The 144,179-nt window shown below is 33.3% G+C and overlaps 1 protein-coding gene across 1 annotated transcript; it reads left to right on the forward strand.

The window, feature by feature from the left end:
* The first annotated feature begins 2,349 nt into the window (after nucleotides 1–2,349).
* LOC149541695 (patatin-like protein 2) lies at nucleotides 2,350–5,070 on the forward strand. The gene is made up of 8 exons (XM_089796104.1): nucleotides 2,350–2,644; nucleotides 3,017–3,198; nucleotides 3,320–3,494; nucleotides 3,599–3,760; nucleotides 3,844–3,918; nucleotides 4,243–4,467; nucleotides 4,569–4,744; nucleotides 4,851–5,070. Exons 1-8 carry the CDS (start codon nucleotides 2,543–2,545, stop codon nucleotides 4,930–4,932), a joined length of 1,179 nt encoding a protein of 392 aa, XP_089652230.1. The 5' UTR covers nucleotides 2,350–2,542; the 3' UTR covers nucleotides 4,933–5,070.
* The last annotated feature ends 139,109 nt before the right edge of the window (nucleotides 5,071–144,179 follow it).

Here is a 144,179-nt window from a genome sequence, read left to right on the forward strand (position 1 = left end):
TCTTATGATTGTTAATATATGCTAACCAACTTCTTCAAGATTTGGTTAAATTAGTATCCCTTCATCAATGCCCCTCCACACTCTTGTATTGGCTCAGGAGATTTGGGGAATTTCTTTTCTTCCAAACAAAGGTTTCCACACCTTTTAGTTGCATAGAAAGATTAAGGAGTTTGATTTTAGGCCTCCCAATATCACTTTATTTAAAGAATCTAATGCCTTTGAATAGATCCTTTTGTGCATATCATCAAAAGACCAATAGAGTGACACCCAAACAAAAAAAACTAAAACTCAAACCAAAATTAAGCATAAAATATTTGTGCTTGATGTTGGTCGCAAATTCACTTGGGATGCTCTTATATCAATAATTATAACACACTTAGTTTTTCTTTCTTATTATACTCATTAACCCCATTCCTAAAACTACCACTCTAACATATATAATTCTCAAGTTCAAAACATTATTGACATACTCTTTAGTACATCTACCATTCTAGATGACATCATAAGCTCAATGTAGTTCCTAAATTATGAGTTCATATTTATTTCTTTACAAGAACCTTATGACATGACTATTGCCCATCAATATGCATGTCAAAAGATTTAAATTAGGCATATAGGACTAAGTATTTTAGAAAATTATCTAGTACCAATTTTAAACAACAATCACTATAAAATAAATGCTCAAATGAATCATTTCATTTGAATGCCAGTTATCATTATACTCATTAGTTCACTATTCAAGACCTATATGGGGGTTCATCATTTAGTATAATGGTTAAGTGATGATGTTGTTATTGTCTCTGCCAAGGTTCAAAGATCCTTCAAGTCATTATGATTGTGGGCTTGTAGCTGATCTAATGTTCTCATGGATTTAGGCATCAACTTTGTTAAATGGGGATGAGGAACTGCATTTGTGGTCTCACTAGTTCACAGGTCTAGGTCAGAAGAATTTCATGTGGGCCCTAAGGGTGTTTTGCAATAGTGTCATTGGTTGCATTAATTTTTTTTACCAAACACATATTTGAAAATGAAATAATTTAATACATACAACTTCTTAACTTTTATCTTTACTAATAAGGAATCACAAAAAGACATATATCATATCTCAATTAGCATTAGGCTTAACATGCATCAATGTTGATTTGGATTAAACATCAATTACATTCATTGCCCACTTTCTCTTTTAATTTCAATATGGTACAAAAAAACCCAATTGTTTGACTATTGTTAGAGAAGTTTCATATTTCCTTCCACATATGGTTAGCTTACAACGCCTTTTTTTCATCATTACACTATTTTCAAAAGACAACCACACATGTAGACCAACATTATGTATATGTATTAAAGGACAAAATCCCAATCTTAGGTTAAACCAAACCATATTGATCAAATTATGATGCAATCACGTTCCAATGTTTATGAATCTTAGAGTTTGTTCATCAATCTCATATTTTACATTTTACATTCAATATCATATTCTTATTATAAGATTTTTTTCCAATATCTTAATAGATATCACAAAGCAAACTCAATTGCCAAATGAACTCTACCTTGTATCATTTTCATTTTTGACTTAAATTTAGCTATTTTAATCTCTTATATCTCATTTTTTATTAATTAAAATTTAAATTCTTTAATTAATGGAACATCTTTCCAAATTTTTAAGAGACGTCACTAAAACAAATCCAATTCCCAAATATTCTCTACTTTTGTCACTTTCATTTGTTGGTTAAATTTATTTATTGCGATCTCTTAAATCTCAACTTCTATTATTTGAAACTTAATTAATGATATCCTATTTCAGCATCCAATATAACGTAGAATCCACCAAACACATTTGAACAAGTTCTATATTCCAATTTCATCGAAGCTAAAAGTCCTCATCTCATCATTTCGAAATTAATTATTAAATAGCTTTCCTTTTCAACAAAGCAACTCTTCATTAAACACGCAATGGCCCTTGTTAAAAAGCTTGATTTAATTGATGCCTTGATTCTTGCTCAGTCTTCTCTGTAATGATTATAAAACGAATATGCAAGCACTATTTTCGTTGTTTATTAGTTTAGAATGCAGAATTTCATACTCTTCAAACTTACTGACCCATCTTCATAGAAATTGCTTAATTTGTGATCATATTTCGGATTGAAATGTGTTTTCTAAATTTTATGGACTCACTCGTGTTTGATCATAAGAGGATAAGGGCTTCGCACTACAGTTTGCCCACCTGAACAACCATTTCTTCTTGTGAGTGTTGCTTTAACGTGAAGTTATATTTTACCGGGCCATAAACAAACCACATTTTCCTCACAACATATGTCCTACATATGAAATCTTAGTATTTAAAAGGAGATAAAAGTATTTAATCATTTATTGCCTGAAAATTCCAATCCACATGGTCACAACTAAACCAAATTCACCTGTCTATCTCACATTCAAACTCTTAACTATTTATAATATGGTCGCATGCATATCTTCACGTTACATTCTTTACAGTCAACAGAAAACAACAATTTTATTGTGTTTTCAGAGACGAAAATAATCCATGGCTCCAGAGCGTATGGCCACGATTCTTAGCATTGATGGAGGAGGAGTTAGAGGGATCATCCCAGGAGTGATCCTTTCTTTCCTAGAGGGAAAGCTCCAGGTATGATTGAGAAATGTCAAATTGGAAATCAAAATTTTTTTTTTTTTAATGAAAGATTTCATATGATATGTGAGATCATTTTGTTATTTGATTAGAGAGTATAAGTTTATGCTTACATCTCTTTAATTGAGAAGATAAGTTTATGTTGATATTTCTTGATTTAAGAGTTAGAAGTTAAGATTATTATTCTATCAAGGTTATTGAAACCATTTATATCATGTTGGCGGATGTTGAATCTTGGTGAATGACATACTAAAGTAACATATCATTATCTTCATCAATTGCATTCACTTGATCAATTATTCATTATTGTATTTCCTAAATACATATATTTTACAATAGTAAAGATATTGATTTATAGTTATTGAACAGGAGCTTGATGGTACAGATGCAAGGCTTGCAGATTATTTTGATGTCATTGCTGGAACAAGTACAGGTGGACTAATTACAGCCATGATAGCAGCTCCTGACAGTCAAAATCGTCCTCTGATTGCAGCTAAGGATATTGTCAAGTTTTATTGGGACAATTCTGATAAGATATTTCCTTCATATAGGTAGGTATTTGTGGTAATACAATTGAAACAACTAGAACTCAAACCTAGAACCTTCCATTTACTTCTATTATTCTTCTAGATAAATCTGACTTGCACCACACCCCATGTGCTTTCTTGGCAGCTCTCTTTGCACACTCTGTCGCATGATGACAGGACCCAAATACTCTAACAAATATCTCCACTCTTTAGTTAACAAATACCTTGATAAACTACGGTTGCATCAAACGCTCACAAACGTGGTGATTCCATCTTATGATATAAAACTAAGACTGCCTTCAATCTTCTCTACATTTCAGGTATTTTCAAAGCTCCTTTTGGGTGATATCACGTAGTTGGTTATTACATTTTTCACGTATCTCATCACCATTCCATATATTGCTATTTTTCCCACTTTTTGCAGAGTAAGGTAGATGTCTCCAAGGATGCACTTCTATCTGATGTATGCATGGGGACCTCTGCAGCTCCAACGTATTTTCCTCCTTACTATTTTGAAACCTCAGATTCTGCAGGAAACAAAACGAGTTTCAATTTGATAGATGGAGGAGTAGTTGCTTCAAATCCAGTAAGACATGCTACGTCCTCTAAATCTAACATCAGTTAGAAGATTTCGTATCTGAGAACTAACCATGAAAAGATCTTTTGCAGACCATGTTGGCCATAAACGAGATCATAAAGGAAGAACTTAAGAAAACCTCAGACTTCCCATTCATGAATCCTAAGGTATACTGGCCTCTAGTTTGAACTCTAATTTAAACTTCTATCCTCAATAGTCCGAGTTCTTTTGATCACATTTCGTGATCTATTATCAAAATGACAAGTAGCAGTGGAGAAGAAATGAATTTGTTACTAAATTCTTTTTTTAATATTTTTCATTTTGATGACGGATCAATGATAGATCATAGATTGTGATTTGAAATATTGAAGAAAACACACACAATTGAATCTAGAAACTCAGTAGTACAATTCTTGAATAGATTTTAGGAACTTCTTATCATTAATACTTTCTTAGATCAAAGATAAGAACTTGGATTTCTCTTTTGACAGGATTACAGCAAGTTTATTGTAATATCACTTGGAACAGGGCATGAAGCAAGTGGTAGTTACACTGCAAAAGAAGCCAGCAAATGGGGATTATTTCAATGGTTTTACAACAATGGAGATATTCCCATCCTGAATATGTATGGAGATGCCAGTGATGACATGGTCGACATTAACCTCGCTGTAGTTTTCCAAGCTTGTCAGTCTACCAAGAACTACCTGAGAATCCAGGTTTTCAAGCACAAGAAAAACTGTTTGCGTAGAACATATTATTCACATCTCTGGATTGTCTCTAAGTACTCATATTAACATTGCATATGTGATGTTGTTAGGCAATGAACTTAACTGGAAGTGAAGCACAGTTGGACGATGGGTCTAAGTCAAAATTGACACAGCTAATAAAGATAGGAGAAAATTTGCTTGACAAGCCCGTTTGCAGAAGAGATTTAAAGACAGGTGAATTTGAGCCCATTCCAGAGGAAGGCACCAATAAGGACGCCCTTATTAGGTATGCAAAATTAAAGGTTTAATTGTTACAATAGTTATAATGAACATCAAGGACTTTTTTTTTGTTTTGATCTGGACTAAATCATGAATCTAAAACTTTGTTGCAGATTTGCCAAAATGCTCTCAGAGCAGAGGAAACTTCGTCAGTCTTCCGGCTCATCATCTGGATTGAACATAACCCATTCTTGAATAATCTCAATGACTCACCACTGAAATCTGACTATTACTTTTTAAAAATATTTAAGTATTAAAGTACATTTCAAGTGTTGGAAAATTGTAGTGTTCTGATGGATTCATATAATAAATCAATTTGATAGTTTCTAGGAATTGGAAAAGGTGACAGACTTCCCAACCATTTTTATCAACCTTTCACCAGCTGTTTACTGCTATGATATTTTTAATTAACTCGGAACCTCGTTAGCTTGATATTAGCTGAGATGGGTCTTTCAGTTCTATCTAGAAGAGCAGGTAGACGAAAATTCCATTATCTTGTAAGAGAGAATATGGCGAGACGATTAATCATGGTTAAAAGTAATAATTTAATTTTATAATTGAATTATGATTATTGACATTTTATTATTAGTAGAGTAAAATATTAATAAGCATACCTAAGCTTTTGGTAATGATATAAAGGGGTAAAAATTGGACACATTTTTCTTAAAAGTAGTTAATTTTGAATATGGATGTGTAATATATGATGTATGTATTAAAAAATTTATATATATCAAGAATACAAAATTTGGTATCCTAAATTTAGCTTTGAATGATTAAACTTTTATAAAAATGGTTAATGATTAAAAGGCTGAAAAGTTTTATAATATAGTACATTAATTTCCATCTCCTAATTGTTTTTGTTGCATTTAGTATTTTAAAAAGTTAAGAGTTAGGATTAATGAGACATAAATAATAATTATATGCAAATATAACCAATATTAGAAAATAATAAATGTTACAAAAAAGAACAGAAAACACAAAGACTTAACGTGGTTCACTCAATCCCTAGGCTATGTCTACCAAATAGTGAGTCCAATATTCTTATTATCTATCAATTACAACCTAATTACAATCCGCTATCCCTTACAGCTCAAAACCACTGCAAGAAACTATAATCCCATTATCATGAAATCCCTAACCCTAAGCCATTTTATACAAGCTTTTTGCCACTTAGAAAATTAGGGCTACAATAAGTCATCCAATAGAAAAATAGTAGCCGATGCCTTTTACAGCAATAAAGTTGATTGAGCCTTTGAAGGTGCTACCCCTAAAAATGGTAGAAAGTAAAGTCCATAAAGACAACTAGGGGGATGGGTGAATTAGTTATGCAATTAAAACAACTCTCAATATCCTTAATATTCCCAAAACATGTAAACAGTTAATGCAACAACCATAGAAAGATCACCATACACCATAACACTAGATATGTTAACTAGGAAAACCCTTGATCAAAGGTCAAACCCCGATAGAGATGGTACCCACAAATTGATGTACTAACATAAGTGTTCATTGTAAGGGGATGGACCCCATTAGGATTTAATGAAATACATTCAGTACATATCAATCCATGTTAGGAGACTTTGAATTCCTATTAGAATATCCCAACCTTGTAAAGAGTTGTGTCAACCCTATTACAAGTTGTGCCAACCCTGTTGAGAGTTATTAAGGAAGATAGATGGATCCACTATCCAAACAGCTTCAGGAAAAGACTATTGAACTCACTTTGCAGCTGGCCTTAGTATTATCTTTCTCAGAATAATACAAGTCTAAAATTGTCCACAACAACTTCTTTTTCAAGTACAATCTCTTTGTTTGTTCACTATCCCTCAACTGCACCAAACACTTTTCTAATCAAAAGATACTCAATATCAGGTTAACTAGATCTCACATACAAGTTTGCATACTCACATTACACAAATAACACAATATCACCATCTACCACAAGGAAATAATATTTCCTTCATACCAAGTCCTAGAATAAATTATTGAGACAACCTTGAGGCTTTCCCAATTTACAATTATAATATAAGACCATCTTAAAATATTACATTTACATGATTCATTACAACATTACATCTTTTTGTAAGTACAAACAACTGTCAGCTCACATTCTTCATAACTCTTCACTCGATGCTCATCAGCATGTGTACATTTGACCATCACATTTTCATCATGTCTTCTACTTCTTCCCAAGTCCACATGACTAGATTCTATTTATTAGGAGATATAATCCAAACATCAGTAACTGTTATCCAGAAACTCTGTTTGAACCTTGCCTTCAATAAATCTCAAATAACTCTATGTTGTCTTCATATTTCTACATGCACTCTTAGTTCCATAACATTAGAACACTCTATAAAACACTTCCTCAACTACTCATAAACTAATATGAATTATTTGATCCTCACAAAACCAAACTATGTCTGTTGCTCTACTAGTCTTCATAAAATAACTAGTATGTTGAAATCAATGACAAACACTTTCATGAATGCAACACACAACCTCTGTATCACATCTTTAGTAATGCTAGGATACTTCCCCATAGGAATACCATTGGCATTCATGCCAACAATATCACCCTTTTCTATTGATGACAACATAGATGAAAAATATCTAAGTTCCATGAATACCAAATATATTTTCTACATCTAGTCCCCATTCATGTTGACCATGAATGTCATTTGTATTGTAATCATTAAGCATAAGGAAGGTGTTAATCTCCCCCATACATCAACATCTTTTGAAATCCTCTTCATTAATCCAATCTTCAAATCCTCTTCATTAATCGAATCTTCAAATCCTCATCACCAATCAAATATCTCACATGCTTCAATATATCGAAGGATTTTTTTCATGTTCTATTCTCTCCCCCATTGATATTAATCAATACAAAAGGATGTTTCTCATGCATTACTCTTCCCTATTTACATCAATGACAAAGGTATCATTATGTCAATTTACCACATAAGATATGCAATAAGTTCAAGTATCCAAAGACACTGTTAAATCATAGTTACCAAGTGTCCTATATAACTCAACTCGAACATAGATAGTCCCTAAAGAGAAAGCATCAAGCATCCAATCTAGACAAGGAATACTTCTATATTAATATTGGAATGATGTAATCCCTACATCAACTACTGAAAGGTAGGTTGGGGTATAACCCCGAGCATACCTCTCAAGTACTCAAAAGTATCCTTTGATAAAGGTTTTGTAAATATGTCTATTATTTTCTCCTTTTTACTAACATACACTAATCTTATCTATTTCTCTACAACTTTCTATCTTAAAAAGTGATACTTAATAGATGTATGCATTGACTTTGAATGTAAAAAAAGATTCTTTGACATACTCACTATACTTGTGTTATCAAAATGCATTATAATAGGCTCTATAAAATCAATTCCAATGTCCTTCAACATTTATTTCATCCAAATGATCAGATTATAACTTTTTGCTACTACCATACTCTATGAAATAAAATCATGTTTCTTTCTTAGCCAATAAACCTATCTTCCTCCCAAGCAAAAATACTCCACCACTTGTACTTTTTTTGTCATCTACACTACCTTCTCAATCCACATTAGTGTATGAACATAAGGTAAAATCATATGATCTGTCATATCATAATTGAAAATTAGGTGTACCCTTAAATATCTAAAATTTCTCTTTACTGTTGCATAATATGATTATTTAGGATCCACTTGAAATCTCACCACAATACCAACTTCATTAGCTATATTAGGTCTAGTGTGTGTTAGATATTTCAATCCTCCAATCATAGATTTTTATTTTTTCTGCTTAATAGTAGATGTTTCATTATTTCTAGATAAATTACATTTTGTTATCATAGGTGTTCCAATAGGTTTGCGACTTTATAAACCAATTATTTTCAAAAAATCTTTCAAGTACTTAGCTTGAGATATAAAAATACCATCTTCATTTTGAATAATCTACAATCCCAAGAAATATTCCATCCACCAATCATACTTATCCCAAATTCTTTCTTCATTTCTATTACAAATGCTTTAGTTGCTTCATCATCACCTCCAAAGATTATATCATCCACAAATACCACAACAATTAGTAGACCATTTTCAATCTCCTTCAAATACAAATTTGTATCAGCATTACCTTTATCAAATCCTGATTTTGTCAAATACTTATCCAATTTTTCATACTAGGCTCTAGGTTCTTATTTCAATCCATGCAATTATTTCCTCAACTTACAAACCATATCCCCTTGCTCACTCAAAGGAAAACCTTCAAGTTGCTTAATCTAAACTTCTTCTTCAAGTTCTCCATTTAAAGGTTTATTTTACTTCTATCCAATAAAATTTGAATTTCTTGTTAGTTGTGTTGGGACTCAAAATTGCGTTCCTAATTTTGAGTACCATTCTAAAAGTTGAGTCCTATAAGTGCATTTAATGCATGTGTACTCGATTGTCCTTTTGAGGCCTAAGAGGTCTTTAGTGTTTCTAACACCTTGCATTTAGTATATTCATGTGTCTTGTGAAGATAAATTTCCATTCTGAGTCATTCTATGAAGTTTTGTTTTGAGAAATGTCCAAATCTGCATTTTTGCCTAAGTGTCAAACAACGACAGGCAACTTGGTTTGCATTTGAATATCTCACACCTAGTAATGTTTCATGACTCACCACTTTGGGAGTGTTTTGTACACATATCAGAGAACCTATGTTTCATATTTCAAGTTTTTTTGACATGTTTTGAATAGGTTTTGAATCCTTCAAAGTTAGTTGTTCATTATTGTCATGCTAATGCAAATTGTTCATAATTATGGGAGGCCCTGTTTGACCAGTTATAATTTTGACCCAATTGACTAAAATAAGAAAATTCCTTTTACAGTGTATTCTAGAGGTTAGAGAATTGTTATGTTTCAGATTTGAGCTTATGTCAAATCCATCTACTCAGTTTTTGAATGTGATTCCAAATGCAATTTGTAAAGTTTTATTGATGTCGAGAAATGCAGATTGATTAGTACCCCTTTTCAGGATGTCATAACTATAAATGCATGATAGGTGAGATCAAATGGATTGTACCATTGTGTTCTACTTTGAAAATTATTTATGTTTGCTAGTTTGCAAGTCTTGATGAATCCGTTTGCACACGTTCCTAGGTCCATTTTGTTTGAGAAAATCACTTTTCTGCCACTGTTCCTAGTTCTACAAATCTAGGTAGCCCACTTTGACCGTTCACCAAATTCACCTAGCTATTCATCATGAGTCCTAATCATAGATTTATATTCTTCTTGTGATAGAAAATTAACACCCAAGTTTTCACACCCTCAAGTGTCTGCTTGACCTTTCTTCAAAGCCAAAATCGAATGCAGTTTATAGTTTTCTGACATGTTTGCTTGTAGGCAATTCTGAGAAGACAACTTTGATAGTCAATATCTTTTGCCCTAGGAGTCATCATGAGACAAAGTTTGACATGGTACAAGAATATGGAACAAATAATAGAATCAATATGTCTATTTTTGGAGCCTAGCTAGGTGTTTTTGTTAGCTTTTAGTGCCAATCAAGGGACCCCTTAGCATGAAATTGACTATTTGTAAGATAAGTTTAAAAACAAGTTTTAAAGATTGAACCAGTGATGTAAATGGTTTTTAGTTAGTGTCAAATGTTCATTAGATTAGTTCAAGATTCTAGGTGTTTCAATTCAATTTTTTTTTAGCTAGACTCGCTTTGGGGCCCAACTAAATTTATCAAATTACTAAATGGGGTGAAATATTTTTGGTCAGATGGACATCATCTAAATATGCACTTATCATCAAGATATTGCTTTCATAAGACACTATGGTCATCTTTAAAGTTTGAATAGGCTCCAATATTTCAAAGGTGAATTTTAGCATTATTCTAGATTGAATTGGGATGGGAAAGACACTTGTTCAAGGATATGGAAGCCGTAGTAGTTGCTTCTATAGATATGAAATGTATGAGGAGATACCACATGGCATCTATATTTGGTATATTAAATGTCCTTCAATCAGTGTGACTTTTGTGTTAAAGAGGCCATTATACCATTTAATGAAGCATGCAAAGTGTTGCAAACATTGTAGCAGGACATGGAGAATCATTATTCACATCACAGAGGACCTATTCCAACATGCCAAGTATAAATCTGTAGCAAGTCTTACATATATGCCACTGAATAATGAACAAAGTCTCCCACACAATGATTAGAGGGATGGCGTTGCACCTCAATTCTTCCCATGAGTAATAATCTGAATGTAAATCACAATTGAATATGTAGACCATACATCATAGAGCATCATTTTATTGAATTTCTAATTTGATGTTGCTTCCTCCATATTATTTTGCTTGATTGAGTATGTTTCTAGTGACATAATGCAAATGAATCACCATGAAGGAATCGAAGGGGACGATAGGGAGATGTATGATGAATTTGGTAATTTGGTAATTTGAAGAAGAGATTAAGCATAGTACAACAAAATGAGATCGATGAGACTATTCCAAATTTGGGTGTGGCTGAGGGTAAAGAGAAATGACACCATTGTGAGTTGAAGCCCACAAGAGAGGAGTTGAATGCATAGATGAATGAGAGTTAAGATTCAAATAATTTTTTTAGATGGTGTGGAGGTACTCCAAGTTCGCTGGGGTAAATCTAGATGTTACACTTTCCCATTGTTGGAACTTGTCAGAACTCTCTAAATAAAAAATTAGGGGTCTGTGGTGTTTTGAAGTCTCCTACGTTCTTTTTAAATCATACAAAATCTATGGGTAGAGGGTGTTTGGAGCTGTAGATGAGAACCACTTGAAGACACATACGACTATATGGAGGACATGAGATGATGTGGAGGTTGCATTGGAGGATGCTGACTATGTAATATAATAGTGGAGGTAGTTTTTGCAGAAGGAGAAGTCTATGGTCTACATATTTTATTGGTGTGCAGAGGAGGTGTTTGGACCATGGAGGGACAATCTAGCAATGTCATGTATCTAGCAACTCACAAGGAATTTTTTAAAAATTACTATGGAGAAAATGCATTGAAAGAGGGAATGGAAATTGTTGAGACTTCTTCATGTTTGCTCACGAGGGAGATATTGCGTTGTCTCCATGTCTGTGGAAGAGGCTCAAATGTGTTGCAGAGACCATATATTTCTCTCATTTTTTGACGAAGCTATTGAGATGTTAATGCACTCTATGATGATAATTATCAGTCTCTTTGAGGCGGATGCATATGCTTTTCTAGCATGGGGGGGGGGGGTATGTTTAGGATCATGGTCAAACAAACTATGCTCGTAAGTGGCAATAAAAAATTAGAAAATTAGGGTTATGTCAACTTGACGTGCAATTTTCTACTTGTTATTAACTTTATATAAAAAAGTTCAGAGAAAAGAATCTCCAAAAAATTGAATCTAGTTTTTAAACTACTAGGACTTATCTCAAAAAAATAAAAATTGATTGGTCAAAATTTTGAATTTTAATGCAATATTACAAAAATAAGATATAGATCTATGTTTGACCACCTTAATCAAAATCAAATGATAATATTTTTTAATAATATTCTAGATATCAGTAGTAGACTCATGCCTGGATGTGACACATATTTTTTGGTATTTTAATTCTAAATAAATAATAAATAATTAATTTTTGACTTTAGTATTTTTGGAATAAAAATACTCTCGTGTCTGACCACCTTAACTAATTCAAAACTCTACAAAATTCAGTTTTTCATTTTTTTTCCCTTATAGTAGAAGAAACATAGAATGTGATGCATCTTTTGGATTTAAAAAATGTTGTACCATTTGAAAGTTATAATTGGTTTTCAAGTAGTGTGTCAATCAAAACTTTATACATAACTCCATTAGAAAATAAGTAATAATTACTTGCTAAACTCATAATTTGACAAACGTTACATTTATGGAAAAATAAGAACATTCTTAAGAAACCCTTTTCATTTCATGAAATTTTGGTGAAAAAAAAGTCATCCGCCACATGTTTGAAGTAAAAATCACATAGAAACAAGACAAAGGCACATTTTTAGGATGATTTTAAAGTTGACCATATAGGTTTGGTATCAAAAGATATAGTAGACCTTATAAAAATATTAATTGTTTTAATTTAGTATCAAGGTGGGTGGGAAAAAAGTTGGAATAGATTTTGAAATGGTTTGAGATATTTTAGAACTACAGATTTTTTAGATCGCCACTTTTTGGCACACCATGATCATGCACATACCCAAGGATCAAAATAAAAAATTTGATAGCATTGCACCAATACAACACAGAGAGGAGAACAAATAGTTTTAGTTTTAATCCCATATGGCTTGTGTGAGGGGTTTTTAAAATATTTATATGCCCAAACATTCATATGTCAAGTGTCTTAACTCACATAGGCTTTTGAAGCCTTAACCTTGTGCGTGGGGCCCATGGAAAATTGGAAGGAACAAAGAAATTTTGACCTACATGCCATTTGAAGAGATGATGATGTGGATCCGGAGCAACTGAATGATGACATGTGGCACAAATTTTAGAGAGATGATTACATGGCAATTTAAATTTGGAGCATCTAGATTGTGACACATGTCACATCCGGTGGTCGACTCTTCCCCACATTATGAAGTTGCTTGACCATTAGACAATTTGAGGAAGCACCTTTCTAACATGTGGCAGTGGAACTAGGTCAATGATGATGTGGCAAGGGCTAAGATCAAGTGATGCAGGAGCATCCAGAGGTATAAGGGCAATCCTGTGTCACCCAAAAAAATGTACTTAGACTTAGTTTCTGTTTCATGCGTTTTCATTTTTGGATACCCATTTGGGTCAAATAAAGGTTCCAACTCTCATAGTTCCACTATTAGTGTGTTAGAAAATCCTGAAAAAATAGGAGCATGTAATTGGGGCATCATTTTGGTAAACTAGAAGGTGTGAATTGGCTAGATGAATGTAATTGTGATTTAGAGCATTCTAGAAAAAGAATCAAGTCAAAAGGCCCCACGGTTTGAAAGTTATTGCAATTTTTTGGGTTTTGGAGACCTCCTAAGAATGCTTCAAAGTCAAGTTAGGGGCATTAAATGACCTTGAAAAGGGTCAAAAAAATGGGGGACGAGCAAAGCTGGTCCATAGGGCTATAGAGCACTTCGAGAGCTTTTTGAAAATGTAAACAGTTCGTCAATCGGAGCTACAGTTCAAAAGTTATGCCTCCCGAAAGTTCAGTTACCGTTTTTGGATTCTTCTAGATTTGCGCCGACTTCTAACGCAGCTTTCAGAACCTTCTATTTGGTCAGTGGATGCCCACTAGCACCTTCTAGAATGTATTCCTAGTCCTTAACCCTCTGGGGTCTATTTAAGGAGATTTCTGGCATTGTAAAAGGTAGTTCAGAGTGGAGTTTGAGAGGAGGTACTGAAAGGAGAAATTATCTCCAGATTTATGCTATTGTAAGCCCTTAGGGCATGTTTTGAAGTTTATTTTCTCTGTACTGAATGTACTAGCTTATTTTTCAGTTAATACAATTTCCCTTTTCTGTTGTGTCCATTCTGTTCTTGGGTTGTGTCCCCATCATCAAGCCAATAATAGGGTGCCATGTGCTAGTGACATGGTAGGTACTTGATAGGTGATGATGTGGCAGTGACCAAGTAGTTGCCGAACCATTGAAAGAGTGACATGTGGTAATGTTTCAAGGAAAAATTAGAGGGTACCCATGGTGCTCGGTGGCAAGTGATGATGTAAAGGTCTGGCCAATCATAGGCTGACATGTGTCAAGCTTGGTCAAAGAAGTTTGACCTGAAATGTAGGATTGGAGGAAAATTTTTGAGTTAGAAAATAAGTTTTATTATTATTCTTTTTTAGTTTCATGTACAAGCATGTTTTAAATAAAATTGGTTATATTCCAAAGTTTTGACTTTGGGATAATATTAAATTTTTTGAAAATGAATTGTAGACCTATAAGTCAATATCAGGGGCATGATTTTCAAATGGATGTCTTGGGCATCTCCGATGCGCCAACATGGGACTATCATATACTATTGGAACTAGGAGAGAATGAACTTTCTAATTTTGAGGTTTGTTTTTGCATAGGAAACCATCTATTTGAGTGATTCAGGGTTTTGTACTAGGTGCCCATTTTTCAACCACATTCAAGTATAATAGTTCAGATATGATTTTTGGCAAAATGGTGAATTGCGTGAATGCTAGAGGTAGTAAGAATGCAATTAGGTGCAAATTTTCTCACCTCTAAGTTAGTTTAGTGAAGGTTTTATCAGCATTTCAAATGCATATTTGATGTTTTTGTCAAAATAGGGTTTTTCATCATTAGGAGGAGATATTTCAAGTTTGTTACACAACAATGATGAGAACCATATCAGATTTTAGTTATAGAAAGATGAGAGATGATTTGTAACAATAGTGAATGAAGATTCATCTAGATTAGATCCAACTTCTTCTTTGCTATATCTTTCTCTTTTTCTCTCATTGTAAGGGTTCCAATTTTTACTGTGAGATCAATTGGTTCCAGTTTCTTGGATGTTTTTCACTACTATGATACCGCAAGGATGGTTCCAGTTAGGTTGAAATTTCTCTCATGACTGTATTACCATTTTCTTCAACATATTTCTCTATTATGAACAATAGTAATGAAGTTAATGTAGATAGTTCTGATCTATTCAGTAGTTTTATGGGTAATTTGTATGCATCTTGAATGTATAGTTTCAAAAAAATGAATACAATGAACAAAAAACTTCTTAGATTCATTTTGATTCTCATCTCCTATCTCTATAATTTGAACTGTTTTATATTTTAGAAAAAAAGAACTTAGACCCTTTTGCATTCCCTTAATGTTGTATGTTTAGCATGTTTTGTTGTTAGAACAAAGAGCCAAGTAAATGCTTGATATATTTGATAGGGTTGTTGGTTATTTGAGAATGATATTGCATGAGAATGAGGTCTTTATGAACAATGATGTTTGATTCACAAAGTGATAGGATAGATCTAATATCTTGATGTATAGAATATATCACTGGTATCATAGATGTATGTGTGTGATTTATGGAACTGCCCAATAGATAAGGCACTGATCAACTACATGATCAATTTGTTCTTACTATTACATATTTGGGGATTTTTTGAAGTCAAATTTATAATCATCCATTTCCCTTTCCATTTAAGAGCTAAAAGAATGCCCTCACTTAGCTTGTGCATTTCATAAGATTTACAATTTGCTACTACACATCTTTGTCATTGCATGAGCACAAGAGAAATAAGGGTTTTATCTGCTTGTTTAAATTTAGTGTATGCTTTTGAACAACTGGCACCATATGATGAATCTATAGGTATACCCACCTAGGTTTTGTAGAGCCTAAAGTAGAAGAAGGGTTTAGCCTTATAGTTGGCCTAGTGTCTAAAAGGATATGTTGTAGATGGGAAGTAGCTACCCCTAGATGTATTCTATTCTCATTGGGATAATTTGAAGCATAATGTTTTAAAACACCAACAAGTTGCATATGCCAAAAACATTCTAATTGCTTCCATTCTAGAAACAAGTGCAAAATTTTCCTCAAAATCAATACTTTCTTTATGTGAATAACCTTTATATACCAATCTTTCTTTGTTTTCCATAACCTCACCTTGTTCATTCATCTTATTTCTAAATACCCACTTAGTTCCAATAACATTTTTATCTTTTGATCTAGGACCAATTCCCAAGTGTTATTCTTTGCAATATGATCTAGTTATTCTTTAGGAATAGCTCTCAAGTACTCAAAATTATCCTTTGGTAAAGGTTTTATAAATATGTCTATTATTTGCTCCTTTGTATTGACATACTCCAATCTAATCTCTTTCTCTGCAAATTTCTCTCTTAAAAAGTGATACTAATAGATATATGCTTTGTCTTTGAATGTAAAATGTGACTCTTTGACATACTCATTGTACTATTATAAGAGACTCTGTAAACTCAATTCTAATGTCCTCCAACATTTATTTTATCCAAATTGTTTGATTATAACCTTTTGTTTTTGCTACATACTCTTCTTCTACCATACTCTATGAAATAAAGTCATGTTTCTTGCTTAGCCAAGAAACCTATCTTCCTCCAAAGAAAAATGCTCCATCACTTGTACATTTTTTTTCATCTACACTACCTACTCAATCTACATTAGCGTATGCACATAAGGTAAATTCATATGATCTATCATACCATAATGGAAAGTTAGGTGCACCCTTTAGATATGTAAATATTCTCTTTACTGTTACATAATGTGATTCTTTAGGATCAACTTGAAATCTCTCCACAATACAATCTTCATTAGCTATATTAGGTCCAATGTGTGTTATATATTGCAATCTTCCAATCATAGATTTGTACTTTTTTTACTTAACAGGAGGTGCTATATCTTTTCTAGATAACTTACATCCAGTTATCATAGGTTTTCCAACATGTTTGCAACTTTCTAAACCAAATTATTTCAACAAATCTTTCAAATACTTAGCTTGAGATATGAAAATACCATCTTTGTTCTAAAAAATCTACAATCCCAAGAAATATTTTATCTCATCAATCATACTCATCTCAAATTCTTTCTTCATCTATACTACAAATGATTTACTTGCTTCATCATCACCTCCAAAGATTATATCATCCACAAATACCAAAATAATTAGTAGACCATTGTCAATCTCCTCCAAATAAAAATTACTATCAACATTACCTTTAGAAAATCCCAATTTTGTCAAATACTTATCCAATTTTTCATACCAAGCCCTAGGTGCTTGTTCTTGAAAACAAATTGATACAAGTATGATAAATGTGTTTTAGTCATTATTTTTTCACTAATATCAAACTTACTACTTGTTGGTATTTCTTATATGATTTGAGTAGTATCATTTTTTTGATTGATGAAGATGATTTGATCAAATGAGATAACAATAACACCTAGAGGAAAGGTTGAGTTATGATATGGAAAAGGAGCACAAGGATCAGCTAAGATAGTGATATCATAGTGCATTGATAATTTACTTAAGATTGCAAAGATTGGATACATTGATTAAGTTTAGAGGAACAAGTTAAATGAAGTATGTCTACCAAGCTTAAAATTTTGCATAGTAGGTGCCAAGCAAAGTTAGTTGGAGTTGAGCAAAAAATCAATTTGAGACAAGCAAAGTCAATTTCAGTGTAAGCCAAGTGATAGAATGTAAGCCGAGTAAAGTTTAGTTGATATCGAGCACTAGTAAACTTTAGTTCGTGCTGAGTGTTTTAATAGAGGATGTTGAGAAATGTAGTATGTGCTGAGAATCAGAAGCTAGTCAATGCCGAGTGTTAGCATTATGAGAAATATCAAGAATTTGATGAATTTGAGCTAAAAAGTTTGTTTTCTTGAATTGTGTGAACCATGTGGAAGATAAGGTTGATGAGCTGGTGTCATAGAATTCATGGTGAACCATTTTGAGGTGAATTTAAAGAGAATTGAAGGAGAAGGTTCTAGAAGGGAATGAAATGAAATGATGGGTAGATTCATTTAATCTTACCTAATCTAACTAAACACTAAAATAGATGATGGAGGATGAATGAAAAAATATCTTAATTCTCTATTTATAGAGATGGCTAGTCAGAAGCAAAGGTTGGTGTGTGCAAGAACCTAAGGAAGACAATGAGTCTAGGGTATTGCTTCATTTAGTGACCTAAGAGAAGAGATTTCATTGGCAAGAAAACAAATAAGTCTTAAGGGTATGGATTCTTGAAGGGTGAACAAGCTATCACAGCAAAAGTGTGTGAAAGCCAAGTAGAATGGAGGACTAAAAATAAAGATTTGTAATTTGCAAATTTTTTGTAAGTTGTTGTTAGATAAGGGCTTACTATTACTTTCTAATCATTGTACCAGTCTAGGATAAATCCTTTGGATTAAGGTTGACCTAACAGTCATTCATAAAACCTTTAACTAGGTGACATTCCAAGTGAATGATCTAAAGTTCTCTAACAAGGCTCAGGGTTGACCTTTCAAAGGGCATCACTTTACAAGAGTGATAATGATTAGCATGTTACTAGTGGGTTTTTTCAAATTGGGTTTCCATGTTAAATCATCGTGTCAAATGTGTCATTGAATCTACTATGTTTCATGTTTACATTTCTCCAAAGTTGATTTGACAGTAACCCACAAGTTTAAGTGATTATATCATCTAATGGATGCATGCATGATGAAAATGTTTTATGAATATGGGTTCACTAAGCTATGAAAAGTTTTAATTGTACATCTGAATCTTAGATAACTAATTCACCTTCCCTCTCAGTTATTCTAAAGAATTCCAACGATTGGTATCAAATCCATCTTCTTAAGAGGACTAGTTTGAAGGTACTAGAAGTAAAAAGATCAAGATGTCAAAAAGAGAGATACCCAAACTTAATAGAGATAACTTTCCTACATGGACAACTCTTATGAAGCTACACCTAGGAGGTCTTGGAGAACATGCACAATCTACCATTATTGTTGAGCATGTGGATACTACTGGAGTCCTAAGTGCTAGAGATCTGAAGAAGAAGAAAAAACACAACCAGACAATGTTGGAGATTGCCTCTACCCTAAGCTATGCTGATTTTGATGATATCAAGGGTTGTAACAATGCAAAGAAAATGTGGGATGCTCTACACACTATCTATGGAGGTGACAAGAATGTTTTAAAAGCCAAAGCTGAAAGTCTTAGAGGTAAGTTTGATGATATGAGAATGTAAGAAGGTGAGAATATTACTCAATATTGCTCTAAGATAAAAGATGTTAATGTAATAAGAGTAGCTACTGGTAAAATAGATGATGATAATGTACTAAGAAAAGTTTTGAGAACACTACTACCCATCTATGCTATTAGAGTTTCTACAATACAAAAACTGAGATGTATGCTAGGGAATGATCTGACTCTTGAAGGTTTGGTAGGTAGGCTCACTACTTTTGAGCTATCTAATTTTGATAATTTCAAGCCTAAAAATGTTGAATTTTCTTTCAAAGCTAAGCTATCATTGAAGAAACCTAATGAGAAGAAGAAGAAAAAGGAAAAATATTTGTCCAGTGAAAGTGATATAGATGAGGAAGATGTAGATCAACTTGAAGCACTACTAGCAAGGAGATTTAATAGAGGTAAAGGAAAGTTCAAAGGTAAGTTACCTATCATGTGTTTCAATTACAATGAGGTTGGTCATATTGCTACTAGAGGTCTAGAGAAGAAGAACTAAAGAGGTGGAGACAAGTATAAAAGTAGAAGATATGAAGACAATAAAGATTACAAAGACAAAGATAATAAGTCTTGCTATATTGATGAAGAGGAAACAAAAGATGGATTTGACAATCATGATGATGAAGTGGTGGATGTTGCAATAAATGATAAATATGATGAGGATGGGGCAACTGCACTAGTGTCTTGTGTGAACAAGAATGATAGATGGATCATTGATTGGAGATAAAAGTAAGTTCATTACCTTGAATTATTATGATGGAAATAGTGTAAGGTTTGGCAATGATGCACCCTATCTGATAAAAGGAAAATGTTCTATCAAACTCATAGAAAGGATTTTATGTCACAATGCTTACTATGTTGAAGGACTTAACTATAATTTGTTGAGTGTGTCACAACTGAATAATTCAAGTTATAAGGTTGAGTTTGAAAACAAGATTCCTAAGATATATGATACTGATGGAAAACTAATTGGAAAAGGTAATCAAACTAGAGGTAATCTATTCTACCTTGATATAGAGGATCCTACTTGTTTAATTGAAGAATTTGATGATGTGTAGCTATGGCACAAGAGGTTATGTCATGTTAATTGTGATAACTTATTCAGTATCAGTAACATGAAAAGAGTCAGAGGTTTTCCTAAGTTGAAGAAGCCTAACAATATAATTTGCAAACAATGTCAATTAGGTAAAATGACAAAGTCAAGTTTTAAGATTAAGACTCATAACTCTAATGGAATATTAAAGATTCTTCATACTGACTTGTGTGGACCAATTGAAGTGCAAAGCTACAAAGGAGATAAGTATATTATGCTACTTGTTGATGACTATTCCAGAATGATGACAGTTATGTTTCTAAAATAGAAATATGATATTTTTCAAATGTTTAAATGGTACTTAGAAAGTCTCAAGAAGGAAATAGGTAAAAGTCTAAAATGTTTGAGATCTAAAAGAGGAGGATAATTTACTTGAAATGAGATTGATATGTTCTGTAATGAAAGAGGAATCAAAATATAGACATCTACTCCTAGGATCCCTACACAAAATGGAATTACTGAAAGGAGGAACAGATCTATAATGGACAGTTCTAGGACACTCATGATGGAGAAATTTTGACATTGAAATCAATATTTTTGAAACAAACCTCACATTCGAGTGACTATATCTCTAAAACTATGAATAATTTCAAGATAACATAAACTAGTGATTTCTAGTACTCTGTTCTTACTTTGTAACAATATTTTTTAATTTAAAAAGAATTTATTTATGTCAATTTTTTCTTCTCCTCCAAAAAGTGGTACATATTAAAATTCAATATTTTTTAAAGAGTGACAGTCCGTTTGACACACATAACTTTTTTTCTAGAAAAGATAATAAGGTAGTTCTTCCAGCATTGGATTTGTAACATCAATATCTAGAGGATGCATTTGGTTGAATATTATATAGTTTATGAAGTTTTGAAGTGACACCAATCATAATTCAAAAATACATTTGTTTTGACATAGATAACTTGAACTCAATTTTGTCATGCCCAAAGTACAAGGTAAAAACACATAATAATTTTTTTAAAAAAAATTAATAATTAAAAAGCTCTAAGTTCGATATGGTTGTGCTCACAGTTAAAGTAAAGGTTCTCTACAATTCATCTTATGTTTATAAACTCTTGTGGAGGAATACATTATTAAGATTTTGAAACTTTCGTTATTAGATTGTTATCGACAAAAGTTATGTCATTACATTAACTTACAACAATAAGTGAAAATTATTTAAATAACATTTTAAATGAGTTTGGTTTTAAAATTAATTGAAATATCCAATCAAATAAAATCTACATTTAAACTTATTTTAAATAGCCAATTAACCTTTAAATTAAAACTAATTAATACTCAAAAATTAAACTAACTTGAATACTAAAACTAAATACATTAAATTTTTTGAGAACTTTTCTAAAATAATGATGACATTAATAATATAACGAAAGTTGAATAAATCAAAATCTAAACTAGATTACATCAGTAATACCTTACTAACTTAAACTAATCTACTAAATATATATTAAAATTTAAAACAATAACTTTTAAACAAATAAGAATTAAACAAACATAATTAATGACAACTTTTTAAACAAAAACTTTAAAATAACTAAACAACTAACCTAAAGATGTAACTAACATTATAACTTAAATCTAAAGCTATCTAAATTCAATAAAATCTAACTACCCACTAACCTAAACTCTTACTAACTAATGCAAACTAAACTAATATAATCTATTCCCAAACCCCACGTCAATTCATACCTTTCCCCAAAACTCAAATTAGATTAATAATAACACCCATCCATGTCACATTCTAATCCATATGGAAGTCTTGCACATTATCTAAGCACTTTCCAAGGAATTAAACTCGCTGCCCAAGCAAAACAAGTACTAACACAACCTACCAATGAGGTGGCAACCATGATAAAGCAGGGCAGGTTTGAAAGAAAAGTAAAAATCTCCAACCCAAAACAAGGAAAGAAACTTTAGTGTTGAACCCCAAGACTGAACCTACATGTGATTGTTCCCCCTCCCTCCTTCCTTGCCAAAAATGAGGCCAAAGTTGGCTCTTAGGATGAGAATGGGCTAAGAGTTCATTTAAAACTTTGCAATTCCCAACCCAAGGAAAGTCTAGCGCGTCATTACAAGGAGATTTAATACTACAAGGAGGATGGCTAAGGTACAGGGTGATGTCACCCTAAGATAGCTTTTTGACTTAGTTAAAATACTTTTTCAAACACATTATCAAGGGTGGCGCCAAGTAGGAGAAGGTTAAATGCATAAAGTAAAGTGGGTAAGAAAGATATTAGTCTAATGTTTTCATAAAGATTTATTCATTTGTTTATTTATTTAAATATTTAAATTCTTTTTTTATATATTTCTTTAAATGTAATAAATATTCTTCAAGATTCTCTGTCACAATGGAAAAACTTTAAATTTGGTCCTCCATACAAAAATCAGAGAGTTTTTACTTTCTTGGAAATTTTTTTTTTCTCTTTATTTTTCTAAGTAAAGATGTACAAAGCAATGTATTTTTTTTTCAAGGTGTATATTTTTGAATGGATTTAAAACATAGATTCAATAGTTTTGTCACAAAATCCAAGATTTATTTGATCTCCTAAACAAAATTGAATTAAAATATATCAACCATATCCATTTTTCTTTCCTTAACATAATTTTCATTTTTAACATATAAGGAAACTTGAAAATTTTGCTTAACTAAACCATCATCATTTCATCCTATTTTTTTGATGTGCATCCATATAATTGAAAATTATGATTAAATCTCATGATAAGCAATCTTACTCAATCACCATTTTATTGGCAAACCTGATTCAAAGGCTTAGCTGGGAAAAAACTAGGAAGAAAACCCGGCGTTGTTGCCATTACAACAAGGTTTTGAAATACAAATTACATAGGATTCCAATCCCAAAATTACAAAAATTTAATTGAATTTCCTTCATGACCCTCATGAAGGGTTTCACATCAATTTATGCAACATATTTCTATGAATCATGGAGAGAACAAAATCTAATAAGGTGTCAACAAGCATGACCAAGAGACAAATCAAACATGCATATTCATACAAGGTTTTCACAATAGGATTCACAATGAATCAAAACTAGGGAAAGGTGGATTTTTCCAATAGGAGATGTCAGACACAACACCAAACCAGGTGCCCAATCGGGGCTATAAATCAAGAACTTCTGTTCTTCCATTCTTACATGCCAAAACCCATACATGGTTTGTGCTGATAGGTAGGGGCCCATAACACCCTACCCTCTCTCCCTCTTCTCATCCTAAGAAGAGACTCTACACTGTTGGAGTCGAACTAAAATGACCTTTCCCAAAATTGGCCACTTCTGCCCTCTCTAAGGGTGAGTAATGCCAAAACACCCATACAAGAAAACTTCGAAATTCAAACATAAACATGAAAGAAAAGCATTCAAGAAACATGGTTTTCAATCCTTCCCAACATACCCAACATACATAAAAGCATTCAAACAACAACAAAGTAGCATAAGCATGAAACACACATGAAAATATGAACAAGGGAGATGAAGAACTCCTACCTTCACAAAGAGGTAATGGTAAATGAACAATTTGAGTAGAGCTTTTCCCTTCCTTGCCTTCAATCTTCCAAGACTCCTCTCTAAAAGTAGAGATTGGGTAACAACCTAAACTACTCCAAGAAGGACCTCTAAATAAGTCTCAAACTCAACCACAAAAAAGACAATAACTTCCCCCACCCATCTACAACTCTAGAAGTTTCTAACTCAACCCATACTAAGGTTAACCACTAAGTGGAGGTGAGGTAATGTAATTCATGGTAGCCATAGTCAATTTTCGCACAAGGGTAAAAATAGACTTTTTGAGTGACCTCAAAAGTCAATAAAAGGGGCTTAGGGGTTGGAAAATACCCCCAACCCATACCCATACCCCCTGGGTATAAATATTTCATGTTTTAAAGCCTTAAGAATAGATTTGGAACCAAACAAAAGCTAGGAAATAATTAGGACCCTCTAAAAACTCTAAAAATGCAGATTGAGCACTAATCTGGATTAAGGGTGACTAAACTTGATTAAGAATCAAATAAGAAAAAAGACACTGACTTAATCCGACTTAGGTCCAAAGGTTACACAACTAACCCTAAAAGCACACTAAAGAGCATAAACAATTCACGAGTGTCAAGCAACACTAAAAGAACATAGTTACAAACATTAACATTTATTGATCACGAAAAGATACATACATACATCTCACAATTTATTTAGTTACGAACAACAAGGTTTCCACAATTAGCACATAGGGATCAGTTCTGTTCCTCTGTCAGGTTTCTTGGCTAAAATATCTTGTACACTCATTGCACACATTAGTAGTCCCATAAAATCACATGCACATATGTATATATGTATCAGGGAATCACATAAATTAAAACATACATCTATAAATCAATCAGGGTTTCTTTCATCCTACTCATAATCTTAACCATTAAAACCTCTTAATCATAGTGTTAATCCTACATTTACTTATTTCGTCAACATACATGTTCATAAAGCATTAAATGAAAAACATCAAATATCTAAAAGTAACATCACACAACATGAAATAATATAATATGTTCAAAGCATCAGATAATGTCTCGACGTCTTGAGTCGTGAGTATCAAAATAATAGGGTGACAACTATGCTACGAAGGGTCGGGGTGAGGCCTCACAAATTTATCATAAATCTAATTTTTTTTTAATACTAGAAAGCTATCTCAATAAACTATTTCCTAGATACTTTTCAAAATTTTTTTGACCTAATTTACTAATTTTCCTGAAATGTCGAAGTCAGTTGATGTTCAATTGGTAATGAACCTACAATGAGTTAAACTCATATTTGAAAGTCTTAATGAAATAATATGTATTACAATTATAGTCGTTGGAAAGCTTGCTCCAAGTAGAACAAATTGGCATTTTTAATTTTACAATAGGAGATCAATCATTTTCAATTTTGGGTGTCAAAAGAGCCAATTTTATTTTATTTTTCAGAAAAGAGGATAAAAAATTTGTAATCTGACATGTTCGCTGCAAACATACATAATGGGTTCGTCGTGAACACTTGTTCGTGCAAACACACACCCTTAAGTTTTGTGAACATATTAATGAGGTATGTTTGCAGTGAACATGCCTAATATATGTGAAATATGTTCGCTACAAAAAATATTATAATATATGTTCACTGTGAATATGGCAAACAATTGATAAATGCGATTTGCAGATTTTGGAAATTTTTTGGATTTTCTTTGTTCCACAAAAGTGGAACCCATTATTGTGGGTCCACCCTGGAGAGAACCTTTAAGTACAATTGTCTATACCTTAAACCATGTGCGACTCAAGAAATGTACTCATTCAACACCTTTTGAGCTATGGTATGGATACTTATCCAATGTAAAATATTTTAAGGTATTTGGAAGAAAATGCTATGTTCTCAAAGATTTCAAGAATGATAAACTAGATGAAAATGTGAAGAAGGTATATTCCTTGTTTATTCCACAAGAAGTAAAGCTATAAGTGTTTAAATACTAACACTAACAAAGTTGTGAAAAGTGCAAATGTGAAGTTTGATGAATATACAAAAGTATAAAAATCATTTGTATACTTTTATGAAGGAATTCCCACTAATGAAGATGTTTTAAATCAAGTTACAAACTAACAACAAGTTTCAATGACTGCCGAGTCGCATATTATGAATGTCAATTTGCATTTAGGAACCGAGTTACACTTAGGTGTCAAGTTATAGAATGAAGTTGAATCACATTCTGATTCTAAGATTAGTGTACATGAAAGAGATGTTGAACTACCTGACAGAGATGTACATAGTGATTCATAAGTTGAAAGACCAAGTGAAGAAACCAAAGCTGAACCAAGATTGTCTAAGTATATCAAGAGACATCACCCTACTGCACAAATTATTGGAGATAAAGATGCTAGACCAATGCCAAGGAACAAGTTGAGAAATGATACATGTTTTCTAAGCATGCAAGAACCTAAAACAATAAAAGATGCTTTAGTGGATGTGGACTGGAGTAAAGCGATGGAAGAAGAGATTGAAAAAATTGAGAAAAATAAGATGTATGGACACTAGTTCCTAGACCAAAAGACAAAAATGTGATTGGTAGAAGGTAGGTATATAAAAACAAGTTAGATGAAAATGGTGAAGTCAAAAGGAACAAGGCAAGATTAGTTTGTAAAGGATATGCATAAGAAGAAGGGATAGACTATAGAGAAACATTTTCTCCTATTACAAGACTAGAAGGAGTAAGAAATTTGCTTGCTTACTCTACATACAAAGGTTTCAAAGTTTATCAAATGAATGTTAAGTCTGCATTTTCGAATGGTATAAAATTAGAGGAAGAGGTTTATATAGAACAACTAGAAGGATTTCTTGATGTTGACAACAAAAACATGGTATGTAGATTACACAAAGCTTTATATGATTTGAAGCAAGCATTAGGATCAAGGTATGAAAGGCTTCATAATTATCTTGTGAAGATTGGATTTGAGAGGACTGATGATAATAACAATTTGTACTTGAAGACAGAGAAAGGTAAAGGTATTTTATTATTTGAATTTTTTTTGATGATATCATATTTGGAGGTCAAGATAATTTATCTAAGGCTTTTGCAAATGAAATGAAGAAAGAATTTGAGATGTGTATGTTTGGAGAAATCAAGTTCTTTGTGGGTTTGAAAATACATTAGATGAAATATGGTATATACATTACTCAGTCAAAATATGTCAAAGAAATGTTAAAAACTTTTGGATTGGAGGATTTCAAGCTAGTAAGCACACCTATGGTGATAGGACATAAATTGTCAAAGAATGATGATTCAGTTGAGGTGAATCAAACATTATATAGGTATATGATTGAGAAATTACAATATGTAGTACAAAACAAACCTAATATTGCATTATCTATTGGGATAGTTACAATATTCTCTACTAATCCTAGGGAGAATCATTTGATGATAGTTAAGAGAATAATGATATATCTAATTTAAGGAACATAAGACTATAGTCTATACTATAAGAAAAATGAGAAATTTGAATTAAGAGCCTACACTAATGCTAATTGGGCTAGCAATTTTAGTGACAGAAAGAACAATAGTAGAGGAGCATTTTTCTTAGGAAAAAGTTTGGTTACATGGACTAGCAAGAAACAAAACTATATCTCTAAATCTATTATTGAAGCTTAATATGTTGTTGCTGTAGTAAACTATACAAACAGTGTATGGACCAAATAGCTACTCAAAGGTATGATGGAGGAAATCACTGAACTTGTGATACTTTATTATGATAATATAAGTGCTATAAATATATCAAAGAATATTGTGACAAAGACTAAGAAAATTGCAATCAAGTATCATTACTTGAGAGAGTTAGTTCAAGATAAAGAGGTGAAGATGGAATATGTTAACACAAAAGAGCAAATAGCTAATATTTTCACAAAAGCATTACCTAAGGATGCTCATGAGTATCTAAGAGGTAAACTAGGGATGAAAACCCTATCAAAGGCTATCTAAGAAGAATGAGGATTGCTCTACATCAAACAATATTGATTGACATATGTTACACAATGATGCAGTGGATCTTACTTTAGGAGCTGCCTAAGGTAATCAAAGAGTTGGAGATGCAAATCAGTCACAAGCTAGGTGATCAAGGGAGAAATTGAAAATGTTCATATTGGTATATTAAGAGGACAGGTCTTTGGCATTTCTATCAAAGAGAGAGATAGTGTACCTGAGGGAGAAAGACATAAAGAGAGAGAAATCTAGATAGAAGAAACATGGAATATCTACTCACATAGAGAAAGTGTACCCGTTGATCACATATATACCTATTAAGAGGGAGGTAATGTTGAGGTTGATATAAGAAGTGATCGAGAGGATTGTATAAGGATGAGTTGATTGATTCTCTGTTGATTCGAATAGAATTTTGTAACCTATTTAGAAGATGAAAGTTGCTGTTAGAGGGAGAGATTTCAATACAAGGAATTGTTTTCTTTTTGGTATTTTTTTGGTTATACTGATTAAGTCTGGTAAGTTTGGTTTGCCATCAATTCCAAAGAGGGAGATTGTTAAAAAATAATTGATACAAGTATGATAAATGTGTTTCAATCATTGTTTTGTCACTAATGTCAAACCTGCTACTTGTTGGTAAGACAATTACTTATATGATTTGAGTACTATCACTTGTTTGATTGATGAAGAGGATTTTATCAAATAAAGTAACAATAGAACCTAGAGGAAAGCTTGAGTTATGATATGGAAAAGGAGTACAAGGATTAGTTAAGATAGTGATATGTAGTGCATGATCGATAATCTACTTAAGGTTGCAAAGGACAGATACATTTATTGAGTTCAGAAGAACAAGTTAAACAAAGTATGTTTTCCAAGCTTAACATTCTCTCTAGTAGGTGTCGAAAAAAGTTAGTTGGAGCTAAGTAGAAAATTAGTTGGAGCCAAGCAAAGCCAATTTTAGTGTAAGTCAAGTGATACAGTGTAATTAAAATAAAGTTTAGTTGATGTCGAGCACCAATAAACTTTAGTTTGTGCCTAGTGTCTGGATAGATGATTTCTATCAACACATTATGTGATGAGCATCAGAAGCTAGTTAATGTTGAGTGTCAGCATTATGAGAAAGATTGAGAATTTGATGAATCTAAGTTGACAAGTTTGATTTCTTGAATTCTATGAACTGTGTGGGTGATAAGGTTGATGAGCTAGTGGCACATAATTCATGCTGTACCATTTTGAGGTGAATTCAAAGACAATTGAAGTAGAAGTTTCTAGAAGGGAATGAAATGAAATAATGGGTAGAATGATTAAATCCTACCTAATCTAACCTAACCCTAAAATGGATGATGGAGGATGAATGAAAAAATATCTTAATTCTCTATTTATAGAGATGGTTGGTTAGAAGAAAAGGTTGTCATGTGCAAGAACCTAAGGAAGACAAGGTGTCTAGGATATTTCATCATTCAGTGACCTAAGAGAAGAGATTGCATTGGCAAGAAAAGAAAGAAGGCTTAAGGGTATGGATGATTGAAGGTTGAACAAGATATCGGATTTGAAGTGTGTGAAAGCCAAGAAAAATGGAGGACTAAAAACATAGATCTATAATCTGCAAGTGTGTTGTAAGTTGTTATCAGATCAAGCCTTATTGTTAATTTCTAATCATTGTACCAGTCTAGGGTGAATCCTTTGGATTAAGGTTGACCTAAAAATCATTTGCAAATACTTTTATTGGGTGACATTCCAAGTGAATGATCTAAAGTCCTCTAACGAGGCTCTCTCCTAATAGGGTGATTGAAATCCTTTAACTAGGTCACATTTAACAGTGTGCATTGTAACCTTTAACATGGTTGACCTTTCATAGGGCATCACTTCAGAAGAGTGAGAATGAATAGAATGTTACTGGTGGTTCTTCCCAAATTGGGTTTCCACATCAAATCATTGTGTCAAATGTATTATTGAATCTCCTATGTTTTACATTTACATTTCTGCAAAGTTGATTTGACAATAACCTACAAGTTTAAGTGATTGTATCATCTAATGGATGCATGCATGATGAAAATGTTTTATGATTATTGGTTCACTAAGTTGTAAAAAGTTTTAATTGTACATCTAAACCTTGGATAATTGATTCACCCCGCCTCAATTATTCTATATAATTCTAACACTTGTTTCAATCCATACAATGCTTTCCTCAACTTACAAACCCTATCTCTTTCCTCAGTCATAGGAAAACCTTTAGGATGCTCAATCTAAACTTCTTCTTCAAGTTCTCCATTTAGAAAGGCTGATTTTACATTCATTTGATAAAATTTAAATTTCTTGTTCATTGCATATGCCAAAAATATTCTAATGTCTTCCATTCTAGCAAGAGGTGCAAAATTTTCTCAAAATCAATACATTCTTTATGTGAATAACCTTTACATACCAGCATTTCTTTGTTTCTCACAACCTCACATTGTTCATTCATCTTATTTCTGAATACTCACTTAGTTCCAATAAAATTTTAAGCTTTAGATCTAGGATCAATTCCCAAGTGTTATTCATTTCAATCTGATCTAGTTCTTCTTTCATAACTTTAATCCAAAAGTTGTCTTTACTCGCTTCATTAGTACTTTTAGGTTCAACTTGAGAAATAAAAAACAATTCCTCAATTTTATTTTTCCTTGCCATGAATCCTTTAGCTTTTCCTCTAATAATATGATCAATAGGGTGGTTCTTTATCAAATTATTTTTAGGTGTTGTTGATTCAACTCTAATTTCTTCTCTAGGCTTAGTCCTAGGTTCTTCTATTTGTTCCACTACTTGTATCTCATGCTATAGGTCAATTTCAATCTCATGAAATAACTCAAAATTCTTTGGGATAGTCCTTGGATTAGTTTCTTCATCATAATTATAATAAGTATTATAAATCCTAAATTTTAAACTTTTCATCAACTCTAAGATTTGTGCTCTCAACAATAGTCTTAGTTATCTAAATAGAAAATATGTAAGATTTTCTTTTTAATGAATAACCAAGAAACATAGCTTCATCACTCCTTGAATCAAAATTTCTATTATCATCATCCCTTTTAATGTAACACTTGCTTCCAAATATTATACAATATTTAACATATGGTACATGTCAAAACCATAGTTCATACAGAGTCTTACTAGTACCTTATATGATTTGTACTCTATTCATAGTGCATACTGAACATTGTATTTACTACTTCTCTCCAAAATATCTTCACCATATTATTTTCAAACATCATAGCTCATGCTTCCTCTATTAATGATTTGTTTTTTGTCTTTTCTATACCATTTTTTTTTAGGTGTTTGAGGGGCTGACAGTTGTCTTTTAATGTCAATATCTTCACAAAAAAAGTTAAATTTGTTTGAAGTAAATTCTCCTCCTCTATCATATCTCAAACATTTAATTTTAATCTAGTTTCATTTTCAACTCTATTCTTAAACAACTTAAAAGCATCTCAAATTCTTCATATTCTTCTCTAAGAAATGCTACCCACATCATTCTAGTGAAATCATCAACAAGAATCATGAAATACCTTTCACCATAGAAAGTTCTTGTCTTTGTAGGACCACTTAAACCTATGTGTAAAATATCCATCTTCTCAGATGTAGTAAACTTCTTGCTTAGAAATGAACTTTTCTTTTGATTTTTCATAACACACTCCTTACATACCATTTTAGTAGGTTTCACAATCTTAGGAAAATATCTAACAAGAAATGTAGTACTAATTTTGACAATGTTATCAAAGTTTATGTGAAAAAAACTTTTATACCACAACCAACTACATCCACCTTAGCAACTAAGCAATTCAAATGAAAAAAATTACTTCTTGTCCTTGTACCAATACCAATAAGCTTACCATCTATATCTTTGATAGTACATGTCTTCTCAGTGAATTGCAATGGATATCCCTTATCAACTTACTATTCAACACTCAAAATATGATATTTCAAACCATCAAGTGTAATAGATCCTTTTCCTTTAGTATGATAGGCTGCATTATTTCTAACTCTAATAATTCCACCATCATATCTATTAAATTCAATAAACTTATGCATCTCTCTAGTCATATGATGAGAACAATCACTATATATAATCCAATCAAATCTCTTCTTTTCAACTTGTGATACTAATGCTCTTTCTTCTCCAACTTCTTTTTCTAGACTTTCTTTCTTAATAGTAACAAATCCTATTTCATCATTCTCATCATTACTTTTAATCAAAAAAATTTCCATACAAGGATCTGATTCTTCATCATTAAAAAATTAACACTTCCTTGGAATAAGGTTCCTTCTTAAAGTTTCTTACTTTTTAGGACACCTAGAGGAATATTGACCATATTCATCACATGTCAAACATTTAAATATTTTCATACCTTTAGGTCTCTCTTGATAAGAAGGGAAATACTTTCCTCAATCTTCTAGTTTTGTTTTATTTTTCCTTAGCTGCTATTAGCATAATCTCCAATTGTACTTGTAATCATTGTCAACATAGGTCAAACACTTAATGCACTGAAAGAAATCTTGATTCTATGCAATTCTCCAGTTTGTATCATCCAACTCTCAACTGATTCCAATCTCTCAAGAAGAGTCTCTCTTGTGAAATTAGGTGTGCAAGGAATAATTTGTTCAATCATGTGTTGTTTATTTGTATGTAGGTGTCAAAGTCACCATTATTTTTCTTATAACTTCATCTTCATCTTTTGTTCTATCACAAGCCTTAATTCCTACAATAATATCTAATATTCTTCCAAAATAACTTCTTACACATTCATCTTCAGGTGAGTGCACCAAGTTGGTGTACAAAAAAGTGGACACCCAATAAAAAAAAGAAATCTCAATAACCCACTTGGGTTATTTAAACATAAAATAAAGGGTCATGCTTATTATCCAAGCCTAGCCATTATAATTTAAAATCCTCAATTGGGTTTTAAAAACTCAATTCTCTTAAAACTTGGTTGGGTTTCTTAAAACCCAATCAAGTTTTAAGAAATATAATTTATTTCTATTGCCTATTTTTGAGGGCATTTTTATACCCTCAAACGACAACATCAACATGGATTGAAGAGGAAGAAGGCAAACCCTGATTGGGTTTGTAAGGAAAAGAGGATTGTTTTTGCATTTCGTCTATGTCTCCTTGCAAATGAGACCTATGTCTTCATTATCCTTATCGTTTATGTATTTTTCCATCATAGTTTGTAATGGGGTTTTTTAATTTATGAGATTTGTAATTTATTTTCATTATTTGTAATTGTTTTAATTTTTTTTAATATCAAATGCATGAACAAATCCAAGGAAATGAGGGAGATGCAAAAGACCACCTCCTACATAATTAAGCCTTCCACTTGTAGTGACACAACCATGAAACATTCCACCCATTCTGACACAAACACAAAATCCTCCATCCATAGTGAGACAACCACAAAATCCTCCACTCAATGTTCATGTTCAACAACCACTACCACCTATAAAACCTCTATGCATACCAATACATCATTTAAATACTACACAAGAGGACCTCATAAACTTTCATACACAAAATAGTGCTCACATTATGCCAATGGTCAATAGGTTGTGGTCATCTACACTTTCTCACAATTCAACCCTAGCAAATACACTTGAACAAATGGTTTAAATGTGAATGAGGTGTCTAGGGAGGTTACAAAATGGGGTTTATTGAGGGATAGGTGTCATACATTTAATGTTGATGGGTTATCATATCCAGAAGTGAAAGATAAGGACATAAAGAAATGTACTCTATGTTTTATTTTCACTGATCCTATATCTGGAAACTCTTTATTACACAGAACCAAAAAAATTGGTGCACTTATACTAGGATGAGATCATGTTTTTGGTATATGTGGTAAATGGTATTTGACCTACCACCATGTAATAATTATGAGGTGGCTCTATATTTTTTGAGAAACCTATACTATGAGTTCATCCTTGGCAAGAAGCTAAATTACTTTGATATCTATGAGTTCCAAGGTAGAGGGAGAGACTCTGCATAGGATAGACTTGAGGCTCGTAGGGTGGTACGAAAACATGAGAGGAGACATACAACACAAAAATCATGCCTCATGTTTTGCTTCCATAAATTTTAAAAGAATTTATTGATTTATAGGCTCTTCATGTAGCTACATCATTGATAGATGTTATCATTGAGCATAGCTAATAGTTAGGTGGTTTCCTTCACCTACAGCACCTCGACTATCATCATATGCACTTTTAGGGTCATCATAGTTTGTGACAACTCCATCATCATCACCTATGACACCTTGACCATCATTAGATGTGCCTTTAGGGTCATCAAAGCCTATGATAGCTTCATCAACATCACCTGCACCACCAATGCCATCTTTTCTTGTGTCACTTGCACCACTAGTGTTATCCCCACTTGTGCCACCTACATCATCATAACATCCATCACTACAGTCTTTGGGGCCCAATAAATATTTTTAAAAGTTTTCAGAACATGTGTGATGAGATGGATATTGAGGTGTCTCAAGACAGAGTGTCATCTCATCCATGTCTACATTGGGGGCATACTTGTTATTCATATGGAGGTGGGGATTTGACACTCACAAATGATTTGATGACAATGCTCTTCAGTGGATAGGAGATATAGGTTTGTTTTCTTAAGTTTTGACATGATATTATTTAATCAACTAAATATCATAAAAGTAAATATTTTTTAATTTTATATAGCACTCTAGATTGATATGTGAACAATATGCAATGTAGGGTGCAACAAGAAGTACAAGAACACCACATAGTACTTTTTCTGTTAGAGGTGTGAGTCTAGGAGCAAGAACACCTGAGATAATTTTTTTAGAATATTCTTAAAAAGTACAATAATACATTGGATTTGAAATATTTTTTCTTAATTGATATTACATTAATAACACAAATTTCACTACATGTTGTTTCTAATTTTTTTTTACAATAGACACCCAATGTCTAAGAAGTTTTACAAGGAAGCCAATATAATATCCATGTCCAAGTTAAGTTGATGATGACATGTCATCTAATTACATCATGTGAAGTTTCTATCATGTTGAAACCTTTCCATCTCCTGCACTCATCATTCCTCTTTCATGTCCCATAACTATTATCCCTCTTTCATCCAACCCGCTTATAGATCCTCCTCCATTTTCTACCATTATTTAAACCCCTCTTATAAATCATCTTCCATCTCCTACCATCATTGAAAAAATCCCATTCATTAAATCCATCCAATTCCCATCCACGTCTCTTTCTCCTAGCATTACCCAAATCCCATCTAATGAACTTCATGAGTTTTGACATGATATTATTTAGACACTTAAATATCCTAATGTAGATGCTTAAAATCATCCCAGAAAACAATATTAATTTATTTAATATTTCCCTTGACATTATAATTATTTATTTATTAATTAATTATATTTGTCATATTCTTCTACCTATTTAATTAAATTTATTTAATTAAGTAGGTTCACTTTTCTAAGGTATTTAAATTTAATTTAAATACTTCCATCCTTAGTGTGTTAAATTTATTTAATATATAACCCTCCATAAATCCCCCTTTTAAATAAATTCTATTTATTTAAATCCCTCCATCTCATTAATTCCTCTAAACCTATTATTAAATTAAATCTTGTTTAATTTAATCTTAATCCTAGCTTAAAACCTAGCCTACACCCATCACTTTCATCCTCCTAAGCCTATCCACCCTTTAATCCCCACATAATTACCTTAATCATCTTGCTAAGCCCTTCTTAAGCCTAAGTGTGTGCTCACACATGTGTGAGACCACTCCGTCTTGCAAGATTTGTCCCCCACTCCTCTCTCCAAGTTTTCTCACACATGTGTGAGCAAACTTTGAATGTTGACCACTTGCATGGCTTGCTTATGTGTCTCCTTGTGGCACTATGTGGATGCCACATATATGCCACCTCACCCAAGGCCTCTCTCAAGCCTATAAATAGAGCCCTTGTCTCAAGCACTTTCATCTCCTCCACATGCATTGTTATCATATTAGTTTGAATTTTGAGCTTTCATAGTGTTATCATGCTAGTTTGAGTTTTAGAGTTTTCATAGTGATTTCATGTTGCATACTAACCCTTGGTAGCTGATTTTAGATTACATTCGCATTGTTAAACTTAGCTTAATCATGCATTTAGATCTTCATTTATCTTGCATACTAGTATAGTTTGCACATTAGCTTAGTTTTCTTTATTGCATTCCATTTCCACCTCCTTGAATGCTTTCAAGCATGGCTTCCTCCATAGCCATTGTTTGAGGTGTTCTTCATCTAATATAGCTTAGTTACATAGTTTCATCAGTCACACTTGCACCTTCACATCAAGAGATTCAAACATAGTTGTGTTTGGGAGAGCACACCAAACATCCCTCCAATCCAACACACCAACAAGGCCTCTCATGGGTGCCTTTGTTGACCTATTTGAGGTTGCTTGAGGACTTGAGTTGTCGGTTTCTTTGAGTTGCAAAACTCAAGAAAATGTTTGTTAGTTTTATTTCATTGTTGAACATTTAATGCATGCACATTGACTAATGTTTGTTTGTTAACCCTTGCTTCCAACAGGTCTAGTTTTCTAGCATACACCCAAAAGTAAACATTTAATTTATTTTATAAAGAACTCAAGATTGATATGTGAACAATATGAAATGCTAGGTGCAACAAGTGATACAAGAAAACCCCATAGTACTGATTTTGCTAGAGGTGTGAGGATAGGAGAAATAAGACTTGAGGTAAAGTTTTTAAAATATTCATTAAAGTACAATAATACATTGACTTTGAAATACTTTTTCTTAATTGGTATGACACTAAAAACACAAATTTCCCTAAATGTTGTTTCTTAATTATTTTACAATGAACACCCAATCTCTAAGATGTCTTATAAGGAAGCCAATAGAATATCCATTTGCAAGTTATGTTGATGAGGACATCTCATCTAATTACATCATGTGAAGTTGCTAGCACACTAAAACCTTTCCATCCCCTACACTCATCATCCTCTTCCATGTCCCATAACTATCATCCATCTTTCATCCAACCCATTTATAGATCCTCCTCCATTTCCTACCATTATTTAAATCCCTCTTTAAATCCTCTTCCATCTCCTACCATCATTGAAATCCTCCCAAATTCATCAAATACATCCAATTCCCATCCACATCTCTTGCTCCTAGCATACCCAAACCTTGTTGGCAATATGGATAGGTAGATGTGGTTGTATTGTCATTTATGGAAACATACATATTTTGTTATTTTGTTATGAAATTAGTGTTAGAAAATTGTCTAAGTATTGATAGTTTGCAACATAGATACTTTGTGTGTGTACGAATGATAGAGTAGGATCTAGGACATGCACAATTGAGGAATGATCGATGATAGTGTCATGATGACATATGTTAGTGCACAAGTTTGTATGGATAGTATGACATTAATTATAGAGGAATTAACATTATAGGTAATTAATAGAGAAGAAAAGAGCATGTCAGTAAATTGAATTGTACAACTTAAGGAATTATTTTGGTAACAAAATAATTACTTAATAATGATGGGCCGACATCCTAGATATTAACCCCAAAGTTATTTTATAATTAGCCAAGCATGTGGAAGCTATAAGGCCAACTAATCAAGAGTTTTTTTAGATTACAAGGTATAAGTAAAGATCATATCTTGCGCAGCTAATGAGAAATGAAGAAGGAATGTGAACTATTGTAAAGTAAGTTTATATGATATGCGAGCTTTGCATGATGCAAGATCTAGTGTATGATCAAAGGATTCACAAAGTACAGTAGCGAGGCAATATTGTATCTATATTTATACTTGTGAAGAAACTTATTTGTATATTGCATGTTAGCATAGTAGCCTCTTCTTGCATACATTGTATTCATTCCACCAACTTCTAATAGGGTTGAAGCAACTCCTAATAGGGTTGAGGCTTTTAATAGGGTCTAGTACTCTAACAAGGACTTGAGACACTATATGTACTTGATAGACTCCTAACAACATCAATATCCTTAACATGATTATTTTGTTTAGTGGATCATTTCAATATTATCAATTTCTAATAATTTCTATTAGAGCACAATTATTCAGAAGAGGCTTAACAAATTGAGCAAGATCATCATGGATATATAATAGTTGAAGAGAAACCTTGAAGAAGATCTTTAGAAAATTGATCTTCTTATTCAAGAAAGAGATAACCTAAAAGATAGGTATGAGGATGTAAAAGTTTACATTGACAAACTAAAAGATAAGATTGATGATCAGAGATTTAGAAAGGAACTAAAAGAATAGACTAGTGAGAATGATGAAGTAGGAACCCTCAAGAAAGAAAATGAGATGATAAAACATGAGTTGAAAATTGTTGAACTTAAGTTGAGTCTTAAGAAAGATGATAGAAAAATTGAACTAGATCCAAAATCTAAAAATGTAGACCTAAGATCCCAATTGATTCAAGTAACATTTGAACTATGTTCTATTAAGATAGACCATGCAAAAGTAGAAAAATAAAACACTATTGTGAAAGGAGAATTGTTACAAGATAAAAAATAGTTAGAGAAGATTTATTCCAATAGTGAGAAAATTGATGAATAATTATTTTATCAAAGATCTTCTTATGATAAGATAGGAATTGGATATCTTATTGGAGAAAAGTCAACCAAGAAAACTAAAGTTAGCAAAGAACCCGATCCAATTGTTTAGTCCCTTAAAGAAACTAATTTGAGTAAGATTGAGTCAAGCACACATACTAAAGTACCTAAAGAAGTTGAACAAGTTAATCTATCTGAGAAAAATTATAAACCTTAGATAATAGAGCAATTTGAAGCACCTAAGGTAACTAGATATGAATTCAGAGGTAGATGTTTTATATGCAATAAAGGTCATCATATGAAGAGAGATTGTAGTATAGGTAAGTCTTTTAATCCTATTACTAATATCTATTATTAAAATTGTCATGGTTATTGGCATAAAATAGTAGATTATAAGAAACCTAAGCTTGGTAGTAATAATCCAAATAGTAGAATGTTTAGGGATACTAACCTTGCAGGAATGAGAGAAGGAGATCACCAAGTAGATCTAATGATGGAGAGAAATACAATGGTGAAAGAAAATAAGTTGTATGTTACAAATGTAACAATCCTGGACATATTGCAAGGAATTGCAGAGCACTTGATAGTTAGAATGGAACCAATTAGAGAAGGAATGCACCTGTATGTCAATTATGTAATAAATTTGGACAAACAACAAGACTTTGTAGAATGAATAGAAGGAACTTCAACAAGAATCCTAATTAGAGAAGAAAAAATAACAAAAATGATAGAAAAAATGATATTGACAATGATAACAATTAGAAGGGAGCACTTAAACAACATGTTGATGAATTCAAGGAAGCATTTGTGAAAGCTAATAATCTAGAAAGTTCTTATATAGTTTTAGAAGAGCAATATTTGATGCACCTAATGGAAGATTAAAGTCTATAGTTGTTTGTGACTCATCTTATTGAATTAAGCATTTCTAGTAGAAGTAGAGTGTCAATTGATCATAACTAATGGTAGAAAGAGAAATAGAAGTTGTGTAATTAGTAGAAGGTAGAAGACATAGTGAGGAAGCTATGGTAAAGTGTGCAAGTATTTGTATGATTTCATTAAGTAGTAAGGAAGAAATTAAGTCACTAGTAATCAGTGACAGCTCTTGAAGATAAAGTAGATAGGCATTTATTGTGAAGTTAAATTTGAAATGATTTAAGAATTGAGAACAAGATTGTGAATACCATTTTTTCATGTAAAGATTATTGAGTATTTGTGAGCGATTTGACAATGAATTCAAGAGTGGAGTGAAGCATTTGAAGTGTGAAGTTGAAAAAGACCTATTACATGATACCTAAGGTATTTTATGAAGCTTTATTTGGAATTTCAATATAATCAATTATGGAAAGCCAATCAATATGTGATGTTAGAGAGAGACCAATGTATAAGTGCTTCATTTGTTTCCCTCATTGATCATCCTTTGGGAGCATTTTGTCAAATCCCACATAATGTATTTCATGTAGAAGATGTTAGAAGCTGCATTCATTGAAAATTTGAGACTACTGGTAATGAAGATATTCACAAGGATTTAGGAGTTATTTGCAATAGGAACCTAAGCCTAAAACTTGAATACAAAAACTTGAATGCACTAAACCTGATTAAGTATATATTTTATACATAATTAAATAATCATGAGTGAAGTAGGACTATCCTGAGCAGAGTTCATGAAGAAATGTTTAGGGTAGGTGATGTACTAGTTATAATTGATAATAGCCTAATTCATAAGGTCACAAGCTTAAGAAATGAAGGTTATAATCATGTGAATAATAAGAATGTTAGGAAGACTATTGAAACAAACTTAAAGACAAAGTTTGATGGAAGGAACATGAGAGTTGATCTAATTGAGAATATTGGAGTCAAGTGCTAAGAAAGATTGTAGGATATAAGATAAATCATAGTTCAACGGTAAATTCTATGCCAGTGAGATTTCTACATGCAACATATGTGATGGTTGTTGAAAAGACAAAGGTAAATATGTGTAAAATTATTAGAGTACAATTGTTGTATAAAATTGCTAAGTTGAAGAAGTCTAAGAATGTAGTTTTTAGATTTGAATCTTTGTTGACACATCTATTTTTCTATGCAACCAAGAAATTTCTTGGAATGACAAACTAGGATAGTAGTGAATGCACTATGAAGATGGTCACCCAATGCTATAGGGCTAGACTAAAAGATGTCAAAGATAGAGACATTGATAGGATGATAAAGAGTTTACAAGTGGAAATGAATAAAAGATGTACGATCCCTCTTATTATGGTAGAGAAGTATAAAGATGAAATGTGCTTTATGGTAGAAACTAATACAACCTGTATGGATGTAGTAGAACTAAGAGTAAAGTTTATTGAACCTATGGGTTATGAGATGAGTGAAGAACTCATTGAAGGTTATGAAAAGATTATACTAAAATAAGAGAAAGATTCAAAATGTCCTAGATGGGAAACATATGGTGAGAATATAAAGGAAGTTCATTATGAACTTCATAGCAAATAAATTAAGAAAAATGTGGAGAAAAGGATAGAATCCATTCTAAAGGAATTAGGCATGACAAGACAAGAGTTTGATGAGATCAAAGGTGTAGCTTTGGAAATGAAGGCCAATGGGAAATCAGATGTATTGGCAGCTACTCCTCTTTCCATTGCAACAATGTCTATGGAAGTGATGATAACATGATCTACTTTGCAAATCCCTATTGCACCCTCTATGGTAGTTGCACAAGTTCAACTAGTCAAGGAGGAACTTGGTTAGTAGAAGATGAATTCCAATGAAGATGTGGATAAAACATTTGTGTAAAGGAAGTTTGAAAGATTAGTGAAGTTTAAGAAAGAACCTACACCATCTCATAAAAGAAGGACAAAGAAAACCACCATTGGACCAGGAAAGAGATGAAAGACATTGAAAATTAGTGTCTCTAAAGAATCTAATGAAGAGACTGAAGACAAAGTAGTGGAACAGGTAGACGAAGAAGGAAGAATTTCAACTAGTAAGAAAGCTTGGAAATCGAAGGTTGAGAATCTGAACATGCAGATTATTAATAATGACACTTTTGTTCAATTAAATAAATATTATAGTTTGTACAGTAACATGGATAGAAGACAATTAGAAAATGTGATAGTGAGGAATATAATTTTGAGAAATAAGAGGTTTGATAGTATTTAGAATAAGATACCAAAATATTTGTATAATAGGCTAATAAATAGAAAGAGAAGAGTAGTAGAAGAAGATAAACAACTTAGAGAAAATATGATTAAGAAATTGTGAGAAGTTAGCATTAATAAGGATAGTGAAAGAATTTTGAAAGGTATTGAACCTTTGTTGCAGAATAAAAGAAGATAAATTATTCTTATGGGAGGAAATTATGAAGAGGTAAAGAAGCACACAGAGGAAACAATAGTTAAGCATATGACTTCTATGCCTAAGGCACTAAGGAAAGTGTACAGTCAGAGACAATAAGTCCTATGTATGTTGAGGTAAGTACACCTACTAGTGATGAATAATAGGTTGAGGAAACTTGGAAAATTGACTCACCTCCTCATATAGTTATAGATATTGAATCCATACAAGTGGATAGTACTCATATAATTGTAGATGCTAAAGAGAACCCTTTTGTAGAATGTGGGACCAACATTGTTGGAAATATTACTACTTATTCCATCTTAGTTGAAGATGATGAAAGTGTACAAAATAAGAAGTTAGAGGATGAGAAAATAAAGAAGGAAGATAAGAGAAAAGAAGAAGACATAAGGAAAGAGAAACAAAGGAAGACATTTGAATAGGAGAAAAAGAAAGATGATGAAGAAAGAATAAAAAAATATGTGAAGAAATTTTTTGATCTATATAAAAAATGGAAGATTATGATGCAAGAATCAACATTCTTGCATAATTTGGAACATGTAGAAACTAAATATGGGAAGGTAGACTTTCAGGATGAGGTTGACATACCTTATGTTGCACTAGTAGTGACACCTATTGCAATAGTTACTCCATAAATGAGAATTCACATGTTTCTAGTAATATGTGATGATGATGATGATTAGAAAGGTCTAATGACCTCTTTGAGAAAGTTACTAGAGAAGAAAAAGTCGGTTAAGACTTTGGAGAGAACATTAGTAGAAGTTTTGGAATGAATGCAGAAGATAGTGTAAACCATGGCTACAGAACTACATATACAGAAAAAGGAAAAAGAGATGATGAGATCTTTTGATGCATAATTCACTAATTTGTTTGATATTGTGTTGGTGAAAGCTTAGACTAAGCATGATGTATCACTATTTGACACAATATGCACTAATGTTAGGAATGACTTGCAAACCTTGAATGTTTGAGTAAAGGAGTCGAGGAAGAGCTTATGTGAAGGGAATAAATTGTATGAACCATGCACATTTTCATACAATTACCTGTCAAAACTTGATGTACAGATCAAATGCCAAATGAGTGAGCTTCAAAGACTCACTATTAGATTATAGAAATTAGAAGAAAGTATTGAAGATATCAGAGCAAAGATGGAGAAAATTCAAAATTCTACCAAAGGCATTGAATCTAATAAGGAGAAGGTAATCATGAGATTCTCTATCCTTAGAGAGTACTTGTCACCAAAAGTTATCATTATGTAGAGGTAACTGGAACAATGTTTAGCAACAAAGACATCCTATGACAAATTTGCCTATACTGACTTGAGCGCAGTTGAAGTGGCATCTTATGCACTTTGCATACTCATCAATATTTTAGATACCATTAAAGAGAACCAAAAGAAGGAGCTTGAAAGGATAAAGCTTGGTTTTGTAGATTATATATCCAAAATTTCAAGTTGAATAGTGGAATGTAACATAGTTTTGTCTTATTGTTTTGCCACCTTTGTCATTGATGTTAAAGGGGGAGAAGATTGTAAAGGAAAATTATATAGAAGATACACATACATGCAAGGGCGAGCTTAACTATGTATGTAGGAAATCACTATAAAGGAGTGTAAGGAATGTAATGATCCATCAAGACATGAATAAAATTTTGAAGTTTTGAAGGCCAAAATTTTAGTAGTTACTTTTGTATTGTTATTTTATATGACATCAGTTTGGGAGTTAGCCAATTTTCCTAAATGTTGCCATCAATGCCAAAAGGGGAGATTGTTGGCAATATGGCTAGGTAGATGTGGTAGTGTTGTCATTTATGGAAACATACATATTTTGGTATTTCATTGTGAAATCAGTGTTAGAAAACTATCTAAGTATTGATAGTTTACATCAACACAAAGATACCTTGTGTTTTTATGGATGAAAAAGTATGAGCTAGGACATCCACAATTGAGGAATGATTGATGATGGTGTCATGATGATGTATGTTAGTGCATAAGATTGTATAGACAATATGACATTAGTTACAAAGGAATTACCAACAAAATAGAACAAAGAACATCAATAAATTCAATTGTATGACTTAAGGAATTATTTTGGTAACAAAATAATTTTAATAATGATGGGTTGAAATCCTAGACGTTAACCCTAAAGTCATTATATAATTAGCCAAGCATGTGGAAGCTATAAGGCTAATTGATCAAGGGTTTTGTTAGATTGAAAGGTATTAGTTAAGATCATATCTTGCATAGATAATTAGAAGTGAACAAGGAATGTGAACTATTGTGAAGGAAGTTTATATGATATGCAAGCTTTGTAAGATGCAAGATCTAGTGTATAATTAGAGGATTCAAAAAGTACATCAATGAGACAATACTGTATGTATATCTATACTTGTGAAGAAACTTATTTGTATATTTCCTTTTAGGGTAGTGGGATCTTCTTGCATACATCATATTTTTTCCATCAACTCCTAATAGGGTTGAGGCTTTAACAAGGTCTAGTCCTCTAACAAGGACTCGAGACACTATATGTACTTGATAGACTCCTAACAAGGTCAATATCGTTAACAAGCTGATTTTTTTTAGTGGATCATCTTGTGGAAAATATTCTAGAACCATGTTTAGATCATTATCATGATGATATGTTACATTCATGATTGTGTTTGTCATTGATTTCAACATAGCAATTTTCTGTGGTATTTGACAGAAGAACAATGGTAAAGATCAAGTTGGTATGGATAGATCATTGAGCATTTTCACTAAGAGAGGTTAAAGGGAGATACTAATAAGTGTATAGTATATGCAGCTAACCTTAGAAGAATAAGATTAAGTCTAGAAGAAGTTATGCAAGTTTTAGTGAATACTGTTCTAAGATAGAGTTTACAGAAGTATGTTTTGGTAAACTTGTTATATCTCTTAGTAGAGTAGCTATCTTGAGAAGCAAGATTAAAGGTGTGTAGAAGACATATTGGAGATGATGTGGTTAAGTTCACTAATCATAATATTGCATGTATGGAAATTTATTCAAATTGCAAGGTGACAGATTAATGTTATCACTAAGTATAACATGTTCTTAATGTAGTCCTATAATAATTAATTTAGAATGTGTAATAGCCAACATAGGAAATTATTTTATGGATTCAGTAGTAAGGAAGGACATTTTCCTTTATTATGTATGGATGTATGAATGATTGCATGAAGAAAAAAGATCAAAATAGAAGAGAAACAAGTTGATATGCAAGGATAAGTAGAGAAGAGAAAAGTTGGAGAGAACTTCATTGGTGAGGATTCATTCTAAGATTTGAAGTTTGATATTTAGATCCAAGGTTCATGAAATAGTCTACACGTTCTAATAGTGATTAGTTTAGTTGATAGGATAGAAGAAAGAGGTTAAAGCATGGTAGAAATAAGTATTCTACAAGGAATAGTTGAGAGATTAGTTGGACAACAAAGTTCAGTAGTCTTGCCCTAGAAGCTATTTGGACAGTGGGTCCTTCTACCTTCTACAACTCCTAACAGGGTCCATCCTCTAACAATGAATATATATATATATATATATATATATCATTGTGGGCATCATTCCCATTGAGGTTTTCCTCTGATCAAGGGTTTCCCTAGCTAACAAATCTAGTGTAATTATGTATGTGCATCTTGTTATGGTTTCTATTTACTTTGATTAGATGGTTAAGATTAATTAAGGCTGATAAATGTTTTTATTGGATAACTGATTCATCCCCTCCCTCCCAGTTATCTTCATGGACTATTATTTCTAACAATTAGTAACAAAGTATCAGGTCCTTGAAGGATAAGCTCAATAGCTTTGGGAGATTAGTGGTGAGTTATTTTAGAAAAGATAGTCTTAAGTCTGATGAAGGAAATTTTGACACCTAGAAGATGGAGCTTCTTGGTAAGAAATCATAATTGTGTATAGATTTGAGCACTAAGTTTTTGGATAGAGGTACAAGTAAAGATAGATTTAGATCTGAAGAAGACATGAAGATCAAGGAAGGTATTGGTCTACTTATGAAAAGAGAGCCAGAAGGTATGAAAGTTTTTTCTTGTTGGACATGTAATGATTTCAATCATTGTTCATCTACATGCCCTAAGAGAGTAAGGAAAACTAGAAAGAGTTCACTTTTTGATGAAGATGAAGAATTTAAAGCAAGTATGAAAATCTTATTGAATGATTGTGATAATGAGCTTGAATTGGTTAATGAAAAGAAAGTAGTAGAAGAGATAGCTTTGGTAACTATTGTTGATGATTGTGAAGAAGAATACAATTCTAGAATTTTTAGATAGAATGATGAAGTATTTGTTGAGACTAACAATGATTTGTAGAATGAAGGAGAGCTAAGGCAAGAACAAAGATTGGAACCTAGAATAGAGCTAAGAGTTGAGATAATAACTCCTACTTCTGGAAAGAATATGAAAAAGAATCATTAACTAGAGTAGATCATTGGCAGTAGAGATAAAGGTATGATGAAAAGAAGTAGAATCAATGAAGAAATATGTTTGATATCTCAAGTAGAACCAAAGAATGTAGATGAGGCATGTAAAGATGACTATTGGAAGCAAGCTATGAAAGAAGAATTGGATCAGATAGTGAAGAATGAGACATAGGAATTGGTCTCTAGACTAGTAGAAAAGAATGTGATAGGAAAAAAATGGGTATTTATGAACAAGATGAATGAAGAAGGTGAAGTTGTAAGGAAAAAAGAAAGATTGGTATGTAAAGGTTACTCACAGCAAGAAGGAATAGATTATGATGAAACCTATGCTCCTATGGCAAGAATAGAAGCAGTAAGGTTATTCTTAGCCTATGAAACACATAAGAAATTTAAAGTATATCAAATGGATGTCAACTCAACATTTCTAAATAGAGAACTTGAAGAAGAGGGATACATAGAACAACCTGAAGGTTATCCTTTAATAGATGACAAGGACAGGGTATGCAGATTGAAGAAAGAATTGTCTGGCTTAAAAAAAGCACCCTGAACTTGGTATACAAGGTTGGACATACATCTAACAAAACTTGGATTTAGTAAAGGTACAACAAACAATAATTTATACTACAAAGAAATAGTTAATGGATTAATGATTTTGGTAATTTTTGTTGATGATATCATATTTGGAGGAGATGATGATGAAAGTGACAAGTTTGTAGAAGAAATGAGGAAGAAATCTGAAATGAGTATGATAGGAGAGATGAAATACTTCCTAGGATTACAAATTGTGCTGGATAAAGAAGGAATCTTTATTTCTCAGACTAAGTATTTGAAAGATCTATTGCAAAGATTTGGTTTGGAAACATGTAAACTAGTTGGAACACCTATTATAATTGGACACAAGTTATCTACAAAGGATGAGACACCTACTATTGAGCAGAAGAAGTACAAATCTATGATTGGAGGATTAAAATATTTGACTCACATAAGGCCAAATATAGAAAATGTAGTTAAAAGGATATTTTTCAAGATGATCCCAGAGAAGCACATTATGTAGGAGTTAAAAGGATATTTAGATATCTGAAGGGAACACAAGAATTCAAATTGTGGTATGATAGATCTAATGATTTTAATTTATATGTTTATATTGATGCTGATTGGGCAAGAAGTATGGATGATAGAAAGAGCACCATCGATGGAGCTTTGGAGCTTTATTTATTGGAGGACGGTTGGTTTCTTGGTTAAGTAAGAAGTAGGATTGTACCTCATAGAGTACAATATAGGTAGAATATGTTGCAGTAGGAAACAATTGTAATCAAGTTATTTGGATGAAGCATATGTTGAAGGATATAAGGATAGAATTCTGTGAACCTATTGTCATACATTGTGATAACACAAGCACTATCAATATGTGTAAGAATCCAGTGTTCCATTCTAAGACTAAGCACATTTGTATCAAATATCACATGTTGAGAGAGAAATTTGTAGAAACAAAAATCAAATTGAAGTATGTAAGCACCAAAGAGTAGATTGCATTTATTTTCACCAAGTTTCTTCCCAAAGAGACTTTTGAGTTTTTGCGAGGTATGTTATGGGTTATGCCCCTACCTACATTAGAGTAGAAGGTACATGCATGCACTAGTCTAGTGATACAAAGCACTATTGTTTGTCTAGATACAATGCTGATGCATCCTATATAGGGGAGTATCTATGATGGACAGAGTCATCTAGGACTCTTGCTAGATGCTATTTTGAATAGTGTCTTTGGAAACTTGAGCAAGTCAAACATTTGTTCCAGATATAGATGGTTACTGAAACCTTTAACATTGATGTCAATGGGGGAGAGATTACAACATGAAAAATAGTTTGATATAGAGTACATTGAGGTATATCAATGGGGGAGAATGATTTATGAAGAGGATTTGGAAAGAAAGGATAATAATCTTTAACTATTGGTATTCTTGGAACTAGATGTTTTTCATCTATGTTGCCATCGATGCCAAAGGGGGAGATTTTTAGAAGCATGAATGCTAATGATACTTCTATGGAGGAGTATTATAGAAACATGTTTATATCATTATCATGATGATATCATTATCATAATGATATGTTACATTCATGACTATTTTTTTCATTGATGTCAACATAGCAATTTTCTATGGTATCTGATAGAAGAATAGTGGTGAAGATCAAGTTGGTGCAAATAGATCATGGAGCATTTTCACTAAGAAAGGTTAAAGGGAGATAATTCCAAGTGTCTAGTATTTGTAGATAACCTTAGAAGGATAGGATATTAAATTTGGAAGAAATTATGTAAGTTTTGGTGAAGACTGTTCTAAGATAGAATTTATAGAAGCATGTTCTGGTAAACTTGTTATATCTCTTAGTAGAGTTGCTATTCTGAGAAGAAAGGTTAAAGACATGTAGAGGACATGTTGGAGATGACATGGTAAGCTTTCTCATTATAATATTTCATGTATGAAAAGTTATTCAAGTTACAAGGTGAAAAACTAATGTTATTGCTAAGTATAATGTGTTCTTAATGAAGTCCTATAATAATTAATTGAGAAGGTGTAATATCTAACTTAAGGAATTTCTTTATAGATTCAGTATGAAGGAAGGATATTTTCCTTTATTATGTATGAATGTATGAATGATTACATGAAGCACAAAGAGTAGAATAGATGAGAAACAAGTTGATACGTGAGGATAAGTAAAGTAGAGCAAAGTTGGAGAGAACTTCATTGTTGAGGTTTTGTTCTGAGATTCAAGGTTTGATATTTGGACCCAAGGTTCGTGACCTAGTCTACAAGATTTGGCAATGATTGGTCTAATTGACAGGACATAGGAAAGAGGTTAAAGCATAGTATGAACAAGTATTCTACAAGGAATTGTTGAGAGATTAGTTGGATAGTGAAGTTCAGTGGTTTTTCCCCAGAAGCTACTTAGATAGTGGGTTCTTCTGCCTTCTACAATTCCTAACAAAGTAGACACAACTTCCAACAAGGTTGGAATCTCCTAACATGGATTGAAAGTCTCCTAATAGGGAATCTTATATATTGAATGTGTTTATAGACTCCTAATAGGGTCCATCCTCTAACAAGGAATATATATATTAGTATATCATTGTGCACATCATTCCCACTAGGGTTTTCCCTCTAATCAAGGGTTTCCCTAGTTAACAAATCTGGTGTAATTGTGTATGTGCATCTTGTTATGGTTTATGCTTACTTTGATTGGATAGTTAAGATTAATTAAGGTTGATAAATGTTTTAATTGGATAATTGATTCACTCCCTGCCACCCTCTCAGTTATCTTGGTGGACTATTATTTCTAATAGGTATCATCCCCATTGAGGTTTTCCCTTGGCCAAGGTTTCCCTAGTTAAGAAATAATGGTTTTCTGAGTTCTCTATGTGTATGGTTTTATTTTCTATTCAACATTGTTGATTTAATTTCTTATGCAAGTTATAAAGTAATTAAAAATATCTAGTTTTTAGAATACTGATTCGGCCCCCCTCAACATTTATCTATTTCTAACAAACCCCATCTAATAAACCTTGTGAGATCATCCTCCATATACCCATCCCATAGAAGAACGTCTATATCATATAGGGCTTCTTGTAGGAGTGTGGAGATCATAAATCTACACTTGTTTTTCTTAACAAGGTGCCAAAAGTTCATTCACATCTCTTTTTTCCTTCCCAAACTCTTTATTTTCAATTTAGGCGTTGTATTCTTTTTGAGCCCCAAATTTTTGCATCTTTCAACTATCCTTCCAATCTCTTCCTTCAATTTCTTCTTGTGTCTTCCCACCGTATTATGATCTTGTTGTTGTTATTGTGGCTTCTTTCCATTTACATCATTATCTCATATTTATATCAATACTCTTTACTATTTTATAGGTCTTGTTAGGGACTGAAACTTCTCAAGTTGATGATGCGATGATTTCTACCATTAAATTTTGTCTTGAAAGCTATGTGGTATCATATATTGCACACCTATCAAGCTTAAAATTTTAGTTAAACTTATGATGTGTCTTATTGATTCCTCTTATGTTATATTTGCTTCTTCTTTAGAGCACTCCACATAGCTTGAGGTCTAGAGGAAAAGGAAGGAAGTCAACAAGAACGACAAAAAAAAAAAAGATATTGAATACAAGTCAAGTTTATATTTTGAAATTTATTATGAATGAATGTATATAAATGTACTTAATATTGATGAATACATGCTAACTTGTTTGTTGAATATATGTAGAAATAATTAAGTTTTTTAGAGTTGATGACTACACCTAAGACTGTTGATGTTGAGGCAATGGAAGAGGTAAAATTTCATAATTTCCTTCTCATAAATTTTAGGTTATAGTATGCATTTATTATAGATACATATTAAAAAGTTGCATTTACAAATGAGTATATGTTTTTTTTTTCAGTTTTATAGTAATTGTCAACAATTTGGCTTATCAACATTTATTATTTATTTTTTACCTATTACAACACTCTTTGAGATTTTGTGAAAATCAATCCCCATTTCATTTTTTTAAGAGTCCTCAGTGTCAAAGATGTCGTCAAACACAATAGAGGCCAGAGGTATGTATGTAGATTCTTAGTTGAAGCCCTCTTGTGATCTCAATTTGGATTGCTTGTGTGTGTGATAGAAATCCTTAATGCATACTCTACAATTCTAACATTTTATCACTTATCATAGAGGTTGTGCCTCATATGAGGACTAATTCATCAGTGGTTGTCCCTCTTGCTAGCATATGAGATCTATCTTAGGCTATAGTGCATTTCACTTTTTTAAATCTATTTGGAATGCCTAATGGAACTCTATAAATCTAACATTTTATTGCTTACCATATAGGTTGTGCATCATACCAATACTAATTCATCAGTGGTTTTACCTCTTTCTATCATGGGAGGTCTAGCTCAGGCCATCATATGTTTTTTTTTTTTACTCTATTTGGAATCTCTAATTCCACTCTATAATTCTAACATTTTATCACTTACCATATAGGTTGTGCCTCATACCAACACTTATCATGAGTGCTTGTGCCTCCTGCTAGCATGGAAGATCTAGCTCTAACTATAGTACATTTTTTGTTACTCTATTTGGAATCCCTAATTCCACTTTATAATTACACTGATTCATTGGTGGTTTTGACTCCCATGAGTATTGATTCATCGGTAGTTGTGTCTCTCATCGTCACTATATGTCATAAATTTGTTAAGAGTCCCACCCATCGATGAAGGAGCCCATTACCATTATCATTCAGTCCAACTATGAGAAAAAGGGATGAGGTAATGAACAACTTAATTATCCACAATTTATAACCCATTTTCTAGTTATTTTCATATTACTTATATATAAGATATTTGATATAGTATTTTAATATTTCTTTCACAAACACTTGGTGAGCTGCAAACTACATCAAAGAGGTTCAATTTTAATGATCCTGCATAGTCATAGATATTGATAGTGATATACATATGTAGTTGTGGTCATTACATGACATTGATATATATTTGACTTTTGCGTTATATATATTCAAGATTTGTATTGTAACACATTCAACATTTCTATTGTACACATTCGATATTTTTTGGGCATTCAATTTTTGTATCATACTGATGAGACATAACATATTTTTGTAACTATATGATTGATATGGAAAAATATATTATTCATTTTGATATACATTAAACTTGGATTTTCATCCAACTTGTTCAGTGTGTGCATACAAACTTGTATTTCATCTTACTTTCTTGCAATTAATCAAACACATGAACATTCATTATTTTATACAAAAAATGTAACATGTTTATTAGATTAATTATAACATGTAATAAATCTCATATGTCACTTATTTTGATTTAATAAGGCATGAAAAGTAAAAATATGTCATGATTTTTGTATTTGTGTCAAAAATCACAGCCGAATAGTGCTTAGATACCCTTAGGGACACTTCCATATAGTGTAGTTGATAGCATTGGAGGGATGTGGTGGTCAAAATGAGGTTGGTCCTAGCCTAAACTTAACCAACTAGAGATGACAATAGAAAATTTGATCCTAGGACCAATGTTTTGAAATATACACAACCTTGCTCATTTGAACTGAGCAACATTGCAACTTTTGGCATTAGGTGAGAAAGGAATGCCAAATTCAAACAAAGTTGAATCTCAAAAAATTGAGGTAGGTTATTTTAGGCCTAGAAAATACAATCCTATAACACCTATTAGATTGTCAATACCTCACATGAGTTCATAGAAATGCCCGATCAAATATCACAACCCGATGGTGCTTAGAGAACCTTACAAACATTTCTATTTAGGGTGGTCCATAGTGTCCTAGGGATTTTGTGGCTGAAATGAGGTTGGTCCCAACCTAAACCTAACCAAATAGAGCTAATGGAGTAGATGATTAGATCCTAGGACCAATAGTTTGAAATATATATAACCTTGCTCATTTGAACTGAGAAATATTACAACTTTTGACATTAGGTGAGAAAGGGATGCCAAATCCAAACAAATCATAATCTCCAAAAACTAAGATAGGTTGTTGTAAACCTAGAAAATATGATCCTAAGCACATTACGGTTTGGCAATACCTCACTTGAGCTCATAGAAATGCCCACTCAAAAATTGCAACCCGATAGTGCTTAGAGACCCTTAGGGATGCTTCCATTCAATGTGGTCAATAGCATCCTAGGGGTGTTGTGGCTGAAACAAGGTTGGTCCTAACCTAAACTTGACACAATGGAGCTAATAGAGTAGATGATTTAGTCCTAGGACCAATGGTTTGAACTATACACAACCTTTCTCATTTGAACAAATCAACATTGCAACTTTTGGCATTAGGCGAGAAAGGGATGCCAAATCCAAGCAAAGTTGAATCTCTAAAAACTAAGATAGGTTGTTGTAGACCTAGACAATGTGATCCTATAGCAGTTGACAATTCATCAATACCTCACACGAGCTCAGAGAAATACCCCCTCAAAGATCATAGCCCAATGGTGCTTAGAGACCCTTAGAGATGCTTATGTTCAGTGTACTTGATAGCATCTTAGGGACATTGTGGCTAAAATGAGGTTGGTACTAGCCTAAAAATGACCAACTAGAGCTAATGGAGTAGATTATTTGATCTTAGGACCAATAGATTGAAATATACATAACCTCGCTCATTTGAGTTGAGCAACATTGTAACTTTTGGCATCTCTAAAACTAAGATAGGTTATTATAGGCCATAGAACCTAATAGTTTGTTAATACCTCACACAAGCTTAGAGAAATGCCCACTCAAAGATCATAGCACAATGGTTCTTAGAGGCCCTTAGGGACACTTCCATTTAGTGTGGTTGATAGCATCTTGGCGATGTTGTGGCTGAAATGGGGTTGGCCATAGCCTAAAACCAACCAACTAGAGTTTACAGAGTAGATGAATTGATCCTAGGACCAATGGTTTGAAATATACACAACCTTTCTTGTTTGAACTAAGAAACATTGCAAATTTTGGCATTAGGTGAGAAAGGGATGCCAAATCCAAACAAAGTTGAATCTCTTAAAATTAAGACAGGTTTTTTAGGCCTAGACAACACAATCTTATAGCACCTGATATTTTGTCAATACCTCACATGAGCATAGATAAATATCTACTCAAATATCATATCTTGATATTTATTGCAACCTGATAGTGCTTAGAGACCCTTAGGGACACTTTCATTCAATGTGGTCGATAGCATCCTAGGGATGTTATGACTGAAACGAGTTTGGTACTAGCCAAAAATTGACCAAGTGGAGCTAACAGAGAAGAGGATTTGGTCCAAGGACCAACATTCTTAAATATACAAAAACTTGCTCATTTTAACTAAGAAACATTGCAACTTTTGTGCATTCGGCAAGAAAGGGATGCCAAATCCAACTAAATTTGAATCTCTAAAAATTGAGATAGGTAGTTGTAGGCCTAGAAAACATGATCCTATAGCACCTAACAATTTTTTAACACCTCACATGAGCTTAGAGAAATTCCGATTCAAATATTGTATCCTGATGGTGCTTAGAGACCCTTAGGGATGCTTCCATTCAATGTGGTTGATAACAACCTAGGGATGTTGTGGCTGAAATGAGGTTGGTCATAGCCTAAACCTAAACAATTGGAGCTAACAAAGGAGATGATTCTATCCTAGGATGAATGGTTTGAAATATACTCAACCTTGCTCATTTGAACTAAGAAACATTACAACTTTTGGCATTAGGCAAGAAAGGGATGCCAAATCCAAACAAAGTTGAATCTCTAAAAATGAGATAGGTTATTATAGTCCTAGAAAAAATGATTCTATAACACTTGAAAGTTTGTCAATACATCACACAAGCTTAGAGATATGAGAGAAACAAGGATTGAGGGGTGTACATTGTGAGAAAGCATTGTTGGAGGATATAAAGTTGATGCAACAGTATACCAACAACTGATATGCCTTAAAAAGTAGTCATTTTTTGAGTTGATGTTGATTATATATGTTGATTTGAAGTTTATATTGAAATAATTAGTTTTCAAAGTGATTGGAGAGTGAGTTTGTAGAATTCCCTAGTTTTTAGGAGCAAGTGGTGAGGATTTGATGGTTGGGAATGTAAGCAATGCAAAGGAGAGTTTAAACCTACCAAATCTATAGTTTTGACAACTAAGTAGGTATTGTACAAAGTTGGTGACTCATAGGTTAAGGATAAAGAGTAGTTTCTTTGTAAAAGTGGCCTGTTTTGAGCCTAAAAAGGGGTCCATAGTATGAAAACAAGGAAATAGTCCAAAAAAACCCTATCCAAGATTTTCATATGTTGTAATGAAGCCAAATAGGAATCCAAATATATAATTTATTTGCTTGATGTGTTGGGAAAGTTGGGAGAAAAATGCAAGAGGATGACCATCTAGGTGTCATTAGAGCTATTAGGTGACCTTTGTATTTCCCTTATAAATCCATATAAGTTGAGGATAATTGAATATTTTCTTAAGGAGACGTTATTATCAAACCCATGAAAATGATTTCAAGAGCCAAATTTAAAACCATAACACTAAATTCAATGCACAAATTTATAACAATAATGTACAATATTTATATCTCTTATTAGTTTTATATACAAAATTTGGCATCTAAAAATGCACATGTGATATCTCTTATTGGATTTTTATACAAAATATGGCATATAAATATGCACATGTTACATGTATTCTCTTTTTTAAATACAAAATTTGGCATCTACATATGCACATCACTGCAAAGTTGTAACATTTCATATAACATATATACAAAAATTTCAAAAATATTCTACCATATGTAGAATGATTCATCTATATAGCACATAATCAATGATGAGAACCTTCTAGATCATCTCTAACCTTTATTGTATCAAGTATTTCCTTATGATCAGATTTATGTACTTCCCACAACTTCTTATTAAGAGGCCTACCACAATATGGTATAAATTGAATATTTGTTGCAACAGTAAGGTTAGAGTAATGAAGAATATGTCTATGTGTCTCAAAATCCTCAAATAACCACATGGTAGAATTCTTGATATGGTACCCACATTTAATTGTAAAGATAATTTAAAGTCAAAATTAATATATTATACATGCCAAATTGACTTAAAGAGATATTCTTGATAGGGGATAGAAATATACTACCATCTAATCCATGTATGTGTCATAATGCTAGATCCTATTAGGTACTCAATATCCTCAACATTAATGACTTTAGCTATCAGATTATTTTTGGCCTCAATATGTTGACATAGAAAGTAATTTGTTCATTCATCATTATTCTCATATGTAATAACTACATGTACATGACCTGCATTAAATAGAAGGATAAGTTTAGGTCAAGATTGAAAGTAATCTATTTTAACCAAGTATTAAATTGATAACTTAGTACTTGGTTCAACAACTCAAATACATGCTCAAAATTTGTTGATGCCTAAATCTTGTTGATTGAGTTCTAGTGTTGTAGGAACTTGATATGAATCAATTGGATGTAAAGGTCTACAAGACCATTGGTCAACCCACTCTTTTGATTCACATTTGTCCTATAAATAATGGATACAAGAAGAGCAAACACATCCAATCTTTCTAGTATGAATTTTGAAATGAAAGCATCTTACTTAGTCATGTAAGTGTATAAAAACATTTCAAAATTTTAATGCTAGGTTCATGTATCAACAAAAAATACCCAAAAACCATAGAATTGCATGTATTACCTGGTATCATTGTAGAATTTCACCATTGGCCAATTATTTCATCATTTATTAATATCGAGCCACGTTCATACTTTAATTCCTCTCTACTAGGGCTCTTTTCACACATGCTCCAACACCATCATGTTCTCCCTTTCCATGTCCTACATCAATGAAATTCCAAAAATGATGCACTCCACTTGTCACATGCATCCTACTCAACCAATAGAACATCCTTTCATTCTTTAATTTTGTGGTGTAATTTTCTAACCATATAGGGTAAGTGCACCAAGATAATGTACAAAAAGGGGGTGTAAGTGGACACCTTTCTTCTAAAATCAGGTAAATCTAAACTTGGATCAGACATTTGAGGTTTGCCCACTTAAATTGATAATATGTGTAAAATATATAAATTGTAGTGCTTTGAATCTATTTTCTAAAATACTAGAGTTTTTACAAAATGGATAACATTAGTTGGGTCAAACCTTGTGTACACGAAAAATAATTCCTAATTTTTTTAGAAAATGTAACATAGCTATTTTCGCGTGTCTCACAAAAGACAGTTATATTTGGTATTTTGAATATCCCTTTGGTAGGATGATAGCTAAGAGTCATATCTAGAATTTGTGTATTTTTTTCTAATTTTATGATGATTTCTTTTTTGTTATGAATTATTGAACTGGCTACATCTTGAAATTTTGGTACATGTTCATGTGTTGAGCATAACTTGCATCAAAATATTTGAGAATGGATTTTTTAAAAAAAGTGTATAAAATAATGTGTAGAAAAACAATATATAATTTGTTTTGAATTTGATTAAGTATATAAAAAGTTATGAAAAAAATGGTAGACCTATGTCTATGAGGAATGTCAAGGCATTGGTAAATGTAAATAAAGGTTGTCAGCTAGAAGATATTTTGAATAACTATGTGGAGGATTCTTTGAATGGAGGAAAATTTCATCTATTAGAACCTCTTTTTGAAGAGATTTCCTTGGATATTTTTTAACCTAGTTCTTCTAACCATATGCAACAAAAAATAGGTAAGGAGGAATTAAAATAGAAAATGGGGAAAAGAAAGAAGGCTGAAAAGAAAATGACATCAATTGTATTGTCGATAGAAGTAGCTACTTGAACAAAAAATTTGGAAATAGGGTCACCAAAATTAAAGCCAGATGTTGGAACCCCATGAAAAATAGGTAGAAAGATAATAAAATCAAGAGAGAAATAGAAAGTATGTAGAATATAGCTAATGGAAAGAAAGTGACTATTCTAGATTTTACCCCTAAAAAAAAAATGAAGATTATATCCTAGAATGTAAGGAGGGTGAATAGCATCCAAAAATTAGATGCAGTTAGAATTTTTTTTCGGGATCATAAACTTGGTATTATGGTGATCTAAGAAATGAAGATGGAGAAAGGAAAAGCTGAAAGTCTAAAATCTTTTAATATTTATGGTCTTATGGCTAGTGGTTCTGAAGGAGCCTCAGGAGATACCTTGATCATGTGGAAGAAATCAATGTTCTCAAGAACTTTGATAGATACCAATAAGCACTTTGTTGTGGTCAAGGCTTAGAGTTTATCTCAGGGAACCTACTGCTATGTAGTTAATATATATGCTCCTAATAATAAAAATTCTAGAAAATAGTTTTGGGACTCTCTATCCAACCTTAAGAGCTTAGATTATAATGGAAAATGGATTATGTTGGGGGATTTTAATGTTCCTTTCTATGAACATGAATAAAAATAAGGTAATACTAGCCAATTGGAAGGTAGATTGGATCTTATTGATTTCATTAATAAAGAAAGATTAATGAATATTAACCTTCAAGTTATTGATTTTACTTGGAGTAATAAAATAATTGGAAATAACTGCATTGAAGCTTGATTAGAAAGAGTCCTTATCTCTCCAGATTAGAATAATGATTTTTGTGTACCCTCTTTGCTATTCATAAGATTGCCTCTAATGGATTTTTGCTTCTATTTAAGGCTGAACCTTTTAAAGCTAGGAAGAATTTTCCATTTAGGTTTGAGAAAATGTGGATGCAACATCCAAAAATTTATCTCTTTATTGAAAAGGTGGTGGAATATCAAAATTAACAACTTTTCTCTATTCTGTGTTGCTAATAAACTCAAGAATGTTAAAAAAGAGGTTAAAGAATGGGAACAAATTCTATTGGTGACATCTGTGAGAGTAAATCTAATCTAAAACTTGACCTTCAAATTATCCCAGATAGAATTCATTTGGATGGTTATTCAGAGGAGTTTGTTAAGGAAGAAAATGAAAAGCTAGCAAAGTACCATGATATTATATCTAAAGAAGAAACCTTTTGGAGGAAGCAATCAAGTTCTATTTGACTTAAAGAAGGTGATCAAAATACAAAAAAAATTCATCTTACTACTATGAAACATAGGGCTAGGAATCATATTTCTAGCCTATCTAGAAGGGATAAAATCACTAATGAAAATGAAATATATAGAGAAATGGTTTCATATTTCTAATTCCTCTTTATTGATCCAGATGTTGATGACATTAGATAGATGGAGCTCCTTGAAGCTATTTGTGAAGTTATTACTAATGAGTAGAACAAAATGATAATAGCTATCCCTTTTGGGGATGACATTTATAAAGCTATATGTTCCTTTGAAGGAGATAAATCTCTAGGTCCAAATGGTTTTCCAATGTTTTTCTTCTAGAATCTTTAGGAAGTGTTTGGTAAAGATGTATGTGATGTCGTAAAAGAATTTTTTGGGGCTAAAAGAATGCTAAAGGAGATCCAATTCTACTTTCCTTTTCCTTATCCAAAACAAGTGTGGTGCTAAATCCCCTGAATATTTTAGGCCTATCAGCCTATGTAATTCAATTTAAAAAATAATTTCTAAAGTTCTAACTCTATATTTATTTACTATCCTTCCTAATATGATTTCTAATCAACAGAATGGTTTCATCCCTAAAAGGAAAATTCTAAAATCAATCATTGTTGTTCCTAAAAATATTCATTCCTTATCTCTATCTAACTCTCAGGGTCTTGTGAGGAATGTGGACAAAGTGAAAGAATATGATAGAGTTGACTAGAGTTTTCTTCAAAAGGTTTTACTAACCTTTGGTTTTAGCATTCAAAGTATTAAGAGTATAATACAACTTGTTACTACCTCTTCTCTAGCTATCTTAGTTAATGGTAGTTCTTCTAACTTTTTTAAACCATCAAGGGGTTTGAGGCAAGGTGATCCATTATCTCCTATTATTTTTACTATTAGGTTGATAGTCTTGGGAGGTATATTGGTAGAATAGTTTTGAAAGGAGAAATTCAAGGTATTAGGCCTACTTCTCAACTACTTCTAATTTGTGGATGACACTATTTTCATGGGAAAGGCTACTATTAGGGAGGAAAGGAGTCTTAAAAAGGCTTTGGATTTATATTCTATAGTCACTAGGAAATTTATTAATTGGGATAAGAGTTCTCTCTTTTTAATCAATACTCTTATTGATAAGCAATAAAAAATTGCTAATTAATTGGGTTGTTCAATAGTTCCTTTCCGAGAACTTTCCTTGGTCTTGCTTTGGGGTTTAGTCCTTCTAAATCCTATTGAAACAAAAGCTTGCACCATAGCCTAAGGGAATACTTCTCAAGAAGCCTTGTGTAACATGGAAATAACCTCCAAGTTGTGGGACTTGAACTATGAGGTTGAGTCTCTAGAGAAGGTCAACTTCCTTTTCTATGAGGGTGTACCTAAACTATACTTGGAGAGGAAAAGGGAGAAGGAATACATGAAATAAAATCTACCTATACTAAGCTAAGGGTTGATACACCAAAATAGAATGTTCAATCCTATCTCAACTCATACAGGCACAATTAACTATCATGGCATCAGAAGATATATAGATTTAGACTTGTTTTAATCTAGCACTCACATGTAGACTAGATAACTAAATGAGTGACACAAGGGAGAAGAGTTTCACTATATATCATTCATAGGTGAAAAGGGATATAGTTATGAAAATTAAAGATAATAAGAATACATTGAAGAGGGGAAAATAGGTTTTGCATAATACATCAATGGATGAAAGAAATAAGGTAGAATATCATGAATAGTTCAGAGGAAAAGGAATCTACAATGTTCATGCCAAAACATGCCAAGGAAAATAGAGAAGGATCAACCTAAAAAAAGATCAAGAAGTTTTCTTTTATAGCTCAAGAATAACTCAGATAGCTTCTAGCCCAAGGCAAAGGACAAGTACTACCATTAAAGGTTATAGATAACAATCATACATATCAAGAAGATCTAATCTTGGTACACATCTAGAGGCAAGAAAATAATATTTTGTCCAAAAGAACTCCTGAGAAGTGGAAATCATTAACACTTTGAATGGGTAGAAGGATAAAATCAAGGATGGTGGAGTGTTCATTCATTGTTTCTAGCTCTGTATTCATTCAGGAGTGGTTGGGATCAATCAAGAAGATTAGATTGTGCAAGAAAACCATCTCTCTTAGCATTCTAGCTTAACAAATCAACAAAAGTCAATAGTTAAATTGGGTCAAGCAACCAAGATGAGCCACATGGACCAATGAACTTATTTTTTTCCACCACCTTACAAGGTCTTCAAGTGTTTGACTACCCTATTAGCATACTTAACTGGCCACCCCATGAAAATGTGGACTTAACCATGAGTGTCACTATAAATGTTACAGAAAACTCTACCACTTACCACCTAGGCCCACAAGGAAATGTGTCCTCATGTTGCTTCCCTGAATTGTCTAAAATCCTCACAACTTCAAAATGTAGGAAAGAGACAATCGTTGATCACTAAATGATTGATGATCATGAAAGACACTAGTTATTGCAGCATCTACCTTTAAAACTTTAGGGCCCACTGAACATTGAACATCCACTTCCACAGACACATAAACCCTCCCCGAGAATCAACATGAAGTATCTGACATATGTTCCACCTCAGCATTGTCTAGCACCCTTTGGAAAATTTGACCCCACCTGGCTAGGTATTGAAATGCCTCTTCCCCACATTCCTTAAAAACCTTGTGACTTTATAAAGTGGAGAAGTGACAACCATCAATCTTGACAAGATTGACGGTCATGCAAGATCTACATGATTACTTGGTCTAGTCATCAACCTCACCCAATGGCATAACACCAAATTTTCAATATGTCTTAACATATCTCTGAGCTATTTTGACAAGCTCCTTTGTGGCTCTAATAGGAATAGGTCCACAAGCTCTATGTGGTGAATTGTTGCTTTCCTACATTTACTAAAGATTAGACATGTTCAAAATGTGAAAAAGAGATGATTTTCCTTGATTCAACAATAGGAAAAACACACTAAAGAAACTGGCCCAAAATACCAAAAGTAAATCAAGAACTACCACCAATACCTCACCTGACAACTCTACTAGCTGCAAAGAAAGCAAGGCCCATGCTATACACATGGTATGCTATTGCTTCCCTACATTGTCTAATGAATTTGCATCTCTAGAAAGTGGAAAAGTGACACCCATTGATCTTTGCAAGATGAGGTAGTGGTGAAAGATGTGGGCCTACAGAAGTCTTCAATCATGAACTTAACCTTGGGGCTTATGATATAATGCATATAGTCAAGGTTTTAAAATGTATTTTTGCATGCCCTAATATTTGACTATTCAAATATTTGAATGTTAAATATGTTTGAATTCAAATCTTTTAGTTTTGGTGGGAGGGCATTTTAGTTAACAATTCTGGTAACTCAGAGGGGATGCTATCATACTATGCATAAGCTAGGGACATAGAGCATCCATTAGGCTACAAAGTCATAGAAAACATAAGACCTGTACATTATGAAACCCTAACCCTACCTTTGCAACAAAAAAACTCTGAAAATCCTGCCTTTGACTTCTTTGCAACCTCAAAAACTTTAAAACTTAGCTATCCCATAGAGAGACAACCCATGCTCATGCACTTCTTGGAAAATAAGAAAGAATAGAAAGAAACTAATCTAACTATGCACATTATTTACATATATGCAAGGTTAAACAAACCCATTGACTGGTTTGTTGAAGTAGCTACCCTTTCTCACTAGTTGATTTCTCTTTCGATACATAAGGGTAGCTAACAATAGCAGAAGACATAATAAACAAACTGCTACAACTTGAAGCACTTTGCCCATTAATGTAGGAGCATCCTGGGTGTAGAAGCAATCTTGCATCACCCAAAAATATTTTATTTTCAGTCTTCTATTTTAATAAGGACTAGTAGATGGGGTGGTTACTATTTTTAGGAGCTTACTATTTTTAGTAAGTTTTTCATATGAGCTCAAAATATTCTAATTTTCTACATGAAGGTTCATTTTAGAGTTATAAGCCTACTATTAAAATCTCATTGCTCCAACTTATGTATCAGAGAAGTTATTGCAGATTTTTTATGGAACAATTTGTAGAAAAATCTTTAGGCTCACCCCATTGGAGGCCTTAGATTTCTTGGGTAAGGATCAAAAGCTTGAGGAAGGGCACTTGCACCATTCTAAGCCTATAGATCAGGAGCTAGCATTTCCAAAAAGTGGTTATAATAGCCAATTAGAGCAACAGTTCAAGAATTATGGCCTTCCAAAGTTGGGCTACCCAAAATTTCTAAAATAATTGTCAAAGATGTATTTGGCCAACTCTATATGTATTGTTAGGGTCTATCAGTCCTAGGCATTACATTTCAATGTCTAAAACCTTCTCAAGCAACATAAAATTTCCTATTTAAGAAAGGCCTAAACATTGTCTAAGATAGCTTTGGGTGTAGTTCGTAGAATTGTCTTGGAAATTACTTTAATGAAGGCACCCATGTGGGTTAGCATATTGTACTTCTAAGTTATGTAATTCTACATTTGTGGCAATAATAAGAAGTCCATATTATGTTCTTGCATTTATTGTTGTTTCTTTGTTTCTTTTATGAGTTTATGGTATTAAGGGGAGCACCCTTTATTAAGTGGTATCAGTATCAAAGGAGTTCTTGAGTGTGTTGATAGATCACTAACTATGAGGCAGTTCACACTAGGAATGTGGTTTGCACTAAGCATGTAGATAGATCGTTGATTGTGAGGCAATTTATAGTAGGGTTTTAGCAAAAGTGCAAAAATGTCTCCATGGAAAGAGCATGGTGGAAGAGATATAGGTGTTACACGTAAGGGTTTTAGAGCCCTCCAAAGACAAATGAAAGCATTGGAAGAAAAAATGTACAGAGGAATAAATCTTCTTATAAGAGATGAAAGAGAGGTTGAAGATGAAGAAGAAGAAAATGCCAAACCAAAGGTAGTTCTAAACCCATAGGAAGAAAGGCTTATTAAGGTCATCTCCAAGATTAGAAAAAGATCTAAGTTAGAAGTTGCAACATTTTCTAGAAATCTTAACCCAGAGAAGTTCATTGATTGGATCAATGAACTAGAGGAATAATTTGAGTATGAAGATATTGATGATCCTGATAGGGTCATGTTTGCAAAGGAAAAACTGAAGGGACATGTGAAGATTTGGAGGTAGGAGGTTTATTTGGAGCAACATAGAAAAGGAAAGGACAAAATAACTAGATGGGATTGGATGCTAGCTAAACTGAAGTGAAAATTCATTCCTATTGATTATGAGCTTGCTTTGTTGAAGAAATGCAAGGGTTAAACCAAGTGGGAAGATTTGTTCAAGAGTATAACGAAGAGTTCTACCAAGTTCCCATTTGAACCAGCCATCCATAAGATGATGAGGAGAAAGTGGCCTATTATGTTAATGGGTTAAGACCAAGTGTTCATGATGAGCTGAGTTTGGTTTGAATGAATAGTATTGAGGAGGCATACCATTTTTTCCTAAGAGTTGAGGAGAAATTGAGCAAGAAGTTTGACAAAAAGAATAGTGGAAGAGGTCATGATGGAAGATTTGGTGGACAATCTTATGGTGTCCATAATGATGATTAGAAGAACAAGGATAAGGCTAGAAGTAGTAGTCAGAACTAGAAGAGAAACAATTCCAATTGTTTCCATGACTAGAATAATAGAGATCAGAGGAAGAGGTAGAGGACAAGGATTTGGATGAGGAGGGTTATGTGGAAAATGTTTTCACTGCAGAGAAGAAGGGCATATGGAATTTTAATGTTCCCAGCACCAAGGAAGGATATATCAAAGAACAGAAGGCAAGGCTAGAGTTGCACATGTTGATGAAGTTTCCAGATCCTTAAATTCTAAAGAAGCTAAAAGAGGAGAGCTCATTGTTAACATAAGAGTCCTGCTGAGTACAAAAAAAGATCCTTCTTTGATTAGGTTCATTCTCACCTAATCATTCTCAACCTAATCAAGCTAAAGAGATAGAAACACCTACATCCATACCATATTTCTTGGGTGAAAGATGACCACAAGGTCATGGTCAATGAGCAATGCTCCATGAAGTTCAAGATTGGATGCTACCAGGATGAGGTACTATGTGATATCATACCTATGGACATATGTCATATATTGTTGGGTAGGCCATGGAAGTTTGATAGGCATGCTATACATGATGGGTGAACAAATACCTACACTCTGACCAAGGATGAAGTGAAGCATAAGTTGAAGTCATTGAAGGAGAAAGAAGAAAAGGTATGTAGTGTTGCTAGAATATATTTTTTTGATGGAAAAGAGTCTCTCAAAGGTATGAAGCATGAGCATATGTGTTTTTTTATAATTCCAAAAGATAGTAAAAAATAAGTACATGAGGTACCTACAAAAGTTTCTAATATGTTAGGAGAGTTTTCTAATATTGTATTGAATAATGTATCTGATGGATTGCCCCCAATGAGGAAGATTAGTCACCAGATGTATTTGGTTCCAGAAGCCAATTTTCCAAATAAGGTAGTGCACAGAATGACACTAGTAGAAAGTGAAGAGTTAAATAGACAAGTTCACGAGTTGTTGTAAAGGGGTTGATTCAAGAGAGTATGAGTCCATGTGCTGTACCAGCAACATTAGCACTAAATAAAAATAGAGAATGGAGGATGTGCATAGATTCTCACACTATCAACAAGATCATAATAAAATATAGATTTTTGTTACCAAGGATGGATGATATAATGGACTATTTGAGTGGGGCTAAGTATTTCACAAAGATAGATCTAAAGAGTGGGTACCATTAGATTCATATCAGAGAAGGTAATGAGTGGAAGACTACTTTCAAGACAAAAGAAGGATTGTATGAGTGGTTAGTCATGTGTTTTCAGCTAACCAATGCACTGAGCACTTTTATGTGGCTCATGAATGAGGTATTGAAGGAGTTTCTGGGTAAGTTTTTCATTGTTTACCTAGATGATATTTTGATCTTTAGTAAGAGATTAGAAGAGCATTTTCTCCATATTCGCAAGGTGTTTGATAAGTTGAGGGAAGAAGAATTGTTCATAAACTTGAAGAAGTGTAGTTTTGTAAAGAAGGAGTTGGTGTACATAGGATTTGTAGTCTTAGTGGAAGGGTAGAAAATGGACCAGGAGAAAATGAAGGCTATTCTTGAATGGCCTACTCCAAGGAGTGCAATAGAGGTAAGATCTTTTCATGGACTGGCTAGTTTTTACAAAAAGTTCATAAGAGGTTTTAACAGTATTTGTAGACCCCTGATAGAAATAATGAGAGGGGATATGAAAGAATTGAAGTAGATTTTTAATCTATTGAAACAGAAAGTTAATGAGAAGACTATTTTAGCACTTCTTGATTTTAACAAGGTGTTTCAAGTATACTATGATGCTAGTGGTACTACAGTAGGAGTTTTTTTGAGCCAAGAAGGTAGACCTAGTGCTTATTTTAGTGAGAAGTTAAATGATGCAAAAAAAAAAATTCTATTTATGATCAATAATTTTATGCTATAGTACAAGCATTGAAGAAGTGGAGACACTATCTTCTTCCTAAGGAGTTTGTTTTGTATACTAATCATTAAGCTTTGCAATATTTTAATAGTCAAGGAAAATTAAACCAACAACATTTGAAGGTTGAGTTTTTGTAGAGTTTTACATTTTTTTTGGAACACATGAGTGGGAAGTCTAATAGAGTTGCAAACGATTTTAGCAGGAGATAAATTTTGCTGACAAAAATGCAGATAGAGATAGTTGGGTTCAAGGAACTCATTACTTTGTATCTTGATGATCCTAATTTTGGTGAAGCATGGAAGGCTTTTACCAAACCAGTTACACTTAATAAGACAAAGTGTTTGGATTTCATGATCTAGGATAGTATGTTGTTCAAAGGAAGCCAATTATGCATTCCCAAAAGTTCAATGAGAGAAAATATCATCAAGGAGAAGGATAATGGAGCATTGGTTGGATATTTTGATAGAGATAATACCATTTCTTTGGTTGTTGAGAATTATTACTAGCCACAGTTAGAGCAAGATGTGAAGAGTTTTGTACACAATTGTAGAGTATGTTAGGTGGCAAAAGGAGTGGACCAGAGTACATGGTTGTATTAGCCATTACCTATACTAGAGAAGTTGTCGGAGGATGTTAGCATGGATTTTGTTCTTGGATTACCAAGGATGCAGTGAGGGCATGAATCTATTTTTGTGGTGGTTGATACATTTTCAAAGATGGCGCATTTTATTCCTTGCAAGAAGACTAGTGATGTTGTTTATGTAGTTAGACTACATGGTCTACCAAAGAGTATAGTTTTGAATCGAGATACCAAAGTTGTTAGGTATTTCTAGTGTACATTCTAGAAGAAGAAGTTGAAGAAAAATTTGAAGTTCAGTTCATCACATCATCCAAAAACTGATGGAACAAAAGAAGTGGTGACTAGGAGTTTGGGAAATTTACTGATATATTTGGTTGGAGACAAGCCAAAAGGATGGGATATGATTTTACCACAAGCAGAATTTGCATATAATAATTCTGTCAATAGGAGTACTAGTAAATCACCATTCTAGATTGAGTATGGGAGTAGTTCCAGAAATGCTTTTGAATTGTGATAGTTGGATAAAGGAGAGATAAGTAGTGCTGAAGTAGAAGAATTTATTGAACATTTGAAAAACATCCATGAGGAGGTGAGGATGCACATCATAAAGATTATTACATAGTAAAAGGCTAAGGTAGATATTAAAAGGAGGTGTAAGGAATTTTAGATTGGAGATAAAGTCATGGTTTATTTGAGAAAGGAGCATTTCCTAGTGGGTACATATAATAAGCTAAAGATGAAGAAGTTTGGACAGTGTAAGATAGTGAAAATGTATGATTCTAGAAATGCTTATGAAGTGGAGTTTCCTTTTGAGTTGAATATTTCACTAGTATTGAACATTTTAGATTTGATAGAGTATTATGAAGGAGGTGATGGGGATGAAGTTACAAAAGTGCAGTGGAGTATTCAAGTAGCTAGTTTGGCTACAAAGGAGATTGAGGAGATACTGGATAGTCATGTTGGAAAAAGTACCAAGAATAAAACTTATGAGGAATATCTGGTCAAATAGAAAGGGAGGCCAATAGAGGATTCATTATGGCTAGCAAAGGAGGAGGTTAACTATCTTGGTTTTCATTTGAACACTTGAGACATGATGGAGTCACTTCTCAAATTAACCTAGGTGTCTGATGCAAGAGCATCTTGGGTGTAAGAGAAATCTTGCATCACCCAAAATATTTTCTTTTCATTATATTTTAATAAGGACTAGTAGATAGGGGCTATTTCTAGGAGCTTACTCTTTTTATTAATTTTTTCATATGAGCTTGGAATATTCTCATTTTCTACATGAAGGGTCATTTTAGAGTTATAAGCCTACCATAAAAATCTCATTTCTCTAGCTTATGTATTAGAGAAGTTATTGCAGATTTTCAATTGAAATATTTGTAGAAAAATCTTTAGGCTCACCATTAGAGGCCTTAGAGTACTCGAATGAGGTTTGAAAACTCAATAAAAGGGCACTTGTTCCATTCTAAGGCTATAGATCAAGAGCTAGAATTTCTAGAAAGTGGTTATAATAGCCAATCAGAGAAACAGTTCAAGAATTATGGCCTTTCAAAGTTGGGCTACCCAAAATTTCTTAAAAATTTATCAAAGATGTATTTGGCCAAGTCTATATGTATTGTTAGGGTCTATCAGCCTTAGGTATTAAGTATCAATGTCTAGAGCCTTCCCAGGATGCATAAAATTGCCTATTTAAGAAAGACCCAAACATTGTCTAGGAAAACTTTAAGTGTAGTTCACAACATTGTCTTGTAGATTATTGTAATGAAGGTGCCCATGCCAATTAGCATATTGTACTTGTGAATTTTGTAATTCCACATTTTTCATGATAATAAGAAGATCATATGTTTTTCTCACATTTTCTATTGTTTCTTTCTTTTTGTTATGAGTTTATGGTATTAAGGGGAGCACCCTTCATCACCAATGCTGAAAACAATGAAACTAATCTCCAACACTAGGACATTGTCAAATTAAGAAAAAAAATTCTTTCTCTTCCTTGGAGGATTCTTCCTCATACTCTAGAGTGACCATGATTAGGGGTAACTTGCATTCCTACAGAGCTAGATACCTGATAGGGAATCCTCTTGATGGTGTGGGGCCAAAGGAATCATCCTTAACCACTTAACTATGCTTTGCAATAGTGGCATCTTGCTGGTTTAGAAGTGGAACCTCCTCTTCTTGTGAAAGAATAATCTCCACATGATGCTCATGAGCCACCTCCTCTAGAGCTACTAGTATGGTGTGTCTCTCCACTCACTACTGCTATAACTCATGATTATTTGATGAATGAGTAAATTGTTTCATGTCCAAGGATGAACAAAACGTCTCCAACTCATCCCAAAAAGTCTCCTCATTAGGATCTTCTTTTTCTATTGCAATAATATGCATAGGCTAAGGGAAAACCTCATGCATATCAACATGTTCCTCCTCAAGGAAAGAGCTATCCTCGAGGTTCTCTTTTCCATCTTCCACATCATGGAGGACTATTTGCTGCAACAAATGATCTTCTTCCTTCTCCAACAACAGATCCTCATTTGCTTCTAAAGGCTCAAAATCCATGATTTGTTCCTTAAGGGGATGAACAACCATGTTGTCTTCTTCTTCTTCCTAAACAAAGGAAGGGAGCTCTTCAAATAAAAGGATTTGATCCTCTTCCTTCTTCTCAACAACTACTTCCTTTCTCACCTCAATAGACTACAACTCCTCCCATGGAAGCTTTATAGGCTTGTTTTCATTCTCCCAAAACTCCATATTTGCACTATCAAGAGTCCATATAACTAGTCCATCTTTAAATAGAGAAATAGCAATAGGTCCAAGGGGATAATAACTAACCGATCTTTGTCTTATAGGGGGCAGAGAGGAAACAAAAGAAGGCTCTTACAATGGAGGGGTCCTCTTGAAGCTTTGGATGACATATCTTGGAGAAGGGGCTACATCTGCATCCTTGGCATGTAGAGATGTTTACCTACAAATTGAGGTTCAAGGCAACTTGAAATAGGGGGTTGGGGAGGGCTACTTCATATGAAACTAGAAAAATTCCTCCTTGGAGGCTCTTGCATTTTGGCCTTTTCTGTTTGAGTAAGCTTGAGCTTTACCTCCTCCAACTTTCTCATTTTTTCTTCTCTTTTGTCATTGATCCTTATCTACCTCTACTCCTCCTATTGAAAATGGGAGAGAGCTTCCCTAGCCCTTCTGAAAACCTCTTTAGTCTTACTTACCAACTCACAAGTATAAGGGTCATAAGACCATGTCTCCCTATCTTTGTGCATTGCATCAACCCAAGGCTTCATGAGGAGCATGATGAAGGCAAGACTCTCACCATATGAAAGCTCATAAGGGTTATGTGTTGGTCATTTGGTACTGCAAGGTAGACTGAGACTATGGAAGAATCTACAAATGAGCTTGATTTCTTCTCCCTTTGGTGATCTAGATAATCCTAATGGTCATATCTAGGCTATGACTAACATAGGGAATGGGAGGGCTATTTGATAATCTCTTCGTGATATGTGGGGGGTAGTAATTGTTTCTATGAAATGGATTCATGATTAAAGCTTCATAAAAACTACAAACTCATAGAAAATTTGAAAATCATCAAGATCAAGGATGATCTTTACATACAACATTGTGTTTATTTGAAACTAGTAGATTGTGCACTAGAGTCACCATGATGTTTGATAAATGCCTCCATAGGCTGCTGACTCTAAGAAAAAAACCCAATCTCTCAATTTATTTAGATCAACTGCCTAACCAATGAACTTATGTAGCTAAAATGATTAGTCCCACTAGGCATGCCAAAAATTGATGACACAAAAGATTACACCCTAGCATGAGGGAATACTTCTTAGGAAGCCTTGTGTAACATGGAAACAACCTCCAAGTTGTGGGACTTGAACTGTGAGGTTGAGTCTCTGGAGAAGGCTGATATCCTTCGCTATCAGGGTGCACCTAAACTATACTTAGAGAGGAAAAGGGAGAAGGAATGCATGAAATAAAATCTACCTATTCTAACCTAAGGGGTGATGCACCAAAGTAGAGTGTTCAATCCTATCTCTACCCATACATGCATAGTTAACTATCATTACATTAGAAGATATATAGATTTGGACTTGTTTTAATCTAGCACTCACATGTACATTAGATAACCAAATGAGTGACACAAGGAAGAAGAGTTTCACTATATATCATTCATAGGACAAAATGAATATAGTTATGCAAGTTATAGATAAACACAATACATTAAAGAGGGGAAATAGGTCTTGCACAATACATCAATGGCTTAAAGAGATAACATAGAATATCATGAATAGTTTAGAGGCAAAGAGAATTTACAATGTGCATGCCAAAACATGCCAAGGAAAATAGAGAAGGATTGACCCTAACAAAGATTACAAAGCTTAATTTTGTAGATCAAGCATAACTTAGATAGCTTCTACCCCAAGGCAAAGCACAACTACTACCATTAATGATTGTAGAGAATAAACATATAGATCAAAAAGATCTAATCCTAGTACACATCTAGAGGCGAGAAAATCATGTTTTTCCCAAAAGAACTCCTAAGAAGTAGAAACCATTAACACTTTGACTAGGTAGATGGATAAAATTAGGCATGTTGGAGTGTTCTTTCATTGTTTCTAGCCCTGCATTCATTCAGCAGTGGTTGGGATCAATCAAGAAGATCAAAATTTAGGAAAAGCAACTCTCTTCCCATTCTTGACTTAACAAATTAGAAAAAGTCAGTAGTCAAATTGGGTCAAGCAGCTGAGATGAGCCATGTGGATCAATCATCTTATTTCTTTTTGTCACCTTGCATGGTCCTCAAATATTTGACTTCCCTATTAGCATACTTAATCACCTACCCCATGAAACTGCAGACTTAACCGCAACTATCACTGTAAATTTTATCATAAAATCTATCATTTACCACTTGGACCTATAAGGACACATGTCCTCATCTTGCTTCCCTAAATTTTCTAAAACCCTCATAGCTTCAAAATGAAAGAAAGAAACAATCATCGATCACCAAAAAATTGACAATCATGAAAGATATTTGTTATTGCAACATCTACCTTTAAAACTTTTGGGACCACTAAACATTAGCATCTACCTCTAGAAACATGTAAACCCTCCTAGTGAATAAGCATGGAGTATCTCACATGTGTTGCACCTTAGCACTATCTAGCACCCTTCAAAAAAGTTAACCCCACCTATCCATGTGTAAAAATGTTGCTTCCCCACATTCCTTAAAAACCTTGCAAGTTCATAATGTGGGGAAGTGAAAACCATCAATCTTGACAAGATCAATAGTCATGCAAGACCTGCATCATTACTTGGTCTAGTCATCAGCCTCACCCAATAGCATAACAACAAATTGCCAACATGTCCTAATATGTCTCTGAGCTATTTTGAAAAAATCCTTTACAACTTTTATAGGAATGGGTCCACCAGCTCTTTTCTCACATTTGCTAAAGATCATACATGTTTAGAATGTAAAAAAGTGATGATCATCGATCATCCTTGATCTGATGGTAGCAAAAACACACTGAAGAAACTAGCTCACAATACCAAAAGAAAATCAAGAACTGCCAGTAGTACCTCGTGTGACAACTCCATCAACCAAAAATAAAGGAAGGCCCACCATGTACATGTGGCATACTATCATTTCCCTACATTTTCTAAAGAATTTTCATCTCCAAAAAGCAAGAAAATGAGACCCATTGGTCTTTGCAAGATTAGATGGTGGAGAAAGATGCAAGCCCACATAAGTAATAAATCAAAAAGTTAACCTTGGGAATTAGGATATAATGCATTTAACCAAGGTTTTAAAATGTATTATCACATGCCCTAATATTTGAATATTCAAATATTTAAACGTTAACAATGTTTGAATTCAAATCTTTTAGTTTTGGCAAGAGGGTATTTTGGTTAACAAATTCTTTTGGGAAGATTTAGTGGAGAAATTCAATAAGAAATTAGCTGGTTGGAAAGGAAATATAATGAGCCAAGTAGGAAAAGTGACTTTATTGAAGGCTTGTCTTCAAAGTCTCCCTACCTTTACTCATAGCCTTTTCAAACTTCCAACTAAATTTATAGATGATTTTGATAAAATTCAAAGAAAATTGTTGTGGTTAGGTATCAAAGAAAAAGAGAGAATGACTCTGATAGTTTGGGAAAAGGTTTACAAACCCAAGATTGAAGGAGGATTGGGAATTAGATCAAATAGAAGTATGAATAAATCCCTCTTTTCTAAACAAGGATGGAGTGTGTACCATGATGAAAAAGAACGGAGTTCTATCTAGAAATATAAGTACCTTTATAATACTCCATCTTTATCTGATTTTCTATCCTACCCTAATATTTATAATTTCTCTACTATTTGAGGAGTACTTCAAGGGATTAAACATATTCTAAATAAAGGTTGTAAATGAAAAGTTGAGGATGGAAGAAAGATTAGGTTTTGGGAAGATGCGTGGCTATTGAATCATCTTTTTGTTGGATGATTTTGAGGATATCATTCCTATAGAAAGATGTAAATAGGTCTTTGGAGATTATGTGGAGAACTATTGGACTATTAATGGTTGGGTAAATATTGTTAATATTTTCCATAGTTTTAATAGTATTCAACTTTCTCTTAATTCTTATAATCTTTATCCTAATATGAAGGACACTATGGTGTGGGGGATAGAACCTAGTGGTTATTTCTAGGTTTCATCTATGTTTAGATATGAGGAGAAGGACAACCCCCCATGGGCCAAAGCTTAGACGAAAGGTCTTATCCCTGAAATTAATATTTTCCTTTGGATTGTTCTATAAAATAAAATTTTAACTCTAGATAATCTGCAAAAAAGAGGTATTTATATAGTGAACAAATGCACTCTGTGTAAGATGGAAATTTAAAACATCAAGCACCTTTTCATCAATTGTAGCTACATCCATGATGTTTGGAAATCCCTCCTCCAATATTGGAATATTTTTTGGGTCCAACCTAGTAATATTATTAATTATTTTCAAAATTGGAAATGTCTTGTGAGAAGCTCTAATATTGGTTTCCTATGGAATATATCTCTCCCTTATCTATGTTGGGACATTTGGAAAGAAAGAAACAATAGATTTTTCAAAAACAAAGAAGCTCCTAAATGGGAGGCGAGCTAAAATATTATCAGGGAAATCAAAGAAAACTTTATATCTTAGATTAAAAATATTAATGATGTGCATATTAGCAACCCAATGAAAATAAAAGGAATTAGTTCTAAACACAATGAGCATGAAGGGGGTGTGATATGGAGTTCCCTTCCTTTGGGTTGGCTAAAAGCTAATTTTGATGGTTTAGTTAAAGGGAATCTTGGAAGAGATGGGTGTGGAGGAGTCCCGAGGAACCATTATAGCAAAGTGGTGGATATTGTGATGATCCCTATTGGTCATTCAACTAGCCATAAAGTAGAGGCTATTGCTACTCTTTACACTATCAGAATGGTAGTGAAAATTGGTCATAGGAAATTATGGCTAGAAGGGGACTCCTTAAACATAATTAATATGCTAAGTAATAAGAATATGGTTATGTGGAATATTGATGGAAGTATTATGGAAATTAAAATGTTGATTAATTCTTTTGATAAACATATTATATCTCATAATTACCAAGAGGGAAATAAAGTGGCTGACAAGATAGCTAACAAAGCTATATACATGGACAAGAAGCTAACATGGAGTGACAACGTTAGCAAGAAAAGAGAGATGATGGTGATCATTAATTATGACATGATTAATCCAATTGAAGGAAAAATTGTGTAGGATTTTGTAGATTAATATGGCAAGTGGTGACATTATTGTGGAGTATTATCATTTTTTGAGGGAGTACCTTTTCATTATTACCAATAGGACCAAGTGTGTTTTCTGGGTGAAAATATTTTTTGAGGTTAAAGATATCTTGTCTTCTATGAATGTTACCATTTTTTATAGAATTTATAGAGCTCAACATGTTATGGGTGGGGAGCCAAGGAAATAGGAGTTGTCTAGCTGCAAAGAATGGAAAGCTAAATGTGTGGTGTGGGAGATTCTCTCAAATGGCAAGGTGACAACATATATTGAGAATTTTCATGGATTTAAACCCCACATTACTAAATGCTTCTCAAAGAACTGGTCTAGAGAAGAGGGTTACTATTCATGGTGTCATAGTGGATTTGATGGAGGAGCTTATAGCTACAATCATTGGTCTTCCCATGGAGGATGTAAAATTCAAAAAGGAAACAAGTGTATCAAATGTTGCATTGAATAAATTTCCCAAAAATGAAGCGCAAAAAAACCTTGTGAAGAATGGGGATTTCTATGACTTGGATTAGACTAAGCTAATTTGGCAAAATGTTTTAACTTGTGTGCATGGGTATTTTATTTTGAATGGAAGATCAAAAAGGGTTCATAAATTCCATTTTTATGTTTTGAACCATTTTCAGTATAAGGATAGGTTGTCCTTTCCTTGATCCTTGAAGTTTTCTTTGTTGAATAGCCTCTAGGACCATAAAAAGAAGGAGACTAGGCCAGTTTCCATGAAGGTTTGACTTCACTGATTGAAAATTATTGTAGAAAAAATGTAGTAAACCTTTCACTTATAGTGGAATAGAAGATGAAATCAGTTAGGAATTAGTTGTGTGCTAAAAAAATAAAAATTAATATTGTGAAAACTAAGGATGGTTCTACTGATAGTAAGGGTAAAAAGAAGGAGATTAAGGTTGATAAAACTAAAAAGGCTAATGAGGAAGCTATGGATTCTAAGAAAAGTGAAGACAAAGAGGATGAAATAGAAATTGGTGATCTTATCTCTTATCTAGATGGGTATTCTAGTAGTCAGGGTATCTCTTTAGGTTAAAAATGATGGGGAAAGTAGTAAAGAGGGGAAAATGGAGTCAAAGTCAAATTCTAAACCCTTGGGAGAGAATGAGGAAATTATGACACAAAGTGAAAGGCCTATGCCTTGCTAGAAGGATATTAATGATGTAAAGCTCCTGGTAGACTCTAACAAGGAAAATAATGTTGAGGGTAATGCCCTTGTGATTAAAGAGAATAATTCGAGCAAGGAGATCTAGAAGGAGATTATGGCTCAAAAAGCTTTAAACAAAGAAAATAAATTAAATCTGAAGGGTACCTAGGATGTCACTATCAACTCAAAGAATAGGTCTAATGATGAGGCCAAAGATGACAATAAAATGGTGAAATTGTCTTTCTTCCATAAGGATAAACTGAAAGGTGATGTGAATCTCCAAGTCAATTTATGGATCTATAGTGAAATCATTTTACTCATAAAAAAAAATGGGAGAGCTCTAGAGAGGACTGTATGAAGAAAAAATGAAGAGAGTCTAGCTGGAGAATAAGGTCAAAAACATCCTTGAAAGGTTGAAGGCCTACAAAATGGAATTATGCCAATTAACAAAGGATAGCGAGCAAAAAATGGACATGGTTCTAGCACCTCTCCCATTTGATTTCTATAAGTCATCCTGATGGATGCAACCTTGATGATCTTTCTGTGTGAGTGATCATGATTGGGACCATGAGTGGTCTACACCCTTGGGGTCATTAAATTTATGTTATTGTATCAGTTAGATTTATTATGCTTATTGTTGATTTATGAGACTATGATATGTGATATGGTTTCATTGAGGTTTGTGCTAGTGGTTACAAGGATTGATGTGGTATCATGATGTTATTCTATGATCACCCTGAGATGTGTGGACAAATTGCACTATATATTATTATCATGCTACAATGGACTAGGTTCTTATGTTGGATACAATTATCTAATTGTGTGTTGTCTTTAATGTTACACAAATGTCATATCAATTGTTAGTTAGTGCTTATTGAGCTCACTTGGTCAGCAAGACAATTTTCCTCGTCTACTGAGAATTCTTGGAGATTACTCTATGAAGACAGTGTCTATCAAGCTCACTTGAGCATCAAAGGAACTTATGGCAGAAAGTAGTGTTAACTGAGTTCTCTTGGTTAATGATGGAAAGTTGGTCAGAGCTAGTGGTCACCGAGTTCACTCAGTTGCCAAAAGATTTTCAATTTTGCAATGTTAACCAAGCTTTTGTTGGTTAGCATAGGAAATCATGTTAGGATTAGTGTTTACCGAGAAGGGTTGGCCAATGAAGGATTTTGTTGATTTGGGTTATGAAGTTTAATTATTTTAAGTATTGATTCTAGTTGACTATGGTAATGTTTATTGGTCATTGTAATTTGTAATTGAGCTGACTTGATAATCTAGATGGTATAAATGAAAGATCAAGTTCAGATTCTAATGAGAGAATGAGTATGCAAGTGTATTGATTGATTAAGGAGTAAAGTGTGTGAGTGAACTTGAAGGATGGTAAAATATCCTTGTGGAGTAGCAAAGTAATATTTGATCAGGAAGGATCTAGTATGAAGTAGAACATAGATTTGTAATCAGCAATTTAGTTGCATCTCAATTAGGTAATTTCATTGTTACTTTCTTACCATTGTAGCAGTGATTCCAAAATCTCTTAACAGAGTTGGTTTAACAACTAGTTGTAAATCCTCTAAAAAGGTGATAGTTCCATTGAATTATTTTAAGACCTCTTGCAAGGCCACTCTTAATAGGGTGATTAAATCCTCTAACAAGGTCACACCTAACAGTGTATTTTGTAACCTTTAACCAAGTTGGCTCCTAATAGGTCTCACTTCAAAAGAGTGAAAATTAGTAACTAGTTACATTGGTGGTTTTTCCCATATTGGATTTCCACATTAAATCTTGGTGTCTCATGTGTTCATGTTATTTCTTTTATGCTTGCAAGTTAATCAATGTGAATGTTTAGTTAAAAGTAAATCACACTCTACTTTTACTGAGTTACAACATTTTTTGTGTGTTTATCGAATAACAATAACAATTAGTTTTATTGTTAACATCCAAGGGATCTAAAATATTTTTTGTGGTAACTAATTCACACCCCGCCCGCCCCCCCCGCTCCCCCCCTCTCAATTACTCCATCTATATTTCCAACAATTGGTATCAGAGCTTGTGGTGCTTGCAAGAAAGGTTTCAAGGACCTAAGAAAAAGATCAGGATGTCTTACAAGAGAGAAATTCCAAAGCTTAATAGAGACAACTTTTTTATATGGCAAGGACTCATGAGACTTCATATAACTTCCATTGGTGATTCAGGATTGAAATACCTTGATGAAGAATACACAACTCCTACTGGTACATTATCTGTTGGAGATATTGCTGAGAAAAAGAACCATAACACCATGATGATAGATATTGCCTCTACTCTTATCTATGAGGAATTTGATGATATCAAGGACTGCAAAACCACTTTTGAAATGTGGAACAAGCTCAAGGACATCTATGGTAGTGATGAAAATGTGAGGAGAGCCAAAGCAGAAAGCCTTATAGAACAATTTGATTAGATGAGAATGAGAGAAGATGAAAATATTGCCAAATATGGTGAAAGAATCAAAGCAAGTGTTAGTGCAATTAAAGCTTCTAGAGGAGACATCAAGGAAGAAACTATTGTAAGTAAAGTTCTTAGAACATTGCTTCCTATCTATGCAATTAGAGTATCTTCTATTCAAGAAAGGAGATGTAAGGAAAATCACAAGATAACTTTGGATACCTTAGTAGGAGGATTGATAGCTTTTGAGCTAGATAACTTTGACAATTATGTTCTAGCTTCCAAGAATATTGAATCTACATTTGAGGCTAAGCTTTCACGTAAGGAGAAAGGAAAGAAAATAAAGGACATTTAGTTAGAAAGTGAAGATTAATAAGAGGAAAGTTTTGATAGTGACCTTGAAGTTGTTGAAGCTCTACTTGCAAGGAAATATTCTAGAGGCAGAGGAAAATAGAAAGGTAAAGTTTCCCTAATCTATTTTTCATGTGAAGAAATTGGTCATATTACTTCTAGCTGCCCAAACAAAGAAAGCAAATATGAGAAGAAAAGTCACAGGTGCAATGACAAGAAGGATTTCAAAAATCCCAAATCATTCAAGGACAAAGGTAAGAAGACTTGTTTTATGGCTAAAGATTCTGATAATAGTGAAGATGAAAGAGTATACATTGCTATGAAAGATGAATTTGATGATGAAGAAGTTAAGATAGAACTTATCTCTCATGTGAGAGAAAATGATACATGTATCATAGATAGTGGATGTTCACATCATATGACTGGTGACAAAAAAAAGTTTGAACACTTTAAAGACTATGATGGTGTTAGTGTTAGGTTTGGAAATAATGAACTTTGTTGCATGAAAGGGAGAGGCCAAATCTCATTAACCAAAGAACTTTAATGTGACAATGCCTATTGGGTTGAAGGACTAAAAAATAATTTTTTTAGTATGGCACAACTAATCAACATTGGATTCAAGGTAGAATTCATGCATAGCAAGGAAAGACTGCTAGATGACAAAGGAAAACTGATTGGATCAGGCAAACATACAAAAAGTTACCTATTTTATCTTGATCTTGGTGATTTCTCATATTTTATTTCTCAAGTTGAAGAAAGTTGGTTATGGCACATAAGGTTATATCATGTAAATTTTGATAACATGGTGAAAATAAGAAAATTTAGGAAAGTAAGAGGCATTCCTAGATTGAAGAAACCAAATGTTGGTTTATGCAAGAATTGTTAGATTGGCAAAATGGGAAAGACTAGTTTTAAAAGAAAAAACTATCAATCTGAAGATATCTTGGAAATTGTGCATACTGATTTATGTGGACCTATTGGAATAGAAAGCTATAGTGGAGAAAAATTCTCTATTCTTTTTGTTGATGAATATTCAATAATGATGACTGTTATGTATCTTACAGAAAAGTTAGAAGCATTTGAGAAATTCAAATGGTATCTAATAAGAGCAGAGAAATAAACATGGAAAAGACTGAAATACTTAAGATCAGATAGAGGTGGTGACTTAATCTCCAATGAATTCAACAACTTTTGCATTGAAAGAGGAATCAAAAGATAGATATCAGCCCCTAGAACTCCCGAGTAGAATAGAACTACTGAAAGGAGAAATATATCTATCATGGATTGTGCAAGGACTCTACTAATTGAAAAGAACATTGCTATCAAATATTGGAAGGAAGCTATTAGCACTGCAGGTTATACCTTAAACTGAGTACAGTTGAAGGACTCATATAAAACTCCCTATGAGTTATGGTATGGTTGTAAACCCAATGTAAGTTACTTGAAAGTATTTGGAGGTAAATTTTATATCTTGAAAGAATCTAGAAAAGACAAATTTCATGTGAAAGATGATGAAGGTATATTCTTAGGATATTCTTGCAGAAGTAAGGCATATAGGTGTTTGAATTTGTCCACTCATAAAATCATAGAAAGTGCACATGTGAGAATTTATGAGTTTGTAGAAAGGATGAAGAAGAAAATAAAAAGGAACCAGAAGACTACAAGAGATTTCTTTACATCGAGCCTAATATATTGCCAAACACATCTGTCACTAAGGAGATTTCTACTCCTGAGTCTTCCTTAGTTACCGAAGTACAAGAAGTTCAAACTGAGTCATAAGGACCTGAGTCACATTCTAAAGCTACCAAGCCAATGACTACTGAGTCTAAGCAACTTGAACCAAAAGTTGAAGTTCAAGAAGATGACAATGCGATTCATTCAAAAGGCAAGGAACCTATATTAGTCAAGTATGTTAGAAGGCATCATGCACTAGATCAGATTATTGGAGATAAATTAGAAGGTACTATGATAAGAAGTCAGCTAAAAGGTACATGTTTACTTGCTGATTTTGAACCTAGAAATGTTAAAATGCATTGGAAAATGAAAGTTGGATTGAGGCCATGAATGAAGAAATTGAAAAAATAGAGAAGAACGAAACTTGGACTCTTGTACCTAGGCCTAAAGATAAAAATGTGATTGGAACAAAATGGGTATTCAGGAATAAGTTGAATGAAGATGGTTAGGTATCAACAAACAAAGCTAGATTGGTATGTAAAGGCTACTCTCAAGAAGAAGGCATTGATTATGGTGAAAATTTTGTTCCTATTGCAAGACTAGAAGGTGTTAGAACTTTACTTGCATATGCAACACATAAAGGATTTAAGGTATATCAGATGGATGTTAAATCTACATTTCTCAATGGTATTCTTGATGAAGAAGTTTACATTAAACAATTAGAAGGTTTTGTTGATACAGACAAAAGGGACATGGTCTACAAATTACACAAAGCATTGTATGCTCTGAAACAAGCTCATAGAGCATGGTATGAAAGATTGCAAAACTACCTTATACAAATTGGTTTCCAGAGAACTAATAATAATAGTAGTTTGTACATCAAGGAAGGACCAGATAACAAGATTGTATTGGCAGAAATATTTGTGGATGATACTTTATTTATAGGAAATGATGACTATGCAAAGAATTTTCAGAGAAAATGAACAAAGAGTTTGAAATGTCTATGTTTGGTGAAATTAAGTTCTTTGTTGGACTTTAGATACAAAAAAGCAAGAATGGTATCTATATCACTCAGTCTAAGTATATCAAAGAGATACTCAAGAAGTTTGGTATGGAAGATTCAAAACTAGTTGGAACCCCCATGTGTACTAGATTAAATCTTACCAAAGATGATGATTCAAAAGAGGTAGATCAAACCTTATATAGATTAGTTATTGGAAAATTATAGTATGTAGTTCATACAAGACCTGATATTTCTCTTGCATTTGGTATAGTGGCAAGATTCTCGAAAAAACCCAGAGAAAATCATATGATGGCAATCAAAAGAATTTTAAGATATTTGAAAGGTACTAAAGACTATGGCTTATGGTATAAACTTGGAGAAAATCTAGACCTAAAAGTATTTACTGATGCTGATTGGGCAGGAAATATTGATGACAAAAAGAGTACAAGTGGTGGAGCATTCTTTCTTGGTAAAAGGTTGGTATCTTAGACAAGCAAGAAGTAAAAATGCACATCCCAATCCACAGTAGATGCATAATATGTTGCAACAACAAAGAATTGTTCTAATATTGTTTGGTTTAAATAGTTGTTGGAAGGCATGAAGGTTGAGATCAAAGAACCAGTTGTCATGTTTTTGTGATAATACAAGTGCAATTAATATATTAAAGAATCTAGTGATGCATTCCAAAACCAAGCATATTGCTATAAAATATCATTTTGTTAGAGAATTGGTGCAGGACAAAAAAATTAGATTCGAATATGTCCATACAAAAGAACAAATTGAAAACATATTTACCAAGCCATTACCTAAGGATGAATTCTTATATCTAAGAAGTAAACTAGGGGTCATTCCCTTATCTGAAGCCCACTAAATAAAGTTTTAGTGATTCATCAACAGGAATCAGTACTCAAGGTACATTAATACTCATTTGGTATATGTTGTCTTTGGCATGTGTTGTCAAAGAGGGAGAGTTTATTGTCATATCTCTCTAATTTTTTTTTGAGAAGAAGCTATGTAATTCCTTCACAAAGGGAGATTACTGTGTTAGAGAAGTTTGTGGTATAAAATCTAAGAGGGAGAAACTTTTTGTCAGAGAAAGTCTTGTTTTCAAATTTTATTGTGCTATGACATGTTATGTTGTCATCAATGCCAAAGAGGGGGATTGTTGGATACAATTTTCTAATTGTGTGTTGTCTTTGATGTTACGCAAATGTCATATCAATTGTTAATTAGTGCTTACCGAGCTCACTTGGTCACCAAGACAATTTTCTTAGTCTACCGAGCATTCTTGGAGATTACTCTATGAAGATGGTGTCTATCGAGCTCACTCAGAAATGAAAGGAAATTATGGTAGAAAGTAGTCTTAACTGAATTCTCTTGGTTAATGAAAGAAAGTTGGTCAGATTTAGTGTTCATTGCATTCACTTGGTTGCCAACAGATTTTGCAAGTTCGTAGTGTTAACCAAGCTTCTGCTGGTTAACATAGGAAATCATGTTAGGATCAGTGTTTACTGAGAAGGGTTGACCAATGAAGGATTTTAATGATTTAGGTTATGAAGTTTAATTATTTAAAGTATTGATTCTAGCTGACTATGGTAATGTTTATTAGTCATTTTAATTTGTAATTGAGTTGACTTGATAATCTGGATGGTATAAATGAAAGGTCAAGTTGACATTCTAATGAGAGAATGAGTATGCAAGTGTATTGATTGATTAAGGAGCAAAGTGTGTTAGTGAACTTGAATGATGGCCAGAGATCCTTGTGGAGTAGCAAAGTAATATTCAATCTATGAGGCCTTGCCCTGACCCATCCTAGCATCGATGATACATTATGATTTTGATACTCATGACTTGATATTTCAGAACATTATTTGATGCACTGAACATTATTATGCTATTTATGATGTGTGATGCTTTAATTTTAGATATTTGATTTCATCATTTAATGCTTTATGAACATGTATGATGATAAATTAAATGAATGCAAAACTAACATTTTGATTATGCAATTTTAACAGTCGAAAATATGAGTAGAATTAGATAAATAATTGATTATTAGAAAAATGGATCTTTTAATCTATATGATTTTTCTGATACATAAATTACATAATGCATGTGATTTCTTGAACCTACTGATGTGTCGAATGAGTGTGCAGGATATGTAGCTGGGAAACCTAATGGAAAGATAGAACTGAACCCCTTGTTTAAATGTGTTATCCTTGCATTGTCTTTCTCTAAAGGTTGTTATTTGGTCATACTATTTTCCCCCTAGATTTTGTTTGTTCTTATTAAGTCTTTAAGGCTTAAAAACATCAAATTTAAATGCCCTAGGGGTAAGTGTATGGGTGGGAAGTACTTTCCACCCCCTTAGCCTCTTAGTTTGACTTTTAGGGTCCCTCAAAAGCCCTATTTTTGATGGATTGTGAAAATTGATTGTCATCTACATGAGTTGGCGACTCAAACTCCATCTTGAGTTACTTGAAGTCTAGTTGAGTTAAGGGATGATACTTAGAGGGATTTTGAAGTAGTTTTGGTGTTGTTACCCAATCTCTAGTTTTAGAGAAAGTTTGAAGATTAAAGGAAGAAAAGGGAAAAACTCTTCTCAACTTACCATTTTACCATAACTCTTTGTGAAGGTAGGATTTCTTCACTCTTTTGGTTTTTTTCTTCATGTTGTTCATGCTTGAATCTTGTATAAAGTATTGTGTTGTTCTTGTTTTTGCTTTCTTGTGTGTTGGGATGGATTTGGAGGGATTTTTGTTTGTTCTTGATGCATTCTTATTCTTGTCTTGATGATTTTATTTTGAGGGGATTTCATGGGGATTGTTTTGCCATTACTCACCCTTGGATAGGGAAGAAGTAGCCATGTATGGGGATAGGGCCTTAGTTGGACCTCAATGGTGAAGAGTCTCCTTTCATGGTAAAGGGAGGGAAAGTGGGTAGGGTGTATGGGCCCGTACTTGTCATCACATTCCTTGTTTGGTATTGTGAATTCTTGAATATGGAAAGGAATAAAATCCTTGTGGTATTAGCCTCGAAAGGGCCTTGTAGAAGGATGGAAGTTCTTGAAGTTTTAGCCCCGAAAGGGCTATGTTATGGCTTGGCAATTGACATCTCCCATTGAGAAAATCAACCTCTCCCCTAGTCAAGTTCTATGCTTGGACCTATTCTGTAAAACTGGGTTGGGGTGTATGCTTAAAATTTCTCTTGATGTTGTGATGTTCACCCCGGGTCAGCTCTTGTCTTCTCCTTGTATTTCCTTGAAGTTTTGAAGGTATTGGAAGAGAGTACTTGTGAAGGATTTTGAGGAGATTTCATTTGAATTGTAATAGTAAGTAAAATGTATTTGAATTTTGATGTATTGGCAAGGACATCGAGTTTTCTTACTGGTTCTTTCCTGATGGAGCCTTGAACCAAGACGAATAATAGAGAAAGGAAAAGATTAGGAAATTTTTCGTGCAATGCTCTCATGTGATTTCAAATTTTGGCATATGTATGTGAGAAAATAGAATGATAGATAATGTCTTTGAATTATGAATTTCCAAGTTTTCAATTATGTTAATGGAAGGCAAGTTGTCATGTTGAAGTTTCCAAATTGATGTCTAAGTATTAAATATAATCAAAATCCTACATTGTGATCACAAAGTTATCACTTTCATTGTTAAGTTTCATTATGAACAAAATCAATTTGATCAAGATATTATGTATTTCCTTGAATTCAAAAAAAGGAACATACACCTTAATGTATGATGAATTGATAAAACATAAATTATAAGATGAAAGACAAAAATATAACCCTATGCACAACCTTGGATTATGATACTTGTTAAAGAAATCTATGTTGTCATTAGGCTAGAATGCACTCTTAAGATAAAAATAAATATATAGCAAAGAAAATTATGCCAACACTTAGTCAAATTTGGCTTTCAAATAAAAATGTGCATCTCCAGGTCTAAAAACCCTCTCTGGAAAATGTATGGAGGAAATTTTAATTCCCCCTAGTCACAGAGAATATTCTCTGTATTATCCCTTTGGATTGCAATTAAAAAACCAATACTAAGTCTTTTAAAAAGAATATAAATTAAATACAATTAAGACTAAAACATTTAAATACATGTCTTGTTGACATTCCTCCACCATAAATTTTTTGCATTAAATCCCTAGAGGCTAGGAGACAAGGCACTAGCCTAGGACTTTATGTCCATTTTAATTTTTAAATCAAAATGAAACCTAAACTCTACCCACTAAATTAATTTTTTTCTCCCATTCTCTGACCTTTTCCTTCTATCCCTTATGTGCTAGGCGTGGCATTTTCCCATCAGCCTACAACAAGGTATAGTGGCCATATTGATTTTTTTTTTTTTGGAGGGGGGGGGGGGAGTATGGGAAGATGTTTTAAGTATAACCCTTTAAATTGTAAACTCACCTTATTAACTTTACTCCCCCATCTCTTCTCCCATGCGTTGGATTTTTCTGACCTCAACTCAAGCAAGGCAGAGGGAGGGAACATGCCTACAGTGCGCAAACGTTGGACAGTGCATGGCCAAGCCTAGGCAGGGTACTGTGGGAGGGGGGGGGGGGTGGTGGTTGGAGTAGGTGTAGGTAGCTAGAGGCAGGGGGAGGGGAAACCAAGTGGCTAGGGTGGTTATGATTCCTAAGTTAGAGTATAGGTTAGCATGTTTGTTAGTTAGTTCAATTATTATATGTATTATTTAGTTTAGTTGTATGTCATTATATGTGTTTTAAATTGAAAGATTGTGTTATTTTGTTTTAAATTATTTGAGATTAATAGTGCTACCAAGATTAGTTAAATTTACAACTTTTTTAATACATAGGTTTTAGTTATGATTAGTAATTTATTTAATCTCAAATAACAAGACTATTAGATTAAACTCAGAGTGTTGAATAGATAATGAGGTTTGAATTTGTATGCTTAATGTAGGCAATATTTGTGTCAAAATATGATAGATGTTAGATAACGTAATTAATTCAAAATAAAGTTGAAATTTGTTTACTTAATTATATTAAGCTTAAAGTTTAAAAGTGTTAATGTAATATTAAGTAGTTGGTAGGAGGATTGCTATCTAGCAGTTTATTTTATTTTATTTTAGCTTTAATGCTATTATTAGGAATTGTTTTATTTGATATATAGACGATAGAATTGAAAAAAAAATTGTTATTTGAATAAGGTTTAAATAAAGCTTACTTAATCATGTGACATTATTGTAGTTAGTAAGTTCTTTCTATCAACATTATGAACAATTAGATTTATGTCTTTTAAAAGGTCATTCAGATCAATTCATTTTAGGAGTTAAATGATATTTTTCTTAATTGATAGTTTTAATGATTAATGTCAACTTTTTCTTTTTAATTAGTTGGAAAATTATGTTTTCTAGGAGTTCGGTGCACTTTTGTTTTGTGAGTATATCATTTTAAAAGTATATAAAAGTAACAATCTGATAAATCCTTTAATATTGAAATTGGATTGGTTAAGTTAATTAATCAATTAAATGATGAAAGTTGAATTGTACGATCTATTCTTACTCATAGTTTATAAAACTTAAATGGAATGTCAGGACACTATTGGGAAAAGTGATGTTATCTTACTATTTTAAAACTTATCAAACTTAGTGAACTTATATAAAAAAATAAAAAAATTGTTGGTGTGTTTTTGTCCGAAATTCTGGGCATGACACGATTAGGAAGGATCTAGTATGAAGTAGAACAGAGATCTATAATCAGCAATTTAGTTACATCTCAATCAAGTCATTTCATTGTTACTTTCTTACCATTGTTGTAGTGATTCCAAAATCTCTTAACAGAGTTGGTTTAATAGCCAATTGTAAATCCTCTAACAAGGTGATAGTTCCATTGAATTGTTTTAAGACCTCTTGCAAGGCCACTCCTAAGAGGGTGATTAAATCCTCTAACAAGGTCACACCTAATAGTGTGTTTTGTAACCTTTAACTAGGTTGGCTCCTTAGAGGGCTCACTTTAGAAGAGCGAAAAATAGTAACTAGTTACATTGGTGGTTTTTCCCATATTGGGTTTCCACGTTAAATGTTGGTGTTTCATGTGTTCATGTTATTTCTTTTATGCTTGCAAGTTAATCACTGTGAATGTTTAGTTGAAAGTAAATCACACTCTGCTTTTATCGAGTTACAACATTTTTTGTGTGTTTATCGATAACAACAACAATAAGTTTTATTGTTAACATCCAAGGGATCTAAATATTTTTTGTGTTAACTGATTCAAACCCCCACCTCTTAGTTACTCCATCTATATTTCCAACATCATGTACATCAATGGTTATTCATGTATTTGACCATGTTCACTTATGTGTTTTAAGTGTCTTTTTATGTTGTTTAAACACTATTATTGATACCATTATTAAATTCTTAAATAATTAGAAATAAATTATCCATGTTGGATTCATTGGTTATAAGTGCTATGGATAAGTACCTTGTTCATTTTAGTAATTTATGCAAGATGGGCTACATAAATGAAATTAATTAGATGCTTTAACTATGTGATTTCATGTATTTGTCACTTCAACCATTATTATTGTGCATCTACACTTGATTGTGTTCATTTATTGTGCAAGACTTATATCCCTTGTAGTGGCACATAGAGTTATTGATCAGACCTTTCATGTTGAGGCAATATCATCCCTATATGGGAGATGTATCTTTATTTTCATTTAATCCTTCAGTAAATGGTAAATCTGGATTCATAATGCATTATTTGATTTGACCTATGAGCATGTCTATGCATTTAGGATTTCACATCGATCATGGACAAGATTAAATTAAATGATGTTCAGTGCATTGAAGGGTTTAATTATTTGATTTAATCTTTATTTTATTGCTAGCTTATTTGCAATAATTGGATTCCAATTGATTTGGAATCACTTGATTTAAATTGGGTTAAAGGAGCCAGTTAGATTATTTAGTTGAAATAATATAATTAATATGTCACTTTATAAAAGTTTATATATTGGCTAAAAGTGAGTTTATTCTCACTTCTCACTTTTGTATTTGGGGGTTTTGGAGAAAATTCCTCCAAACCCTCTTGTGAGAAATTAGTGTTTTGCTCATTTTAAGAGTTTGGCTCGGCAGATCATTGTGAGGTTAGTCTCATTGGATTCATATGGGGATTGCTTCGATATGCAAATGCATTCATCTGATTTGGCATTCTTATTATTTTACGTTGGTATTTCTTGTTTTTCCTGCTTGGCTACAAGGTATGACTTTTTAGTTTTAATGGCTTTACACCATTTTAGCTTCTATTTCATCTTGCTAAATGTTAAGGAATGGGTAACTAGAGTTACCCTCTATTTTTATGCATTCATATCACCTAGTTGGATGGGGGTGAGAATTTCTATTTCGTAGGAACAAATACAATTTTAAGCATTGTTATGGTGCTAGATTTCCATGAAGTGTCCAAGTCCATGATTTTATTTGAAAAGTGTGATGTGGGATAGATTTGATCAGTGGGTTTTTTATTCTATCAAATTCCAAGATGTTTTAGTTTTGGATGTTTTTGGCATTGTCTCATTTTGCATGCCATCGATATTTTTTCCCATTTCTTTGTTTGGCCTATTTAGAGTTTTGATCTTGTAGCTCTTGCCTTAATTATTATGATCATGTAATCAGAATGGTTATAGGACATTCTAGAGTATTTTATTTCTTGATCCAAACTCATGTTTCTAAAGTGGATTTTGTGGACTTCAATCTTTTGCCAAATTTCCCAAATTGAGCTCAAGATTCAAGTGTAATCAAGGCATTTTTTGTTTTTAGAACTCCTTGGTATGGAGGAATTATTCTTACTACACTTTCTTATTTTCATTTTGTGTTGCTATTGTCTTATTTCATGTCAAAGATGTGTTTCACCGCATGAAGAATACATTCTCTCATGTGGTTAGTGGTAGATTCTTGACGAGAGTATGCACTCTCATGCGCAACCTAGTGTTTACTCATGCAAGAAAGTAGTGGCTCAAGTGACTAGGTACTCTCTTGCATGGCCAAATTTCTACTCACGTGGAGGAGTATTTCCTCATGTGAAGGAGTGTTTCCTGGTGGGAATGAGAGTTTCCTCATGTGGTGGTGAGTTTCCTCACACAAAAGATAGGGAACCCTTTCATGCACCTTTGGTAAGCATGTTTGGGTATCTTGGATACCTTATTGGGTTGCACATCTTCCTAGGTCTTGATAGATCAAAGATTAAGTGTATCATTGTTTATTTAATTCTCATAGTTGGTTCAAGATTGCATTGGTAAGTGATGACTCTTGGAGATTATTGGTTGCTTGGATTGTTTGATTTAGTCTTCCATTGCCATCTTTTGATTGGTTGCATGTTGATGTCATTTGAATCCATGCTTGTTACCTTAAAAAAAAATGTATTAGTTTTTATTTGTCCTTGTTCCAAGGATTTTTGGGTAGGCCATTACATCTTGTATCAGAGCCCATGTTTAAACATTGAGATCTCTACATATATGTTTCCCATATGGTTGATGCTGTGATTTTGTGAGTGTGAGTTCCTCTTGGAGAGATTGTGAGTTTTTCTATTTGGGTATCTACTTGTGATGGACTTGCTTGTATAGTAGATATGACTAGAGTAGTATGAGAATAAAGAAGTGAGTCTTTCCTTGTTATGTAGATTGAATCAATGTGCCTTAGCATGGCTAGTTGCTTGTGTGACCCTACCAGATGGAGCCATTGATTAGTGTCCATGTGCTAGCTTTGAGCACCTCTTTTATTTCTCCATGTGGAGTAAGGTGCATTATTTTTCTTGTATTCTCCTATTGTAAGTAAATAAATGAATCTTATTTGTGATTCTATGTTATGTCAATATATTAATGAAATGTTCCTTTCATTGAGAAATGAGTTTATATTGTGAATCATTGAAAAGAAGTAGGTGTTATATTATATCCTTTAGTTTAATTACTTATGTCCCCAAACTGCTTGCTTCTTAAGCTTATATAAATTTAAGTAAAGTTATTGTATATATAAATGTTTTACTCCATGGAAAATAATTAAGAAAATTATTGTAGTATGCATATGCATGAGGTTATTAATGGTATACTACTTGATGTGTGTGAGTGTGCTCTCTAGTGCTTCTAGGATGATGTATTCCTTAGCATTGTGTGGTGATTTATCCCTCTTGTGTGACTGTTCTTAGTCATTATACATAATGTGAATTTATTGATGCCTTATTTTATTTGGTTGGAGGTACTTCCCTCATGTTGTTGGGCTAGTATTGGCTTTTAGCATTTTCCTTTCTTGAACTAGTCATCAAATTTCTCTATCACTCTCTTAGTGGCTATTGTCACACTTGACTTATTGTTGAAATTATCTCTTTGGTGATTTACTATTGGAGTTGAAAATTCCCTCATTTGGGCCTTTTGATTTTGTTTCACGATGACTATTCTACATGTTTTCTACTGTTGGCCAGTCTTGTGTTGTGACTCTATCATGTTCATCTCAAACCTCTGGTAGTATGTACTCAAGATAATATCATAGAGAACATACTAGTGTGTTGGTGATATATATAAAGTTTTTAATATAATTGAATGTTTTAAATGACAATTAAACAAATTTTATTCTTGAAATAAATTCAAAAATATATGTACATATTTTATGGTAACTAACTTTTGAACCCTTTCTTTGGAAACCTTTAAGTTTCATTATGCATTAATGCTTGTGTTATAGTTAACTAATGAAATGATGAAAGAGAAGTAATTATGGTTTCAATGTGTTAATTATCTTTCATTTCATGTCTTATGTTGATCTGGGCATGTTTTCTCTTTGGTTGTTTTGGATGTTATGTCTGCTACTCGTCTTGGTAATCGAGACTATTAGATATTGTATACGTGTTTTATCTTGAGTGGTGAATCAAAATATTAGGACTTAGGACTCTTTAAAATCCACCATGTTTTATGACTCATTGATATCTTTCTATTTCGTTTTGAATAGAGTCAATTAGAGTCTAGACATGAAAGTTATGGCCTCCAGAGTGAAGACAATATTTGAGCTGATTTGGAATTTCATGTGAGTGTTTCCTTGCTTAGGGTAGATGTTGCCTTGACCTTTTGGGAGTAAATCAATCCTTTTGGTGAGTCTAGATCCTCCTTTTGGATGTTGAATTTTGTGCATCTTTGTATCCTTTCCTCTTTAAAGAAAGTAGACTAGCATGGTTATGCCACTACCTCAGTTAGTGTTTATTGAGTACCTTGATGGTTGATGGAATTGTGGGTTTTCCCTAATGCATCTTGGACTGATTTAGTAAAGAGGTTGAGAGAGACTCCCTCTTAGTCCTAATACTCTATAGTTTCTTTCTCTCTAAACTTGTATCTTCAAGAGGTTATCTTAGTCAAGTAGCTCATTTACAATTGACTTAAGGTTGTAGATTGAGTTTAGTAGTAGGTTGGGTGTAGTATTCCTAGCATGTTGTTAGAGGGACATGGTATCATTGGACACATGTTACCATCTTATGAGTTGGTATGAAGTTATTACATGATTTCTTCCACTAATTAAATTCTTTGCAACCTTGTGGAAAGGTGATAACTTGTCTGGTTGGGTTAAGTAATGCTAGTTCCTAGCGATAGTTGAGCTTTTTGTATGATAGAGACTAAGTGCTCCTATGCTTGGTGGTTAGTTGTAGAGAGTATCCTTTGGAATGTAAAATTTTGTTGGTGAACAGTCATCCTTTATGTTCAAAGGGTGTGTTTATGTGGATTCAAGGATGCTCATGTGTCACATTATAGTGTTATTAGGAATTTTGGGATGGCTATTCCCCATGATTCCAACTCTTGTTGCAAGTGCATAGTGTTTTGAATTTTTTTTGTGGTCACTTGGTAGGTGCATGTTGTAGTTGGGCACCTATTGAAGAGCTAGATTGGCTTTTTCCTTAACTTGTAGTGTTGATTTTATGGCTAGATGGGTTTTCCTAACACATAGGAAGTTCCTTATTGAAGCACCTTATGTTAGTGTGACACTTATTCTCTTGTGGCTAATCTATTTGGGGGTTGATGAGAAGGTTTATGAATGTTGGAGTGATTTGGATTTGACTTGTGGAGAATTTGCTGAGTTATTCCTATTGTTCAAATTTTGATTTTACACTTGGTGTGTTTGGTCTCTATTCTAGGATTGTAGGCTTCTAGGAGTAAGCCTAATCTTTGGGGGAGTGGATGATTTAGTGCCTCTCCCATTTTATTTCTATATAATGGATGCAACCTTGACAATATTTCTTTTTGGGTGATCATGATTGACACCATGAGTGGTCTACAGCCTCAGGGTGATTAGATTTATGTTATTGTATTAGTTGGATTGATTATGCTTATGGATGACTTATGAGTTTATGATGTGTTAGATAGTTTCACTTAGGTTTGTGCTAGTCATTACCAGGATTGATGTGGTATCATGATGTTGTTCTATGATTACCCTAAGATGTGTGTAGGGATTTCACTACATATTATTATCTTGCTACACTAGACTAGGTTCCTCTAGCAGTGGTTAGTCATGTATTTGACCATGTTCACTTATGTGTTTTAAGTGCCTTTTTATGTTTTTTAATAACAATTATTAATATCATTATTGAATGATTAAATAAATAAAAATGAATTGACCATGTTGGATTCATTGATTATAACAACTAGAGATAAGTACCTTGTTCATTTTAGTAATTTATGCAAAATGGTCTATTTAGATGATTATTTAAATGAAATTAATTAGATGATTTAATTATGTGATTTTGTGTAATTGATTCTTCAACTATTATTATTGTACATATACACTTCATTGTGTTCATTTATTCTATAGGACTTATATCCCTGATAGTGGCACATGGAGTTATTAATCAGACCTTTCATATTGAGCCAATATCATCCCTATATGGGTGATGTATCTTTATTGTCATTTTGATCCTCTGGTAAATGGTAAATCTGGATTCATAATGCATTATGTGATTAGACTTGTGAGCATGTCTATGCATTTAAGATTTTGTATTGGTCACGAAAAAGATTAAATTAAATGATGTTTATTGGGTTGAAGGGTTTAATTATTTGATTTTATCTTTATTTTATTACTAGCTAATTTTTCATAATTGGATTCCAATTCAATTGGAATCACTTGATTTAATTTGGGTTAAGGGATACAATTAGATTATTTACTTGAAATAATCTAATTCATATGTCAGTTTGTAAAAGTGCATAAATTGGCTAAAAGTGAGTTTATTCTCACTTCTCACTTTGCTGTTTGGAGGTTTTGGAGAAAATTCCTCCAAAATCTCTTGTGAGAAATCAAATTTTTGCTTGTTGTGGGAGTTTTGCTTGGTGGATTGTTGTGAGATCAATCTTGTTGGATTTTTATTAGAATTACTCTATTATGTCGATGGTTTCATCTGACTAAGCATCCTTGTTAGTTTACGGTGGTATTTCTCATTTTACCCTCTTGGTTGTGAGGTAGGGCTTTTTGGTTTTAATGGTTTTACTCTATTTTAACTTCTATTTCATGTTGCTAAATGTTAAGGAGTGGAGAACAAGTGTTCCCCTCTATTTTTATGCATTCATATCACCCAGTTAGATGGGGGTGAACATTTCTATTTTGTAGGAAATTAGAAATGCAAATTTAGGTGCTGTTATGCTGTTATATTTCCATGAAGTGTCCAAGTCCATGATTTTATTTAAAATGTGTGATGTTGGGTAGATTTGATTAGTGGGCTTTCAATTATATTGAATTCCAAGATGTTTTAATTTTGGGTGTTTTGGCATTGTCTAATTTTGCATATCATCAAGGCTTTTGCCCATTTCTTTGTTTGGCCTATTTAGAGTTTTGATCTTGTAGCCCTTCCCTTAATGATTAGGATCATGGAATTGGAATGATATAGGACATTAGAAAATATTTTATTTCCTGATCCAAGCTCATGTTCCCATAGTGGATTTTGTGGAGTTGTGTCTTTTTCTAGATTTTCTAGATTGGGAATTCGAGTTTGTTTGATGAATTTTATTGGACCATTGTCTTTGTGACCCTATTCTTGAATTGAGGTTTTAGTTTCATTTTTATTCGAGAACTTTTAGGTTTGGGATTTTTATTCTTGCCTCAGTTTGCATGTCACCCATATTTTTTGGGATTTTGGCGTTGTTTTCTTGGATGGTGGAAATGAATTGTATTCTATTTTCCTTGCATGTTATGTTTCCCATTCATGGATATTTGGATTCATGTAGAATCCATACTCCTAGATTTAGGTTAGTTGAGAAAGTTCATGATGCTTGGTGATTTATTGTTAAATAGGATTCATGTAAAATCTATACTACCAGATATAGGTCAGTGGAGTGGTCTTTTTATACTTAGTTTTTTTATTGTTTCTCATCTAGCCCTTGTTGTTAATGATCTTCATGTAGTTGGTGTGTCCACACATGAGCACATGAGTATGTACTAGTTAGGTTCTTGTGAGACCCAAACTCCTAGTTACTTTTAGTTGAGTTATGTTTATTGGGGTTGGGTGGGGAAACTGCATTGCCTACAAGTACTCATCGATGAGAATTGATATGTAGGATAGACAAGTGGAGAGGCTTCTCTTATAACTCTAGGTCATGTTCCCGACAAGGTTGACATGAATAAGTTTCTAAATAAGTGATAACTAAATGAACTAATCATTAATAAAAGTAAGATAATTAAAATGTGAGTACCTATATTGTTTGATCCAAGGACATAGTGTCATGGCCTCCCAAGGGAGATTTTTTGTACAATGTTTAGCTTGGGATCCATGATATCAAGTGATCTACTCTCCACTAGAGTCCCTACATAGTAGACCCATAGAGTGTCTAACCATGACCTATTGTATTGCATTGTCTCATGATCTTGGTTTCAGTGCTCTCTACTATTTGGCATGAGTGTTAGCCATGGATGTATGTACTGTATGATTGTGGTCAAATCATTATCTCCATTAGCATGATAGGAATGGGCCTACAGGTACCATATGGTTTATCGTCATAGATACCTATACCACTTTTGGGGATTGGTGCATACAGATGGTCTATTTCCAATTTGAGATCAATGTTGGATATTCACTTGGTACTTTGATGTATTTAGAGTATCTTCTCTAGTGATTTATGTTTTACTTTGGATGCCTTTGATATCATGTTTAGATGATGATTAGTATGTTACTTGATGCATTCCTTTATCATGATGATGTATCATATTGCTAGATGTTGTTTCTCACCATTACTTTGGATTAGTGATACTACTAATAGATTAGCATGTTAGATAGACTTATTCTTATGATGTTATTCGATGATTATTGGTAAGCATAATCTCATGACACAACTCCAACTATCTTGTTGGCAATTGGAGATTCATGCTTGGGGGATGGCTAGACCTTTGAGGTCTCATGATGCCATTATGGTTGGGAGGAAACAAGCACGACTATTTTCAGCTTGGTGGCTTCATTGCTGGTGCTTTCTTCCTATGATATTTGATTTATGCACATTTATGTTCATTGTGATTTTTATTTCCACATGATTTCATTTAATGCTATGGATTAGATGTTGTGGATTAGATTTTAGAGAAATTTGATCTCCTTTATGCTTTCAAGTGTTTGTACCTTGACATTTGTGTTCCAATACTCCTCGGTGTGGCGAAATTATTCTTACCATGCTTCCTTGCTTTCATTTTGTGTGTTGTCATCCTATTTTGCATTAGAGATGTGTTTCCTTGCATGAGGAATACATTCTCTCATGTAGTTCATGGTAGATGCTCATGTGAGAGTATGCACTGTCGCACATAGCCTAGTGTTTACTCATGCAAGAAAGTACTAGCTCATATGGCTAGGTACTCTCTCATGTGGCCAAATTTTCACTCACACAGAGGAGTGTTTCCTCATGCAAAGTTGTGTTTCTTTGTATGAAGGAGAGTTTCCTTTCCTGGGGCATGATACTTTCTCATGTGAGCATGTGTTCACTCATGCATGTCTAGCATTTTGTACTTCCTCATGCGAAAGATAGGGAGCCTTTTTCTACACCTTTGGGAAGCATGTTTGGGTGTCTTGGATAACTTATTGGGTTGCACATCTTCCTAGGTCTTGACAGATCAAAGATTAAGTGTATCATTGTTTATTTAATTCTCATAGTTGGTTCATGATTATGTTGGTAACTAGTGACACTAGGAGATCATTGGTTGCTTGGATTTTTTGATTCAGTCTTCCATTTTTATCTTTTGATTGGTTGCATGTTGATGTTTTTTGAATCCATGTTTGTCACCTTTAAAAAAAATATTGGCTTTTATTTTTCCTTGTTCCAAGGATCTTCAGGCAGGGTGTTACAATGGTTACTTCTAGTTTATGCATTGTTGTTATTGGTAAGAATGATCTCATGACACAACTCCAACTATCTTGTTGGCAATTGGAGATTCATGCTCAAGGGATGGCTGGTACCTTTGAGGTCTCATGATGCCATTATGGTTGGGAGGAAACAAGCATGACTATTTTTAGCTTGGTGGCTTCATTGCTGGTGCTTTCTTCTCGTGATATTTGATTTATGCACATTTATGTTCATTATGATTTTTCTTTCCACATGATTGTATTTAATGCTATGGATTAGATGTCGTGGATTAGATTTTAGAGAAATTTGATCTCCTTATGCTTTCTAGTATTTGCACCTTGACATTTGAGTTCCAATACTCCTCGATGTGGATGAATTATTCTTATCATGCTTCCTTGCTTTCATTTTGTGTGTTGTCATCCTATTTTGCATTAGAGATGTGTTTCCTTGCATGAGGAACACATTCTCTCATGTAGTTCATGGTAGATGCTCATGCAAGAGTATGCACTATCGCACACAGCCTAGAGTTTACTCAAGCGAGAAAGTACTATCTCGTATGACTATGTACTCTCTCATGTGGCCAAATGTTCACTCACATGGAGGAGTGTTTCCTCATGTGAAGTAGTGTTTCTTTGTATGAAGAAGAGTTTCCTTGCATGGGGCATCATACTTGCTCATGTGAGCATGTGTTCACTCATGTGTGTCTAGCATTTTGTACTTCCTCATGCGAAAGATAGGGAGCCTTTTCCTGCACCTTTGGGAAGCCTGTTTGGGTGTCTTGGATAACTTATTAGGTTGTGAATCTTCCTAGGTCTTGACAAATCAAAGATTAATTGTATCATTTTTTGTTTAATTATCATAGTTGGTTCATGATTATGTTGGTAACTAGTGATGCTTGGATTGTTTGATTCAGTCTTCCTTTTTGATCTTTTGATTGTTTGCATTTTGATGTTATTTGAATCCATGTTTGTTACCTTTAAAAAAAATATTGGGTTTTATTTTTTCCTTGTTCCAAGGATCTTCGGGGCTGGGTGTTACAATGGTTACTTCTAGTTTATGCATTGTTGCTGTAGTATTAGTAAAATAATTAATGAGGAGATTATTTCCCCTATTACTATAAAGATTTCGGGTGGCCCTAGCAAAAGAACTAGACAAAGCATGAAAAAAGCTATAGTTTCTATATAGGGTTCTGCTATGGAATATATCCTTCAAGGTACTATAGTGGCTCATAAGGAATTATCCAAGTTTGTCAAAGAGTAAGTTTTACTATGGGCTCTAGTCTCTAATTGGGTTGTTCCTCTTGGTTCTCTTATTTCTATTTCATTTCTAGCTTTTTTTTAAGTGATTATTATTAAGTTCCAGGTCTTTGTAAAACCTGGTTTTTAACTTTGATCATTTTTTTGAAGGTTCTAGGTCCTTGTAAAACCTATTATTTTTTTATTTTTGTGAACTTTAGGTCCTAGGTCCTTGTAAAACTTGGGGTTCTTTACTTGAATATCTTTCTACTAGCTATAAGGGGTTTCGAGTCCCCTCAAAACCTATTTTTACCTTAATCTAAATAATTAAAGTTTGCATTGTTAACATTGTCCACAATATTTTTTTTTTTTATGGTTAGGAAGCTAAGAAGATGTGTAATATTATGGTAGTAATTTTAGAGATACCCACTTCACCATTAGCAAACTTGATGAAGGTAAAGATGATAATTCATCTTAGAAGATGAAAAAAATTCTAAAGGAAAAACAAATGGAGGGAAACTAGTTTCTCGAGCCTTCATTTCCCTATACTATCACCAAGCCACAACCTAGTTGAGCTTCTTGGATTCAAATAACCCGATCAAGTTATAAAAATGATAAAGCACATACAAAACTCATTCGAGTTTTGAAGAACTAAAAGTAAGCTTTACTCCAAAGGCCATAACTTTAACATATAGAGCATGATTGACTCCGTTCAAAATGTGTTGGAAAGCTATTGAAGAGATCCACAATAGGATGTAGATAAATCAATCCTATGGAATCAAACAATTATTTTTCATCAATTTGAATTAAGCATAGTCTAAAATAGGTATTCTTTATTTTCCAAATGCATAATCAATAGGTAAACATGAATGATAGGATTATGCCCCCGCGCACCCGCCCCCCCCCTCCCCTCTCTCTCTCTCTCTCTCTCTCTCTCTCTCTCTCTCTCTCTCTCTCTCTCTCTCTCTCTCAGGCCTTGGATATTTTATTGGAGAAAAATCAACCAAGATAGTTGAAATTAGAAAACAACCAGACCTAGTTGTTGAGTCCCCTAAATAATCTGATCTAAGAAAGATTGAATCAAGTATAACTATAGAAGCATCTAAAGAAATTCAACTATCTTATTTCTTTTAGAAACTTGATAAACCAAAGAAAATAGAGCAAGTTGATGAACCTAATCAAGTTGAATCATCTAAGGAAGTTAGACATGAATTCAAAGGTAGATGTCTCATATGCAATGAAGTTGGTCATATGAAAGGAGATTGCAGATGTAAGTCTTTTAAACCTATTACAATTTATATTGTTATAATTGTCATAGTTATGTACATAAAATAGTAGATTGTAAAAAACCTAAGTTTGATAATAATAATAATGCAAATAGTAGAATGTTTTAAAAACAAAAACCCTACAGGTGATTGAGAGAAATCTATTGGTGAAAGGAAAAAAGTTGTATGTTACAAGTGTAACAATCCTAGACATATTGTAAGGAATTGCAAAGCACCTAAAAGACAGAATGAAACCAATTAGAGAAGGAATGTACCTATATGTTAGTTATGCAATAACTTTGGACACACAACAAGATTTTGTAGAATAGATAGAAGGAACTTCAATAGGAATCCTAATTACATAAGGAACAATATAAAAAATGATAGAAGAAATGATAATGACAAAAAAAATAGTTAGAAGGAAGAAATTAAAGAACATGTTGATGAATTCAAGGAAGAATTTTTGAAATATTTTAATCCAAAAAGTTCTCATACAGTTTTGGAAGAGCAATATTTCAGTGCACCTGATGGAAGATTGAAATCAATAGTATTTTGTGACTCATCCTATTTAAATCAAACATTTCCAATAGATACAGAGTGTCAGTTAATTAGGATTGATTATAGAATTTGAATTAGAAGTTGTGCAGTCAATAAAGGTAGATGATATAGAGAGGAAGCTATGTTCAAATGCACAAGAGTTTTGATGATCGCAACAAGTTGTACAAAAGAAAATGAGTTTACTAGTAATTAGTGACGACTTTTGAAGATGAAGTAGATGTGAATTTAATGTAGCATTGAATTTTAAATGATTTAAGGATTGTAAGTAAGATATTCAATACTATTTAATCATGTGAAGAGTTTGGAGCAATTTGAGAGTGATTAGACAACAAACTCAAGTATGAATTGAAGCATTGAAAGTGCAAAGTTGTAGAAGCCTTAATACGTGATATTAAAGGTATTTTATAAAGCTTTAAATTGGAATTTTTAGTATCAACAATTAGTAGTATGGAAAGCTAGTCAGTTTGTTATAAGAGTGAGAGACCTAGGTACAAATTCAAGAAGCACCTATTTGTTTCTCTTATTGATGATTCATTAGGAGCATTTTCTCAAATCCCACAAAATGTAATTTATGTAGAAGATATTAGAAGCTGCATTCATTGTAAATTTGAGAGTGTTGGAGATGAAGATATTCAAAATGATTTAGGATTTATGTGTAATGAAGACCTAACCCTAAAATATGAGTATACATATCTGAATGAATTGAACCTGATTAAGTATGTGTTTTATACAAAATTTGATAATCATGAGTGGAGCATAGTTATTCTAAGAAGAGTTCATGAAGAAATGCTTTGGATAGGTGATGTGCCAATTATGATTAATAATGACCTAATCCATAAGGTCATAGGTTTAAGCAATGAAGGTTACATCGAGTAAATGATAGGAATGTAAGGAAGACTATTGAGATAAACTTGATGACTAAGTTTGATGCAAGGAACATGAGAGTCGACCTGATCAAGGACAATGGAGTTAGAGTGTTGAGGAAGATTACAAGATATAAATTGAATCATAGTTCTAGAGTGAACTCAGCACCATCAAGATTTCTACATGTAGTAAAAAGATGGAAGTAAACATGTGTGAAATTATCAAAGTGCAATTGTTGGACAACATTGCAAAGTTGAAGAAATCTAAGAATATAGTTTTTCGATTTGAATCCTTATTGACACATCTATTTTTATATGCAACCAAGTAGTTTCCTAGTATGAAAAATTGGGATAGTAATGAGTGTTCTATGAAGATGGTCACACAGTGCTATAGGGAAAGAAAATAATACATCAAAGACAAAGACATTGATAGTATTGGGACTCAAAATTGAAGCCCTGATTTTGAGTACCATTGAAAAATCAAGCCCTATAAGCACTCTTTAATGCATATGTACCCAGCTGCCCATTTGAAGCATAAGAGGTGTTTAATGTTTCTAACACCTTGCATTCAATGTGTCTATGTGTTCCATGATGATAATTTTTCATTCTGAGTCATTATGTGAAGTCCTGTTTTGAACAATTGTCAAATCTGCATTTTTGCCTAAGTGTCAAACAGCAATAGGAGATTATGTTTGCAATTGAATATCTTGCACCTAGTAATGTTTGAATCCTTGCCACTTTGGGAGTGTTTAGTTTCCATACCACAAAACCTATGCTTCATATTTTGAGTCATTTTGAATCTATTTGACTAGGTTTTGAATCCCTCAAAGTTGGTCATTTATTGTTGTCAGGCTGATGTGAATTGTTCAAAATTATGGGAAGCCTTGTTTGACTTGTTATAATTTTTATCCAGTTGACTAAATTGATGATTTTTTATTTTTTTTTGCATTCTAGAGGTTAGAGACTTGCTATGTTTCAAATTTGAGCTTATGACAAATCTGTTTGATCAATTTTTGAACGTGATTCCAAATGTGACTTGTAACTTTTCAGTGGTGTCAAGAAGTGCAAATTTGTCAAAACCCCTATTTGTGATGTTATATCTCAAGATCCATGACAGGTGAGATTGAATGGATTGTACCTAAAAATACTTCAAGTGTGCCAATTTTGAAATCTTGATGAATTCGTCTACACACTTTCCCAAGTCAATTCCATTTCCAAAAAATATTTTTCTACCATTACTTCCAAGATACAATTCTGAGTAGCTCACTTTGACCATTCGCCAAATGCGTCCTATTTTTCTTCATGATCCCAAATCATAGATTCATACTCTCCTCATGATAGTGAACCAACACCTTAGTTTTTATGCCCCCAAGTGTCTATTTACCCTATTTTCAAAACTAAATCTGAACGTGATTTATGGTTTTCTGACATGTTTTCTTATAGATAGTTTTGAGAGGGTAAATTTAGCGGTCCATATCTTTTGACTAAGCATTCATCATGAGATGAGATTTGATAGGGTGTAAGTGTGTAGAGTAAAGAATCAATGTGTCTGATTTTACAGCCTAGTTAGGTGTTTGTGTCAATTTTTAAGGCCAGTCAAAGGACCTCTTGGCACAAAGTTGATAGTTTGTAGGAAAGGTTGAAAGTCAGTTTTGAATGATGTGACAGTGAATGAATTTCAATTAAATTGGTGCCAGATGATTAATGGATCAGTTGAGGATTTAGTTGTTCGAAAACAATTTTTTTTCCAGTTGGACCCACTTTGGGGCCCAATTAATTGCACCAGACTGATAAGATTTGAAATTGAAAATATTCTAAAATTAAAATGATATTCCAAGACACACCTTGTGATCCATGTCATTACTTAATACTATTGAAACTTGGCAAAATCTCGAATAACCATCTACACACATGTATCAAGATTTTGATACAAAACAATAGAACTAGGATCAGACCTTGAATTTTACCTCGCTAATGCTTATAAACATCCCATGTTTAAAGATGCTAACATGGAACCTTTCTTGGAGGGGCGATGACGGGGAAATTTTGTACTTTTTAGTCAAACATAATCAACTTTATTCTTTGGGCTAAATAAGGATCTATCTCGAGTTGTATTATCTAGTTCTTTTTAACCTATGTGTTGTTTGATGTATTGATTGGCAACTTATCTTCTCAAGGGGAAAACAAAGGACTTTTAGTGCTAAAAAGAAGGAAATTTTGAGAGAGGAGATCATTAAAAATATAGAAATTCATGGTGAGGGCTACACTTCCTTTCCTTTTCTTAGTTGCTTTTGTCCTATTTATTACAACTTACAACACGGTCACCATGATATTTTGACACAACATTGAAGGAGGGCATGATGTTGACAGAGGATACCTAGACCCAAAAATTGCAAATAGAGAGGATACAGAGATTTGGCCATCATCTTTTTGGATCTAGTGTTAAAAAGACCGTCAAGAATAGAACCTTCTAGGAAGATGCTTTTTCATGTCACAGTGACTATTTATGGATGAAATTCCAACTTTTTTGGTGGATCCTCTCCTACCTAGATTAGATCAGGGCTACATTGTGTTCAATAGACCATGGGATTTTATGCAATGGTTGCCAAAGGCTATAATTAAAGAGGAGACACCTTTGTAGGTGTAAAACAGAAGAGGTGACATGAGGAGTTTTAATATCCTTGTGCATGGAGGAGAGCTACATGTGTGATGAGCAAAATCAATAGGAAGAGTTTGGAAGTAGTCTATCTTTGTCCTCAAAGGCATCATTCATCTTGTACAAGAGAGTTCACTAAGACCCAATGTGCTCTATTCTACATGTGTTTGCCATCTATATGCACGTCATAAGAAGAGAGGCTATGAAAATTGTTGAGTAGAGTCTTTGCATATGGCAGAGGATTCCACAAGCATGAAAAAAGGGAGGCACCAAAGAAGGGGAAATTCTAACAAGTAACTACAAGAGGCAAGAAGTGGCTAAAATGGAGGAAGTTGTAGGAGATGAAGGAGGTAGCCCATAACCCACATGCAAAGGAATAACAACTAGCTGGAGAAGGCATGTCAATTGCAAAACAACTCATGGCAAGAAGGTTCACATGCATGAAAAATGTTGAACATAGAGCAAGGGTAGAGAGAAAATGTTCAAAAATAATTATCCCACATGCTCCAGGTGGGAAGTTTTTTAAAGTTTAAATACAATACCACACAGGATGGAAGATTTCTTAAAAGACATTAACTTTTGTGAGCCATTGAGCATGTGTGTGCCCGACCCGAATGACGAAGCTAGTTGGAGGCGACCTATAATCAACTTTGAACATGCATCCAAAGGACAAAGGTGACATGGAATCTGAATGCCTAGATGATTCCACGTGAAGGATCTCACAATAGTCACTACATCACCAAGGGAAAGATGCATGATGGATAACTATGTGACATAGTGACTAACCCAGGTGGCAATGACGTGTTGTGCTAAGATGGATGAACCAAAATCTACTAAGTGGCACTATATGATTGGTTAAGGAAGGAGATGCCAGAAAATGACCAAAATCTAGTGGTTGCCATGTTGCCACTAGAAAATGGGTGGATTTTCTAGTAGTGACATGGCAACCTACCAGAAAATCCAAAAAATTGGAAAGTATCCTATGGGGCCCACCTGAGATTGTTAGCCAATGCAGATGTGACACGTGGTGCCAGTTGTGTAGGTTAGAGCCAATGTAGATGTGACACATGGTGCATTGTGGGTGAATAGATGGTAGTTGCTAAGAGAATGAGAGGGTTCCATGTGTCAAGTGATATGTTCAGTGGGTCCAAGTTGGAGGTAATGTGGAACAAGCTGGCCTATCAGGGGCTGCCACGTGGCAACTCAGGTGGTGCCCAATGGGCCCAATAAGGAATAGAGGTTTTTAAATGAAATATTAAATTTTAATATTTTAGTCATATCAAAATGTGCACTCATCGATAGAGAAAAAAGAAAGTTATTAAAATTATTTTCTATAGTTATTACTATAGAAATTTTAAATTTTTTTGAATATTTTTGCATTTTAATGCAAAACTACAAGTGGAAGCCTATTTTTTAAAGGGGCATAACTAGGGGAGTTTTTCACCAAAATATGGACTCCAATATACCCTTAGAACTGGGACCAAATGAATTTTTTGAATATGAGGTCAGATTTTGTACAACTATTCACTAGTTTAGTGTATAAGTGAATTTATAGTTTTTAGGGCATTCTTAGCAGAATGGGAAGATTTCACCATTGGGCATCAAAAGTGGTTAGGAAGCAGATAAAAAAGCTTTTTGAAGCTTGATTGTGAAAAAAAAAATCAATTTTGAAAAGTTTATCTTGCCTATTAAGGTCATTTAATTGATTTTTTCTTCTTTTTTTTTAGTTTCAAGTCTGGCATCAAAATCAATTATAATTTTCATCAAATATTTGAATCACTTTATGCTTTTTGGAGGCAAAATGGTTAAGGATTTGATATCTAGTTACAGAGAGAGATTAGAGAGATTCTTTTAACTTCTTGAGGAGGTTTTTCAAGTGGACAGATGTTAGACATAGAGCAGATCCAAGAATTCTTTCCTCTAAATCATTCTCTTGCTTTCTCATTGTACAGGTTCTAGTTTTCTAAGAAAAACTTTTCACTGCTATGATACCATTCCCTTCAGCAATTTCTCTTGTAATGAGCAACATTAAGTTTTATACAGACAATTCTTATTTGTTAGGTGATTTGTGAGTCATTTTTGTACATCTTTCATGTATTTTTTTTCAAGGAAAATGAATAAAACATAGCAAAGGGTCTACATTCATTTTGGATCTTGTCTCCTATTCATGGTTTTGCAATTTCTTCTAATTTGTGAACTAAGAGCACAAATTAGGCTGCATTTTGTTTAAAAGTGCATGTGGTTGAATTATTTGGCTTGTGGAACAAAGTGCCATATAATTTCTTGATATTTATCACAGGGTTTGTAGATTTCATGATGGGATATTTCAAAGTATGAGATTCATTTTGATGCAAATGTCTATTCATAAGGTGAAAGATAGATCAAGGATCTTGATGTAGGAGTTATTTTAAATATTTCCAGGAGATGTATGGTTGTAATTCATGTAATTTCCCAATAGATAAGGTAGTAATTAGCTACAAGATCATTTAGTTTCATTGCTCATATCTAGGTCTTGCTAATATCAACATATTAAATTATTTTTTCCCTTTTATGTTGAATTTTATTCAAAGTCTAATCCCCACTCAACTTATGGATTACATTGTTTTGCATCTAGCTATTGAAAATCTATGTTATTGCATGAGTCTTTAGGAGAAATAAGGGTTAAATTTGTTGACTAATAGATTGAAGAATATGTTTAGCACTGGTACCATATAGATTAAATCTAAGGTCCACCTCCCTAAGTTTTGCAAAGCCTGAAGTAGAAGAAGGGTCTAGCCTTATAGTTGGCCTGATGTCTGAAAGGATGTGTTAAGGATGGGAGTTAGTTGCCCCTAGATGTGTCTTGTTCTCATCGGGGTAATTTGAAACCTATAGCATTTCAATACACCAACATATAGGATGAAGAAAAGTTTCCTATTAGAAATGAAGTAAATATATAGAATCCATCCCTCTATGGTGGAGAAATATAAAGATGAAACATGTTTCATGGTAGAGACTAACACAAATTTTATGGAAGTAGTGGAACCTAGAGTAAAGTTTATTGAACCCATCGGATATGAAATGAGTGAAGAACTTATTGAAGGTTATGCTAAGATTATATTGCAGTCTAAAAGAGACACTAAATGTCAAAGATGGGTCACTTATGAATAAAAAATAAGGCAAATTCATTCTAAAATTTGTAGTAAAGAGATGAAAAAGAATGTGGAAAAGAAGATAGAATCTATTCTTAAGGAGTCAGGCATGACAAGAGAAGAATTCAATGAAATCAAAGGCATAGCAATGGAGATGAAAGCTAGTGGGAAAAATGAAGTGTTGATAGCCACACCTATTGTTGTTGTAGCACCATTCTGTGAATGCGATAGTAGTAGTGTCTACTTTACAAATACCTACTACAAATTATGCAACAATTGCACAAGTACAACTAATTAGGGTACAATCTAATACAAAAGAAGAAATATGATGATGTTGAGGTGACAAAAACATCTACATAGAGGAAATTTGAGATATTGGTGAAAGTTAAGAAAGAAACAAAATCATCTGCCTAGAAAAGTGTTAAAAAGACCACTAGTGGACCCAAAAAGAGAAGAAAGAAACTGCAAATCAACGATTCTCAGGAATCTAATGAAGAGACTAAAGGAAAGCTTGTGGAATAGATAGTTGGAGAAGGAAGGACATCAATTGGTAAGAAAGCTAGAAGCTTAATTTTTAGAATATGAATATGCAGATTATAAATAATGACAAATTTGTTTAGTTGAATAAGTATTATAATTTGTACAGTAACATGGATATGAGACAATTAGAGAATGCTATTGTAAGAAAAATGATTTTGAAGAAAAAGAGATTGGACAATATTCAAAATAAGATACTAGAAGATTTGTACAATAGATTATTAAATAGGAAGAAAAGAGTAGTAGAGGAAGACATCAAGCTGAGAGAGAATATGATTCAAAAATTGTGTGAAGTTAGCACTAAGGAGGACATAGAAAATATTTTGAAAGACATTGAGCCTTTTTTGAGGAACAAATGAAGAGAAGTTCTACTTATGGGAGGAAACTATGAAGAGGTAAAGAAGGAAACTAAAGAAACCCATAGTGAAATATATGACTTCCATTACTAAAGTCACCAAGGAAAGTGCAGAGCCAAAAAAAAAATTCTTGTATATTTTGAGGCCAAAATTCCTAGTGATGATGAAGAAGAGGTTGAGGAAACCCAAAAAACTTACTCACCTCCGCATATAGTTATTTGTATTGAATCCATGATAGTGGATAGTACACACATAATTGTAGATGCTAAGGAGAATCCTTTTGTAGGATATAGGACCAACATTGTTGGTAATATTACTACCTATTCTAGCTTAGATGAAGAGGATGAAGAAGACAAAAAGAAAAATGCAGAGAAGAAGAAGTTAGAGGAAGAGGAAAGATAGAGAGAAGAAAAGAGAAAAGAAGAAGAAAGTAAAGAGCAAGAATAAAAAAGAATAAAAAATGAGAAGTTGAAAGAAGAAGAAGCAGAAGAAGAAGAAGAAGAGGAAGAAGAAAAAGAAGAAGAAGAAGAAGAAGAAGAGAGATTAGAGAAAAATAAAGCCGAGGAAGAAAGAATGAGAGAAGAAGAGAAGGAGAAGAAGAGACATGAGGATTAAAAAAGAAGTATTGAATTGAAAGTAGTCTCATTCATTCCAGTAGTAGTCGAAGCAACCATTGTTGTATTTCTTATAGTATCTAATGAAGATGATGATAAAAAGGGTTTAATGAGCTCTTTGTGAAAGCTACTTGAGAAGTGTAAGTCTATAAAACTTTGGAGAGACCATTGGAAAAAGTTCTAGAAAAAAATGTAGAAGACAGTGCAATCCACTATTATAGAACTAGACTTACAGAAGAAGGATAAAGAAATGATAAGATCTCTTGATGTAGAGCTCACTACCTTGTCTGATATTGCTCTAGTATAGGCACAAACAATGCATGATGCATCACTATTTGACATAGTATCTAACAATATCAGGAATGATTTGCAAGCATTAAATGTGTGCATTAAAGTTCTAAGGAAGAGCATAGATAGAGGTAAGAAGTTGTATAGAAAATGCACAATGTTATAAAATCATCTATCTGAATTTGATAGTCTGATCAAAGGCCAAATGAGTGAGCTTCAAACACTCATTATTAGATTGTTGCAACAACCAGAGGTAAATATTAAAGATATTAGAACTGAAATGGAGAGGATTCATAATTCTATTAGAGGAATTGAATCTGATAAGTAGAAGATAATAAAGAGATTCTTTTCCCTTAGATAATATTTATCACCTAAAGTTATCATTTTACAAAGGCAATTGGGGGAGTGTCTTGCAACTAAGGCACACTATGATAAATTTGCGTATATTGACTTGAGCATAGTGGAAGTGGCATTAAATGCAACTTGCACACTCATCAGTATATATGATATAGTCAAGAAAAATTGGAAGAAGGATTTTGACAAGCTGAAACATGATTTTATAGATTGTATATCTAGAATATCAAGTTGATTAAAGGAAGGCAATACAATTTTTGTGTGTGAAATTTTTTGACACCTTTTCTATTCATGTCAAAGGGGGAGAAGTGTATATGGAAAATTGTATATGTACATGTTTGTATATGAAGGGGGAAGTATGAAAAATTGTATATGTATCTATAAGGGGAAGCTTAGCTATGTATTGTAATGGAGTGATAAGGAATGCAATGATCCATCAAAGCATCAGTAAAATTTTCAAATTTTGAAGGCAATTTTTGTGTAGTTATTATTTTGCATGATATCATTTTGGGACTTAACCAATTTTCCCAAATGTTGCCATCAATGCCAAAGGGGGAGATTCTTGGAACTATGGCTAGGTACATATATGAGTGTTTTCATTTATGGAAACATATCCATATTGGTATTTCATGATGTTATCATAACTAGAAAATTGTTTAAGTGTTGGATAGTTTGTAGCAATATAGAGATAGATATGGTATGTACGGATGATAGACTTCGAGTTAGCCCATGTGTAGCTGAGGAGTGATAGATGACATTGTCATGATGATCTATGTAAGTATATATATTTGAACAGACAATATGACATATGTAGCAAAAGGATTACCAACATAGGTAATTAAAAGAGCAGAATAAAGTACATCAATAAATTAAAGTGTATGACTTAAGGAATTATTTTGGAGAAAAAATAATTACTTAATCATGATGGGATAACATCCTAGATGTTTACCCAAAGTTATTTATAATCATTCAAGCATGTGAATGCATCAAGGATGATTGATCAAGAGTTTTTATTATTTGCAAGGTATAAGTAAAGATCATATCTTGCATAGCTAAAATGTGAAGTGATGTGAAGTGAAGCAATCAAGTGAATGTGATATGTATGTGATGAAAACTATTGTGAAGGATATATATGTGAGCTTTATACTATGTGAGAAAGTGTGAAGTACAATAGTAAAACAATATTGTATGTATATCAATTCTTGTGAAGAAACTTAATTGTATATTGCATGTTAGGGCAGTGGGCTCTTCTTGTATTCATTGTAATTTATCTACCAACTCCTAGTAGGGTTGAGGATTTTAATAGGTCCTAGTCCTATAAAAAGGACTCAAGACACTATATGTATTTCATAGACTCCTAATAGGGTCAATACCTTAACATGATTCTTTTTTTTAGTGGATCATCTTGTGGGTATCATCCCCATTGGGATTTTCCCTTGGCTAGGGTTTCCCTAGTTAAAAAATAATAGTGTTTTGATTAAGTAAAAATAGGTTTTAAAGGACCCAAAACCTTTTACATAGGAACATAACAACAAGAGCAGAGAAGCTCAAAAGAACTATGCATCAGCACCAAAAAAGAAAAAACTATCTAAGTTAAGAAGCTTTAAAAAAATCAATAGGAAAAGACAACAAAAAGAAAGGAAAAGGACAACACAAAGACAACTATAGGGTCTTCGATAAATCAACTCATATTATCTTCAGAGGCCTTTAGATCTTCCATTTCTTTGGCTTCCACAACCTTAGTCTTTTTTTAGTTGACCCTAGTATGCTTGCTGGGTCCATCGTCATATTTCATGTCCTTGGAGCCTTCACTTTTCCCTTGTTCAAAATTGTTCATCAGAGTATTAATGTTGACCACCACAGTCATCAAAATAGAACAATTCTAGTCAATAAGTTTCTTAACCATCTTCTCCATATTGACCACTCTATTATTGATACCATCCAACCTTTTTTGGAAATATTTATTTAGCTAATCCAAAGCTTTACTCTTGGCTTCTAGGGGTGGAAATTATTTCATAAGATTCTTAAACTTTTTAGCATTACTAATCACCTCAGAAAGTCTATCAATATGATGACCTAGAATTCTCTCCCCTCTAGTAGTTTTGTTGAGTTGATCAAACTCTCTCAAAATTTCCTACATATGTTGCTTCAAAATACTAATTTCCTTCTTCATTAGATTTGGATTACCAAATATCTCCATCAATTAAACTTGGTCATCATTGTCCTTGTTATGAATTAGGTAATCCTCATCCCTGTCCAAATTGTATGTTTCATTATCTACCTCCTTAGGCACTTTGTCAGCCACCTTCCCTTGAGAAAGCACACTCTTACCTTTCCACTCCATCCTCTTAATTAGAGGGTCATCATCAAAAGGCATGTTTGAAACCCTATCCACATTCTTCCCCTTATTTCTTGTAACAATACTAGAAATATGTTTTTTCCCATTATCCTCCTCTAGCTCATCTTCAGACTCATATCCATCTTAGAATCAACCTCTTTAATCTTCTTTTCTTCCCAAACTAGTTCCCATGAGCAAGATTTTTCCTCTTTTTATCCTCTATCTAGTCAACCTCATCCTCTATATCCTCATCAAAGCCCTCATCCTATTCACTCCCCTTAGTCTCACACTCTAGAGTTTTTTTTTACTATAATGGGGTTTGCCAACTTTCTTGGATTTTAAAAAAGGTTCATAACTAGAACCATGAAGCCCTCATGGTAGGCATGGTCACCCTTAGGATCATTCTAAATAGCTAAAATTATGTTACCCAATGAATGCTTGAGTTAGAAGGGGAGATTAAGCCTAACCCTATGCTTAAAGTGGTTAAGCAACATAAAATGATACCCAAATATCTTAGTAAAGTAGCCATCCAGAGTTAGATATTTAATCACCATGAACATGAAAGACCTCCAAGGATAAGAAATGGAACCAGGGCTAAAATATGAATTGCCAATTTTAACCAACCTTTTATGTTCTTTAGTTGTATCCATGAATTCTTCCATAGCCCAATCAGAAAGCTTCCTATCCCTATAGAAATTGATTCCCTCTGTATCAAGACCTGTAGTTTCCACAATAATGTCCTATGTAACCTCCATTCTCTAATTACCCACCAAAATATTGTCATCCTTCTAGGTCTTAATAAATTGGTGGGTAATGGAAGGGTTTCTACCCTTTAACTTCTCCATGAAGCTTGTGAAATTCTCCTATTCCAGAATTTCCTAAATATCTGTCTTCTTCTTCCAATCCTTGCAACTAGCTGGCTCAACCTTCTTTCTCCTACCTCCCATATTCTTCAAGTCATAGTAGAATCTCACTATGTCATTATAAATAGGTAGAATGAAAAACCTTGTGTCGATATTGCAGCGAAGGTTTTTATTAAATAACCAAACCTAGAATCCATGTGGAAATGAATGAATTGTCTTTTCAAAACTAATCATAACCCACCACTCCCCAATCCTACCAAAATCATAATTAATTCTTATTTCCATGTTCATTATTATAAATCTTTTTTGCAAACTTCTAACCTTATCATACTCAATCATGGATAACCCATCAGTAGCTATATTATCACCATGATTCCAAATCAACTTGTCATGATTTTTGCATACCACATTCGTAGCCCAATCAACAACATGGTTTGTTTCTCTAAAGTTAAGAGTGATGACACAATTCTCAAAAAAGTTAATTAAACAAATAGCCTTGCATATAATATTATGAATTTTTTAAGAGGGATTATTAATTTTATTAAGACAATTGATAATATTAAGGGAGTCCCCCTCAAGACAAATCCTATCCAAATTCATACTTTTGGCATAACTAAGACCATAGAAAGCCACACTAGCTTCCACCACATGATTCATTTGTTCCCCAATAGGGATGACCATTACCTCAAAACTATCCCCATTCATATTTTTGATGATGACACTACAACCCACCGTCCTTGGGTTGCCCTTCAAGGCCCCATCAAAATTAATTTTACACCAACCCTATGGAGAAAAATTCCACCTAGCCAAATTCCTAAGGTTATTACCATTCTGTATAAAAATTAACCCTTCCAAGTTCTAATTTTGAATCACTTTTCCTTCTCATTCATTTGGAGGTTGGTGACTATTTCCAATAGTCCTGATATTATCTATCACCAAATGCTTAATCTTATGGAACAACTAGACAAAATTAGTCTCCTTATGCCTAAATACCCTATCATTTCATTCCTTCCACACACCCTAGCAAAAAAATGGGAGGATGAGATCCTATAACTTCATAATCAAGGTATTACGAGAGGGATACTTCCATTCTGTAAATAACTCTTGAATACTAAGGGGAAAAACCCATTCGATATCCAACATGCCACAAATCCTTTCCCATAACCTTCTAGTATAAGAGCAATGAATAGTCAAATGATTAAATGACTGTTCTACTTTCTTGAAAAGATAACACTTGATGACAAGAATCATACCTCTATTCATCAAATTTTTAGTGGCAAGAATTTTATTTTGCAAAAGAATCCAAAAAAATATGTTAACCTTGGGAGTCATTCCTTTAAACCAAGCTTTAGTCCAGCAAGGTGCCTGATAGTCTTCAAAAGCATTTTCATATAGAGAAGAAACAAAGAACAACCCATTGGGGTTATATTTCCATACTAAAGCATCCTCCTTTTGAACTAAAAGACAACATTCATAATTTTGTTGAGATCATTAAGATCATTTTCCACTATATTGAGTTTTATCCAATTATCCTCTTCCCAATAATCAACAACATAGTTTCCAAGAGGGGTTTTGCATTGATCCATAAAGTCATTCCACCTTTGATCAAAATTGTGGGAATGATCAAGAATCCAAATATCATCCCAAAAAATAATAGTCCTACCATTTACAACCTTCCATCTGACCCTTTTATTAATAGTCTACTTTTTTTTTGAGCTTAAGAAGCCTCATTACTGAGGAAGAGATTAAACTATTGATTCTTCATATTATATTTATCATTACATATGTCTCTCCATTCTTCCTCCTCTTGATGCCATCTCTATATAAGCTTTGCAAGTAAAAATATCATTCATAGTTATAACCCTTCTTAGGCTTTGTCCTCCTTTGTTGATTGGCATGAAAACTTTATCCTAAGAAATCAAAGCCATTCTTTCCTTCTTTTCCATACCCATCCATAAAAATTGTTTTTGAATTATCTCAATGGCCAAAGAAAACTTCATAGGAATATTAAATACACTCAAAATATACAAAGGTGTTAGAAATAGGAATTTATATGAGGGGGGGGTGTGTGAATCAGTAATCTACAAACTTTAATCACCAATTGGATATTATTTGTTACTTTAAACCATACATAACAAAGTAATAAAATAATGTTGAACAATATAGTAACCACGCACAAAGATAACTCATAACACCATAATTTGTTAAGTAGGAAAACTCTAATCAAGGGAAAACCCCGGTAGGGATGATACCCACTAGATAATATATTGATATATAAGTTCCTTGCTAGAGGATGGACAATGTTAGGAGTCAATGATCAAATTCAATATAGAGAGTCCCTAGTAGGAGACTTTGAATCCATGTTAGGACATTCCAACCCTACTAGGAGTTATGCCAACCCTATTAGCAATTGTAGTATAGTAGATGCAAGATGACCCCACTACCCAAACATGCACTTCCAATCATAAGAACAACTCACTGCCCAAACAAGTAATCAAACTTCTGGAATATAGATACTATAATTTATTTCTTGGCTGATCTTTGATCTTTAGCTCAAACTTAGATCACAAAAGTAGCTTTACAAAAGTTTACATATATCACTTTCAAAAAAGTTCGTATACAAATTCTCAACACAACAAATACACTTTTCATTGCAAGATGCCCTTTGCATAAATACTATGCCTTTACACAAATTTTTGCTAGGTTGGATAAGACCACAATACAATTTTCCAACTTAGAGTAAACATCTAGGATGTTGGTCCTAATTACTCAAGCAATTATTTTGTAAACAAAATAATTCCTTTCCTTTAATTCTGATGTCCTATTACATTGCTAAAACATGAATATCTCTTTTTCATATATTCCACACTAACTTCTGAGGTTATACATGTCATCATCAACATATATAAAATCTCCATCTTTTCTAGTCATAATATGACGTAAGAAACAAGTTACAAAAAACCAATACACTGTTGTATACTAAATTGACACTTAGACAATGGAAAAAAAATAGGGAAAATTGGCTAAGTATCAAAAACTTTAAAATAAATAACACATTAACATTACATATATGGCAATTTTTCCATCTTACATATGCTCCCCCTTACAATATGATTTCACACTTTACAATATTATTTTCTCCTCTTTACTTGATTTACAATTTTCTTATGTACTTTTCCCCCTTTTACATCAATGACAAAGGTTAAGATGTTAAAAACTATCCAAAAGATATCCATCTACTGTCAAAATCTCTATAAACATCTACTATCATAAGACCATTTTTTTAAACTAGGGAAACCTTGGCCAAGGGAAAACTTCGACAGGGATGATACCCACTAGATAATATAATGATATATAAGTTCCTTGTTAGAGGATGAACCCTGTTATGAGTCAATGAGAAAATTCAGTATAGAGAGACCATGTTAGGAGACTTTGAATCCCTGGTAGGAGATTCCAACCCTATTAGGAGTTGTATCAACCCTATCAGGAGTTTTAATACAGTAGATGCAAGATGAGCCCACTACCCAAACATGCACTTCCAATCACAAGAAGAGCTCACTGCCCAAAAAAGTAATCAAACTTCTATAATATAGATACTGTAACTTCTTTCTTGACTAATCTCTAATCTTCAACTGAATCTCTAATCGCAAAAGTAGCTTTACAAAACTTCACATATATCACTTTCATAAAAGTTCACATATAATTGCTCAACACAACAACTACACTTTTCATTGCAAGATGTCCTTTGCATAAATCCCATGCCTTGACACAAATTTCTTCTAGGATGGCTAAGACCACAATACACTTTTCCAACTTAGAGTAAACATCTAGGATGTTGGCCCTAATTGGTCAAGTAATTATTTTGTAAACAAAATAATTCCTTTCCTTTAATTATGTTTTCTTGTTACATTGCTAAAACATGAATATGTCTTTTTTTTATATAGTCTATACTGACTTTTAAAATTATAAACATCATCATCAACATGTATACAATCTCCATCTAACTTTGCTACTCATAATATGATGTCAGCAACAAGTTACAAACAAAACAATACACTATTGTATAGCAAATTCATACTTAGACAATTTCTGAGTACCAAAAGCTAAGAATCTTTATTTTTGAGGTTTCTTGTAAGCATGCACATCATGTGTTTCCATAAATGAAAAAAATTACAGATCTTCATTAGCCAACTTTCAACAAAAGGCATATTCTGTAAAATTGATTCAAGAAGAATAACTTTACTAGCTTGGCTAAGGAGTGATCCTTTCTGGCCTGCTAACTTTGAGTAGATTTTGTCAATCAAAGAACTCCAGAAGGTCTTAGGAGGGTCAAGAGAAAGGGGTACTCCAAGATAAGAACCTAAAAATTGTATCAACCTCACAACTAATGATTCTTTTGATTTTACTTTTTCTATTCTCATTAACATTGATAAAATAAATAAAAATTTTATTCTAGTTGACAATTTGACTAGTAGCCTTCCCATAATCCTCAAGAGCATTCTTGACATTTCTCATGTTCCTAATAGAAGCTTCTCCCATAAATATAGAGTTATCCACAAATTTCTGATGAGAGCAAGTGAGATTCTTAGATGAAGGTCCAGAACCAACAAATTCCCCCAAAGTAACCATTTTTTCAACATATCTACCTAAGAATTCAACCATGAGAATGAAATTGGAGAAATTAGGTCCCCTTTCCTTAACCCACAAGAATCCTTGAAGAAAGGTGTCAGAGAGCCATTAAGAAGAACATAGAAGGTGGCAAAGGAAACCAACATAAAGACCAACTCTAGAAATCTTTTATTAAACCAAAAGGCTTCCAACCCACATTTTAAAAACTTCTAATCCACCCTATCATTAGTTTTAGATAAGTCAAGCTTTAGAAGGAACCCCTCTTTCTTGGATTTAGTAAGGGAATGAATATTTTCATGCATCGTAAAGATAGAATCCAAAATATACCTACCAAGAAGTCTCAAAATTAGATTAGGTAGGAAAGATGAGATTCTGAGAATAAGAACTTTGGAGATAACTTTGTAAAAGGAGTTACAAAGACTAATTGGTCTAAAATGATCCATACAATCAACACTAAGCTTTTCAAAATCAAAGTTAGAAAGTTACCATTCAATTCCTTAAGAAGTTTTTGAGACCAAAAGAACTCTTTAACACCATTAAAAATATCTGCTTTAATGATATGCCAATACTTATGAAAAAATCGGAAGGGGAGCCCATCTAGTCTAGGAGCTTTATCTTCCTCAAAGGAAAAAATTGCCGTAGTAATTTCTTCATTGATGGGAATAGCAATAAGTTTTTTATTCTATTCATCATAAATGCATTTTCATATACAATCTAGAAACACCTTTTGTTTATCCTTATCTAGGCTAGTATCACCCTCCAACAAATTACTAAAATAATTCATGGCTTCCCTTTTAATATCTCTATCATCATTAGTAGAAACCCCATGAACATTAAGCCTAGAAATCTTATTAACCATTCTATACTTCAAAGTAGTCATATGAAAATATTTAGTGTTTTGATCCCCCTCACTCAAAGAAAATTTTCTAGACTATTGTCTCCAAAACATCTCCTCCTTAGTAATTATATCATGCATCTCAATCACTTTCAAATATTCCTCCTTCCTAGACACATTCTCATAGCCCTTAGCCTAGATGTTCTCTTGAAGCTCTTTTAGTTCCTCAAGAATCCTCCTTTTTCTATCAAAGATGTTCCTAGAGGTTTCCTTGTTCCATATTTTGATATTCTTTTTAACATTTCTAAAAATTTTAGCAACTTTAAACATAGCTATTCCATCCACATGAATACCCTACCAATCCTTAATAAGGTTTTCTAGCTCATGATGCAGAGTCTGCATCTTCTCAAATATAAAGGGATAGTTCTTCTTGTTAGATATAGGGTCAGCCAAAACAATAAATAGGGTAGTGGTCTGAGCCCACTCTCACATGAGTAGAAAGGGAGCATTTATACTTCAAAAACCAATCATTACCAATAAGTGCTCTATCCAACCTCACTTGAATAAGGTCCTTCCCTATCCTTCTATTAGTCCAAGTATAGTCAACCCCATGCAAGTCCATGTCATGCAAAAGATGTCTATCAATAAACTCCTTCAACTCCAATCTATTTTCCAAATTGGTTCAAAAATCTCCCATCTTCTTGTTCTCTTTCAAAGGTGTATTGAATTCATCCATAATAATCCAATTCTCATCCAAAAAATTCTTTCTTTGATTAGAGAGAGTATCCCAAAGAGCTTTCCTACCCCATTTAGAATTGGGAGCATAAATATTAGTTAAAACCCAAGAGGTGTCATCCTTACCATTAGAAAATCTAATATTCATCATATTTCTATTTTGAGAGATAAGTTCCCCACAAATATATCTATCATTCCAAAAAAATACCATACCACCTAAGGCCCCATCATCATCACCCCCAAGGATCTTACCATTGTTAAACACCAAAAGACCTTCAAATTAATCTTTCAACATTTTAGTTTCTTGTAGAAGAACAATATCCAACTTGTTATCCCTAATCATATTCTTCACCATATCTTGTTTATGAAGATTATTTATCCTCTGATATTCCATGAGATAAACTTCATTTCTTATGGAAATATTTTGAATCTAATATAGTCCTCTAACTACCATCCACTATACTTTTGTTTGTCTCCACAATTCTTTTCTGCACATTAGAAGGTCTTCCTATAGAGATAGGGGTTAGGCCAACATCCCTAGATTTGATACCCTTCCTAGCTAGAGTAAAAGGTTGATAACTATCTATAGCTTTGTTACTCTTGAGATCTCCTTTTTAAATATTTTTTCTAGTTGGGGTACTAAGATGCACAATATCCCTTATTTTATTGCTCCTCATATTCTTAATCACCTAATACTTTTCTTTATTTTTTTAATTTAAAGAAGTCTCCTCCTTTTCCATTTTTAATCTTAAGATCTTCTTAGCCACCATTTAGTCCAGTCTGCTATAATATCTTCTTCATCTACCATCAAGTTTTTAGAAATATCTTCAACATACCCCCTCTTTTTTTTGTCATCAAAAGGCATGACTTCTGTATGTGGCCTATTCTTAACTTGAGTACTCTTCCCAAGAATAATACAATCTTGTGCCTCATGAGAGTCAGATTCCTTACTATTAAATTAGTAGACATACCACAGTCTTCCAAAATATCTTCAACAAGAATCTCACCATCCTCTACTTCACCCCCATTAGTAAGCATTCCCTCAACCACAAGGTTGTCCTTTGGCACCAAATTGACAACCTCTTCTTCCCAATTAATATCCAAAGGTTTTCAGCCCTGGTTGTTCATCTCATCAATAATAGTTGGCTAGGTAGTCTCTGCCTAATCACTGACCATGGACTCCAAAGTCTCCTTCTCATTACTATTACCCAGTTGAAGAGTCCCTATCATAGAACATATTTGATCAACACCCACAATATCCTTAGTTCCTCTATGGACCCATATTTTCTTAAATTTTTTCTGGGTGCTAATCAAAGTGGGGCATTTTGCATTTCTTCACCCAATGAACTGATATTTTACAAACAAAGTAGGCCAAGAGGATGGATTCATATTCAATATTCTACTACCAAACCCCTAGTTTAGATTTGAGTGAAATACCTCTGGCATATCAAAACCTTGAAAAACCCGCACATAGATTCTGGCATAAGTTAATCTTCTTCTATAAACTATAATTGGGTCCATGGATAGAAGTTCACCAAAAGTATTAGCAATACCTTGAAAAACATCTTCAACCCAAAACTTGAGAGCCATACCTTGAATTTTTATTAAAATAGGAGCTTGCACCATCAATTCATCTTGAGAGTTTAGGTTTGGGACCATTTTTGCAGAAGCAAAGTATGCTTACCCACAACCAATAGACCGTTACATAGGATTTCCCTTTTATGCTGCTTACATAAAAAAACTAAAGGATAATCATCCTTTAGACATTGAAACAATGTCAACCTATCATTTCAAAGCCCATTTCCTTCTAACAAAGGCATCGATAATCTTTATGTTTGGTATGGCTCCTAAGAACCTCCCCATAGAGTTGACTCCATTCTACAAATATTCCTATCAATAATTTGATCTAGGATCTCTACAGTAATCATACCTTGTTCAAAAGAAATATTCTTAACCCAAGGAAGAGAAGACTTATCCACCAACTTGATACAAAACAAGCTTGACCACTTTCTAGAACGAATATTGGTTGTATCCATAGGCCTAGAACCCCCTCCCTAGGTCCCTAGTTGCCCCACCTCCATCAAGATCCTTCCCAATCTCAACATCTAATATCTTCTGTCCTTGACCTCCTTCTCTAGATGGACCTACACCATTTCCATTCCCATGTGAAATTTGAAATCCTTCATTCCTGCTCACCACACTTGAACCATCTGCTCCAACTCCCATCTTAGTAGACCTCCAACAAACAAATAATGGTGTTATGAGTTCTCTCTGTGTATGGTTATATTTATTGTTCAACATTATTGGTTTGTTTTTCATATACAAGTTATAAATTAATTAACAATATCTAGTTATAGGAAAAAGTTTGTAGAATATTGATTCACCCACCCCACCTCTTAGTATTATCTATTTCTAATAGTGTGTGTATGTGTGTTTGAGAAAGAGAATTACAAATATGATAGCATTCGTGTTTGCATATTGATTATACATTTGGAAAACAATGACTACATGGTTTAGAATATACTTAATTCAAATTGACGAAAAATAAAATTTTAAGGACATAGGATTTATTTATCTACATCATATTGTAGATCTCTTCACTAGATTTCCAACTCATTTTAAATGGAGTCAATTAGACTCTGGGTGTGAGAGTTATGGCTTCCAGAGTAAAGCCTATTTTTATTTCTTCAAAACCTAATCAGGTTTTGAATAACCTGATTGAGTTTTGAAGAGGTTTTCCATCCTTGAAACTTGACTAAGTTTCAAAACCTGATCAAGTTTTAAAAAAAAATGTAATTTAGCTAGGCTTGGTAACCAAGTCTAATAGCTTTTTGAAATTTCAAACAATCTGATCGGGTCATTAATATTTTTGGGTTTTTTTCGTCTGGTGTCCACTAAATTGTACATCATCTTGGTGCACACATCCTATAATGTGTTGATTGTATCTTACATTATTTCCCTCAAATCATCATAGAAAACTCTAAAACATCCCTGCACAAACTCTAATGAATGAGTTCAATCACCACTGGTATAGAGGTGATACTCTCTTAATACCATTCTATCCTCCTCTTTGCTATCATATGCATGAATAAATACTATGTGTACAAAAATTGACACTTGTATAGAGTCGTAATACATTGGTTGCATTTCATTTTAAGGTTTTAGTATATAGTTTTCAAAAAATTCAACAACTCACACAATTGTACCCAAGGGAAAAGTGTCCTTACATAACTTAAATTTCTCATCTAACCATCTAGCTCTAGGTGTATGACCTATGTACTCATAAAATATTTTCTCTTGAATAAATTTCATAAAATCAGCTACACATACATCACTTTTCACTAAGTCATACCTCTTTAATTATTTTCCATCTTTAACACCATATATAAGTAACTTGTAGTTTCCAAGAGAAACTATTGTCATACCAATTTCATGTGTGCTATCTAGATGTAGGCATCTATGCAACTTTTGCAAACCACCATGTTGTGGGAAAAACCCTTTCAAACACATGGTCTTATAATAAATGCACCCATCATCTCATTTACATAGTACACTTGCAATAAATTCTCTTAGTGACTTAAGAGGTAATTGTATACCACATTCGTGTGATATGTTTTTAGTATGCAAAGTACACCATGATATCTAACGATAAACATCATAATGTATAGAAAAATCACATGAACCTTACAATAACATGTAGTGCATGTATGATTTGTCTTAACATAGAATGGTTTTTACATCTCAAAAAGCCTTTAGCTGATTTTAATTTGAGGGAATATTTGAAGAAACATTTCATAAAATTGTGTTTGAGTCATCTCCAAAAAAATATTTTGCATGTGGCTCATAGTTTATTTTTCCAATCATCTTTTGACAATATTTTTTGGTTTGGTCAAGCCCTTCTGTTGTCACACCAAACATTTTCTATTAATATTCTTAGTGCATCAACAATAAATTTATCCTTATGTGGGAGTCTACCTTGGAATGACAAAAAATAAGTCTCATTAGAATTCTCAATTTTCTCTTGCCTCACTAAGGCTTTGACTAAAGTTATTCTACTTATCCTTAATGATTTACTTGTTTTTCTTACTATATGAGTTTTTTCCATTTCCTTTCCCATTATGGTTGATGTAAGGACCCATCGACTTGTACTAGCATCTTTAGTATGTAATTTTGGACAAATGGATTGGTATGCATCAAAAAGATTTCTAACAATACTTATCTTACTACTATTTGTAGATGCTCTTAACCCCAAAATTCTCATTGTCTCACTAAATTTCAGAGACTTTTAACCATTTCAAAACCAAGTTGGCATTTTCCACTTTGATTTAAGTTTTCAAAATAATTATTCCAAATCTTTTGTACAATTCTCCTACAATTTTTATCTGACATTTTATAATGCATTGGCTACAAATTATTTTCATCAATGTCAATTAGAAACTTTTATTTTATATGAATTATTCTAGGAGATGTTGATGTACATGCATGCTCTATATTTTAATTAATTACATTATGTGCATTCATCATTTCAACTTGAGATGTGGCATTAGGAGCATTAGGTGATATAAGTGTATTTATCACAATCATTTCAATTGGGTTTGTTGAACATTTTTGTTTGTCAAATTAGGTGTATTTGTGACATCAACATCAATAGGTATATTTTCATCACTTACATTGGAGGCATTTGATGATTTACCTTCACATAATCTCTTCATATGATCGCTTATTTTTCCTTTTTTGCCTCTCATATTTCAAGCATTCCTCTCTTGTTCTCTCTCATGGTTATAGATGCAAATTACCCTAAAAATAATAACATGAATAAAATACCAATAAATTACAAAAATAAACAAATTTACGTCATTATTTTATGCTCAATCACAAGATACAACTATAAACTAACATGTGGACATGAGACTTAATAGAAAAAAATCATCATTTCCAAGAAAATTACCCTATAAAAAATAACATGAACAAAATATAGGATCAAATACAAAATTAAACAAATTTTCACGATTATTTTATGGTCAATCATAAGATACAAAATTAAACATACAATAAGATGTTGGCACTTGAAAATAGATCAAATTTAGCATTCCCAACTACAAAAAGCCCTGATACTTGCATACTTGGTATAGAAATACATGTGAAACAATAGTAGAATCTTGTGGAACACACTCAAACAACATATAAACATTAATATGTTGTTTTATTTACAGTTCTCAATAACCCAATTGGGTTATTGAGTCCCAACTAAACTATCCAAATTGACTAATAACATGATAAGTTTATGATAGAGAGAGAGTGTTAGAGAGGGAGAGATGGAGAGAAAATAAGATAGTATACAAAAAGAGAGTGGGCGGGTGGGAGGTTCAAGGGTTACTTAGAGAGAGAGAAAGGTTAAGGGGTAACAAGTTAGAGAGAGAGAGAGAGAGGTAAGGAGTTAGTGAGGGAATGAGAGAAGTTGTGATTTGAGAGAGATTTTGGAGTGGGTATGTGTGTGTATGAGAGAGAGAAGGGGCTTAGGGGTTACTCAGAGAGAGACAATTGTTAAGGGTAACAAGTTAGAGAGAGAGAGAAAGAGTGGTCAGGAGTTAGTGAAATAATGCAAGAGTTTAGGATTTAGTAAGAGAGATATTTTTGACCATTCATTTTTACTTATTGATTTCATATTTTTTTAAAATGACTACCTTTTTTAGATTATGCTTAATTCAAAATAATGCTAAATAAACTTTTGATGTCATAGGATTGATTTATCTACATCATGTTGTAGATCTCTTCAATATTTTTCAAATGCATTTTGAACAAAGTCAATCAGACTTTGTATGTGAAAGTTATGCCCTCTGGAATAAAGCCTAATCTTAGTTCTTCAAAATCCAATTGGGTTTCATAACTGGATTGGGTTTTAAATGTACTTTTTCATTTTCATAATTTGATCAAGTTATGGCTTGGTGATATCCTAGGGAAATGAACCAAAGTTTTGGGAGATTGTTTTCCCATTTTTTTTACCTTTAGATGAATTCTTGTCTTTGCCTTCATCAGGTTTGCTAATGGTGAAGTTGGTATCTCTAAAATTGGCACCATAATCTGACACATCTTCTTATCTTTCTAACAATATTAACATGGTAAACATTAATTAATTTTACTAATGCCTTGACATTCATGTGCTACTTATCCTTAATGATTTACATATTTTTCTTACCATATGATTTTTTTTCCATTTCCTTTCCCATTATGGTTGATCTAAGGACTAGTCAACTTGTATTTGCATCTTTAGTATGTGCTTTTGAACCAATGAATTGGTATGCATCAAAGAGATTTCTAACAATGGTCCTTTCACTACTATTTTCAGATGTTCTTAACCCCAAAGTTCTCATTGTCTCTCTAAATTTTAGAGATTTTTAACCATTTCAACAACAAGTTGGTATCTTCCACTTTAATTTAAATATTCAAAATAGTTATTACAAATATTTTGAACAATTTCCCTACAATTTATTTCTGACATTTTATCATGGATTGACTTTAAATTATTTTTATCAATGCCAATTAGAAACTTTGGTTTTCTAAGAATTATTCTAAGAGATATTGTTGTAGGTGCATGCTCTATATTTTAATTACTTACATTATGTGCATTCATCATTTCAACTTGAGATGTGGCATGAGGAGCATTACGTAATACAATTGTATTTATCACAATTATTTCTATTACCGTATGCTGAACATTTTTGTTTGTTAAATTAGGTACAATCGTGACATCAACATCAATAGATATATTTTCATCACTTACATTGGAGGCATTTGATGATGTACCTTCATCTAATCTCCTTATATGATCCCTTATTTTTTCCTTTGTTGCCTCTCATATTTCAAGCATTCCTCTCATGTTCTTTCCCATGATTATAGATGCAAATTACACTACAAACAATAACATGAATAAAATACCAATAAAGTACAAAAATAAACAAATTTACTTATTATTTTATGCTCAATCACAAGATACAAAAATAAACTAACATGTGGACATGAGACCTAATAGAACAAATTCATCATTTCCAAGAAAATTACCCTATGAAAATAACATGAACAAATTATAGGATCAAATATAAAATTAAAAAAATTTGCATGATTATTTTATGGTCAATCACAAGAAACAAAATTAACATAAAATAAGATGTTGGCACATGAAAATAGATCGAATTTAACATTCCCAAGTGCAAAAAACCATAATACTTACATACGTAGTACATAAATACATATGGAACAATAGTAGAATCTCATGGATCATGCTTAAATAAAATAATAATGGTTGACATGTTGTTTTATTTATAGTTTACAATAATCTAATTAGGTTATTGAGACTTGAATGAATTTCCAAATTGACTAATAACACAATTGGGTTATGTATTACTACTACACCAATGGAGAGAGAGAGAGAGAGAGAGAGAGAGAGAGAGAGAGAGAGAGAGAGAGAGAGAGAGAGAGAGAGGGCTTAGGGGTCACTTAGAGAGAGAGAAAGGTTAAGGATAACAAGTTAGAGAGAGAGGAATTTAGTGAGAGAATGAGAGAGGTTATGATTTGAGAGAGACTTTGGAGTATGTGTGTGTGTCTGTGTGTGTGTGTGAGAGAGATTTTAGGGTTAGTGAGAGAGGGGGTTTAGGGGTTACTCAGAGAGAGACAATGCTTAAGGGTAGAGAGAGAGAGAGAGAGAGAGAGAGAGAGAGAGAGAGAGAGAGTAGGGGATAGGAAGGGGAAGAGGTGATAGAATCAAGAGATAGAGAGAGTGTGAGATAGAAGGGGATAGGATAGAGAGAGTTATATGTAGATAGATGGATAGAGAGAGAGGTTAGGAGTTAGTGAGATAATGAGAGAGGTTATGAATTGAGAGAGATTTTGGAGTGAGTATGTTTGTGTGTGTGTGTGTGTGTGTGTGTGTGTGTGTGTGTGTGTGTGTGAGAGAGAGAGAGAGAGAGAGAGAGAGAGAGAGAGAGAGAGAGAGAGAGAGAGAGAGAGAGAGTGAGTGAGAGAGAGAGAGAGAGAGAGCTTAGGAGTTAGTGAAAGAGTGCAAGAGATTAGGATTTAGTAAGAGAGATATATATTAGCATTTATTTTTACCTATTGATTACATATTTAGAAAACAATGAAAACAATGACTAGCTTTTTTAGACTATGCTTAATTCAAACTAATGATAAATCAAATTTAGATTTCATAGGACTGATTCATCTACATCATGTTTTAGATCTATTCAATATCTTTCAAATGCATTTTGAACAAAGTCAATTAGACTTGGTATGTGAAAGTTATGGCCTTCATCAGATTTTCTAATGGTGAAGTGGGTATCTATAAAATTGCCACCATAATCTTACACATCTTCTTAGCTTTCTAACAATATAATTTTTTCTATTTTTGCACAACATTAACATGGTAAACTTTAATAACTTTTACCAATTACTTGACATTCCTTACAGACCTATGTCTACCATTTTTTTAACAAATGTTGGTATAATTAAAAAATTGAAAATAAACTTTATATTATTCTTCTACACTTGATTCTATACACATTTTTAAAAAAAAGTTGTATTTTCGATTATTTTGGTGCAAGTTATGCTCAACACATGAACAGGTACCAAATTTTATGATGTAGTCAATTCAATAATTTGTAAAAAATAAAATACTCATCAAAAATTTTTTAAGAATAAGGTGTCTCAACCTTGTATAATTCCTATTCTTATTACTATTTGTTTTATATATTTTTTTCAAATAATATGTAAATTTGAGTGTACATGTCTAGTTGGCATGTTGATCACTTACATGTGTCAGCATCTTGAAGTGTGTGAAGAAGATCATGGCTGAAATGGTTATGACAGATTCCTATGATGCGTAAGAGCTATTTAAGGAATGAGCTATGACAGATGTAAGAGCATCTTATGACATGAGGCCTATTTGGGCACCCAAGAATGAGTGGTTGGTGTGTGTAAGAGAATATGTCAAAAATAGGTTGGTATGATGGATTCCCTTACACTTCTCTTGTGACAGCTATTTTTGGTGGATTCTATGACAAGCTGTCATTGTCTATTCAAGGGATGGACGCCCTTTTCTTGGTATTGGATGTACATGTGGCATTGTGCATGTTTCTTGGTGGTTGAGCCATGAAAAATGCCCAACTCCATTATGGGCATTTTGTTGGGTCTTAAGATGTTCATAAAATGGGCATTGCATGTTGTAATGCAATAGTGTGATAGATGAAAGTTTACATGTACTGAGGTGCTGCTGGAGTCTTCTATTGTTGATGTTGAACTTGCATTGCAAGTGTATTGTAATCTTGTGTTGAAGATAATACATTGTGCAGGTTCTGGAGGGGTGGGGTTGTTTTACCGAAAGGTTTTTCCCCACTAGCAAAACTTTGTGTTATGTGTTCTTTCTCTATCTAATTTCTGTATGCATGGTTGGCTGCAATAATGTTGTTTACATGATATTGAATCTGTAAGTGTAGAAGATTTTAAAAGGATTTGCACCATACTTTCCTTATGAGATTAGTGTAGGAAGCTATTTTCTGCACCTGAGTTTCCTTACAAGTGGTATCAGAGCTTGATCAACTTTTGATCCTAGTTGTTGGGTAGGGTTTTTTGAGCTAATCTCAAGTTGAGTGGGAGTCTTGTGCAGAGCATCCTAAATCTTATTTGTATATTAAGATGGCGAGTTCATCATATGGAAGAATGGAGGTGGAGAAATTTAATGGCACTAATTTTGAGTTGTGGAAACTCAAGATGGAAGACATGTTGGAAGATCGTGACCTATGGGAAGTGACTACATGTGCTACAAGACTAGCAACTATAACTCAAGCAGATTGGGATATCAAAGATTGTAAAGCTAAGGGTCTCATAAGACTCTGTTTAACCGATGCATTTCTTCTGAATGTTCTAGATGAGAAAACCGCATATATTTTATGGGAGAGACTTGGGGCCGTGTATCAGGTCAAATCTCTGGTGAACAAGTTGTTCCTAAGGAAGAAGTTGTATTCTCTATGAATGGAGGAAGGTGGATCCTTAACAGATCATTTAAATGCATTTAATCTGTTGGCTGCACAGTTGACATCTGTTGGTGTCAAGTTAGAGGAGGAGGATCGTTTCTACACACTTTTTTGTTCTTTACGGATTCATGGGACCATCTTGTGATGGCTCTCGGAAGCACATTAGTCACCTTCAAAATGGATGATGTGGTGTCTTCACTGCTATCAGAGGAGATGCGAAGAAAGGCTTCCATTTTAGAAAAAGAAGCCCTTGCTGTTCGTGGGAGATCCACAGAAAGAGGAAAGAAAAATGATAATAAGTCTGACAATAAGGGTAGATCCAAATCTCATGGGAAGTCAAAGACTTCCAATAAGTCCAAGGAAAAATGTTGGAACTATGAAAATACTGGGCACTTCTGTAAAGATTGTAAAGAGCCTAAGAAGAAGAAGAAAGCCTCAAATTCTAGTTTCAAAAAATCTCAAGAAGATGGCGATGCATTCATCGTAGCTTTGGCAGCCCATGCATCTGATGATGTGTGGTTGGTTGACTTGGGTGCATCTTTTCACATGACCTCTCATTGAAACTAGTTCTCAAGATATGAAGAGTTTGATGGTGGAAAGGTGTACTTGGGTGATGATTCTCACCTGAAGATAGTTGGACGTGGAGGGGTCACTATCAAATTTCTTGATGGACGAGTAAAGTGAATCAATGGAGTTATGCACATTCCAAGCTTGGCACGAAACCTATTATTTTTAAGTATGCTGAATGATGTAGGTGTGCAAGTTGTTTTTTCGAAAGAAGGATGTAAGATGATTAGAGGATCGATGGTTCTCACTAAGGGTACTAGGAGAGGTACTTTATTTCAGCTAGATGCATGTATTCCTCTATGTAATAGTTCTTCATCCTCACCATCTGAATTAGCAGTGAAGAATTCCATGGTTATTGGTTCTGATGGTAATGCAAACACTTTGGAAGGTAAGCTTCCTACAGAAAAGACAATGTTGTGGCATATGAGACTTGGCCACATGGGTGGGAAGGGTCTTAGAACCCTGAAAAAGAAAAATCTTGTTGAGGGGTTAAATGATTGCAATCTTGAGTTTGACTTTTGTGAACACTATGTATATGGTAAACAAAATTGTGTTTAGTTTTACTCTAGTTCTCACAAATCTTCTGATGTTTTGGATCTTATTCATTCTGATGTATTTGGTGCTGTAAAAGTTCCTTCAATCTCCAAGTCTGTATTTTTTGTATCTTTCATAGATGATTATAGTAGAAGGACATGGATTTATTTCCTTAAAAGTAAGACACAAGTCTTTAGTCGATTCAAGGAATTTAAAGCCCTTGTAGAGAATCAGACTAGTAAGAAGATTAAGTGTGTGAGAACTAACAATGGTGGTGAGTTTTGCTCAGCAGAGTTTGAATAGTTCTGTAAAGAACAAGGTATCGAGAGGCATAAGACAACTCCTTATACCTTGGAGCAAAATGGAGTTGTAGAGAGAATGAACAGGGCACTAATGGAGAAGGCTAGGAGTATGCTTAGTGGAGCTGGTTTAGAACAAAGGTTTTGGGCCGAAGCTGTGGCCACTGCTTGCTATCTAGTTAATAGATCTCCTACATTAGCTCTTGTTGGTAAGACACCTATGGAGGTGTGGTCTGGTAAGAAGCCTTCAATTAGACATCTTCGTGTTTTTGGTTGTGAAGCTTATGCAGATGTTCCAAAGGAGAAAAGATCTAAGTTGGAAAACAAAGCTATTAAATGTATTTTCATCGGGTATAGTGCTGGTGTGAAAGGATACAAGCTTTGGGATCCTATGACTAGTAAGGTGTTGTATAGCAGAAATGTTATTTTTAGAGAGCTAACATCTTCTCCTATTGTGCTACAACCAAATAAAAAAGAAAATAAAAAAGATGTTGTTCAGTTGCCTCCTACCCCTGAGAAGACTGAACAGAGAGACCATGTTGGGTCTAATGATGAGGAGAGCTCTAGCAGCTCTGATAGTTCAAAAGAAGAGGAAGAAAAACCTCAACCTCAGCCCTTAAGGAGATCCAAAAGAGAAAGAAAGAAACTAGAAAGGTTTGGTTATTCCATGTTACATTCCAATTGTGCTTTTGCTTTGATTACTAACACTTATGAGCCTAGATCTGTGAAAGAGGGAAGATGCAGGTTCCTAGATTGAGGCTATGGATGATGAGATGGCTTCATTAGAGAAAAAAAAAACATGGGACCTTGTACCTTTTCCTAAAGGGTGAAAACCGATTGGCTATAAATGGGTGTTCAAGAAGAAACTTTTTGCAGATAGCAGTGTTGAAAGGTACAAAGCTAGATTGGTTGCAAAGGGGTATTCACAGATAAAGGGAATAGATTATGGTGAAATATTCTCTCCTGTTGCAAAGTTGACATCCATTAGATTTCTATTATCTCTTGCTGCATCATATGATTTAGAGATAGAATAGATGGATGTGAAGATAGCTTTCCTTCATGGTGATTTGGAGGAAGAGATTTATATGTCATAGCCTGAGCACTACATTGTTAAAGGTAAAGAATCTTTTGTTTGCAAATTGAAGAAATCTCTATATGGTTTGAAGAAATCTCCCAGGATGTGGTACCTTAAGTTTGATGCCTTTGTGTTTTCAATTGGATTTGTAAGATTGAAATTAGATCATTATGTTTATTTCAGAGTTGAAAATGATCGCCTTCTTATTGTTGCATTATATGTTGATGATATGCTGCTATTTGGGAAGGGTAAGGGTATGATTTCTAATTTTAAATATTAGTTGTCAACATAGTTTGAGATGAAAGATCTTGGGGTAGTGAGGTACATCTTGGGTATGGAAATCAGTAGAGATAGGTCGAACAAAAAACTTTGGTTGCGTTAGAGTAAGTATGTGAAGTCTGTGTTGGACAAGTTCAGCATTGCAGATTGTATACCAATATGTGTTCCTATTTCTGTGGGAACAAAGTTATCTGTAGATGATTGTCCAAAATATTCTAGTGAGGTGGAGGACATGAGTAGAGTACCTTATGCTAGTGTAGTTGGCAGTATTATGTATGCTATGGTCTGTACTAGACCAGACATTGCCCAAGTAGTGGGAGTCCTAAGTCGATTTATGGCTAATCCTAGACGGATACATTGGGATGCAGTTAAGTGAGTATTTAGATATTTGAGGGGTACATTAGATTACTCCATATGTTATCATGGTAACTCTTCTAGATCTTTGCATTCAATTTGTATTCATGGGTTTGTGGATTTAGATTGGGCAGGTGATATTGATCGTAGGAGATCCACCAATGGTTATGTGTTCACTATGTTTGGTGGTGCCATCAGTTGGATGAGTAAGCAACAACCTGTGGTTGCTTTGTCCACTACAGAATCTGAGTACATGGTTGCTATTCATGCTTGTAAGGAAGCCATTTGGCTTAAGAGATTGTGTTCTGATGTTGGTGTTGATGCAAAAAAGATTACTATTTGGTGTATTATTCAGAGTGCTATTTTCCTTGTGAAGAATCCAACTTTCCATGCCAGAACGAAGCAAGAAGATGGAAAGGTAAATTTGGAGAAGTTAGATACTATGAAGAATGTTGCAGATGCACTAACGAAACTAGTGGGCACTAAGAAGTTCAGATGGTGTTAAGAGTCTATGGGCCTTTTAGCCTATAGCAGCTAGTTCCTGTTATGTTCCTGATTGCTCTTACAAGGTGTTCGACAAGTGGGAGAATTTTAGGAATAAGGTGTCTCAACCTTGTATAATTCCTATTCTTATTATTATTTTCTTTATGTATTTTTTGCAAATAATATGTAAATGTGAGTGTACATGTCTAGTTGGCATGTTGATCACTTACATGTGTCGGCATCTTGAAGTGTGTGAAGGAGATCATGGCTGAAATGGTTATGATGGATTCCTATGACGCGTAAGAGCTATTTAAGGAATGAGCTATGATAGGTGTAAGAGCATCTTATGACATGAGGCCTATTTGGGTGCCCAAGAATGAGTGGTTGGTGTGTGTAAGAGAATATGCCAAAAATAGGTTGGTATGACGAATTCCCTTACACTTCTCTTGTGACCACTATTTTTGACAGATTCTATGACAAGTTGTCATTGTCTATTCAAGGGATGGATGCACTTTTCTTGATGTTGGATGTACATATCGCATTGTGCATGTTTCTTGGTGGTTGAGCCATGAAAATTGCCCAACTACATTATGGGCATTTTGTTGTGTCTTAAGATGTTCATAAAATGGGTATTGCATGTTGTAATGCAAGTGTGATAGATGAAAGTTTGTAGGTATTGAGGTGCTGCTAGAGTCTTCTATTGTTGATGTTGAACTTGCATTGCAAGTGTATTGTAATCTTGTGTTGAAGATAATACATTGTGCAAGTTCTGGAGGGGTGGGGTTGTTTTACCAAAAGGTTTTTCCCCACCGGCAAATCTTTGTGTTATGTGTTCTTTCTCTATCTAATTTTTGTATGCATGGTTGGCTACAATAATGTTGTTTACATGATATTGAATCTATAAGTGTAGAAGATTTTAAAAGGATTTGCACCATACTTTCCTTATGAGATTAGTGTAGGAAGCTATTTTTGCACTTGAGTTTCCTTACAAAAATTACAAAAAAAATACAACTTCTAGATATGATTCTTAACTATTATCCTACTAAAGTGATGTGCAAAATAGTGAATAAAATTATTTATTTTGTGTTGCACACAAAAATAGCTATGTTATATTTTCTAAAACAATCAAGAACTATTTTTTGTGTGTGCAAGGTTTGACCAACCTAATCTAATCCATTTTTACAAAACTCTAGTAGTTTAAAAAGTCAATTCACAGTAATCCAATTTATATGATTTACACATCTTGTCATTTTGAGTGGATGACCCTCAAATATCTCATCCAAGTTTAGGTTTACCTGATTTTGAAAAAATGGTGTCCACTTAAATCCCCCCTTTTGTGCACCATCCTGGTGCACTCACCCCTTCCATCATCTTAGAATCTTGAAAAAAACATATTCAATTATGTAGTCTAACCTTTCTAGCATGCTTATCACATTCAAATGTAGATTCCAAAGATTTCCAAATTTCATTAGTTGTGTTTTAAAGATTTTACCTAACTATACTTATTTTCAAGAAGAGTTGTCAGGAGTACTTCTCTAGAAAGAATATTGCACATAAACTTGTCTCTTTGAGGTTCAGTACAAATCTCAAGATTATCTTCATCAACCACATCCTTCTTGTTTGTAGTGATCAACCAATATCCCAAACCCATGCATAGAAAATGTGTCTTCATTGTCTCCTTCCAACTATCATTCTTAACTTGATCAAACTTTGAACTTTCTTTTGTGCAATAATTACTTACTCTAGATACCAATTGTTAGAAAGTAAAGTATACCAAGATAAATGAGGGGGCGGGGGGGTGTGTGTGTATTGTTGAATCTATTATGCAATTAAAATAACTCTGAATATCCTTATTAATTCTAAAATATGTAAATAGTAGATGCAACAGCCATAAAATGATCACCATACACAATAATACTATATATGTTTAGTAGGGAAACCCTTGGTCAAAGGGAAAACCCCAATAGGGATGGTACCCACAAAATTATGTACTAATATATATGTTCCTTGTAAGAGGATGGACCCTATTAGGAGTCAATGCATTAAATTCAGTACATATCAATCCCTAATAGGAGACTTTGAATCCCTTTCAAAAAATTCCAACCCTGTTAGGAGTTGTCAAGGAAGATAGATTGACCCACTATCCAAAAAACTTCAGCGAAAGAAAGCCAAACTCACTATCCAACTGGCCTCAATATTATCCTTCTCAGAATAATACAAGAATACAACTATCCACATCAAATTCTTTGTCAAATATAGTCTCTTTGTTCACTCACCGTGACTCAATTGAATCAAACACTTGTCTAATAAAAATATATTCAATATCAGGTTTGCTAGATCTCACATATAAGTTTGCATACTCACATTACACAAATACCACAATACCACCATCTACCACAAGGAAATAATATTTCCTTTATATCAAGTCTGAGAACAAATTATTGAATTGGCATTGAGGCTTTCCCAATTTACAATTATAATATAGGACCATCTTAAGATATTACATTTACACATTTCATTACAATATTATATATTTTCATAATTATAAACAATGGTTGACTCATAGGCTTCATAACTCTTCACTCAATGCACATTAGGATGTGCGTGTTTGACCATATCAGCTTCATCAGGTCTTCTACCTCTTCCCAAGTATGCATGGGTAGATTCTATCTCTATTAGGAGATATAATTCAAACATTAGTAACTATTATCTAGAAACTCTGTTTGAATAATACCTTCAATAAATATAAAATAACTCTATAATATATTAGTATTTAAACATTCACTCTTAACCATAACATCAAGAAAAAAACATTTCTTCAACTATACATAAGGTAATATGCATTCCTCGATCCTCACAAAACTAAACCATGCCTTCTGCTCTACCAGTCTTCACACAATAACCTATACGTTGACATAAATGATAAATAGTGTCATGAATACAACACACAACCTCTCCATGATTTCTTTATCAATGCTAGGATACTACCCCATAGGAATACCATCAACATCCATGCTAATAGAAAAGCCCCATAGGGATGTTTCCCCTCAACCACATCATATACCTTGAAATGGAGAGCACTCGGGGCTCTACCCTAGGATCTTGCCAAGGGATCTTCCTCTTGACCCCTTCTTGGGTGTGTTTCCCCCAAAACCCCAGAGTAAAATATGGGAGAAAACCACAGTGAATAAATTGAGGACAAAATAACCTCCAGGTTTGATTAGGCTCTGCATTAGATAAAAGAGAGATTAATAAAAGTTTTATTTTTGTAACTTATTATTATTGTGTTATTTCTCCCTTAGTGCTCGCACTCTGAATAGGGTTTAAAAAAATTGTAAACTTATTTTGAGATATAATTTTTATGGAAACATTTCAACATACATAGATATTGACATTCTATCTACCTCTATATAGAGGATTACAATGTTATAAGTAAGCATACATCTAAACTATAACCTTCCTTTAACAAAGCAACCATGCATAGGGGGATCTTCTCTATCAAATTAACCCAAGTGCTGAAATTGGCCCAAACACACCTTTGATTATAATTTATTATTGAACATATTTGTTTAGGAATTTTCAAAGTAGAGGCATCATTAAGCATGCATGTCATAAGAATCATATAAAAATAATTGAAAAAAGAATTATTTTTTGGTGTAAAAAATGAAGTGCAAAACAATTGTATTTTCAATTTATTAGAAATGGAATAAATGGATCAAAATATATAGAGAAAAATCCATCATATTTATTTAAGAAAATATAAACATTACCATAAAAAAATAAAAATAAATGTGATATTATATTTAAAAAAAAAAATTATATGTAGCTAAAAAGATAAGAATTTCAAAAATATTTGGGTGGTAGGTCTAATAAATATCAATATATATGCATAAGAATGATGATGTCCCAGTTGAAATACTCTATTGAAGGTGAAGCTAAAGGGAAACAAAAGAAATTTTATAGTCCAAGCTTTTAGGTTTATTACCCAAAATCTAGCAGAAGCTCAAATTTATGGGAAAGAATATTATTTTAAAAAAAACTTATTTTATGAAATTATTCTAACTCTCCCTCTCTCCCCCTCTATATATTTCCTCCCTCCATCTTGATTTCTAGTTATGTATCTTTAGCTCTCCATATAGTATGGACTTACAATTTTTACGCTACTTTAAGCATCCATTTTGATGAAAGTATGGATGCCCAATCATACTTTTGGTAAATTATGGAGAAGTCAAATAATCTTTCATCAAGACATCAAAAAGAAAATACACCTCTAACCTTAGCAAAATTGTAGCCCCAAGATGTAGCATCTTCTCAAATAATATCAAGATAAATAAATATACAAAGAACGCAATATGATCAAATTTGGTAATAGATAAAGAGAACATTTAACACAAAGTTATAACATCTAGGACTAGTAACATATGTAGGCTCTCATTAGGGGCCATATGAAAATGATGGGGAAGGAAAAATTGAAATAATAAAATCCTTGGATAATTATTAAGAGTCATGTTACAAACACACAATGCATGGAATCAAAGAGTAGTAAGGCTCTTAGATGTTTACTATGATACATGTCCATAAGGAGTCACACACCTAGAAAATTGTGTAATGCTAGGTGTGCTTCATACTAATGGAGATAAAAAGACCAAGTAAAACTCTTTGTTTGCAATGTGTAATGTTACAAATTTTACCCTATTTATTTATCCATTGCATAATAATTTTGCTTTATCCAAAATAAATTTTACACGAAAGAATCCATTACACCCATCTTTCCTATTTTACTATCCTAAGGTTTAAGCACCTATAATTAGTTACTCCATTAGGTACCAGAATTGCATTCTCAAGACTTCATGCATATTAATATCAATCTAACTATCTACTACCTCCATTTTTTACTTTTTTCCCTCTTTTAGCAACAATAGGTTTCCTTGGGCATCCTCTTCTTTGATATTTGGTATAAATTGTAATCAATGGTTTGTCTTGTGTGTTTAGGTGAGATTCCTAAATCTATGTTGGCCTCCTTTGGATTTTGAGATCCAAAATATTATGAGAGGCACATAAAATATTTCTCTCCTCATTTTTCTAACAATGATCAAGACATCAATAATATTCTTAATATTTTAAGATAATTATTCAAGATCAAGATGTCATTCCAAGCATTCTTCAAGTATCCAAGTATCTTTAAAGGAAATATTTTCTATTGTAGCAAGATTCTCGATCACGATGGCCAAATAGAGGTGACCTCAATCAATTAAGAAAATTATAGGTCAATCCACATCTGCTTCCATCCATTTTTCAAATAATGTGTCTATAGGGCATAACAACATTGAAGATCTTTAAGAACTATTTGAAAATCTATAAATTTGTAAAAAGCATCTTTGATTCTTCTTTATATTACAAGATTTCTAGTGAACATAGATATAAAATTATCTTCATACATATCATAATATCAAAATGAGTTTATGGAGGTAGATCTAATATTTATCATACATTTACATGCTTTCCTTTCATGTAGTTTCACTTCTATTTTAAGCTTGATTCCTCAACCAAGCTTTGACTAAGGAAAATCCCTTTCAACACAACACTTTTTTAAAAAAATTTCTATTGCACAAATAGGTGGAAAATACATTAGGAGAACATATAGAAAGTATATGATATGATGAATAATATGTAACTAAGTTCAATCGAAAGTGTTGGAAATATGATACCTTTCTTACCCTCTTCTTAAGAATAAGAGACCTTAGATAATCTATTCCCTACAAATTAGCTTCAAAATGAGATCACATGTTAGTGGTTCTATCTAGTTATTTTTCATACCTATAAGTGATTGTGTATTTTGTACCATCCTTTGTATTCTAGATGTTGGTGTTTTGGGTAGTAAAAAAATTAAGTATATTACAAAAATGTATTATTTGTGGATGGTAATTCTTACTTTGATAATGGTGATGTACCTTTTTGGCACATTATGGAATTCAATTAATAAAATAATGTGAAGATTGAATGGATATTTTTTGTTTTATTTACATCTTATTTTGAGTATCCTTTCTACTTGGATATTGAAATGCAATATATTCAAAGATTTGTATGTAATTTGTATCTAATTTTGGATAGATTCTATCTTGTACTATCCTTCAAATTTGATTTTTTTGGTGATCAAAACTTGGTCTTAGTTTTCATTTTCCCATTAGCTCTCAGATAGTTATCATATGTTATCTTTTGGTGATTGTGCTATATGTAACATGCTTATCTTATGTATGATCTTGTTGGATAAAATTAATTAATTGTCTGTTGTCTTTGATGTTACACAAATGTCATATCAGTTGAAAGTCATGTTGGAAATAATCAACACTAGCTAGGTCACTAAGAGGGGAGAGGAGAATTAGTAACTTCAAAACTTTTTGGATTAATTATGTACTTAACTATAGATATCATTCATCATTCATTCATCTAATCTGTTGCATACAATAGTATTGAAAGATAAAGCATTCATCACATAGAAGAACACAATGTTTTGGTGACCCAGAAACCTTCTAAATAGAAAATAAAGCTAGGGTGGGGATGGTACCCACAAAACTTCACTATTGTAGCACAAAGTTGGCTTGTTAAGGCTTACATTGACCACTTCTAGTGATCTGCCCTGTTAAGAGCACAAAGGACTGCTAGGTCCACCTTGTTATAGGATTTACAAACATACAATGAAGTATGCACTCGATTAAGAGATTTACACAATGACTGTTAAGTGTACCTTGTCAAAGGATTTAGAAATTGATTCATCTATTAGGATGAAGTAGGGATCTACTTACAATTAATTGCTGATAAGATCCTTTATGCACTGATCACCTTATGTGATACATATGACTTTTTTTCTTCTATATTGACCTTGCTACATTCCTTAAAATACTGCCGATAATCCTTCGCATGCACTTCTCAAAATACTTCTTAGTACTTCAATATATTGATATTTTACAATGCATCTTACCTATATACCTTTCCAATTTATGAAACTACAAGGTCAACCAAAACACAAGTGCACAACACATTACAAAGTTGGCCAAATAGTAAATAACTCAGGTTCACTAAACTGACTTGGTGACCTTTTGATACTTGACGTTCACTAAATTTACATGGAATCATCATGCACTCAGTAGAAGTGAAAGCTTATTCCATAATAATCACTTGATGTAGTTCTAAACTCAGTGACCACTAGTGACTCGATAGATACTTCACGCTGAGTTTACCTTGCTTCACTTAGTAAACACTACTTCCAATGCTTAGTTTACACTATATTTCCATGACACAAGCTTACTAATTGGTAGAAACTATGAAGCTTGGTAGACATTTCTGGTCTTCACATTTCCTATATTCACTTGGTAGCCACTATTTTGCTTAGTGTAATCTATTGAACACTTTGAAACTTGGTTAACACTAGAATGCTCGGTGAGTATAGGGAACTAGGTGCTAAGATTAGTAGCTCTACTGATATAGATAAGTGTTTTCACTAATGGAAATAATAACTTAATGCTAACAATCCCCCCTTTGGCATTAGTGACAAAACACTTATAAGCCAAAACATATGTACATAATCTTACTCATTGAATTTTGGTTTTTCAAAAATTGATCTTTGTAAAGCTATTGCATATACATTCTTACATATATCTCCTTGATGACACATAATGTATATACAAAGATACTTATGTACATAGCTATACACATATACATTCTGACTCTATTGATTGCTAGCTCACCCTTTTACTTATACTGATATCTCTCCTTATATATAGTGTTTCCCCCTTTTCGACAACAATGCCAAAGAGCTACATATACTATTTAAATAGTTACACAAAAATGAGATAGAAATTCTTTATGTACCTTGAGAATGAGGACAAATGAGTTATCCCAATTTTCTTATAGAATTTGGCAGGTGGAGAGGGCAATCTAAACTTCTATTGATAATTTGATCATGTAATTAGCCACTGAGAAGTTCTGATCTTGGACCAATGTTTTGCAATGAGCAATATGTTTCTACATTGCACCCATTATTGGAAAGAACATGTTTTGAATATAAATTAGGTTTTCTCTTATTCTTTCTTCTTCTATTAGAAGTTCTACTTGCATGTCTACTAGATATTTCACCTTTGGTGTGATGAGAGGAGTCAGAGGAGGGGTCAGTCTGCAACTTTGATGCACTTGATTGCATATCAACATCAATCTTATTTATCTTCTCCTTTGTTTCTTTAGTAAAATTAGAGACATCAAAAAGTTTGGCAAAAAGGGATGCTGTGCTATTAAAAGAATTTTCAAAGTTACCCAAAAATGTGGACAACTCAACTTGTTTGATTGCAATTTGTTGAGAAATATGCTCTAGCACCTTGTCATCAAACTTCCTTTCAACCCTTTCAATTAGTTTCTCTTTCCTAAAAGAGTCCTCATTATATTTCTATATAGCCTCTTCTAACTGAATCAAAATGTGTTGAGTGGAGTCCACTTCAACACCTATAGCCTCTGTAATTATATTCTTGGCATTCTCAATTATTCTATACTCCTCATCCCTTTTAGACCTTAACTACTTATGTGTACCTTTCTTCTGTATGAGTTGACTTACTAACCTCATCTCTTCAATAGTACTAGTGTCAAAGTCAATCTTAAGTATTACTATTTTTGTGTCTAAGTCAATATCTTTTTCAATTTCCTTTCCAATGATCAAAAGTTTCAATGGTTGCCTTTGTTCTACTTCTATGATTACTGGCTTGACCTTTGGAATAGACATAATAGTGGAGATAGAAGGGCTAGCAGTGAAAAATGAGATAGGACTTAAGGATTGAATACTAATAGAAGTACTAACTGAATTGAAAACTAAAACAGTTCCCAAAAATGGTGCCACATTCGGTAGAATGCCAATAGAAATATCTGAACTAACTAGAATAGAAGTGGATGCAGATAATGCTGATGAAAACAAAACTGTAGAGCTAACTAGAATAGATGAAGACAAAATTGTAGAACTCACTATTGCACTTACTTATGATGCAAGAGTAGAGGGAGCTAACTTGGTAGCTAAAGAGGTAATAGTCATCTCAGTGGATGAAGTGCTTGAAACTTCCATTGTAGATACCTAGAGCTGGGAGGTGGCTGGTGAAGATTGAGCAATTGATGTTACTATTGTGCTCACAATCTCACTAGTAGAAGCTATCTCCATAGATTTGACAATATGAGGTGGAGTGTGAGGAAGAGATGCAATTTCTTCAACTGCTATTCTAACTGGATCATCTTCATCCTTTTCTTCCTCTTTTGCTTCTTCCTCCTTTTTTTCTTCTTCCTTTTCCTCCATTAGAGCATGCAACTCTCCTACTATAACACTGATTGAAGGAGTATTGTCATCATCATCATCATTGTCACTACTTTCATCATCTTTAATTACAATAGTTTCTTCTAATGGCTTGTTGAGATGATATATATCTCTCCAAATGTCTGAGACATGCTTAACTACTAATTATATATTCTTCATTAATATGAAGAATGCGTTAAGCTTTAGAATCATTTCATCTTCATGCTCTTTTGTTTCCTTCTTCACTTCTGCATTAGTCAGATTTGGTATCAACTGTCTCTATTTTTGTTCAAAGAGGTCCTTTCTAGTTTGCACCATGTTCTCCCATCTACCTTTGATTTTATCAAAAAGATCTACATGGATTTGAGATTGCATTTGTACAGGGGAGTATTTCCAAATGCCCATCTTTTCCATAACTAATTCCTCAATCTCTTTTTGTTTAGTTGGAAGCCGAGTCTCATATTTGAGAACTTTGAAGTTGTAAATTCTTGCTCCAACTCTTAGCTATTTCATTCTTTCCTCAAATGTAGGTGTAGAGTGGACAAATACTGGTTCACTTTTACCTTTCCTAGATCTTCTTGTGAACACTATAGTTGGTTGCTTCTGAGGTTTGGTGATAATCACTCTACCTTTCTTCCTTGCTAGTTCCTCTTTCTCTAATTCTTCTTCTTCTTCATATTCCTCCTCTTCATCCTCACCCTTTCTCTCAATAAGCATTAGAGGACCTTCAACTATCTTTAATTTAGCAAGCAATTCTCTTCTTGCCTCTACTAAGAGCTTGAGGAATCTTAATACTAAGCTCTATTCACTTCTTGGCTTCCTCATATGTGCCAAATGTAGGAAGATTAGGATTGGTTGGCTCATTCACTAATACCTCAATGATGTCTTTAGCTTCATCAATATTAATTTCATAAGACAATGGTTTGCCCATGTCACTCTTGGTATGACTGCTGGAATATGTTGTTCATTTTCTAATTGAACAGCTCAAAATAGTTATCCAACATCCTTTGAAAATTTTCACCCATTTCTTCAATAAATTCATTTATCTGATAAAGATTAGGGGTTTCTTTCCTCCACATAACTATGCCCTTAGATGGAAAGAATTTTTGAACATAAAAGAATAAGAAAGTAAGCAATGAATCAAACTTGAAGGGATTGTTCTTGGAAGTCTTCACACTGTCAATGTTTTTGTTCAATTGCTTCAGTAACACATTTGACAGATCATATTCGACGTTCTTTTTTACAATTTTGTATGCTAGGTCAACTACCTCACAAGGAACACTATTTGACTGACTCAAGCTATAGATCTTGTGTGCAATGATGTGGATGCCAAACCTAAGCTCTATGTTAGTGACATTGTTTATTTTCAAAACTCTATTATCCCACTCAGCTAGGGTTTTCTTTTGCAATTCCTCCCGACCTATGGTTTTGGTTGTATTAGCTTTGCTTAGTATTGGCAGACTCATAATCCTATGTATCATCTTCTTTGTAATTAGAATGGGTTGCTCCAATCATATTTGTCCACTATGGAACTAACCCAATATGTACCTTATCCATTTTACTTGGAAATTTCATGGTAAGTGAGGTATATGAGTTAATCCTTATGTTTCCAAATGCTTATGCTCAAGTTTCGAAACTCTATCAACACACATTTCAGCTAGGGCATTATCCATTTCAAATGTCCCTACTTCTTGAACAGTGCATTTAAAATGAGTTCTTAGGTCGTTAATCAGGAGTACCTTTGACAGGATTTGCGACTAAGCACCGTGAGGATCAAGTGATTCAGCAACGGTGAGAATGAGCTTGAAGTTTGGTGCATTCCATTTGATGCCCTTAACCAGCATTTTGGAACCCTTCTCTAGTTTAGTACTGCTTCCACTGGTAGATGCCATTGCTGCTTGGTAGATGATGAAATTCATGAAGATCTCACTGCTAGATTGCTCGAAAACACTATAATGCTCTTCCAAATTGCTCTTCTTTATGAATGCTATGAATGCGGTGAAGAATCAAGTCAAAATTGCCCCTTTTGTTGAGAAATTTTCATAAATGCTTGGTGCCATAATGACATAGTGCATGATAGACTATCATCCGCTGACCTAACTTAGCAAGAGTATTAACTTGGAAAACAAACCAAATTTCCTTTACTCCTGACCTTCCTTGGTAATGTCTTTAACCAACTTTCCTCGGTGAAGTCTGATGCAACTCAGTGAAAGATAACCTTTCTGTGATCCTTGTGTATCTAGAATACTGATTGGATCATTTGCATTCTTCATATTTGTTGGAACTACATATGATTTTCTTGCTGAGTACAACTCCAACGCAATCTTAGGAATTTAGTTTGAGAGGATGTAGTCACCCATCTCTTGAGTGACTTCACTTCCATGATTTGAGCTTGTACCCTTAGTAGATTTAGGAATCCATTGTGGCTTCATTTGTTTCCTTATGTTGTTAGTCCTTGCTTTCTTTTCATCTTCAATTTTTCTTATATTCATGCAATTTTAGCTATATGACTGAGTTCAGTGCATGTGTAACACCTTATAGTAGTATCCTTCTTTCTTAGATGATGCCTTGCACAATTTATGCCAGTGTGTCCATATTCTCCACAATAATGACATCTGCACTAGGTATTGTAGTCCCATCCAAATATTTTGTTTACAAGTTGTTCAACTGGATTGAATGATTTTTATCTACATTAAGATGCCTTGTGACCATGCTTGTTGCATTTTTGACATTTACCTTCAAATTTTTGTTTCTCCTTGCATTCATCAGCTTTGTGACCATGTTGATTGCAGTTGTAGCACTTTTCATAGAATTTTTCTTTTTCATTGCTCCAAAATTTGTTTGATGTATGACCAATTTTCCCACAATGACTGCATGAGGGTTTTTGATTCCTTTTTGCACCTTGCTTGGAAGATTCACCTTCTTCTTCATTGTATCCAAGTCCTGCTTTACCTTTTTGCCTATGAAGATTCTACTCATTTTGTTGATTCAATTGATTCATGTCTTCTTGAGATTTTATCATTCTCTCATTGATTTGTTTTTCAGCATTGAGGCCATTCTTCAATTTTTCAATGATTTGTTTTTTAGATCTTAGTTCTCTCATTGTTCTTTCATTAATTTTTCTTTCATAATTTAGATCATTTTGTATTCTTTCATTTTATACTTTGAGATTCC

This window comes from Cupressus sempervirens, chromosome 8 (assembly GCF_028749045.1).
Source record: "Cupressus sempervirens isolate cs-2001-9-10 chromosome 8, ASM2874904v1, whole genome shotgun sequence".
NCBI lineage: Eukaryota > Viridiplantae > Streptophyta > Pinopsida > Cupressales > Cupressaceae > Cupressus > Cupressus sempervirens.

What these genes read in the sequence shown, in the direction of transcription:
- LOC149541695 (XM_089796104.1), top strand. Translation starts at nt 2,543, where the DNA reads ATGGCTCCAGAGCGTATGGCCACGATTCTTAGCATTGATGGAGGAGGA. An exon ending in AAGATATTTCCTTCATATAG is followed by an intron (nt 3,199 to 3,319) that starts GTAGGTATTTGT and finishes CTTTCTTGGCAG; the next exon opens with CTCTCTTTGCACACTCTGTC. An exon ending in CAATCTTCTCTACATTTCAG is followed by an intron (nt 3,495 to 3,598) that starts GTATTTTCAAAG and finishes CACTTTTTGCAG; the next exon opens with AGTAAGGTAGATGTCTCCAA.